The sequence below is a fragment of the Eleutherodactylus coqui genome, chromosome 4, assembly GCF_035609145.1.
Source record: "Eleutherodactylus coqui strain aEleCoq1 chromosome 4, aEleCoq1.hap1, whole genome shotgun sequence".
Classification (NCBI taxonomy): Eukaryota; Metazoa; Chordata; class Amphibia; order Anura; family Eleutherodactylidae; genus Eleutherodactylus; species Eleutherodactylus coqui.
This window is the reverse complement of record NC_089840.1, coordinates 234617187-234761365: the sequence shown is the minus strand read 5'-3', so window position 1 is coordinate 234761365 and position 144179 is coordinate 234617187. Positions and strand designations below refer to the sequence as shown.

At 43.1% G+C, this 144179-nt stretch overlaps 1 protein-coding gene across 1 annotated transcript; it reads left to right on the top strand.

Moving 5' to 3' along the window:
• Positions 1-49003: 49003 nt before the first annotated feature.
• NEURL1 (neuralized E3 ubiquitin protein ligase 1) lies at positions 49004-139413 on the top strand. The gene is made up of 6 exons (XM_066600887.1): positions 49004-49102; positions 87392-87633; positions 93633-93954; positions 122607-123287; positions 129545-129691; positions 131128-139413. The coding sequence occupies exons 1-6, from the start codon at positions 49069-49071 to the stop codon at positions 131367-131369; spliced, it is 1668 nt and encodes a 555-aa protein (XP_066456984.1). The 5' UTR covers positions 49004-49068; the 3' UTR covers positions 131370-139413.
• The last annotated feature ends 4766 nt before the right edge of the window (positions 139414-144179 follow it).

Here is a 144179-nt window from a genome sequence, read left to right as displayed (position 1 = left end):
TCAACTAGTTGCTCCGCCATCCTGCCACCAATCAGATCTCTTCCATCAGATTTATGTCACCTCTGACACCCCCACCGCGCCAACTCCTTGCTACAGCTCTCATTTGTCATGTGACTCCTTTCCACTTATGGCGTACCACAAGATATGGAACTATATTACAGTGCTTTTATACAAAGGCGTACAGTTAGAGAGAGCTGTGACACAATCTGTATTTAAGAGGCATTCTCTCCTAGAAGCATTGCATCTTGAAAGAATATTGTGCCTAATAGAGTGCTTATTAGTGATGAGCGAGTATACTCGCTAAGGCACATTACTCGAGCGAGTAGTGCCATAGCCGAGTATCTCCCCGCTCGTCTCTAAAGATTCGGGGGCCGGTGCGGATGACAAGTGAGTTGCGGCGGGGAGCGGGGGGGGGGGGAGAGAGGGAGAGAGAGATCTCCCCTCCGTTCCTCCCCGCTCTCCCCTGCCGCTCCCGCCCGCCCCCGAATCTTTAGAGACGAGCGGGGAGATACTCGGCTAAGGCACTACTCGCTCGAGTAATGTGCCTTAGTGAGTATACTCGCTCATCTCTAGTGCTTATAGGCAGAGGTGAAGCTCCAATGTAAAATCTGTACTAGAACCCCCACCAATGGCAGAAATGGTGTAGTAAAAAAAAAAAAGTTGTGTGTATATATGGCCAGGCTCACACAGCAGTATGCTAATTGCATATTACCCGCGCAGTTTTTGCGCTCATAATGCACAGTAGCAAAATCCTATATACTTTAATGATACTGCTCACACAAATAGTGCAAAATAAATGCACAAAAAATAGCTGCATGTTTTATCCTGGATTGCATTATGTGCGTTTACACGCCAAGATGGTGCATGTGGATTGGCAGTACGCAGCAAGATCGCGCCATTGCATCACGCATGCTCGCAGATAGTTACAGCCATGTGAGCCCGGCCTAAAGCTTAAAGGAGATGTCCCGCGCCGAAACGGGTTTTTTTTTTTTTTAAACCCCCCCCCCGTTCGGCGCGAGACAACCCCGATGCAGGGGTTAAAAAAACCACCCGCACAGCGCTTACCTGAATCCCGGCGGTCCGGCGTCTTCATACTCACCTGCTGAAGATGGCCGCCGGGATCCTCTGTCTTCATGGACCGCAGGGCTTCTGTGCGGTCCATTGCCGATTCCAGCCTCCTGATTGGCTGGAATCGGCACGTGACGGGGCGGAGCTACACGGAGCTACACGGAGCCCCATAGAGAAGAGGAGAAGACCCGGACTGCGCAAGCGCGGCTAATTTGGCCATCGGAGGGCGAAAATTAGTCGGCACCATGGAGACGAGGACGCCAGCAACGGAGCAGGTAAGTATAAAACTTTTTATAACTTCTGTATGGCTCATAATTAATGCACAATGTACATTACAAAGTGCATTATTATGGCCATACAGAAGTGTATAGACCCACTTGCTGCCTCGGGACATCTCCTTTAAGGGAAAAATATCTTATGGCAACAAAGTAAATATATAAACACACATAACTGCAAGTCATAAGAAGAGTAGCATGTTTTCTCAGATGTCATTTCCCTTTTTAGAAAGGGCAGAACTTTCTACCCAGGATCTGGTACAATCTCTTCTTTTGATGTCTGCCCTTTAGCAATATAAAACCCAGACCCCTCTTTTGCTCATGCAAGATCATTAGCAAGAGGACAGCTGGCAAATGCATAAAAGATGAGGCTGAATGAAAACATTAGCGTAAGGTGTAGTAGTGTCTGAAAACAGCCCATGTACTGTACAAACACTGCAGAGAAAGGTTAAGTGACCAATAAATCCTGTCAACATGAACTGTGAACTTTAGATATTGAAGAAAGCCATAACTCCCCTTATCCAATCTAATCAGGGTCTCACGTGACAAACATATCTTCCAACAGATCAGAAATCCAGGTCATCAATTAGAATATTTATCCAACATAAATGTCTACCAGACTTGTTTCATGTTCTTTTTTTTTTTTCCTTTTCTAAATTCAATGGTTAAAGGGGTTGGCCCACAAACATCCACAGGAATAAAAATAAAGCTTGTTATTTGTACAGTGCCAACGTATTCCGTAGCACTTTCAGGTAATTTTATTTCTTACCCCCCCCCCCCCCCTTCCTTCCTTTCTAGAAGTCTAGTGCAGGTTTTGTGTGTGTTTTTCTGTCTTCTGGCTCTGGTGGGAGAGGTATTAGTTGAGACATGATTGGCCTAACCTGTGGGTAATTTGTCAGGACTATTTAGCCTGGCCTGGGGCTTGGCTTGGGTGCAGTTTATTTTCAGTCTTCCACTGGCTGTGAAGGAAGTCAGAGCTTGGAGCTGGTTTCCCTGTTTAATTGAATCTACGTAAAGCTACGTACAGTGGTTATTATCTGTTACATCTTGTTTGCTGTGGTATTCTCCTATTCCACATAGAGTCAGCTAGTGGCCTGGGTATGAGGGCAGGTAAAATAATAAATAATAAATCTTGTTATTTGTATAGCACCAACTTATTACGCAGCGCTTTTCAGGTAATTTTTATTTATTACCCCCCACCAATCTGGGTACTCATTTTACCAACCTCGGAAGGATGGAAGGCTGAGTCGACCTTGAGCCGGCTACCTGAACCATTCGGGGTTTGGACTTGCAACCTTCAGGTCGTGAACGAGGGCTTACACTCTGAGCCACACGAGGCTCTGCTAAGGTTACCTGCATATAAGCAGTTCCCTTTCCTGGGTGGGTTCTTTAGGGACAGAATTTCCCTTGTTGCAGTTATCTTTATTGTTTACCACTGTTGGGTGTGCATTTGCAGTAGTATTTCAGGTTACGGATGCAGCACGTCCTGCTTAGATGAGACAGAAACCTTGTGGAAACCTTTTCCAGAAGAATGGAGGTGGTTATAGTTCTAAACGGGTCCCAACTCCACATTAACATCTATGGTTATGACAAACGATGTCCAACAAGACTATATATCCCATATAGATACTTTATAAGAGATACCCATCTGGTAGCACATAAGACCTCCTTTGACCTTTAGAAATACAGCATTTCGTCATGGCATCATCTACAAGTATCAGAGGATCCAGGATGTACCAAAAAAACATTATACCACCTTCACGAGCCTGAACTGGTGACACCTGACAGGATTGGCTCATTGATTCATACTGCTGGTTCCAAATTCTGATCCTCTCATAAGCATAGTGCAATGGAAATCTGGATTCATCTGATTTTTTCCATTCCTTAATGATCCAATTATCAACAATGGCATTGGAATGGGTCATCTGCTTTTATAGCTCATCCCTAATAAAGAATGACATAGTTGCACGAGAAAAGCTCAAAAGGTAGGCAGTTATTGACATACTAGCCTTGATTACTATGCCCCATTGAAAGTAGCTCAGATAGCTAATTTATTCTTGTCTAATGCGGATTCACACTGAAACTGACTCATGGAAAATTTGCTCACTTGATTTTATGCTGCACATTGGGGTCACATATATAATTTCCATACAGGGAAACTCCAATTATGAAAGAGCCAGTATCTCTAGTGAAGTGTCCATTTCTTATAGGCACGATGGTCACTTTTCCATGTGCTTTTGGCCATGTAGAGTACATACAGAATAAATGTATTTAAGATTCTACTATGTGAGTTCCAGGAATAAATTATGCAATCTGTTATTAACGACTTTTCAATGATATTACATCAGTTTCATATAATAAAGAGTTAATCTTCCATACAGAACCGTAACCTCACACAGAAGAGGATTAGGTATTTGTATTCTGTATTTTCTATTTAAGCCACACATGGTGGGGCTGGCGCAACCATCTGTCACACATGGGTTGTGATCATGAATATAGACATTTGCAAGGCTCTTTCCGTGTATAGTATCCATGTTTACATAAGCAGCACATGTCTCGGCTACATGGATCGGGGCATGTAATGACCTGCACCAATTGTTGGGGAACAATCATCAAGATCAATGTAATTGAAATGTCAACAGGAGTTTTATCTTTCCACAAAAGGCAAAAATGGCAACATAATGTGATAAAATAGAACTGTAAATTGGATTGGCCTCAGCTACACCTTGTATTCTGGAAAACAACAGTAATTGTGGAAAAAAAATTACTTTCAAATTGCAGAATTTATTTCCACCGTAATGTATTTCTGTAAGAGTCGAGTAACATTGATTACAGCATGGTGCTAATTTTAGAAAAGGTAGACAATGGGTTAATGTGTCACTTAAAGAGGAGTTCCATTCAAAATGTGTAATTGCACATAAATGACTAAATCAGAAGTTAGGCTGCCAGTCAAAGTTTACTAATTAGGTTTTTTTAAACTTTTATTTGTTGTTTAGTAGGGGCGGCCATTTCTGATCACATGACAACAGGAAATGCAGCCATATTGATTGTCACCTTTGAATTAACATCTCCAAAAATAATAGTAACACTTCAAACTTTCACTTTGCTATGGATTGCACAAAACACAAAGAAGGTAACCATATACAGTGTTCAATATGGACTTTGATTTTAGTTTATTCGCCATGTGTCCAAATGAGGTATTGGCATAATCCAAAGTCTTTCTCAAGCCACCTCTGGATTGAGCCATAATGTTTGGGCATGTGGTGAATAAAGTGTAATACTTCCTTTCTCCTGCAGCGATATTATAATGGGAGGTGTCCCCTTCCCCTGGCAATGCCATACAGTGGGGGGTTATCTGGAAAGGGAATTAGTTGATCCAGTCTGGGTCCAGCGGTGCTGGCTGGCACCTCCACTACAGGCTTGCTCCTACACCGGTTGATGCCATGTGGTGTCTTCCTCCCTCCTCTTGTAGTCTGTGATGTCATAACAGGGACTGTATTTTTCGCTCATTTCAATAACTAAGCCAGCCCCTTCTGTATGATGGCCACTGTACAGAAGGAGAATGGCTTAGTTATTGAAATGAGCTGAAGAGCCATACTCTTGCAATGACATGACTGATTACTACCGTAGAAGGTGGAGGAAGTCTCCATAGCACATGATCCAGTGTCAGAACCAGATTGCAAGTGGTGGTGCCAGCACCACTAGACCCACATTGCATAGGGTATTTCTCTTCCTGAATATAACCCTTTCAAATGGGTTATTCCTTACCAAGCTATGAAAAAAGGAACTTTCAGCTCAACCGTCTCAGATTTTCATGAAATTTGGTAGAATGGTAGAGGGCATAAAGTAACCTACAGATGTATAAATTTAGTCCTCAGTGATACATGGTATTCATACAGCAGGGTTGCAAAAATGAGAAAAAAATGTAAGATTTATTTCAGGTCAACAAAAATAATTGATAGGCATAAATTCGTACAAAGTGATCAAGACCGGTGTGCCGGTGGAAACGCGTCATCTGTAAAGCCTGATGTCTGCTGTTTTAAAGAATAAAGCATTTTTTTCGCACATAGAGCCAACACTTTGTAAGAATTTATGCCTTGTAGTGCCGTTTGGACTGTCATCGTGTCTGGAGCTCCGTGGGCTTATGCAATAGGGAATCTGGTTTCCCGTTGGAGAGAAGGTGAGCGTCTATTTTTTTGTCTGTGTATTCCTAAAAATAATTCATAACTTTGCTTATCATTATGATAGAACTCATTTTGAAGCTAATGGAGCACACATTTCATTTAAATGTGTTTATTATAATAAAATATGGCATTTTGAGTTTGAAGGTCACATGATGTAAATTTTGACCTTGAATGCCTAAAAAAGTGTACATTCAATTTTATGGTAAATAAAGTATGCAGTACAGATAAATGCAATATCTGCTTGGTGCAAGTTTAATATTTTTCTATACTGCTGTTCCCAAAGCCATCCAAAAGTGAAAGGGCTGTCCTACCACTTATAATTGCTTTACAACCACTCTGTCCTTCCTGGTTGCTGCTTAGTAGGCCATTTGACTGCTGCAGCCAATCACTGGAGCTGGTCAGTAGCAACCAAGGAAGTCAGAGGGGCTCTGAGGCAAAATAGTGGGACAACCATGGGAGTTAAGCGCTGTCTTTACAGTAAGCAGGCATCTGGCAACTTCAGACTTGTCTGATAATCTCTGTCCATATACTTTCCAGTCTGCCTGAAGCATTCATATCATGTGATCTTTAAATGAAAAATGCTATATTTTATTATAAAACTTTTTAAAATTAATAGTGTGCTTCACTAGCTTCAAAACGAACCCAAGAGGAACATTCTTCTATAATTAGAAGCAAAATTATGCTTTTTTTGTTGACCTGGTAAGCATAAATTTCACATTTTTTCTCATGTTTGCAACCCTGCTGTTTGAATACTGTGTATCAATGAGAGCTAAAATTTTAATCTGAAAGTTACTTTATAGCCTCTACCGTCCTACCAAATTTCATGAACATCTGAGATGGTCAGATGGAGAGCTGTGATGATTTAGTATGGAATGGCCCAAAATTAAAAAAATGGACAATCAGAAGAAAACTCTTACAATCTTAACTGTCTGGTTGTTTTCTTCTCTTACAGCTATTACATATATTGCTAGTTCATGGATACACTTAAGGGAAATGTCCTAGTCAAAGTTAATGGTTAAAAAATGCCATACAAACTATAAGGATGCGGTTTAAAAATGAAAGCATGCATTAATAAATACAACAGCAACCGAAAAGCACAATAGGACATCAAGTATGAGTTTGGCCCAAGTACTGTAAAGTTATTAGTAGGCTGAGATACTATTTGTGAAAGTCTTAATATATGTAAATGTCCAGAAGGAGTTTTACTTGTGATAACTGTAACCTTACACTGTTACGGTATTCTTTGGTTGTATAGCATTGCTGGCATTATCCACATTTTTGTAGCTGAGCCTAACAACACCTGGAATTAAAATCTGTGTAAATCGCCAGCCTCATAAGGATGGACTTTAAACCTTGATTGACATATATTATGAGCCCACACATCTACCAGGTGGTCTACAGCTGACCCCAAACCGCCTGCTTTGGAATAGCATCATTTACCATCCCACAGCTTCTAGCACCATGCATACCCTATGTCCAGGTGTAGTGGAAAAGTACAAGAAATCTGAGGAGTTTAAGAGATTAAAGATCTCACTAAACTATCTTACATTCTTAGCAGGGAGACAATGAAATTTTGTTTCTAATCTCTACCACATACTAAAACTATCAGTACTAAGGTTCTACTTATATAACAGTCTCTTCTTTCCTCTTTATACTGTCGGAGTTGCTTCACTCTTTGCTAATCAAGTTTTCGTCATTTAATTAAGGCTAAACTTTTCTCCATGTCTATGTACTAATATAAAGAAACTGGTTTACTAGTACTGTCAAACTATTTCTTTGCTCTATCTTGAAATTACACATTAACCCTTTCCAATCCACTGTCTGACCTCTGAAGACATTATGATTTAAGGCTGTACAGCTCCGATGTTGGAAGACGTCCGTCAGGGTTCTCTTACTGTATATTGCCAGCCTCTCTACTGTCAGAGCCTATCCAAGGTGTCACCTCATGCAGTACTGGCTTTAGCCAGCATATAGTGCTGTTGTATAATGGCAGAAAAATAGTAAGCGCCCTAGGAAAACCAGGATACAAATTGGATTGGAAAGGGTTAATGCTATAGATTTGAAGATGGAAGCAGAATTGAAAATGTTAATCCACAGAGGCCCCCTATTTCTCCAATCTAGAAATAAACTTTATATCAGTTTATTTGCAACCTACAGTATTATTTGAACACCTTCAGAAGGAATTTTTTTTATTACAACATTAGGGTCAGCGAACAACATGAAGAACTCATTTTGGGAACGGTTGGGTAGTAAGAGACACAAATTTCACAGCCACTCCTATCAAATGCAGGGAGTCTGTAATGTATGGGTATGGTAAAAAGTACAAACCTGGTGCTTGCAGATTCAAAGGGTGAAATGGAACTTCAGCAAAGTCTACGCTTACACAAATTCAGGTGTTTTTTTACAGAACATACTATAACATGGAACCCAGTTGATGCAACTGAATGATGTTGCTATTAAAATTATAGAAGTTAAAGGCCAAAAGAAAACCAGGAACAATTTTCAATGGGTGTACTCGGTGCATACATCTCTTATTACCCCATTTAGGGTCATGTGCTGCTAATAAGAGATTTTTATGGTTGTCTTTGTTTCTTCCACATCATGTAAGAAACATCATCTATGGATGCTGCTGTTAGACACGAATGACACATGCTGAAGCTGCTTGATGTCACAATGTGCTGAAGTCAGGGGCGTAACTATAGAGGATGCAGGGGATGCCGTTGTACCCGGGCCCAGGAGCCTTGGGGGGCCCATAAGGTCACTCTTCTCCATATGGGTAGCCCAGTACTATGAATAAAGCATTATAGTTGGGGGCCCCGTTCCAGGTTTTGCATTGGGGCCCAGGAGCTTCAAGTTATGCCTCTGGCTGAAGTCGTCACTCGGTAAACACTATAAAGATGGAGGACCTATACATGCTGGAGGAAGACGGAAGCAAGAGCTATCAAAGGAAAATGAAGATAGCTTAGCAGAATATCTGCAAAGGTGTTGGAGCTGTGGCAAAAGACTAGCAGAGTGTAAATTACTCACTCTGGTGACAGAATTCACGAAGAAGACATATACCACTGGCCACGAAAAAAAACCTTATACAAAAAAACCCTTACAATTATACACACGTGTTTCAAAAAGATCATGTCCAAAGTACAGATGGCCCCCTACTTGCGAACAGGTTCCGTTCCAGGAACCTGTTCGCAAGTCTGAGCAAATGTTTGTATGGAGCGGGATCGCAGGTGGATCTCGCTCCATACAATGTTGGGTGCAGGCTGTTCTTACAGCGGACACCCGGCGGCAGCAGTTCCGACGAGCCACGCCGCTCATCAGAACTGTTAACACTTTAAATACTGCTGTCAGAGCGGTATTTAAAGTGTTAACAGTTCTAACGAGCGGCGCAGCTCGTCGGAACTGCTGCCACCGGGTGCCCACTGTAAGAAACAGCCGTCACCCGACATTCAGGGGGGCCCCTATAGTGTCCCACGATGGACGCTGTGTGGTTGCTAGGCATGGCTTGATAGGCACTCTGCATAGGCAGCCCTAGGGCCTTTCAGAAGGCCCCTGGCTGCCTAGCAACCACACAGCGTCCCGCGATCTGACCGGACAGGCTTAATAGAAGCCTGTCCGGTGCCTGCACAGATGATGTAATGCCATAGCATTACATCATACTGTGCAGGACAGATTGTTCGCAACTTGCGAAGTTCGTAAATTGGGGACTATCTGTAATTGAAAAAAACTCCACTTACATACTTCAAAGGATAGTGTTTTCCATATTAATCCTTCCACGGCCCAGGGCCATCTTGGAAAAGATGGCACATATGTAATGACCTTGGACATTATCAAGCAGCACATGTCAATGCCCTAAGGCCTCATGTCCACGGGCAAAAGAAGAATTAAAATCCGCAGCGGATTTTAACTCTTCTCCTGCCCGCGGATCCGCACCCCATAGGGATGCATTGACCACCCGCGGGGTAGATAAATACCTGCGGATGGTCAATAAAAGTGATTTTTTTAAAAATGGAGCATGAAAAAATCTGGACCATGCTCCACTTTCGTGCGGGTCTCCCGCGGGGACGGTTCCCGCGGGCTTCTATTGAAGCCTATGGAAGCCGTCCGGATCCGCGGGAGACAAAAATCAGATTTTACTCACCCGCTCCGTTTCTTCTCTTCGCCGCGGCGCCATCTTCTCTCAGTCGCGGCCGGATCATTTTGCTTCGGGCCGGCGCATGCGCGGGGCACGTCACCGACGTCATCCTGCGCATCCGCCGGGCTGAAGAAAGAAGATCCGGCCGCGACTGAGAGAAGATGACGCCGCAGCGAAGGAAGGATCCAGAGCGTGCGGGAGGTGAGTTAATTCTGATTTATTCTTATTTTCAGTGCTCATGTCCGCGGGGCAGGAGGGACCCGCTGCAGATTCTCCATGGAGAATCCGTAGCGGGCCTGATTTTCCCCGTGGACATGAGGCCTAAATGTAACTCTTGGGCAAATACGTCACCAGGTAGCTATCTATATATATATATGGACTCATATGGTCTCCATGCAGTGCTTTACAGGCTCTGTGCCTGTGTGCATGAGCTTCCCCAGAGTTCAGCAGTGACTAAATACCTAATATTCTGTGTGGCACAGAGTGTTAATGCAGCAGTCCTAAGCTCTTGCTCACAACCTGAAGGTTGCAATTTCAATCCCAGTTCAAGGTTGACTCAGCCTTCCATCCTTCTGAGGTCAGTAAAATGAGTACCCAGCTTGGTGGGGGTAATAAATAAATTACCTGTAAGCGCTGCGGAAAAAGTTGGTGCTATACAAATACCAAGATTTCTGTACAAATAGCAACTATTCGAGTAGCACACATGTGTTTGAGCTAATATACACTACTCCGTGGTAGTTTTGTATAATAATCATATTCAACACCATATGCCAATTTGTTTAAGCATTGCCAATTCTTTTTGGAGACTTATTTTATGTTTGAGTGAGTTTTTTTTGTAAAAAAGCCTGTACTCCAGGGACCGCTATGCAAGATAGCCACAGGGAACTTGTTGTGTAACCAAATACATGTGTGTAAAGGGAACAGTTGTAGTAATAACGCTATTTTAGGATCTGTTCATGCGACTAAGAATTTTCGCTTACCTGGTTTGTTCAGAATTAGGAAACATGGCTGCTTTCTTCCAAGAACAGCGCCACTCCTGTCCATAGGTTATGTCTGGTATTGCAGCTCATCTTTATTAACGTGAATGATCCCAAATCTGTGGATCTCCAGTTGTTGCAAAACCACAACTTGCAGTCTGTAACTTTCAGGGCATGCTGGGAGTTGTAGTTTCATATCAGCTGGTAACTCACAAGCTAAGTACTGCTAGAGCATGCTGATTGTTGTATATTAACAGCTGTAAAGTCACTAATTGTACAAAGAGTTCAGTGAAAGTTCAGCAATTTATTTCATAAACATTTAATGAATAGTTTGAAATGCTTGCGGAAAAAATGACTTGATTTGACAGCCCTGGAAATTAAGAAAACTTTCCATGTTATTGACTATAAATTACACAAATGATTGTTTTTTGGCGCTGGACTACTTACGGTTAATGCAATGTATTTTTCTACAAACTCTGCTTAGCATTTATGTGACTGTTTTACAGCATTTTTAATATCCCGCATGTGGCTATGAGGAGCAAAGCCAGTTTCTTTTTTTTTAACATGGATATGGCATTAGCTTCAAATCATTAAATTGTTGATGTCAACTGTATGTCGGATTAAAGGAGTTGGACGCAGTTTTGTAAACAAATCTATGTGATTCGAGATCCTGTCTGTGATTAAATACTTTTCAACATGCTGCTGTGAATTTTCCATTCAGAGCCTCCATTCTGATGCCCTCCACAGCTGACTTCCTGTAATAACGCCCGTGGCCACGTCTAGAATAGACACAATACCAGCGGTCACCAGTCGTTATTCTGTACTGGTCAGGAACATTACTCATTATACAGAAAGGAAGTAGCTAGATGGTGTCTAAATCTGGGAAAGCGAAGATCAGAGATAAAGAAAAGAAGGTGTATCGAAATAAAATAAGTTACTGTATGTGAAATAGAAAACAATTTGTGTCTCTTTAGGTTACAGCTGGAATGTGCAGTGATTCTCGAAGTCTATGTTCACATCTGTGGCAGAGGCTATGTTTGGGGCCTCCCTTGTATATCCAGCTAAAAGCCCATTTACAAGCAAAGATAATCTTTCAAAAGCGATTGTTTTGCATAAACTGCAAATAGACTCATTTGCATGTAAATGAGCTCCAGGAGCTGTATACGGGGAACAGCAAGTGGTCTGTTCTCTGCATTCAGCTCATTTACTCTGCCATGGGACTGCAAACTGAATACAATGTAGTCAGCAGCTCCCGTGGAGAATACAGCACCATGGACAGCAAACACAGCATGCGGTCTACGTCATCTTCTCTCTGCTGAAAAATAGATTTTATGCTCACCTAAAAATCATCATACAGCCAAAGAGTGAAAGATGGGAGCATTTACTCACAATGATTATCGCTAAAACGATGGCTTTTGAGCAAATTTTGAGCAATAATCGTTGTGTGTAAATGGCCCTTAACACTCCTGGATGAGATAGTACAGAGGGCATAATGGAAGGTGGATAATCCCTATCATAATTAGTAATTGGGTTTGGTTCCATTGTAGGAGAAATGTGTTCATCAGGATAGGTCATCAATAGTTGATCTGGACTCTGACCGATCAGCTGAGCGGGTGCATGCTATCAGCGGCGCAAATACACAGAGGTCGGAGCGGAAGCAGTGGACCTTTCTGTAGTGGCCGCCACTTGTAACTGCAGCCACAGCTCTCATTGAAATCAATCGGAGCCGTACCTGCACTTACTAGCGCCGGCCACTATACAGAGGTCAGCGTGGAGGCTTCCACTGCTTCCGCTCCGACCTCTGTGTATTTGGAGAGGAACTGTAGGCACAGCTCGCATTGATTTCAATGAGAGCCGTGCCTGCAGTTACAAGCGCCGGCCACTACATGGAAGGTCGGCGTGGAGGCTTCCGCTTCAACCTCTGTAGATTTGCATCACTGACAGCATGCGTCCGCTCAGCGGATCGGTCGGGTCCCAAGCGACGGACCTTGGCCGATCAACTATTGATGACGTATCCTGATGATAGGTCATCAATAGTATTTCCCTGGAAAACCCCTTTTCATTTTAGAACTGAAGTCAACGGTCAGATACAATGACCCAAGAAACATCCCTGATCTCTGGTTTATGGGATGTATTTTCATATGCAAAATGTAATTTCCCTAGTTCTTTGTTATTGCTCACTGTGCCCTGAGCAGAATTGATAATGAACCTATTAACCTAGGCTTGATTCCCTTTCAGTCCATGCGAATATATCACGATCAATCAATAGCTGTATATGTAGATGATTACACAACAAAGCCTTCCAGACATTGAGTGCCTTACGCGGTGGTCTTCACCCATTTGCATGAATGAGTTTGCTAATGGCTTATTCGCTGTTAAATTGAATATTTCAAGATTACATGTCCCCAGAGAAATCTTTCCTAGGAGATAATCTGCACAGGGAAATCAGCCGACACTAACACAAAGGAGCCCTGTGTTGTAGATATGAACTAGAGTAGGATAAAAATACCCACAACCTCCTGGTATATAGCTGCTGAACTGTATCCAATCACAAAGGTATAGAAACAGATAACAATAATTGACTCCTTTTGTAGATCACCTCCGCCGTTCTTTGTTGTTCCAGCTCGTTATCAGATAGTAATTAGCATTTAGCACTTGCGTCAGTAATACATTATTATATATCATGGGGTCTTTAACAGAGATGAGCGAGTATACTCGCTAAGGCACATTACTCGAGCGAGTAGTGCCTTAGCCGAGTATCTCCGCGCTCGTCTCTAAAGATTCGGCGGCTGGTGGGGTGGCGGGGAGCGGCAGGGATGAGCGGGGAGGAACGGAGGGGAGATCTCTCTCTCCCTCTCTCCCCCCTGCTCCCCGCCGCAACTCACCTGTCACCTGCGCCGGCCCCCGAATCTTTAGAGACGAGCGGGGAGATACTCGGCTAAGGCACTACTCGCTCATCTCTAGTCATTAATGCTTCAGTAGTAATGCTTGGCCTAACCGCATGGTGTAGTTAGGCAAAGGAAAACAACAACCAACATAGAGCCGTCATTCAGTCCCTTCAATGCAATACTCTAATGCAGAAGTAGGTAGCCTCGGAGATAGATGTTCTGGAGCATCCGATGCAGATCTAGTACAAAATATTGCAGCATTCTGCACTATTTTGAATGGTAACATGGTGGGTGGCATGCCACAAAACTGAAGGACCCCATTATAGTCAATGAGATCCAATGGCCTTGTTCATGCTCATCGTGTATTGCTCGGCTCCTAGTGTACGTCAGAGCCGAATGCCGGAAATACACAGCGCTAGTGTGAACGAGGCCTTTGAAATTGAGTGGACTTGCTGCACCCTTTTTTTTCTTAACTCATTCTTTTTTATTAATCCCACCACAGTACCCTCATTAAAAGCGCCATTAGGGTTCACACATTAAGGCCGGTTGCACATGGCCATATTTGCATTGCAAAATCCAGAACGGGCGTCCACCTCTGGATTCCGCAGCAAATACTGCCCATAACATGCTATTGAAAGAAGCTTTTTCCTGCACACAAGCGGAAATCAATTGCAATTTTCCGCTCGCCGAGTAAAGAAAGATCGCAGCATGTTATATTTTTGCGCGATTCCGAATAGGCAGCTTCCATTAAAGGCAACAGGAGCCATCTGCCTCGCGGCCCTTCCGCAATTAAGATTGCAGAAAGATTGCGGATTCCGCATCATTGCTAGCCGATAACGCGGGAAAAGCGGGGGTTTAATGAAAAAAATCTGTACTTCGCATATCCGACGGCTCGACAGGTACATGGGGGTTACCGGCGAGGCACTGGGTCGGATTCCGCTGCAGGCTCCTGCATGCGGAATCCAACCTGGCCATGTGCAGCCAGCCTAATAGTGTTTTTGACGTGCCCCCATTTACAGTGTTATCAGGGTACATCCATTAAAGGGGTATTCCCATCGCAAACATTTATGGCAAATTGACAGGTTATGCCATAAATGCCTGGAAGATACGGGTCTCCTCTCTAGGACCCAGACTACAGGTGGACAATTAATGGAGAGGTGGCCACGTGTTTCTCTCCATTCACTTTTATGGGAAGTTATTGAAACTTGACTGTTTCCATTACTTCCATAGAACAAAATGGAGTTACTTTCTGTGCCTGGATGCAGCGTTCTTGACATAGATGTGGGTCTCATGGCTGTTCATACTGTATTACATAAATGTCTGAGATCAAAAAGCCACAGGACTCCCATACAAGTGACAGCCGCAGATACACTGACCAGTGACAACTAAATTGCCTCAGGTTAAAAAATAGAACATGAGTCTTATGGTCATTGGTCATTACTACCTTCATTACCTGCCAGGCCATTGCCTCCTTCTGCCATCGCTCATGTTCAGTGACCCTTCTCTTAACCCTTTGCAATCCAATTTTGGATTTAGGGTCTCCTAGGGGGGTTTCTCTTTCTGCCGTTATACAATGGCGCTATCTGCTGGCTAGAGCCAGTACTGTGGTATGAAAAATGCTGGAGAGGCCCCCTGACAACATAGCGGCCAGGATTCTACAGTAAGAATACCCTGACGGACATCTTCCGATAGCAGAGTTGTACAGCCTTCAATCAGAATGCCTTTAGACGTCAGACAGTGGATTGGAAAGGGTTAAAGGACCACAGCACGTTCTCTAAACCTGTCCCCCTCCAATTCTGTCATTGCACCTGTTAAATTAAGCATCAAAACTCTAGGGTGGATGCCTAAGCAATTGCTTCTATTCCCATTGTGACAAAATTCCTATTCATTTGTTCTCTGGCTTTGACTTCAGCCTGTTTCTTGACTATCCTGACTTTTTTGCTCTTGAGCCGAGACTATCTCTGTAAGTAATGGCTTGGGGTTGGGGTTGTTAGCCTTTTAGTCGTTCACGACTCTCGACGACCCTAAAGCATTATAGATTTTTCTAACGACTCTGCTCACATTACATGGCCAAAATACGTGAGTCTGAGTCTGGTCATCTTGTCCTCCAGTGATCTATCAGGTCTTATAAGATTCAGGACTTCTCTGTTTGTTACTCTCGCCGTCCAGGGCATACGCAGCAACTTTTGCCAGGGGATTCTGCAGCAAAGAGCAAATTCCACTTGAAGCAGTCAAGAGTGAAAACCTGACAATAATTAGTATGGTCTCTAAAAGTCAAAAATATCAATATATCGCATTAGGTATCCTGCACGATAAATGGCATTAAAAAAGTAGTACACAATGTCAAAACGGAATTTTTTGAGTACCCTGCTACCCCTCAAAAATTAATAAAAAGTGATGAAAAAGCTGCATGCACCCAAAAATATTGGCAATGAAAACTACAGCTAACTCTGCAAAAAAAAAGCAAGCCCTCACACAGCTCCGCACAGTAGCGGCTGATAAGTGCAGAACCCCCAGCCAACAGCATCTTAAAGGCGCGTCTGAAGTTCTGTGCGTCTGGGATTGTCCGGATGTTTCGGGGTAGAGTGTTCCAGAGGATGGGTGCTGCTCTAGAGAAGTCCTGGAGGCAAGCATGTGAGGTGTGTATTAGAGGGGTGTTTAGTCTGAGTGTTAGTGGATCAGAGTGTGCAGGCTGGGTGATGTATGGACAGGAGGGAAGCAATGTACGGTGGCGCGGCGCCATGGAGAACTTTGTGGTTGAGGGTGAGGAATTTGAATTGAGTTCTGTAGCGTATGGGGAGCCAATGCAGCGATTGGCATAGTGATGAGGCATCCGAGAAGCGGCTGGATAGGAAGATGAGTCTGGCTGCCACATTTAGTATGAATAGGAGAGTCTGGTGCTGGGAAGGCCAATGAGAGAAAGCTGTCAATCACTACATAGGGCCACCCACTGGACTCCTAAACCTACAGTGAGCAGGGGTTTACGCTGGATTCAGACAGGCGTATCTGCACATTTGTGCCGCGTATTTCTGCATCAAGCTTGCGTTTTTGCGCGCACCTTTGCATTTTTTTACTGTACTTTTTGCATGTGCAAGAAAACATGCAACCACGGAACAGCCATTAAAATGGCCATTTAGTGTAATTAGTTGCATATTTTCTATTTCAATGCGCAAATGTGCAGAAAAATAGAACATGCTACTTATTTTTTTTACACAATGTAATTGTGCACACAAAATACGTGCTTGTGAACTAACCCATTGAAATCAATGGGTTCTCTTCACTGCGAATTGCTCACGCACAGTTTGTGTGAATCCGGCTTTGAATGTGTCAACTACTATATAAAATGAATGGTATACTGAATCTTTTCCCACAATGCTCTGCTCCTTCTCTGTAACCTTCTTCCTGCAGATTCTCTAGGACACCAGGAACAATATGACAGGTTCCCTTTAAGAAGGACAAGGGAGAAATTACATGTAAATTGCATTTCTGTCAATCTAATAGTATGTGATTTTGGACCATATTAAATGAAGGTGTCAATAAACCAGTTTAAAAAGGGACAAATTGAGCTACTTCATGTTAGTCTAATGTACAAGGGAATTACTGCAATACATCATTTCTTTTGGAAATATGCCAAGGTGTCAGAAAAAGGTCAATGAAAACAAGCTGCTGAAATTTACATAACCTGGATTCTACAACCCTGGCAACTTGAAGAGATTCACAGTCAGCAGAGGTTGGAAAGAAGAATGAAGAGTCAGTATGTTCCTCATCATTTATTCTCTTTTATACGTACCAAACTTGGATGGGATCCATAGATTCCATCCTCTGGCCAAGAGATCTTTTTAAATGACACCCAATGAGTAATGAGCAAAATCAAAATAGTTTACAAAAGTCAGCTTTACATACCGCTAGTAATTCCTACCAGTATGATCTTGGTTGCTGTTTAGCAATTTTCTTGGGGCGCTTTTACACGTTGCGATTTATTGTTCACCCGAGTGAACGATGTCAGACTTCGCTCATATAGCTTGTTTATATAGCAAGATAATTCACTCACTAAAGCCGGCTAAGCACGGCCGTGATGGGCTCCGCCGCGGAATATTCCGCGGCGAAGCCCGTCACGGCACCCCCCAGAGACCCCATACTTACCAGCAGATCCGGCGTTCTCGCTCCCGCATGACGCTTCCCCGCCCACCGCCGCCGTGTCATGTGACACGCCGGTCGCGTCACATGACATGCCCACCGTGTCGTATGACGCGGCGGTAGGCGGGGAAGCGTTTTCACGCTATCTTCCGCTGTGCTACAGTGGAAGATAGCGTGAACGGACGGCTTCCATTGACTGCAATGGGAGCCAGCCGCACGTAAACCCGCAGCAAATAGAGCATGCCGCGGGTGAGGACCGGAGATTTCACAATGCGGAATTCCGCGGTGGAATTCCGCACCGTGAGCACTGAGCTATTAGGTTCAATAGCAGCGGGCAACGCAGCGGATTTTCGCCGTGAATTACGCAGCGGAAATCCATTCTTGGGAAGGAGGCCTAAGTTGTTCAGTCGTTCACATTCACTGTATAAGTGAATGAGAATGACTGAACGATTGCTACTAAACTGAACAATTAGTGAACGAGCCAATGATTATTTTTATGCGTGCATAATATGAATGATAAGCGAACGAATTATCATTCCATCATTGGCTGCATTTACACTGAACGATTATTTTTCAAATTCGAATGACTTAGCGTGTTTTTTTTGTTAACCATAATCATTCCACCTAAATGCACCTTTACAAGTAGATCTACAGACTTATGTGTTTTTACGTACACTAAAACGGAAAAAAAAAGGTTTGGTACCATGTTAGCCAGTAGAGCAAAATGTGATTGCTCTCCATAAGAGAAACCAAGTCATCTTGTAGATCTGATACCTTTTAATGGCTAACAAAAATACATGATGTTACAGCAAGATTTCAGATCCTCTCTGGATCCTTCTTCAAGCATAATGGAACAAGTTTAAAGATGTATTTACTATAACACATGATCACATGGGTGGGCAGGAACATGGTGAACTTAATTTGCACTAGATAAATACGAGAGACAGAGGGTAAGTGGGCACAGACATGTTGGGATTAATAGCATTTAGATGAATACTAGGGAGGGATGACCATAACAGTAAAAAAATTGGATTTCTTTCACATTCCTTGTCACTGGACTAATTATTTACTGTTATGGTCATCCCTCCCTGGTATCTATCTAAATATTATTAATCCCAACATGTCTGTGCCCTCTCACCCTCTCTCTCTGGTACTTATCTAATGCAAATTAAGTTAACCATGTTCATGCCCTCCCATGTGATCATGTGTTTTAGTAAATACATCTCTAAATTTGTTCCATTATGTCTTACAAAAGACCCTGAGAGGTCCGAAAGCTTGCTATAACATAATGTATTTTTGTTGGCCATTAAAATGTATCATGTCTTCAAGATTACTTGGTTTCTCTTACTGAGACCAATCCCATTTTACATACAGTATAGCAGAATAACGGTAGACCTTAGGTCATTGTGTTTGTACCATATTTAACATTAGCCCTCCAATGCAGATTACTAACTGGGAAATCCAAAAAATGTTTTATGTGCATTTATGGATTTTTATCAGTGTGTCATTTTTACTCGGCTCAGATATTTGCCTTCTGCTAAACAAAAGTACAAAGCAAGTGTGACATTTCGGAAGAAAGATGCACAGTTCACAACACTCTAATCCCTCTTTCAAGCTTCCTTATACAATTTATCTAACAGAAGCTGAGAACTCCTATTTGTATAAACACTGTACAGGAAGGAATTCTGTGCATTGTCACCATATTGGAAACACCGCAGTAGCAGTCGTGGGCCTTCTTGCAGGATAAAGAAATGCAGAGCTGTGAACTATAAGATATACTAGTTGTCTAATGATGTAAGCCTCTGAACATAGAAACATCATGGGTTCTGGTTTTCTACATGATTCAGGATGGCTATGACTGATCCCAATTTATAATGGGTCTGTCAGGTTTACATGTATTTTTTTACATTTGACTCATCAGCAGCTAGACAAGCTCCATCATTGCCCAAGGCAGGAGTTCTAGAATGTACCGCTCTCACACCCCCTCAAATTCCCAGAAGTTGGATGAGCAATCATATGATCAATCAACATTCATCAAATCTAAAGACTTTCAGTATTTTCAGCTACAAAAACAAAGTGTGCAATTGGTTGTATATAGACATGTAAAAAAGTTTTTATCTTATCTATAAGTGCTACCCCTTGCATTTATCAATGGCCCCTTCTCCTCATCCAGGCCCTTATCAAGGTCAGTGGAAACCTAATGCAATTGATACATAATCCTAGTCTAAAGCCCCATTTACATACAAAGATGATCGCTCAAAATTCGTTCAAAAAATATGACAGTTTTGAGTGATCATTTTGCATAAAGTACTAATGGGCACTGATGCCCATTAGTACTTTATCAGCTTCACTTGCATGCAAATGAGCCTCCATGAGCTGTTGCAGAGCTCAGCAGGAGGTCTGAGTTCTGTAATTAACTCTAATGTTCAGTAATCTCTAGCTCTCCTGTAGATATCAGCCTGCCGGCTGTTTTCAGCCACAGGCTGCACAGAGAATACAATGTTATCTCCTGCTCTCAGCGTGCGGTTGGAATGATGGTTTTTATGCTAAACTAAAAATCATTGTTCAAACGAAAAGTGCACAATGGTAGCATTTGCACACAACGATTATCACCCAAAAGCCATTGTTTTAACAAATTTTGAGCAATTATCATTGCGTGTAAAAGGGTGCCTAATGGGGACTAAAATGTTAAGGCTCATCTACACACAAAGGCAATCTTTTAAACGATTAAAAGATTCACAGTTTCAACAATCATTTTGCATAAAGTGCTAATGGGCACTAATGCCCAATACCACTTTATCAGCCTCATTTGCATGTAAATGAGCCTCCTGAGCTGCTTGCAGAACAGAGCAGGTGGTCTGATTTCTGCACACAGCTCCTTTGTTTTCGCATAGGGCTGCCAGCTGAATACAATGTAATCAGCTGCTCCCGTGGAAAACGCCATCTGTATTATTTTCTCTTTGGCTGAACGATGGATTTTAAGCTCACCTAAAAATCATCATTCAGCTGAAGAGTAAACGATGGTAGCACACAACGATTATCGCTCATATGCCATCTTTTGAACGAATTTTGAGCTATAGTAGTTGCATTTAAATGGGGCTTTCTATCGAGTATGTCATAGGTAAATCTATCTACAGACAAAATATTTCAAACTTTTGTTTTAGCTCTTCTCCCCAAGATAATGTATTGTGAAAGATCAACCAGCTTCTTTTACTTATGGCGCTGCCTATTTTCTAGGAACAGTTAAGTAGAAAGTGAATTAAAAGGCCAAATACAAAAGATAAGATACACGTTTGTATGGACACAATACAGATGTTAGAGCATAGATGTCAAATTAAAAGGAAACGTGTTAGCATGAATATGTCTTCTGCTAGGGATTTGAAGTTGGAGATGGGAGTGGGAACTTCGGATTAAGAAAGATCTTAGCATAAGGTCAATAGAAGAAAGGAGATCACAGGTAGGGTGATGCACAGAGAAGGACACCTATTAGGTAGGTGCAACACTGTGGAGAGCTTTATAGGTGAGAGTAAGCCATTTGAATTGCATTCTATAGTGGATGGACAACCAGGGCAGTGACTGGTAGAGTAGAGGCACAAAAAGATGAGCCTGGGTGCTGCATTCAGTTTAGATTGGAGAGAGAAGAGTTTAGTGAGGGGAAGACTGATAAGTAGCGAGTTGCAGTAATGGAGTCCAGAATAAATCGGGGTAGCAGTGAGGATTTTTTATGTATCTGTAACAGGTGTGAGATATGAAGCCGTTTATGGAAAGGCTTTACATAGGCTCATAACAAAAAAAAATACTTTACTGAAAATTGGATAATGAAGCAATATCAAGAATAAGTTGTACATTCACAATAACAATGTGTACAGTTTTCTATAGTGGATAGCATCATATCAAACAGTCCCTTTAAGATCAATTCTCTTAAAAGTCTCTTAAGAACAGCCCTTTAAAAACAGCTACCTGCAATAATAGGTGCACACCCTCAAGTCATAACAGTCAATATTCTGCCCACCCTGGCCAGGAGTTATAACATACACTGAATATAAATTCACATTGACTGGTAGCTCCTTTAGTATAGTGGCGGTATACGCTAAAGTCTCTCATAACACTTTAAGTAGTTCCCGATAGATACTTTCTGTACATTATCTTCCTATCTCCTAACAGGTATATATGATCACCTTAGGGATAGTCCTCATCCGCACACTAACATGCAGGCACAATAGCTCAAACGGTACACTGTCCTTTATGGGTTGCTCTTTATCTATGAGGCTGAGGTATTGCAGCACAGTTTTACTCATGGCCAAGCACCACTAAAACTAGGTATCTGGATGATCCTATGGTTAGTCTCTTCGTCAGTCAGTCACTTTGGTCTTTTTGTGGGATCTGGTCCAGGATTCTACTCTCGAGGTCTCTCTCCGTTGTGCGCTTTGCCTGCAAAAGCAGCTTGTGTGCATGCACAGCACAGCAGGACAGCGCACCTGTAGTCTGCACAGCCATACACAGCGCACCTGTAGTCTGCACAGCCATACACAGCGCGCCTGTAGTCTGCACAGCCATACACAGTGCGCCTGTAGTCTGCACAGCCATACACAGCGCGCCTGTAGTCTGCACAGCCATACACAGCGCGCCTGTAGTCTGCACAGCCATACACAGCGCGCCTGTAGTCTGCACAGCCATACACAGCGCGCCTGTAGTCTGCACAGCCATACACAGCGCGCCTGTAGTCTGCACAGCCATACACAGCGCGCCTGTAGTCTGCACAGCCATACACAGCGCGCCTGAAGTCTGCACAGCCATACACAACGCGCCTGTAGTCTGCACAGCCATACACAGCGCGCCTGTAGTCTGCACAGCCATACACAGCGCGCCTGTAGTCTGCACAGCCATACACAGCGCGCCTGTAGTCTGCACAGCCATACACAGCGCGCCTGTAGTCTGCACAGCCATACACAGCGCGCCTGTAGTCTGCACAGCCATACACAGCGCGCCTGTAGTCTGCACAGCCATACACAGCGCGCCTGTAGTCTGCACAGCCATACACAGCGCGCCTGTAGTCTGCACAGCCATACACAGCGCGCCTGTAGTCTGCACAGCCATACACAGCGCGCCTGTAGTCTGCACAGCCATACACAGCGCGCCTGTAGTCTGCACAGCCATACACAGCGCGCCTGTAGTCTGCACAGGCATACACAGCGCACCTGTAGTCTGCACAGGCATACACAGCGCACCTGTAGTCTGCACAGGCATACACAGCGCGCCTGTAGTCTGCACAGCCATACACAGCGCGCCTGTAGTCTGCACAGCCATACACAGCGCGCCTGTAGTCTGCACAGCCATACACAGCGCGCCTGTAGTCTGCAGTGCCATACACAGCGCAGCTGTAGTCTGCCGTGCCATACACAGCGCAGCTGTAGTCTGCCGTGCCATACACAGCGCAGCTGTAGTCTGCCGTGCCATACACAGCGCAGCTGTAGTCTGCCGTGCCATACACAGCGCAGCTGTAGTCTGCCGTGCCATACACAGCGCAGCTGTAGTCTGCCGTGCCATACACAGCGCACCTGTAGTCTGCCGTGCCATACACAGCGCAGCTGTAGTCTGCCGTGCCATACAGAGCACACCTGTAGGTGCTCAGGTCATGTCAGTCCATAGCAAACAAAGTCATGTGACCTCTCTCTGAAGGTCCTGGCAGGAGCATAAAACAAGGTAGAACCGTAATACACACACACACACACACACACACACACACACACACACACACACACACACACACACACACACACACACACACACACACACACACACACACACACACACACACACACACACACACACCTTACATATTAACAGCACAAAAAAGTTTTGATTCTAGAGATGTTTTTGAGGTGCAGGTAACATAAGCATGTAAGTGATTGAATGTAGTGAGTGATGGCAAGGTTGGAGTCAAATATTAACCCAATACAGTCGTCTTGCTGCTAAGGAGTTAGGATAGTACCACAAACTAAGATGAGATATCAGATTTAGGTTGGTTAGTAGATGGCAGAAGCACAAGAAGGAAGTTTACCTTTAGAAAAGTGCAGAATAAAGTTGGGGTCTCTTTAATTAATGTAACCATATATATTGTTTGTTGTAACACACATAGTACATATATCTAAATACAAAATGGAAACATATTTAAGCCATGAAAGCTTCCCCCCAAACCTGAGAAATGGTTTTTGAATAGAGACGATTAGCGTAATATGAATTTTACCTCTGGCAAAACACAAGTAAACATTTTATTATGTTGTTACCAGGAACGCTGTGTGCTTCAAGCCATGCATCTAAAGATAGGTCATGTACCACTTAGAATACAGTTTACAAAACGCAAGTAATTTCAATATTGCCGAAAGGTCTGCTATCTTTCCCCACCTTGGTTTGTGTTTACATGATAACTGCTCGCCTCAGTCTTCATCATAACGCGGTACCTGCTATTATGCCGAAAGGGATTCGTTCTATCCCAGAGCCGTGCCTATCTAGAGGTCTCTTCTCCATACTGTGCATGATTACAGACGTAAGAAGATAAATTAGAAATGCTTTTCTACAGGATTTATGCAACGGGAGCAGCTGATGAAAAACCAGTGTAGCGCTACACTCTCGGAAGGTTTTCATGAATTCCAAGTTGGGTTCTGCTAAGGATATATCCATTAGGAATTCAAATGAAATCCAGATAAACAAGTGGAATGCTCTTGGCAAAAATGACATGTATTGTATGCAGTATTGGAATCTGAAAGAACACATGCACACGTTTTTACCAAGAATATATTTGCATCTTTAAAATAATTAGTAACATTTCATGTGTAGACTGATCAAATATCAGTCGTTCTCCGTAGCAAACATCAAAGGACGGCTTACAAGTAAAGTCTGATCAGGCGTTTGAGCAACAGAGATATTAATATTCCAATTCATTCCATCAGAAGCCAAGGCAATGACCGGTCTTAACCTGTGGAAAACATTACTGCGGCCTCATCATGAAAATAGAATTCTCTTCTGCGCACCATTTCATAAAAAAAAGGATGTCCTGGACTTGAAGACAAAGAAGAGAAGGGCAATATTACTCATAGAGGGCATGGAAAACCATGCTGATGAGGAATGATTAAGATGGTGAGAAGAGGTGCTTAAAGGGGCTGTTCAATTTATTTAAAAAAATCAGATACTGAGTTTCCCCAAAAATAAGGCCCTGACTTATATTAGTTTTAGCCCCAAAGGAGGCACTAGGTTTTATTTTCATGGGAGGACTTAATTATACTTACCTAGCGGCCTCGGTTCTGGTCCCTCCCGTTGGCCTTCACAGCTCTGAAATGCTGCCCGCAGTCCTCGGCTGATCATACAACGTCACTTCCTGGTTACAGGGTTTATAAATGCCGCGTCTAGGAAGTGATGGCTGTGATTGGCTGAGCAGCGGCCGAAGAACCAATCAGTGCAGCGCTGGATAAACCAATGCGATAACTGTGATTGGTTTGTCCAGCACTGCATTGATTGGCTGAGCAGCGGTGGATTAACCAATCAACAGCCATCATGTTGTAGAGGCGGGATTTATAAATTGGCTGAGCTGCGGCCAATCACAGCCATCACATTGGTTCATGTAGCACTGCATTGATTGGCTGAGCAGCGGTCGAAGAACCAATCACAGCCATTACTTCCTGGAGGTGGGATTTATGAATCCTGTAACCAAGAAGTGATGTTGAACAAGCAGCTGGGGATTACGGAAACCACACCAAAACTCTAGAGAGCAGCGGGAGGGACCTGGACCAAGCCTACTGGGTAGTGTATTCTTTTTTTTTTTTTTATGTAGTGTAACTAGGGTTTATTTTCAGAATAAACTTAGACTAGGGCTTATTTTTGGGGAAACAGGATATTAGGAAGTCAATAGAGTGGGTTCTGGTTCTCAAGATCCGCATCTATTAGCCAGAGTGGAAAATTGCTATAAAGAGTATTTCTTACTCTGGAGGACTCCATATATCCATGCAATACATGGACAGCCTATTGATTTCAATAGGAAATGTATAATATTTGATTTCCCCTGTAGTGATGCAGCAGGGAAATCGAACATTTGGTTTTGTGTTTACCTACAGTTTACAGCTGAAATGAACAATAAGACATACTGAGATCAGCTTACTATCGGGGGATCCTTCTAATTGAAGGATTGAACACTGTGTAAAACCCTTTTAAAGAGGACTCATGATGTCACTATCTAGCTTTGCAGCCATGACTCTGCTGGATCTATTGCTGCCTGTCTTTTGCTCATACTCCCTTTGTTCACCTGTATGGACAGTGGCAGATTTATTACTACAACAGCCATAGTAGTTGCTATGGAGCTCGGAGTCTCAAGGGGGCGGCCTGGCATAAATAGTGCCTGGAAGAGAAAGGGGCATGGGACACAACACAAACCTGCCTTTATCTGGTGCCAGACTGGCATGAGGATCCTCTGGAGGGCCTAGTCCTTCTGCTCTCATTACTGTTCCTTAAAACCCTCGCAAGGGCATAACTATAGGGATGCAGAGGATACAGTTGCACCAGGGCCTGGGAGCCTTAGGGGGCCCATAAGGCCTCTCTTCTCCATGTAGTGAGCCCAGTACTATGAATAAAGCATTATAGTTGGGGATCCTATTACAGGTTTTGCATTGGGGCCTAGAAGCTTCTTCACGACACGCCTCTGAAGCGGCGGAAGCTTCATCCCCCCTCACCGAGCCAACTGGCTACTCTACAACACCGCCAAGGCTCTGTATGAGTGTGATGAAGCACTGGAGGTGCAGACTATACCCCTTATCTTTCGGAAGTATTAAAACTGCAAAGCTTTGTAGTCAGGAGGGGAGGGGGAGACCAGCAAACTGACAAAACATCTACTTTATAGAGGTGGACACACTTGCTAAGGATCAATTAATCAAGAACATTTGATTAGCAACTGGCTGCTATTACCCTCTACGGAAGCAGTAAGAGTCTACTAAATTTTTCTCAGGATGGTATGTGTGCGATATGTTACAGAATCTTTCTACGTGGAAATTGACCCACAAATCATCACCATGTCAATTCCTCTTCCACCTTTTTCAGTGTAGCAAGGGTGAAAAACATAGTGAATCATCAGAAAAATCGGCAGGTTAAACTCGCTGATCATGTTGTGGATTTCTGCAGCTTTCATGGCTAATTGGTGTAGGAAAAATCAACTGTTTGTGGACCTACCCTGCATATTTATTCCAGGTGGTGCAGGATTAGTTGGGGGTCCATTCAAACATCTGCTATGGGGTGCAGCCTCTTTTAGTTACACCCCTACATATAGACACTTCTTAGATCCAGCTCCCAGCGCCATGAACTTGTCAAGTTGACGGTCTCCTCTGCTCACTTTCAATGGGTGATCTCAGGTTACCTCCAACCACTGACGTCCAACCACTGACAATGAGCAGAGGAGACCACCCAACAGACAAAATCACAGTGCCGTGAATCAGCTCTAAGAAGGGCCATAGAGGTGAATGGAGGTATAAGTCAGTCAATGGGTCACGCCTGCAAAGCTATGCAGCCGGCCCTACTGACATGATATATTTCCAGGGCAGGGCATTGAACTGCCGTTAAGACTGTTTGTTGCTCATATTTTTGCATCAATTGTTTATTCATTTTTAATGTATTCAATGGGAGTGAAAAAATGTAAGAAAATGACCTATATAGTCCTGTGGAAGAGAATTCTTTGTCAAAAATTTCCATTTGCTCATGTGCGATTAGTAATGTCTGTACTTGCCGGGCACTGAAGTCATACTGTACACATATGCCACTCTCACAGACTACATACACATGTGGGATCAAATCCATATTGTTCCAATCTCCATTGTATATCCCATATATTTATACTTACATTATGGTATTACTCTGTAATTTTTCGCACATGGGTCGGAGGAAGCTAGTCCAATTACTTCATGAATAGATGCTTGTCTTCTTGCAGAAAGTTTTACAACAAAGTAGTTTGCAAACGGCGCTCACATAATAGTCTATTAGCATAAACTGTAATAAGAAGGATGAGATAGGGATCTGGTTGAGGTACAGCCTAACCTGATAAATATTGTAAAATAACATTGTAAATTGTCTGACCCTCAACAATCGTACATCTGGGCAATTTATCCTGCTTTTTATTTCCAATGGACATGTATTGCTCACATGGTGTAATGCTGAAGAGCTTCCAAAGGAGGCCTGAATAGGATTATGTGGATTCATCCCTCATTCTAAAGAAAACAGTTATCTTGACTTTGCTCATCCCCCCCAGTAAAATAAATTTCCTGTTGGAAAATACATGTGCCCATAAACAAGTTTACATGTTAAATATGCTATAGTGAGGCTAGATGGTACTGATAGTCTTCGACGGTCATGACCTATTTACTGGGAACTTTTTGACAAGAACACCAGTAAAATACCATAAAAATGTAATTGTGCTTAACTAGTGGGAAAGTAAAAAGTATATAGATCTGAATCAATTGTGAGCTCTCTGCTTCATGGGGAACCTGTTACTGGATTCATGCTGCCCAAACCATCCCATGGAGAACATGAACTTAGGACAGGTATGCCCAATGCTCCTGTGCAGGGGCGTAACTTGAAGCTTCTGAGCCCCAATGCTAAATCTGTAACTGGGCTACCAACTGTAAGGCTTTATTCATAGTACTGGGCTCCCTATATGGAGAGGAGAGACCATGTGGTCCCCTTAAGGCTTCTGGGCCCAGGTGCCACCACATCCCCTACTGCTATGCCAGTGCTCCTGTGTATAGGTTATTCTGAAACATACTTGGAGCTCCGATTCAAAGAGGTGGGCCCACCGGCCTCTCCCTGCCTGCACCATGTAGAATGGTACAATGAAAGGTAACACTTACTATATATATATATATATATATATATATATATATATATATATATATATATATAAAAACACAGGATCCACCATTCACAATAGGTCATGGTCACAGCTCACTGCCTCCCCCTCCCTGCACAGTGACCTCTGTAAAGGTCATCTAACATGCCCAACAGACAAAGTCAAGGAGCTCCCTCCATATATTGTGTTTATGGTCCATAAGGCTGCTGTACAGAACCAAAGTCTCAGACAGGAATTATTTTTTAAATTTACGTAGTGACACGAAAATAGAAAAAAAAAATCACCAAACATGAATTAAAAAAATAAACACTAAACAATAGGTAAATTTTGTGATGAAACATTACAATTTTTTCTCTTTCCCTCCAATGGCCCTAATCCTACCACTTGTTTCAAAACTGCCCAATGCATAAAATTCTAGAATGCGCCCACTCCCATGTTATATAGCAGCTGGCACATTCCATGGTCATCTAATATATTTTAATATACTTAAAGGGGTTGTCCCGCGCCGAAACAGGGTTTTTTTTTTCAATAGCCCCCCCTTTCGGCGCGAGACAAACGCGATGCAGGGGTTTAAAAAAAAAAAACGGATAGTACTTACCCGAATCCCCGCGCTCCGGTGACTTCTTACTTACCTTGCGAAGATGGCCGCCGGGATCTTCACCCACGGTGGACCGCAGGTCTTCTCCCATGGTGCACCGTGGGCTCTGTGCGTTCCATTGCCGATTCCAGCCTCCTGATTGGCTGGAATCGGCACACGTGACGGGGCGGAGCTACGAGGAGCAGCTCTCCGGCACGAGCGGCCCCATTCAGAAGGGAGAAGACTGGACTGCGCAAGCACGTCTAATCGGGAGATTAGACGCTGAAATTAGACGGCACCATGGAAACGAGGACGCCAGCAACGGAACAGGTAAGTGAATAACTTCTGTATGGCTCATATTTAATGCACGATGTATATTACAAAGTGCATTAATATGGCCATACAGAAGTGTATACCCCCACTTGCTTTCGCGGGACAACCCCTTTAACTATTAGTCCACTGTTTGTTGTCATCCCAGATGTTTCCTGGCCTGATATACCATCTCTTCTTTGAGGAAATCAGACCTTTTAGATTATTTCTGTTATATTGGCTGTATAGAAGTAGACTTTCCTCAAAACAATAGGTTGTCTGATCTAGGCACTAATCTAGCCATGATCTGGATTGGTAATATACCAATACTCCATAGGATTGATACTATTTAATGACCTCCGCCTTTAAAGAGTAATAAGCAAAAAATGGCCTCATAGTATGGTTTTGGCTCAAAGTTATGTGTGAGATGTTGCTGACCTCTTGCGGCTGCTTATTCCCTTTCCTAAGTAGTTATAAATGCCCTACTAATCCAGGCATGATCTGGATTGGTGTATTACTTAACAGGCTTGATACTGTTTAATGACTTCAGTCCTGAAAGAGTAATAAGCAAAAGAATGGCCTCATATTATGGTTTGTTTGAAATATTGTTGACTCTCAAGGCTGCTAAGTAATTGTAAATGCCCTTTGTTGCCACTTAGCACATGATATCCAGTAGCAGCAAGGAAGTACCCGGAGATGGGGAAGCCTTATGGTAAAATATGATACCCTTTCTATTACTGGTCTCTATAGGAACCTTGAGAAGTGCCAATAACTGTGGTGCTTATACAGTACTACACAACCCTTGCTGCCCTACTGGGACAAGGGCAATACAAGCTTCTCCTCCCAAAGGTGGCAATACATATTACATAGAAGTAGGTTGATGGTTAAATAAGCCATTGTTTGGCAGATAGTTATTTTTCTGACGCAGTCATACACATTTTAGTCCATATTGACCATTACATTAGTTCAAACTTGTCATATTGTTCAATGGCACTAAGTAAAGGACGAATGGTCTTTATGGGAGCCATCTGGGGATGTTCTTTTGCAGAAAGATCTTCCATGGACTAGTATTTTAGTAACCATCACACAAAAAATTTAAACAGGGCCAATTTCTTTCCAGAAGATGACAGTCCATAGTCACTTGGTTAAAATAATCATTCATTGTTAAATTTCACATAACAAATTACAGTTTTGGTTCAAATCATCCGTTTTGAGCAATCTTAGACTAAAGTATATGGCCACTATAACTTCTTCACAGCGTTGTCTCTGATACTGTAGTGACTAGAACCCAACAATATATTTGTGATGTATACGAAACAAATGACTTGTATTTAATATTCCCACTCGTTGAGGCAGGGGCATACAAGGGGCAGAGCATTTTTTCGGGATACTGGGTGCCAAGGGGACTGCTAACAAGCTATTCTGCCTAGGGTATTGAGTTACGGGGCTTGAGTAGCAAACTAAATCTTTCCCTGAGTGAAAAAAAGACCAGGTACGACTCTGTTTTGAGGTCTTTTACTAATGGTGACCACTGATGTAACTATAGGGGATATGGTTGCTCTCATGCCCAGGAGCCTTAGGGGTCCATAAAGCCTCTCTTCTCCATATAGGGAGCCCAGTACTATGAATAAGGCATTATAATTGAGGGCCCTGCTACAGGTTTTGCATTGGGACCCAGGAGCTTTAAAGTTACGCCTCTGCGTTAAGGGGTTAAGAGAAGTTGGGGACCCCAAGATAAACTTTTGCACCCGGGCCCATGAGCCATTAGTTATGCCACTGATGATGACCTCTATGTCCCATAATATTTTCTTGTTTTTACACAGAGATTTTTCAACTTTTTGAAATTACATGTAATCAACCACAATATATGAGGGTTTTTGCAGAAGACCTCATGTCAGTGCGGCTGGCTGCATAACTTAGCTGCTGCACCCCCGCTACTTCCAATAATGTCTTTCTTTTCTTTATACTCAACCCTGTTCTCCTGTACCGACTCTTTTTTGGGTCCTTTTAGATGAGATGATTGTTGGGCGCTTTAGCACCTGACAGTTGCCTTAGAGATTATTGCTACTTTGCTTTCACACAGGAGTGATAATTGTTCAGTGAATGAAGGTGGGGACGGGTGCACATCGCTTCCGGCCACCCACCTCCATTCACAATAAACAGGCAGTCGTTCATAGTTTATTGTGTGATTTTTTTTTTAAGCCTGCCTAAACTCAATGACAAATGATAAGCTAATTATTTTTTGTCGTTCAGTTGCTGGCAGCGTTTACACCGCACAAGTATCATTCAGTTTCGCTCAATCCAGCAAAAAACTGTTCCATGTAAAAGGACCTTTTATTTGTTCAGTGTAAAAGGACCTTTTGACTGTTCCGTGTAAAAGGACCTTTTGACTGTTCTGTGTAAAAGGACCTTTTGACTGTTCTGTGTAAGAGGTCCTTTTATTTGTTCAGTGTAAAAGGACCTTTTAATTGTTCAGTGTAAAAGGACCTTTTAATTGTTCCGTGTAAGAGGTCCTTTTATTTGTTCAGTGTAAAAGGACCTTTTAATTGTTCAGTGTAAAAGGACCTTTTAATTGTTCCGTGTAAAAGGACCTTTTAATTGTTCCGTGTAAGAGGTCCTTTTATTTGTTCAGTGTAAAAGGACCTTTTAATTGTTCAGTGTAAAAGGACCTTTTAATTGTTCAGTGTAAAAGGACCTTTTAATTGTTCCATGTAAGAGGACCTTTTGATTGTTCTGTGTAAAAGGACCTTTTAATTGTTCAGTGTAAAAGGACCTTTTAATTGTTCAGTGTAAAAGGACCTTTTAATTGTTCCATGTAAGAGGACCTTTTGATTGTTCTGTGTAAAAGGACCTTTTAATTGTTCGGTGTAAAGGACCTTTTAATTGTTCCATGTAAGAGGACCTTTTGTTTGTTCTGTGTAAAAGGACCTTTTAATTTTTCGGTGTAAAAGGACCTTTTAATTGTTTCATGTAAAAGGACCTTTTAATTGTTCCGTATAAAAGGACCTTTCGGCTCACGACACTTGGAATGTGCCCAGTGGTTGGACCCCACCACTCACTGTTAATAGATAATGTTAAACTTGATTGACAGTGAGCAGCGCGGACTGCCTACATGATACATCTCAATCGTCGGGGGCCAAATCTATGGAGGAACAAGAGTGAGTATGAACAAGAAAAAAGCAGTGATCGAGTCAGCGGGGTTGTGGTTACAAAGATGTGCAGCCTACCCCTCTGACATGAGAAGATAACAGGTCCTTTTAAAGCGCTTCAAAATACAATGTATCATACAAGGGATAAACAATAGATATCGGTTCAGGGAGTTCCTAAGCCATGAGGCATTGTCTGCTATTACAGCTCAATGTACTTGGACTGTTAGAAGGAGGCAGGCAGGGAAAAATGTTGTGCAAATATTTAGGATTTCTGCCGTACAGATCCCCTTCAATCACATACCAGGGGAGGATTGTTGAGAGGTCACAGCTTAAAGCAGCTGTCATCTAGCATGGCCAGCCATCATTTTATGTAAACCCCTGTGATGCTAGGAACAGTTATTACGGAGCCAGATCTTTAATAAATTGTAGCGCAGCCAAATGATTGTGTTAAGCAATCCTGGCCCATTGTGCATTCATGAAACGAGAACACAACAAGATGTTTAAAGCTCGGGTTGTGCAATTTGAACGTCGCATTGTATGTAATACTTGGAGCCACTTGACCGGGGGAACATTGTATTTTATGTGCTGCTGTTTGCAGCAATTAGCTCGCTCCTGCACTCCAGCCATCCGCAATGACATTTTAATAATTGTTAATGCTTTCAGTTTAATATCCGTTATTGTTGCTGAAGGATAAAGTCATACATTTCCATAGAAATTAAAGTGTCTGACTACCCTCATTAATGCAGGAGAACGCAACATTTTTCCAAAGAAACTGCTGGGATTTTACAGATATGAATATTCTCAAGTTTATTGCCATTTAATGACTTGCATTTAACATGTCTTACTTTTCTAGTGTTGAGTTACAGTTTTATCTTTTTTTCGGCAATAACAATTTTGCAGTTATGTACATAGGAATTCATTGTGGTGCCAGTTAAAGAGCATCTGTCGTATTTTTGGAAAAGTCAATTTTTTTTACCATTTTTGCTTATTTTGTCACAGTTTGCGTTTTAAGCACCCAGCCTTTTTTTTCAAAATCTTATAGAGTTTAAATGGAGCACTAGTGCACATGCTCAAACACTGCTTCCCTCTGGCGTAACTATTAGGGGATGGGGATGCAGTTACACCCTGGCCCAGGAGCCTTAGGGGGCTTATAAGGCCTCTTTTCTCCATATAGGCTGCCCAGCAGGGGCGTAACTATAGAGGGTGCAGGGGACGTGGTTGCACCTAGGCCCAGAAGCCTTAGGGGGCCCATAAGGCCTCTCTTCTCCATATAGACTGCCCAGTACTATAAATAAACATTATAGTTGGGGGCCCTGTTACAGGTTTTCCATTGGGGCCCAGGAGCTTCAAGTTACGACTCTGCGTTAAGGGGTTAAGAGAAGTTGGAAGGCCCCAAGATAAACTTTTGCACCCGGGTCTATGAGCCTTTAGCTACGCCCCTGCTGCTTCCCTTATTCCCCCCTGACACGGTCATGTCGATAGGCTCTGTTAAATAGGTGATAAATGTTTGCAGCTGGAATACCTCTTAATGAGATTTAAAGGGGTTTTCCAGCACTAAACTATTGATGATCCACCCTTGGGTTGCTTTGGATCCCCGCCGATCAGCTGATTGAAGAGGCTGTGGTGCTCAGGTGAGCACTGCAGCATCTTCTCAGACCTGTGATGTCACGTTTTTTGGTCACATGGCTGTTCAAGTGAATGGGACCAAGCTGCGATACCCGGCAGAGCCTCTATACAATGAACGGTGCCATGCCTGTTAAAGGCTGAAGTTACAACGACGCTCACCCAAGCACCATTGTCACTTCACAGCTGCTTTGTGAGAATCCTGAGCTGCGGACGCCCTCCAATCAACTATTGATGACCTATCCTAAGGATAGGTCATCAGTAGTTTAGTACTAGAAACCCCCTTTAAGTAGGTGAGGTTGCCTACTGCATCACCTTGATAAGTGCCATACAATGCCATAACATGCCTATTTTACATAGTAATAGACCCAGTATATCCTAACTGCATAACCACAGTGATTTATCTGCAAGGCCTTGTATTAAAACTATCTGGCGCCAAACTAACTCCATACACTATCAGGGAGATGCACTCCCAATCCATACCCCACCCTGGTCAGGGATTCTACACAGTCCTGTGGAATAAGTGCACTCACACATGCACTGCATAAAGTCCATGGCACCATTATCTGTTTCAGCTCCCAGGTCATCAGGGCTCATTGGTCTGGTGGCGTCATCTTTTTCTGCCCCTGGGTCATCAGGGCTCACTGTCTGCTGTACTGCCCTGAAGCTGTTCTCTGGCACTTTAAGGCCTACATCTGCTGGTTCTATCTGTGTGCTGCTGCTCTGCTCAGGAGCTATGCTGTGGCCTTGTGCAAATTAAAAGTACAATTTTTAGTTTTCCCCCATCATTCTGCCCTCAATACCCCATAATGACAAAGTGAAAACAGAATGTTGGAAATCTTGGTACATTTTTTTTAAAAATGAAAAACATTTTGCATTCGCGCTCTGTGGTATGACACTTAGCTCCAGGGGCCTCCCATTTCTCTTGCTCATCTTTAAGATGTTTCTATACCCTTATTGGAGTCACCTGTAGTAAATGTAGCTGATTGGACATGATTTTAAAACACAAACCCCTGTATATATAAGGTCTCACAGCTCACAATGCATATCAGAGTCAAAACCAAGCCATGAGCAGGTAAGATCTGGGGAGAAATAGGTAAGTATAAATTTTTTTTTTAATGACATACACCTGAGACTGGGCAGAAGGTCCACCTTTCAACAAGACAATGACTCTAAGAACACAGCCAAGACAACACAAGTGGCTTAGGGAAAACTTGTGAATGTCCTTAAGTGGCCCACCCAGTGCCCTGACTTGAAGCCAACTAAACATCTCTGGAGAGACCTGAAAATGTCTGTCCACAGGCATCCCCCATCCAACCTGACAAGCTTGAGAGGAGCTGCAGAGGAGAATGGCGAAAATCCCCAAATCTGGATGTGCAAAGCTTGTGGCATCACACCCAAGAAGAATGGAGGTTGTACTTGCTGCCAAAGGTGCTTGAACTAAGTCCTGAGCACAGGGTGCGAATACTTATGTCAATGCAAAATATTGGCTTTTCATTAAAAAAAATTACAAATATTTCTAACATTCTGTTTTCACTTTGTCATTATGGGGTACTGAGTTCAGAATAAAGGGGGAAAAATGATTTTTTTCTTTAATTTGCATAAGGCCACAACATAACAAAATGTAGAAAAAGTGAAAGGGTCCGAAGACTTTCCGGACCCACTCTACCCATTCATCCCCAGAAGTGTAAGACATATAGTTAAAAACCTTGGCTCTAGTTCTTGTATCTAGTAATAATACTGTGGCGAGTGTCTTTCCCTGGTAACTTCAGAACGTCCTGTTTGGTCTGTCTAAATTACTAAGACCCTGTTTGCTGTAAATATAATAAATGAGGTAATGTTTATATGTGCACCTCGGTCATCCGGTTTACTGGTTACCAGTCACTGTGTATACACATCCCTGTTTATGATCTAACAGATATGAAGTTTCCTCATATAAAACAATGTTCAAGTTGTAAATCTACTTACCAGGTAATACCATCTTCACTCCATGGTGTCTTCATTTTCAGCGTTTTTCTGATGTATCTTCTTTTGTCTGCCTTAAAGGGGTTTTGTGGTACTTTAATACAGATGACCTTTCCATAGGACAAGTCTTCAATATGAGATTGGGGAAGGTCTTCTTTGCACCTCCGCTATTCAGCAGTTTGAAGGGATTACTGTGCTTGCCTGTAAGTGACGTCACATTTATCGGTCACAAGGCCTTCTTGCAGCTTAGTCCTAATATAAGGAATTATTCTGACTGCCATTATGGAGTTGGGAAGGAATTTCTTTCCCCAAATGGGCTAAATTGGCTTCTGCCTCATTGGGATGTTTTTGCCTTCCTCTGGATCAACAAGGGGGAATAGGGTGGAAACAGACTAAACTAGATGGACATTGTCTCCCTTCAGCCTAACATACTACGGTATGTTACTAAGTGAATGGAATTGAGCTGCAATACCAGACACTACCTGCTAAACAATGGAGACGCCTCAGCACTCACTACAGCACTCCCTTGAAGCAGCTAATCAGAGGTGATTGGAAGTGAAGAGTATGTTTTTCTACATGCAGCCACCACGAAAAAGAGTTTCCTGCATGCTGTCTTATTATTGGGCTCAATGCAGGAGCGTAGCTAAAGGCACATGGGTCCGGGTGCAAAAGTTTATCTTGGAGCCCCCCAACTTCTCTTTACCCCTTAATGCAGAGGCGTAACTTGAAGCTTCTGGGCCCCAATGCAAAACCTGTAATAGGGCCCCCAACTATAATGCTTTATTCATAGTACTGGGCTCCCTATATGGAGAAGAGAGGCCTTATGGGCCCCCTAAGGCTCCTGGGCCAGGGTGCAACCGCATCCCCTTTAGTTACGCCAGTGGATCAATGTATAAGAGTTCGCAGTGATACCAAAATCTACATTATTCCTGCATACTTCATAGTATACATATAAAAATATATGTTGTAACCAGTGTATGCCTTCCATAGCAGTCCAAAGCGAAAATGTCCAATAAGCTAGTTGCCGACAGGTTCCACCATTTTAGTAGAGCACAAATGCCAAGCCTGCTCAATTATTCTACTATCGTAAATAGAATTTGTCATCCTGAACTCTGCCCAAGTGGATTCTAAGGATGTAATTGTTATCTCTGAACTTACTTTTATTCCCCTGCAGTAATCCTGCAAATGGTCCATGCTATTATAGATTAGCTGGACTCCAAAAATCAGATAAATAGTACAGCAGGACTCCTAGATGCCTCATGGATATACAGAACATAGACCATTTGTAGGCTTGCTGCAGGAGATTTGAATGTGAGTTCAGAAATAATTACATCCTTGGAATCTATGTATTTTCCCAGAGCCCCCGAGTCTGTTACCTCACCATTTTAGTGAACGTATCCCCTAGTGTCTCCCGCCACACTAACCGACTCGGGAGACCAATTACTGTTTTTAAAATGCTTTGTGAGTCACAGAGTGCTAAGGCAGCAGAAATGCAGCCGTAAACTCTCACTCACGACCTGAAGGTTGTGAGTTCAATCCCTGCATGGTTCAGGTAGCGCGGCTCAAGGTTAACTCATCCTTCCGAGGTCGGTAAAATTTGTGCCCAGGTTGGTGGGGGGTAATAAATAAATTACTTGAAAGCGCTGCTGAATAAGTTGGCGCTATACAAATAACAAGATTTTTTTTTAAATTTCTTTTCAGCTACTCCTGCATTATCTTAGTTTAGGGCCATTTTTAATGGTGACAGATTCCCTTTGAAGGGTTATTCCTATCTTGTAATGTGTTGTCATGTATTGTCTTTGGTACTGCACCAATCCTACAAATGAAGAGGCCGCATCACTTGTTTAGAGCTGCACCCCTTAAAATTTTTTCCACCCCAGCAGGCCTCCTGGCCAGTCCGCTGTGCAGAACATTGCAACCCCTGCCATTCACTTGAATAGGGCTGTGCTGCAGTACCCTGCACAGCCAGTGGCCGGTGAGCTGCTGTGAAGGGCACAGTGAGAGGGCACTAAACTAGTCCAACCTCTGGCACCCCCACCAACCATAAAGCGGTAGCATAGCCTAATGATGCGCCATCACTTTCTAAGCTAGGAATACCCCTCCTAAGGATAGGCCATCAATATTACAGGCTCGTAAACCATTTTAATGCTCGTTCTTAGTATTTCCTTTCTCATATTATAAATCACGCAGCCATTCAATCAGGAACATTTGTATGGTTACATTACAAACAATTAGAAAGAAGAATAGATCCCACCCAGGGGAACAGCTATCCGCTATTGAATAATAAGCTGCTGTAAGTGATGGATTTACAGTTTGTTACTATAGTCCTTATTACCAACTAATCATCGTCCCCATAATATCTCATTTGTATAAGGAAATAGTTAATTGTATGTATATTGTTGCATATGCCTCCATATGTGAAACAGGCACAAAGAGTTAACCCAGTGGAATTATCGGGAACTGATTTCTTCTCCCATTTGAATCCGTATTACAGAAAGTCTCATTTTTATTGAAATCTTTTGTTCCTCGGTAGATGAGTCACCATTTCTTCCAAGTTTGAATTTCATTGTTCATTTTTCCCCATTGTGTCAGATGTTACCTTTGGTGAACCTACTTATATAGAGCAAGTCTATAATATACTTCTATTAGCAGAAAACTTCCCTTAACAACGGGGAGCAATTCTGATAAGATGTGCTGTATCTCATGACAGCCCTCAGGAAATTCCAGTACATGTAAGTTCCTGATTTAGAAGCCAACAGTTTCAATTTCTGCAAGACTGTCTCGTGAAAAGGACCACAATTGGGATATGGTGGAACTTCCAAACATTTGCCAACCTAAATCACAGGATATTTTAAATGGTTTTTCTGGCCTTTACTATTGATCCGAAGGGGTCTGCTGCTCAGGATCCCCGTTGATCATCTGAGGCTCCAGCCTGGTGTCCAAGCCAGACAGCCGTATTGGGGTCAAAACTGGAAATGTTATAGAAGGCTTGGCTCCGATTAAAATTAGTGGGAGTGATGCCTTTTGTTATACTTCCGCCTCCTCACTTACTGTGTGGAAACCTTGTTAAAGGGGTTGTTTGAGATAAAATAAATATATTTTTGAACAAATGGGTCCACCAATGTGCAAACATAATAAAGAGATCGTACTCACCTCTCCCCAGAGGCGTAACTTGAAGCTCCTGGGCCCCAACTATAATGCTTTAGTCATAGTACTGGGCCCCCTATTTGGAGAAAAGAGGCCTTATGGGCCCACTAAGGCTCCTGGGCCCTGGTGCAACCGCATCCCCTGCATCCTCTATAGTTACGCCAGTGCCTCTCCCAACTTCTCCCCCATCGGTGGCTCCAGGTCTCCTCACTGACATCATGTTTGCAGACTACAGTTAGGCTGTTTTGTAGTGGCAGGATCTGATATAGCAGCTCAAGCCCATATGTTTGAATGAAGCTGAGGCACGTGATGAATGAACGTGACATCCCTCATACTAAAAGAAGTTGTAACAATTGCCGAAGCACCGCGGTCTCTTCAAACAGTTGATTGGCGGGGATCCCGAGCGATAGACCCTTATGGATCAGATGACCTATCCCAATATTGAAGTCTTGGAAAAGCTCTTTAATTGTATTGCAGATTGTAGTATAGATAGAGGCCTACCTAGGTGAGAGAGTAATACACCTGTGTGCTTGTATATGGACAACCGGTTCTCCAGAAAGAGATCAAAGAATCATATTTAGATCTGTCATAAAGATAACACTAAGGTGCTCATATATGACTTCGTGAGACCCTCTGACCTAGATTTGCACTGTGTGTGAAATATATCGATCAGATTTTCCAAGCCCACCACTTGAATTTGAAAAAATTAACAATAAATTAGAAAGTCTCCTTGATTAAGTTAGAATTTGAATCCTTCACATGAATCCATGGATAGGCAGCTAAGTCAACCCCCTGATCAGTGCACGATCACTGAATCATCCCAGACAGATGTCTGTCCAGCCTTTGTTTGAACACTTCCATTGAAGGAAAACTTACCACCTCCCGTGGCAACATGTTCCGCTCATTGATCACCCTCACTGTCTAATATCTAATTTGTGTCTCCTCCCTTTCAGTTTCATCCCATTACTTCTAGTCTTTCCTTGTGCAAGTTAAAATAGGGCTGACCCCTAATGAATTACCAGGTTAAGCCACATATATATTAGCTGATATCCCAAGGCCTTCCACTTGTCAGATTTGTTTCTTCTGAAAATAAGAAGCAGATAAAAAGTAGGGCCATCCGTCCAGCTCTGCGTATAATATCCTACATTACAAGCCCTCTCCTCCTTTTACACAGTATTGTGGAAACATTGTAAAAGCCTGACCATAAACACATAGCATCTGGCAGGGAGTATGAGGAACAGCAGCTATCTACAGTATGTACACAGGAGTCATGACATGTTCCTCAAATGGACTTCCTCTTTTACCAAAAGACACAGCACAATAATCAATGTCAGCTAGATAGAGACGATGTGGCATATGTCAGACGGTAATGCTTCACAACACAATGCCCTGCTACAAGGTGCCTACATCCAGTTGGCACATACAGTGAATATCCAGTTGGACAAAGATATATTTTCAAAGAATATAGAGATATATTTTTAAAAATGAAAGCTTTGATTACGAAAATATAGAATATTTATTATTATTCCTTATTTTACATCTGGCTTTATTCACAGAAGCGTATATCAGCTGCCTTTTCATGGCCGGCCAATATACGCGACCATCTGCGGCATTGGTTTCCAATGCATTCGTTCACAGTGGCGAATTTACAGCGCGTAAAACTCACACCGTAAAAAATGGAACATGTGCGACCAAAATCTACGCTAGCTATTATATGCTGGGTAAAAAGACAGCTCTGGTTCTATCTTTCGACCGATATACTCCGGCGACTCCCATAGACTTCTATAGGAGCTGGGAAAAAAGGGAGGGGGAGGCAGTTTAGCAGCATCCAACGCTGCGAAAAGCTTACAGGTGCCTCTATTTAAGCTTTTGAAGTCATTCCGAGGATTTAATCCTAGCGAGGGATTTCCAGGCAGCAAAATATACTAAAGATTCGGGTGCCGGCGGGGGCGGGGAGTGGCGGGGGAGAGCGGGGAGGATTGGGGGGAGATCTTTTTCTCACTCTCTCCCCCCCGCTCCTCCCTGCTCACTCCTGCAACTCACCGCTCTCCCCCACCGGCCCCCGAATCTTTAGAGACGAGCGGGCAGGTACTCGCATAAGGCATTACTCGCTCGAGTAGTTTGCCTTAGCGAGTACGCTCGCTCATCTCTACTAAAATCCTGTTCCATTGTTGTTAAACAAGTTCTGCGGTTATTGAAATGACTTTGTGTCCTGATATGTGCGTTCCCCCCAGACCTTCCACTATACCTGAGCAGCCAGAATCATTTTCTGATAAGACCGCTATCTGAGCCGATGTGGCCAGAGCCCAGACCAGATCTATATGTAGCCCCCCTGCCAGTAGAAGAAGGAAAGACTCTGATTTCTGCAGGTAAGAAGGGGATAAAGACGTATTGGCCCTCAGATATTGTGTCACCAGCCTCTCCCATCATCGGCACATCTACTAGTGGCCAAAAATGGTTTGGCTGGGAATATGGCTGTTCAGACTAAAAGCATGGGGATTTAGCAGGCTTCCCCTAGGAGATATGAGTCTGAGGTAGAAGATGAGGAGTCTGAACCAAGATAGCAATGTGTTTGGGGATACTGGAGGGAGAAAACAGATGGAATACCAGCTCCACTGGTTGATACAAGTATTTATGGGGGCACTATTTATTGCATTGGATAGCAGTATTGTTTTTATGGTAGTTTGGGAAGACTATGGTTGTGATTGTGCTACTTTTTGTAATGTTTTAGTATATTCTATTATTTTCACTATAACCTGTTGTTTTGAGCCAATCGACTTTTCCTCCAAAAACAGGAAAGGGCCCCACATTAAATTTTACCCAGACCTGGATCCGACCCTGGATATAGTGTGTAGATCTGGCATCATTTAACACAGTTGTAAAAAATGTATTAAACACAGCTGTTTAGCTATGGAAGAAACTACAAGGTAAAGGCTGGAGCCACGTTCTCTGAGCATGTGTGACCGCACATGGAGTCCATGCAGATCCAAATGACAGAACCATAGCGGAAAATATGCAAGACTACAGCATGTGATTGAGATGGACATATGGAAGGGATTTCCTCTATCAGTCAGAGCAAAACGCTCTGCAAAGAGTGACTCTCGTTCTGGCAGACTTGGCTTGACCATGTATGGTTGCTCATTTATTTGAATGTTTTTTGAAGGACACTTGTGCCCCCCCCCCTCTTAATTCAAGTTCCAGTTTATAGACCCCCATTGTTCTTGCAACATCTATTGTTACAATTGGGAAGGAGCTGACAACACAAATCCATATTGGTATTCCCTTAGCTGTTGAGTTTTCTATACCTCCCCTCCCTACGTGTCCTAGTGCTATAGCTACATTAACACCCTGTTGCATGTCGTAGAAAGTTGATCTGTTTTGTTTGCTCTTCAAGAAAGGTCTCACCTGCGATAATCTAATGAGATGGATTAAACAGGATGTTGGGTATAAGTAGCTCATGACTTCCACGTTCTAATGTTATCAGCCAGTCATTTCAGTTTACTGCATGTACTATTGGTAAAACCCAACACTGAACAAACAGCACTTATAAGCTGCACCTAGTATTCTTGTAATGCTGCACTACAATATAGTTTTAAAGGGAATTAGTCACCAGATATTTGTACTTAGGGAATCTATAACATGTCCCTTTAAATAACAGCTAGTACTGTCACCCCTACCCACTAAACAGCCCCCCCTTACCCCACCCCCGCGTCTGAAGATTGAATGCACTCCAGTTTGATTACATACGCTTGGGGGTTTACTTCCAAAAACAGCACCACACCTTTACACAGGTTGTGTGTGGTACTGCAGCTCAGCTCTACTCACTTCACTACAATACTGGTGTAGTGGCCCGAAGTACATATATGTGGCCCCTCCATAACTGTCATACATGTCATGTCTTCAGTGTGGATGCACTGTGCAAATTGTCTTGTCTTTAGTTATGTGTATTGTACAGCTGCAGCATGTAAGAGGTTATTGTCTGTGAATGTCTGGGATATGTTTGGAAAGTGTAACGAGTTATGTTGTCACGTAAGTATGCAAGGTATATATGTGAGTGAAAGATAAGAAAGAGGGGCCATTGCTTCAATGGTTGAGGGAGAGTGGCTGCAACACGGGGGTACCTTCAACCCTCATGTGGTGAAGAATAGAAGAGAAGGAGAGATACCCTGATGACCTAATCCCAGGACCCCTACCCTAGGAGAGAGAGGAAGAGTTCGCCATGCAGTATCCAGAAAGCCGTCTAAAAGTGAGTGTCAGTGGAGTGTTTTGTCCTTCTCTGGTGTGTGTGTCCAGGAGCGGAGTCATACAGATGACTTGGACCCTAGGCCTAGTTTCATCCTGTGTCCTGGAGTGTGTGTGTCTAGGAGCGGAGTCATACCGATAACTTGGACTGTGGGCCCGGTATCATCCTGTGTTTTCCTCCCTGACCTCCGTGATTTGTTTTCCTGCACTCGTGTGTGAGCTTATCAAATCTGAAAATAAAGTTCCAGTCACTGACCATTCCCAGCTACTGAAGTTATCATGTTTACTGTGTGTGGACTCTCTTACTTTTCCCGTCGGACATCCTACGGAGTAAGGAACAGTGGCGTTACTCGTGACATATTTCTTCAAGTCCATTACACCACCTATTCAGGTAATCGCTGTCGCAGCAGTGCCAGGAAGAGGCCTGGCGATGCCTTGGCCAAGGTTACCCGCGTTTCTCAGGGGAGGAATTGGTAGTGCCACCGTGATGTCCCTGAAAACTACCCCCGCCATCCTCTCAGTGCTGTGCCTTGTGTCTCGGTCGTTGCACTGGACATAACCTATGGACTGATATGGTGCTGCTTCCTGGAAGTGAGCAGCCATATTTAGTTTATCTCAAAAAATCACTAATGTTATTTGTTGAGTCATTTTATTGTATCACCTCTAATATGGACATCAGCCATCTTGCCTGAGCTGCCATTCTGAGCTGTGAACAGCAGTTTAGTGCTGTGCTTCACTCTCATGAGGACTTAAAAAAAATCTCAGCCTGAGGGCTCTTTCACGGGAGCGTATATTGGCCGCACTTTCACTGCCGTCTGATATACGCTACCCATCTGATGCATTGGTTTACAATACATCAGTTCAGATGGGGGCATTCCTGCAGCGTTAAAGTGCCCGGCTGGCCAAGATAGTGCATACGGTGCATATTCCAGGTTGGGCGTTTTTACATTGGCCTGGAAAGATAGCTCAGGAACTATCTTCTGGCCGGAATATGGCGGCGGCTACCATAGACTCCTATGGGAGCCTACGGGATCTGCTGGAGAAGGGAGAGTGTCTGCTAAACTCCCACCCCCTTCCCTCTTCCTCTCCGCCCTTACCGACTATTTGCAATGGGAGTGGGCGAGACGGGGCAGGAGCTAGTTGCTAAGCTCCCGCCCCATCCCTTCTCATTGTTGGCAGCTGACAAGGGGGGGAGAAGGGGTGGGAGCTTAGCACACCAGAGCCGGCAAGGGGGCAGAAAGCTGGAGGCAGTTTAGCAGAGCTAAACTGTCTTCCCCGCGACCATCGGTATGCCGGGCTCAACGTATACTCGCCATACCCAGGCTGTCTAAACGGGTGCACAAATGGGAGATTTGTGCGCCCGTTCACACAATTTTCAGTCGTGCTGTGGCCGTGACATGGCAGACCAAAAATTACCTACACCCATGTGAAAGAGCCCTGAAAGTGACTTACTGCCATTTATGGGAAACTGTTGTAGTTATGAATTGTGACTTGTGCAGGTAGGAGGAGGAGGAGAGCTGTGACCATCACCTATTGTCAGTAGGGGACATGACTACAGATAATGGGAAGATTCAAAAATAAAACTAAACACAGACACAATTTGTACATTTTTTTTTAAACAATACATCATTATCTTACTATAGTGATTGACAACCCCTGCCTATATGCCCCAATAGAGCCTATGGACATCAAAAGAGGAGGAATCCAACCATTGGGACCACCCTGTATGAGAAAGAACAGAAAGGCGTTTGCTTTGGTAGCTCCATTTTGAAAGGGGCTGTCTTCAGTTTAATTTGTTCTAACAGTCAAATATAATTAGTTAAAATAGAGGGATATTATTGGACAGTTTTATTATTATTGTTATGAGGTGGGTGGATGGAGAAGGAAATGGAAATCAAATGACTCCAATTAGAGATGGGATTGCCTGTGATCACTGGATATAACTACTGTAATCATTTATACGGTCTGCAGAGTGCATGTATAGAATTGGTATCCACCACTATATGGCCACTGTATGGGGGTAATGCTGATCTGTAGTGTTTTTTAGTAGTACTATAGTGGTAGCTACAGTAGTTATATGGTGGCAGGTGGTATTATATCATTCACTGTCTGGGGGTATTATTTGTATAGAGGTAGTATGAATGGTGATATTTACAAATTGTACATGGTCGGTGATATAATTTAGGCGTCTGGTCTGGGGAATATATCAGTCCTGAGCTGTTTCTTACACTACCCGAAAGCCTGTAAGGGTAGGGGCAAACTTAGCTTAGGTGTTATTCTTTGTGTCTGTTTTTTTTAGTGCATGTTGGCAGGAAAGTGTGTTTTTGCTTTAAAAACTTGTACATGGGGCTGGTAAATGTACATACTTGAGGTGTGTGTGGGAAGGCTTATTCAAAGTTTTGCTGTGGGGCTCAGCCTTTTCTCATAACTATTTATCTATCTATCTCATAGCTATCCTCTTATCTATCTATCTATCTGTCTATCTATCTCATAGCTATCCCATATCTTATCTATCTATCTATCTATCTCCTATCTATCTCCTATCTATCTATCTATCTATCTATCTATCTCCTATCTATCTATCTCCTATCTATCTATCTCCTATCTATCTATCTCATATCTATCTATCTAATGTTGGCTTATCCTTTTCATGAGCTCAGACATTGGAGTTTCCCTGTATGTAAATGAGACCAGTGACCCCAGAGTGCAGCATAAAATCAAGTAAGTGAGTTTTCTTTGGATCAGTTTCAGTGTGATTCCACATCGGAATGGGGAAATTGATCATACTGAGCAACATCAAATGATGCATGCTCATCAGTGCTAGACTAGCTGGGGCCAGGACTTAGAAAACTGCCAACCTTGTGAAGTTTTCTCATACAGTGATGTCAGAGGTATATTAAGAATGGTGCGATTGAGGAAAAATATCCAGCGATAGGGGATCCTGTGGATGTTTCTTAGCACGAATGGACTATAATAGCAGACAACTGGTTCCAGCACCAATATTATCTAAGAGAAACAGAAAGACAAGACTCTTGTGGGCACTGAATCAGGTGGATCCAGATTTCTGCGGATGGGAGGAACAGAATTTGGCATAAGCAGCATGAATCGATGAACCCTGCCTGTCATCTGTTCACAGCACGTCAGCACTGTCATCTTATTTGCGGTAACTGCAAGAAGCGATCCTGTCCGCATGGGCCAATATTCCTATGTAAAGATGCCCCAGACAGGAATATTCTCCTACAGATCTGCCCACGACTTCCCTTGGAGGAAGCTTTGAGAGGAACTCATCAGACTAATTAGCCATTTCAATTGGTTTACATTTTTGTTGTATTTATATACAATAAAATAGGCCAAGACACGCGCAAAAAAGCATTGTTCATTTTGCAAAAATGCTACACCTTTTGCGCTCGCAAATACGCATGCACTCGTGTGAATCTGACCTTTCTCCTCCCACTATTGTCAGTGTATTCCGCTGCCTGCGTATCAACCCTTATATACCCACTGGACCAACTTTATTCATATGCACTAGAGCAGATTTCTTTCTTGCGTTTCTGTAACTTTTTACCTCCACCGGGAGGCACAATGCTTAAATAAAACGTTGCAAATTAGTGCAAATTGTTAAACCCACTGGAACCCTATTACACCTGTAGAACGATTTCCACACCTAGTGGAACCGATAACATGTATCGGCACATGCAAAACATATAGTACAGTAGACTAGAGCAGCAATATGCTGCAGATAATGTACAATACAGCCCAGCAGGCACCATTTCATATAGTACGCCATAACAGTACATCAGATACATATAGTACAGTACAGTAGCATCATAGCAGTACAGATAAAAGTGAAAAAAACGCCCTCCTAAGTGAGCGGTATATTTAAAAGTAAAGTGCACTTACTTTGGAGGAAGGGTCTCATGGACATTAAGGCCCCCCCAGAAAGGAAACCAAGGCAGAGGTGGATGGTCCAAGGTAATTTAATGCAGTGTGCATTAAAAATGTACAGAAAGTGCAATGGGGCAATGTGTTTTGGGGTGTATTACCCCTTTTCTCAAGCATGATGTAGGAAGTGTTCATTTTACGGCATACATGTACTACAGGTCTAGCAACCAGCCTTTTCCCTAGGCCACTCTCACATATTCGATCACAAAACGCTGCATCCGAAACTGTCGTTTTACAGCAATTTTGTGCACCATTTCCACCATGTTACGGTATTTGACAGTGTTTTTTAATGCACCCCATGACTGTGATAGGTGATGAGGTGCATTAAAAAACACGAAAATGTGCAAAAATAGAGCAAATGGTGCTTCAGAAATCGCGGCATTAGAAACGCCTTGTTCGAGCGCTGGTGTGCGAAGCCCCACTGAAATCAATGGGAGCGTTGTAGCGCGCTTAGTGTGGCATTTCAAAGGCCGCGCTAATCACGATAAAACGTGGGCTGTGTGAGAGCAGCTTCACACAACTGAGAAAATCGCAAGGTTTGTGCATTGCGAAACTCACAAATATGAACCCCATTCTTTTGAATGGAGTCATACACCTAAGCAATGTTTTCCCACATGGCACCGCGATGCTATGCAGGAAACAAATCCTGTTCTATCTGGCTGCATGATCTCGCACGCAACCCCATTGTCTTATAATGTGGTGGGCAGCAGTGTCGGCCCCATTGAAAGCAATGGGAGACTTCGGCAATCCTCTGCCGCGGCTGTGACAGCCGTGCCGGAGGATCCCTGAAGTGATGCTTATCCCTGGGGATTTGACATGGTGGGGAGCGTGATATGGGGGCGGGATTCATGGCCCGAAATTGCGCTTACCCGTGAGAACTAGCCTTAGGCTTGGCTTCTTACACCAGGTGAGTCCTTTCTGCCTTTTTACTGTCTACACTTTGATATTATCCCATAGCGCTTTTCATTTAGCAGTACAGATAAAGTTCACTACAGTGCAGAACAATAGCATTGCAAAGATATGCAATATTGCAACTCATGTGACACCTATAGTACAGTGCAATACACCACAGCACTGCAATGTACAGTAAAACATTATACTGTAGCAATTTGAATACCTATAGCAGCACAGCAGATATATACAGTATTTTACAGCACACTATAGCAGACATATACAGTATTTTACAGTACAGTCCAGCAGGTATGTAAAGTATTGCAGTACACTATAGCAGCAGAGGACTGCAGAGAATGTATATAGTCCAGCATGGCAGCATTTCAGATGCCTATAGCAGAAGAGCTATATGTGCAGTCTAGCTGCAGTGCAGGGTGGGAGATCCCTAGTATTACTACTAAGCCTGTGCTATCTGCTATTTCAGGCAGGCAGCAGCAATCCCCTCCCTCTTATGTAAATATACATGACATTGCTGCCTGGAGAGGGAGGGCTGGCAGTGGGTGTCAGCTCCTTGGAGCATCGCTGAGTATTATTAGTAATCACTCAGCTGGGTGTATGTCCATGTGCAACATGATCCAGGCTGCTGTGTGTGTGATGTGACAGCAGCCACTCATCCATCTACTATGGGAGGACAGGTCACCAGAAGCACATTGTATGGTAAGGGCTGAGCCATGAGGCTTCATGGAGCCATTGGTGGCATCATCACTGCTTGCCAATGCATGATGTGTGTATGGGAAAGGTGAGGGCAGCATCTCTGCTTAGAGCCAGTGCTATGAATGACTGCAGGATACAATGTTGCCTCCTCGTGTTTTGCCTTTTTGTATCATGTTATCATATTATGATACACAAGCTATTGATTCCATAAACAGTACCGTGTCCTCTGGTCCCTGTTCTACCTCTATGGCTGCAGTTCTTCATTGAAGTGCTTTAAATAATTGATCATTCCCAGGAGTCAAACATGTGTCAGAGGATATAGAAGCCTTTTCTATAGCAACCGCTGCACATTGCTGAATGAGCTTTTTTGTTATATGATTTTCCTTTAATCCTTGCCTTTCAGTTATATAAAACAGCTAAGCACACAGTGGAGTATATAGTAAAATACATCCGGTGTGCTTCATTGTCAATTATCTTTACTACTCATCTGATTTCCAAATGCAATTAAAATTGCTACAATTTTTTGCACAATGAGCTTTTGGCGCAATACATGATAATTATTGTCATTTTCTGTAAAAATGATAGGTAGATTTAGTCACTTGTAAAGGTGATCTAATATTGCGCTCTATGTCCATAGCAGCTATCGTACCTGTAATCTAAGGACAGTGAGGTACGCTGAGGTCAGGCATTGACCATATGTAGGTGTCTTGCAGTGGATTCGATGTTCTATGATACTTCATTAGAAAGTTTTATGCTTTTTAGCACTGTAAAAGTCAATAAACGTTGAACAGTAACATATTGGGCAGGTAAAGGGTTAAAATAGCTGGCAAATCTTAGACTCCATCCACATGTTCTGCTTTCTGGTCAGCGCACAATACATAGTCAGCAAAGTGGATGTACAGTTGTCAAATATATTTCAGTGTAGTGTTCTAATGTTATAGATGTAGATGAGATGGATGTGTTAGTTTGACCTGGGTTGACGTCTTTGTGCACGGTGCTAGCAATCAGATGTGGTGACGCTGTAATAGGTGTTACCTGTCGGCCGATATAGAACCACAGATAAAGATAATAGGGCGATCTCATAATACTGGCAAGGGATGCTCCAGTCTATTGTATCAGTGTGGTGTCTGCAGGGTGCATGCCTTGTTGGGTATTGGGTACCTGAACTATTGCTCTGAAGTCACTTTTTCCAACACTGATGCATATGTTGCAAAAGGTAGCACAGAGGCTTCATAAATATGGCATTAAGGGGGAATGTCATATAGTATTTGTACCCTTGCGCCATTTTTAAAATTCACTTACTCTTGCAAATACATTGCTCAGTCCCCGCAGTCAGTTGTGCCACATGACCAACCCCATTCTCCATCAGTTTATAGCTATAAGGTATGTGTATAAGCAGTGCACTATAATTTTGGCTTGCGTGCCTGTGCATCCTGAAATCCTACTTAGAAAATGAGTTATGTGGATTTAATAGAAATTTATAGAAACTGAGCACTAATCTCATTTCTGGGAGTCAGTTGGGGTCAATTTCATGTCTGTTTTACATGAGCAGTAATAACATAATATTAAGTAATAATCTGGTTGAGCAGAGTCCATTTTCACTTTCAATCTGAGATTATTTTTTCGTGTTTCTATAAATGCCTGTCTAGTTTATATCTGTCCAGAATGTATTAACACTTCTTATAAATGAACATTACTGCTTAATTACCCTTTGTTATTCTCAAGGTCGTTATTGGTAACGCTATGGCATTCAGAATGGCTTTATTCTGGTGCTGTTATTTGGTCTCAGATGTGAGTTCAATTATACATCATAGGGTGCACCATAAACACTACACACAGAAGCTGATCTTATGATTTAGCAAGTACCCAGAGGACAATATAAAAATATTGCGTAAGTGACAGTTCCCTAATATATGCAATAGGGAACATTTCAGTAAACAAAATCTTGAATGCAAGTTAAATTCTCCAGTATTGACCCGTAGTCCTAAAAATAAGGTTGGCTTTATCAAAGTATATTCCTTCCGACTTCCCCATAAGCTTGCAAGCTTACAATTCATCCAGCATTTATCTATTATACACCCTTTGTCAAAAAAATCCGGCCCCTAGAAGGAGTTGTTATTTTGCTGCAAAACTTGGCATACAGTTACATTTTAGATAGATATGCAGTTGATTAGATGAACGGTCTTGCCACCTGAGACCCTAAAAGAGTTTCCACTCTTGGCCTATAAGAGGCTCTCAGAGGCTTCTTGTGTGTGGTGACCTCTTCTTCTGCTTGTGTAGAGCTTGTTGACCACTAGACGCCTCTATGACGCAATCCAAGAGATTTTGCCCAGTTAGCAGAGTTTTAGAGGGGTGCATTATTGGAATGCGAGAAGCTGTATGGTCGTATCGACAAATTACCCACCACTCGGGCTGTTCTGACCAGACTGTTAGGAGGTGTTGGGACCAGTGCATGCATGAGGGCACACACACAGGGAAACTTGGCTCAGGACACCCTTAACAGACCACCAGTAGGGAGGATCATCTGATTGTCTCTGAAGCACGAGCAGCTCCAGCTGTTGTCCGCCACCCATAGACATATGGCACCTTGTTACAGGCCGCTGTGTCTGTCTGAACCATTTCCAGGTGTTTGGCTGAAAGACACTTGGTCTCATAGCGTCCATTATGTATACTGCCTATGACATCCACCCACCTTTACCTCCATTTGCAGTAGTGTCGTGAATGAGGAAACTGGACTACTATGGAGTGGAACCGAGTTGCCTTCAATGACGAATCCAGGTTTAGTTTGGGCACTGACGATGGCCATGTTTGTGTTTGGAGACCTATGCGTGAGCGTCTTAATCCAGCATTTGCTGTGAAGTGGCACATTGCCCCCCACTGCTGGTGTGATGGTCTGGGGGGTTATCAAATATGACAGTTGGTCACCCTAAGTAGTGGTCTGAGGGACAATGACAGCTCAGCAATATGTTCAGGACATCCTGCAGCCACATGTGTTCCTCTCATGGCGGCTTCCAAGAGGCATTTTCCAGCAGGATAATGCTCAACTGCATAGCAAGGGGGTCACAGGAGCCTCCACAACATTGTCACACATCTGTGGCTGACCGGTCACCAGATTTATCACCGATAGAACATGTATGAGACCATCTGAGATGCCAGCTTCAACAGCCTATGAGCTTGCACGATATAGAGGTTCAGGGTACCATACGGAATCTGTATGTCTCCATGTCCGCCTGTATCACATCTTGTATCCAAGCTAGAGACAGTACAACAGGGTACTAGAGCCTCCATGCCCACCTGTATCACATCTTGTATCCAAGCTAGAGACAGTACAACAGGGTACTAGAGCCTCCATGCCCGCCTGTATCACATCTTGTATCCAAGCTAGAGGTGGTACAACAGGGTACTAGACCCTCCATGCCTACCTGTATCACATCTTGTATCTAAGCTAGAGGCGGTACAACAGGGTACTAGAGCCTGCCTTCAAGGGGTCGGTTTTCCACAATAAATTCTCCTTTTGCTCTGATATCGTAATCACTTAATTATATCAACATTACAATCACACAAGAAAATTTCATTCCATTGTGATAACCTCTTCTTGGGGAGGGATGTTATTTGACAATGAGTGTATATGCAGGTAAAAAAAACTTGTTCCAAGGTTAAAACGTATCCCATATCCACAGGTTTGGGGATAAGTGTCTGATTGACGGGGTTCCCGTGTGCCCTGTATGAATGACGTGGCAAGCTGCTGCTTCATTCATTTATTTATATTGGACTGCCAAGGGAAGCCAAGCATTGTTCTCTGCTTCTCTTCGGCAGTTACATGGAGATAAGTGGAGTAGGAGCGCTCCTACTCAGCGACCATTCCATTTACCCAGGGGGACACAGAACCCCCATTCTCATGATCAATGGAGATCCCAGTGCTCAGACCTACACCAATCTAATATTTAGCCCCTAATCTACAGATAGGAAATACATTTAAATCTAGAGTGAACTACTTTAAGGCCGCCATCTCACACAGCATATTCGCTGCGGGCGTTCCGCAGCAGAAAACCTGAAGCAAATATTGCAAGAAATCCACAGATTTTGCTACCGATCTGCAGCATAAGTAGGCATGCCACGGATTTAGGGTCCTCCACATGGCTTGTGCAATAAATACTAAGGAATTTCCACAGCAAAATCCACTGCTGATATTCTGCAACATTTCCGCTATGTGTGAAGCCACCCAAAGACCAGCCATTCATGGCAGCCCGTGCCTGCTGACTGGGAAGCTATAATGGATTTAAAGTCATTCCAATATATTTGGTTTGCCAAAAGTGAGCCTACAGGGGTGCAGAGCTATGAGTTGCACCTTGGTCCTAGGACCTGGGGGACCAAATGCCCTTCTGTCACATAGGAAGATGCCATTATTATAAATTACGCAGGGGACCTTGCGACCAATTTTTCTCTAGGGCCCAGGAGCTTCACGTTATACTTGTGTTTGCAGCGTTTGCTACAGTTTAGCTGTTGGGTTGAAATATGTTAAAAAATCCAAGCTGACCAGATCATAAATAAGTATTATTTCCTTGTACCGTCGGTGAACGGGCTTCTTTTTGATCATTGACATCCTAGTGCATGAATTATATATACTATGACCTAGGCTCAAGTTCCACCTACTGCATCTATGACCATATGACTGTAAAGATGAATTGTTCAAGCCACTGGCACAACTATAGGCGATGCGGTTGCTCCCAGGACCAGGAGCCTTAGGGGGTCCATAAGGCCTCTTCTCCATATAGGGAGCCTAGTACTATGAATAAAGCATTATAGTTGGGGCCCTGTTACAGCTTTCGCATTGGGGTCCAGGAACTTCAAGTTATGCTCTGCGTTAAGGGATTAAGAGAAGTTGGGATAAACTTTTGCACCTGGGCCACGAACCTTTAGCTACTCCCCAACTTCAAGCGTAACCATTTTTTTATAATATAGAACATAACACATCCTCATTATGCAGCTTATATTATAATGACGTTATTATGTATCATACATTAACCAATCCATCCGTCCTCAGCTCTATATTGTATAGCGCCACATAGACATGCATGGATATACAACAGTCAGATCTGCGAGACGTTTCCTTAGGCCGAGAGTGCAGCCATCACATGCACATCTCATGTGGGAAGAGAGAGAGGACCCTGTGTAAGGACGTGCGGAGATTAATGATTAAAATGTGCAAATCTCCTCCGGGGGCTTTGTGCTAGCTGGAATATAGAGACAGCATTAATTTAGATTGGTAGCAGGACAGCAAAGCAGCGTTCAGTATAACCAGATTGCTTTAACCCTGTCACTGGTGATGTCTAAGTTCAGCCTTGAGATGGTTAATCAGACAGACGAAGAAGCAGCGTTCATAATAAGGTACTGTTATGTAATAGCATTGAAATGAGTTGTAAAGCTGCATCCCGTTTTGTATTGCAGACATCCATAAAGAGTCTTTTGTGCGTAGGTGATGAAATCTAATAGTTCCCACTATCTGGAATAAAATTGTCTTTGTCCTTCGACTCCGATTAATTTCTGGTTGAGTGAAGACTTATTTAATAGGTAGTAGAACAACAACCAGAAGCGGACATGTAGAAAAGTGGTTGTTCTAGACAATGAAAAAGTTTGAACTTTTGTCTGAGTCTTTACAATACTGAGTCGTTGATATGTATGCTGATGACTTGAGTTCATTGCCAGTATGGTATATGTGTCTCACTAGAAGAATAGGGGTTACTGGGTTCTCTTAGGAGCTTTTCACGGTGGCTCAGGCAGCCTTTCAAGATTTGACAGTTTTTCTACCAGTAGTTGACGCTTACGTAATATTGACTTCATTAATTGGTTTTGCTTTTATCACCTCGTGTGGCGCAGAGTGTTAAGGCAGCAGAAATGTAGTCCTTAGCTCTTGCTCACGACCTGAAGGTTGCAAGATGAATCCCTGTTTGGTTCAGGTAGCTGGCTCAAGGTTGGCTCAGCCTTCCATCCTTCTAATCAGTTATTATATTAGGTCAGATCTGCCCCTTCCTATAGTGCCCTGGTGGTTAAGGATGTAGATATCTCATGAGCTTCCTTGGCTTTCCAGGAGAACATTATGTGTGTTCTGTATGTGAATTGGCCATGTAGTCTGTAGAAAGAAATACAGTGAAACCTCTTATAGATCGCCATCCAAAATTTCAGTGAAGACCGATCTTCCAGAATTCTTTTCGAAGTAGAGGGCCAATATACATAGGGTATAGTAGCATTGAAAATCCATCAACGTAACATCTCGTCTCGATCAAAGGTGTTTTTTTGGAGAGGTTTCATAGTACCATCTGAATCCAAAAGTGGAAATGTTTTATTGGTACAGTGGATACGGCAAAAGCGTCTGAGATGGTTATGTCTACATTTATTGCTGCACTGTTTCTGAGATGTGGAAATAGCGTAGCTCTATGTGCTATGTTGCTTTTTTTTGCAACTCCTGATCATTTCTATGAGAGATACAGAAATCGCATATAACAGCCAGCTGGAGTGTTTCCATAAACCTGACAAGCTCTGGAAATGGCATACAGATTGGTATTCTTATCTGATCCATGACTGATTAACCCTTTCCAATCCAATTTGTATCCTGGTTTTCCTAGGGGGTTTACTTCTTTTCTGCCATTATTCAACGGCGCCATATGCTGGCTAAAGCCAGTACTGCATGAGGTGACACGTTGGATAGGCTCGACAGCAGAAAGGCTGGTAATCTACAGTAAGAGAACCCCAACGGACGTCTTCCAACATCGGAGCTGTAAAGCCTTAAATCTTAAGATGTCAGACAGTGGATTGGAAAGGGTTAAGATAAGAATACCCCTTTAAACTGGAATTACACTTACAGATTGTGGCCATCAGACCAATATACCTATTTTGATGATTGACCTGATTTGTCCATTTAGGGTCTTTTTACATAGGACAATTGTCCCATAGAATTACTAGTCCTGTACTCTCATTTAGGAGCAATAATCACGCATTGAATGGAGGTGGTGCGCGCAGGAGATGAACGACTGCCAGTTTACACGGCCCGATTATTGTTTGGTGTTTACACGTGCATGAAATGAATGATGAACGATAAGCAACTGAATTACTGATCCTCTTTCGATCATTGGCCATGTTTACACTGAATGTTTAACGTTGAGTTTCACACAATGCAACTGAATGCTAATCGTTCCGTGTAAAAGGGCTCCTTACACCAGGGGCTCATTCACACAGACATATGCTTATTTCAGTCACATAAATGCGCAGCGTATTTACATGACCTGAAATTCTGTGTGGAAAAAAAACAAAAAAACCTGCAAGAGTGCCCCCATTGATTTCAATGGGCAACTGACTATAATATGGGCCATGTTGGTGTGTAATACACACTAAAATAGGACATGCTGCTTTTTTTTCATTGCGTTAATACGCAAATGTGTATAAATCCGTAGAAACTAATGAGTTATATTAATTTCGTATTGAGCTCATAAATACATAGTGTCCAGGTTACGGTGGTTTCACACGGTGAGAATATAATGCGAGTCAGTAAAAAAGCAAATTATGAAACCAATGATTTTCAATGGTTTCCTTCCCATCTGCGATGTTTTTACTGATGCGATGTTGAGGGAACAAAAAATCGTGGCATGTCCTATCTTTCTGCGATGTGCCGTTTTGTTTTATTATTTATTTATTTAATTTTTTTTAATCTCCAATGTTTCCCTATGGAGCCTACTTTTGATTGGCAGTTTGTTGCGTTACGATGCAATTTTAACGTTAGAAAGTCCTATTGACTTCCACTAAAATACGGCGCGATAAAAACCACGAGCGGCAACAATGTTTTTGCAAGAAAAAGAAGCGCTGATCCTCAAAAATCGTGGGCAAAAATATGCATTTTTGCTGCAATTTTCTTGTGACAAAATCATGATCGCCTGTATGAAACTAGCCTTACTCAATTGTGAATGAGCCCTAAGGCCTCATGTCCACAGGGAAAATCAGGCCCGCCGCGGATTCTTCATGGAGAATCCGTAGCGGGTCCCTCCTGCCCCGCGGACATGAGGCTAAAAATAAGAATAAACTCACCTGTCCGGACGCTGCAGATCTTTTCTCTGTCGCGGCTGGATCTTCTTTCTTCGGCCCGGCGGATGTGCTCGGCACACCAGCAGCATGCTGCGCGAATATGCTGGGCACATCCGCCGGGGCGAAGAAAGAAGATCTGGCCGCAACGGAGGGAAGATCCGCAGCGTCCGGACAGGTGAGTTTTAATTCTGGTACGGGTGTTCTGCGGATCTGGACGGCTTCCATAGGCTTCAATAGAAGTCTGCGGGAGCCGTCCCCGTGGGAGACCCGCACTAAAATGGAGCATGTCGCGGTTTTTTTCCCGCACGTGGATCCGCGCCTGACGGGAAAAATGACATCCGCAGGTATTTAACTACCTGCGGGTGTCCAATGCATCCCTATGGGGCGCGGATCTGTGTGCAGGAAAAACGCTGCGGATTTTAAATAGTCTTTCCCCCATGGACATGAGGCCTAAGTGTGCTTTTAGATGCGCAGTTCATTTACCTGTGCTTACAAGCGCCAACCAATGACGATCATGTTGGCTAGCGCTCATTCATTTTGTCTACAAATGATCAGATCAACAGCAGTTTGTCCCAGCGCAGCGGATTATTTACCCGTGTCTGACGGCGCTTGCTACTTTTATCTACACAGGCAGAACGATCGATTATATGAGGATGAATTGTTGTTGATACGACCATTCGTTCCTATACAGCTGCATATTCAGCTGTTTACACGGAAAGACGTGCAAACAACCAGCAAACATTTCTATCCGATCATAAGCCGATCAGCGGACAAATAAGCATTCGCTCGTTGGTCAGCAAATCGCTGTCCCTTTTACATGGCCTCATGGTTAGGCAAAATGTTCAAGCGGACCCTCTTGCCATTATCGGGCAATGTAAGAGATCCTTAATACATATTAAAAAGGTAGAAATGGTTCTGATGCTTACAAATAAACCTTCCTACTGCAAACAAACATTGTATAACATTTCAGGCCAAAGACTCTAACTGAATGTTGTTACATTGTTGCAGTTTGTGCCTTCACTGATTGCAGACATTAATGTTTAGCTCCTTGCATAAATCTAGACCTAAGCAGCTGTGCCTACGGAGGGTCACAGTTGGTACGCGGTCACTATGTCTGTTGTCAAACAGGTGCAAAGCCTCCTTTTCCATTGACTCCGTTGAGGCAGATCACACTGGTGCCTGACTGGTAGACATGCAGTTAGAACCGGCTGCACATTTACAGTCACAATGGAAATAATTGTCTTGTGTTTGTCCCTTCTATTACTAGAACGAAAGGAATATTTTGTACGACAGCGATTGGCTCGTTCGCTATGTATAGGGTTCTGTTTATTAGAAGCAAGAAGCAGAAAAGTAAAGTAATTTTAGTGTTTGGAGAACAAAACAAAAAGTTGCAATAGCCTCAAGCAGTGATGTGAGGGGGCATTCACACCTCCGCCAGGCCTCTCTGGTAAGAATTTCATCTCTCTCTTCTGTTTTTGGTGCTGGAACACAGAATTAAATATTCACATTTTTTTTTACCATTGTTCTCAATGGGTTTTAAACAAATAAAGGAATGCTTCAAGATTGTTTTCATTCCGTTGTGTTGACGGAAAAAATAGCGCTATTTGTTCCAGATAAAGAATGGAAACCGAACAGAATGGAAGCAAAGTGAAAGCGTTCTGCTATTTTCACAACCTATTGGAAGCAATGGGGATAAACCTGAAATGTTTAATTCTAGTTTTCTGCTCCAAAGATGGAAAAGAGAGATAGAATTATGCCGGAAAGCCCTAAGGCTGGCTGCACATGAATGGGTCATGTTCTGCATGTGGTAGCCTGCAGTGGAATCCGACCCTGTGGCCGGCCAGCATCCGCACGTACCTATCTTTTCTGTATTGCGGATTGTTGCAGCAAGCCACCGTCAGGCATGCGCATTGCAGATTTATTTTTTAAATGTTTCTTTTCCCACGCCGTCGCTAGGCGATGACACGGGTACCCGTGACCTATCCATATGTCAATTGCGGATGGACCACTAGTCGGACAGCTTCCATTGACTTCAATGCAAACCGTCCCTGCGGACATGCTGTGATTTTTTTTTTCCTCCACTCATGGAATTCGCAATTTGTTTCCGCGAGTGTGCAGTAAGAATCGATTTTTTTTTTCCATAGCATGCTATGTATTTGCTGCGAACCGCGGTGCGGATGCTGACCGCAGGTTCCACTAAACAAATTTGTTTGTGTGCAGGAGTCCTTATTGTGTGAATGCGCCCCACCGCCAGTTAGGTGATTGGTTCCAATACTGTACTGACTATTCTACCAATTATGGTTCCATTCACAACTTCGTTCGGGTTTCCTGTTGTAATCGATTCAACTACAATCCCATAAACGGGTTAAAAAAGGGACGCCAAATGGAAACTAAGGTTTCTGTTAGGGAGGTTTCACATTTGCATTGGAACCTCCGACCGGGGGTTCAGTCGCAAATCCGGCTGAAAATACCGGAATAAAAAGCGCTGCATGCAAAAAGGCTATGAGGATGCACATATAACATGAACCCGTGCATTGGATGAAGTTAGCTGACCTCACTCAGCTGCTGTTTTACTGTGAGAATATCTCCACAGAGTTGCAATATACTGGTGTGACCCTTTCTACTTTCTTCATTAAATGCATACATTTACTTGGGACAGCTATTGCTGATAACAGAGAGCACCACCAGACTTTACCACTCACTTTGCATACTGTGCATTCATTAGTGCCAGCCCCTTGTACTCCTATTTGGAATATATTTACATGCTTTATATTATTAGAGTATACTGTAAATCATATCATTTCTTCAGAGCATAAAAAAACAAAAAATCTACCGTTTTGTGTCCGCAGCTCCTATGAAGAGCTGTGTGCCTCCTTGGCTACAGACTACAAACAAACCCTGTGTAGTCTGACTATGCATTCATAACATAACCAGCATTGGAGAGGGGAAACATAAGGTGAAGGAAAGCCCAAGGCGGCCTTCACACAGGTGTGAGATTTTTGCGTTGCGAGACTCACAGCTTTTGCCCAAATATGAACCCCATTCTTTTGAATGAGTTCATTCACATTAGCGATTGTTTTCCTGCAATGTGATGCGATGCACGAAACAAATCACGAGTCATGAGTCTCTAATATTAATAACACATCGCACAAACATGGCAAGTTTGTGCATTGCGATGCGATAAAACGGAGGCTCCATGGGAAACATGGGTGAGAAAAAATAGCAAAACGCTGAAAAATAGGGAAGGCAGCGATTTACAAACCTCACAACATCACATGATTGAAAACGGCGCGGATGGGAATGAAGTCATTGAAAAGCATGGGTTTCATAATTCTGCGTTTTCTCGCATCGCTCAAAAACTGCGTGATTTTCTCGCTTGTGTGAAGGCAGTCTGAGTCCAGTTTTCAGTCCCACTATGGGACTTCCGCGCAGCACTGGTATTAAAGTTGCATTGTTACTGTGTTGCTGAAGGAAACTTCAAGGTCTGAGTCGGTCAATCACCCAATGATCACCTAGCGCCGGTCTAATAAAGTAATAAGATCTCCTGCCAGTGAAGGCAGCCGTTTGGCATCGGCGCGAGGCTGGGGATCATCTTTCTGCAAGCTGCTTTTAATCTGATTGAATGTCAGTTTTTATTCTGTAAAGTTCTGCTGCTCATATGTTGTACAAACTGTTGTGTGACGGCGGGACGCCTCATTCATTAGGGATCCCCAGGAGAGGGGACACAAGGGAATGTTACATTGACACTGAACATTGTGGAAGTGGGACATTTATATTATTTATATCACACAGGAAGGCGAACACAACGCACTACTTTTTATGTTAGTTCAGCGGTTTTCTGGTGCTGAAGAAGAAAATTGTATGAAATTAAAAACAAAATTAAAATCAAGCCCTGCTCATCAATTCAATGGCCCCCGAGTCCAGCACAACATTGCATCACACAGCATGCATAAACCATGCAATGTCTTTTAAGGTCCCATTGAAAGTTGGAAAGACCCCATCGCATCACACTCGCATGCACCTCACACGCTATGCAATGTTTTTTTAAGCCCCATTGAAGACAATGTCCCGAGGGAACACCCAAAGAGAGGACCTGACTAGAGATGAGTGAACGTACTCGTTAAGGGCGATTTCGCAATTGAGCGTCGCTATTTTCGACTACCTGACTACTCGGGTGAAAAGATTCGGAGAGCGCTGGGGGTTAGCGGGGGGTTGCAGAGGGAAGTGGAGGGGGGGGGTGGAGAGAGAGAGCTCCCCCCTGTTCCCCACTGCTACCCCCCGCTCCACCCCGCCGCCTCCCGGCGCTCCCCGAATCTTTTCACCCGAGTAGCCAGGTAGTCGAAAATAGCGATGCTCAATTGCGAAATCGCCCTTAACGAGTACGTTCGCTCATCTCTAGACCTGACACAATTTTTTTCCCACACCGCGATGCTCATGTATCAAAAGAACGGGGTCCATATTTTTGCGCTCACAAAACGCTGTGCTCAAAGTCAAGGCATTTTACCGCGATTTCAAGCGGCATTTTTTTAACGTATGTAACACCCTTAGACTGTGTTTTATAATGCACCCCATCCCTTTAAAAAGCACTAAACCATGCAAAAATAGAACAGACAGCCCTTGAAAATTGCAGCGTTTCGAACACAGGTCTGCGAAGCCTCATTAAAATCAATGGGAGCGTTGTACTACAATTAGCGCTGCGTTTCAAACGCCATGCAAATCATGGTAAGACGTGGGCTGTGTGAGAGCAGCGACACGGTAATCGCAGTATAATGCTCCAATTATTTTCAATGGAGCTTCTCAGACAGGCATTCGATCTTCAAGGGGAGTCTGTTCTATTTTTTGGGGTTTAGAGCACCTCGTTAACCCTTTGCAATCCAATTTCGGAATCCGGTTTCTAGGTGGCTTTCTCTTTCTGCCATTATACAATGGTGCCATCTGCTGGCTAGAGCCAGTACTGCGGTATGGGACATGATAGAGAGGCACCCCGACAACATAGCGGCCAGTAACATACATTAAGAATACCCTGCCAGACGTCTTCCAACATTGGAGCTGTACAGCCTTCATTCAGAATGTCTGAAGACGTCAGACAGTGGATTGGAAAGGGTTAATGATCGGGAGTGCTAAGAGCCGGTGCCGGTCACAGCGATGTGATGTGATCGAAATCACAGCACTTTGCCGAGCACCTATGTGAGTGAGGCCTTAAGCCTCATTTACATGGGAGGATTACTCCAAATTCACTCAAACGATTTCTTTTGAGCGATAATCGTTGCGTGTAAATGCTGCCAGTGTTGGCTTTTTGGCTGAACGATGATTCAGGGACCGCATGCTGTGATTCTCCACGGGAGCACTGATAACCTTGTTTTCAGCTGCAGTCCCAAGGCAGAACAAAGGGACTGTATGCAAATAACAGACCACCTGCTGTTCTCTGCATACCGCAAAGGGAGGCTCATTTACATGCAAATGAAGGCAATAAGCTGCTAATGGGCAGCATTAGCAGCTTATGCAAAATGATTGCTCAAACTGTCATTCTATATTTTGAACCAACTGTGAGCGATCATCTTCGCATGTAAATGGCGTGTTAGACTTACAACCAAAAATGAAACTGGGACTCCTGAATCTGTATGTATGGTGGGAAACTTGTGCAGCCTTTCTTCTGCAAGTGCAGCTTTTGGTGCTTCTCTTATCTTCCGTTTCTCAGAAAGGAAGTCTGTAATTGACACTTTCATTTTCAATCATATTAGCCCTCACGAAGCTGCTTTTTCTGTCACCCACATCCGGTCTTTCACAGATCTCTCTCAGTTCTGCCTCACAGCATGAAAACCCTAAAAATCCCCACGAAATCCTAACTATATATGGATTCTAGTCAAATCACATACAACCTATTACACCGCAGTAGGGACCCACTTGTCACCCATCACTAGAGTGTTGGTTTATGTCATAATTTGTGACATTTGCGCTGACCCAGTTTTTTTCTACTGTGGAAGTCAATAAGTTGGTGTACTTTCGGTTGCTTTTCTTGACTTCTCATAAAAGTTTCTGTCATGCGTATTCTTCAAATGTACTCTAGTGTTCAACAACCATTGTGCAAGGGCTCCTTCCACATACTACACAAGAGCAGCTGCTTTTATAGTGTAGGTTTACATGCACTTTATGCATTATTTTAGGTGCTCCTGAATTCTCAGATTTTGAGTGGATATGCCATCAATGTCTGATCATGAGGGGTCCAACATCTGTGACTACTACCAATCTCAAGAATGAAGTTGGAGTTTCTAAGGAAGTACCATGAAACATTGTCTCCTGTTGGTTCTATGCGGCTTTCTTTTGGAGACTGCATGGTTGGCCCATTATAGTCAATGGCTGACCTTGTGGCCATCTGGTTACTGCTTTCTACTAATAGGTAGGGTCACAGTGGTTTGACCCCACCATTGGACATTGATGGGACATCTCAGTGGTACGCTACCAATTCTCCTCTTTATGGCTGCCTGGACACGAAAGGGTCGGATTCCGCATGTGGGACCGCGCAGCGGAATCTGTCCCTGTGCCCGGCCGGTGACCCCCGCGTCACTGTCTTCTTTATCTGTGCTGCATATGGACGGGCCGGCTGAACGGAAATCTCTGACAGCATCCACGGTGCAGTTAGTCCCGCAAGAGAATTCTTTATTCTTCCATAGCCAAATACACACAGTGCAACGTTTCGATTCCTCACACAAGAATCTTTGTTAAGCTACCAAACACTACACAAAACAGACACTTTATACATACCTAACATTAATTAGTCCAGTTCATCAGCCAATAGAAACAATACTATCAATAGGGTTAGCATCAAATCACCTGTGGGTTGTCATGTTGTCTCAACTGGCATCCATCCACCGCCATGGTGTCCATGGTGAAGTCGGCGTGTCTATGACCGCTCTGCGCATTTCAGGAAATCTCCCTGTCATAATGACGTTTCAAAGTCTGCGCAAGTCATAGGATAAGAATTAATATTGTGTAGGACCTTCTCTAGCCTGGTGAAGTGCAGCAACTCAACATGGCACCAATTCCACAAGTTGTTGGAAGACGTCTGGAGGGATGTCGAGCCATACTGTCTGGATATCCACCCACAGGTCTGTGGTGTTTGTAGCTGGATCCTGGGTGTGAATGGACCTCTCCATAACATCCCATAAATGATCGATTGGTGTCATTTCAGGTAAACAGGTAGGTCACACCATTCATAGCAACTTTCCAAAATGCTCCTCAAACCAATTTTGGACAGCTTTGGTCCAATGGCACTGTGCATTATCCTGCCAGAAGATCCCATTATTGTTCGGATACAGGAAGTCCATAAAGAGAAGTAAATGCTCACCAAGCAGTGAAACGTAGCAGTCACCGGTCAAGGACATGTTAAAGCGGACCAGCTGACCCAACCCATGCTATGGGAACACACCCCACACCAGCATGGAACCACCACCAGCCTAAGCAGTGCCTTGTTGACAACTGGGGTCCATGTCTTCATGGGGTCTGCGCTTCACATGAACCCTACTATCAGCCTGAAACAATTTCTACTGTGACTCATCGGCTCAAGCTTCATGTTGCCGATCCTCTAAGGTCCAGTTGGCAACCTCAGGAGCCCAGGTGAGGCATTGTGTCCTGTGTCATGGTGTTAGCAGAGGCACTCTGGTGGCTCTTTTGCCTCTATAGCCCATGGATTCTGCACTGACCTGTGAGATAGGTGGGGCCTCCTGCATTGAATGTGGATGTGTTTTCTGCCTGAGTCACACAGACAATTCTAGCCACACATTGCCAGTCACAATCATTGACCATCCGGTAGGTGACCACTGCGCTGTCCACTCCAGGTGGTAATGCCCTCTTTGATGTATTCCCTGTATATACATGACACTATGATCGAGGAATGTTAAATGCCCACAAACTTTGGAAATGGAATGACCCATCTCCACCATCATGCCTCGTTCAGACTTCAATAATTCATACCACCTTGCCATAACCCCTTTGGCCAATGTTTAGCCTCACTTATAAGATGACACCTCACAACCTATACAGGTGTGGATGTTCCCGTCCTGTCGTCTCACGTAGCGCCACCTGATAATCCATTTACATACTTCTATCCCATGACTTTTGGCATATCCGTGTATACACTTGTAAACCTTGTATTTTACGAAAGGCTCTGCAACAGACTGGTGAAAAAATGTAATAAAAGAAAAACCTAAAATAATAAATTCTAACTAATAATTTGTAGTTCTCCTGTCTAACAAAATACCAAGGGAGACAATTAAGGAAAGATGATGCGAATTAGACAATTACAAGCATCTAAATAATCTCTACATTAAAGAAAATCGTTATCAAAACTTGTGTCACATCCCAACTTTCCCAGGAGGCGAGCAGTCATTGCCGCTGGCAGATTGCGTACCTACTTGTAGACATGGCATATCAAGGGAATGTGCCCTGACGTCTAACGCAGCCGCTCACGGACAAATCACAACACACCACGACAGCTGTCTTTCTATTAATGATTTTGGTAGAACCACGAGTCCCGGATAGGAAACGGTCATGTGTGCTTAGAAGTAGACTTGGGCCTGATGAAGTGACTATAATTCATACTATATTGTAAAATACCCATCTTATCCCATTAATATCCTATTAATTAACCCCTTAAAGATGTCGGGTCCTCACAGTGTCAATACAACACACTTCATTCATTGGAGTACAATTGTTAAGAATGAAGGAATTGATGTGGATTCACACACTGCAAGCATTGAGCTCTAGAAGCTTGGATATTGTATTTGACATTAGCTGTATATGAGGTCTACTATTATTTAGCTCTTCTGTTTAATGATAGCTGGTTACATATGTGTATATAAGTACAAGAGACGGGGATGAGCTCCTGCGCTGATTGGCTGATACAACGCATGCTTTTGCGTTTGATTGGTTGATACCACGCATACATGTTATATACCGAAGACTGAGATGCTATGGATGCTGAAGTAGCTTGCAGATGTGAACGTAGATGAACTCTTGCATTGATTGGTGGATGTTGCTCATGCATTTGTGCTTCATTGGAGGATTTCACACGTGTGCATTTAACTAAAGGCTGAATTGCTATGGACGCTGACGTGATTCGTAGTTGCTTATGTAGATGACGCACTTAATGATGGACTTTGCTATGATGAATCTTTGGATACATTTTGATGACGTGGATCTGAAGACCTTTCCATAAGATTGGACAATATGGCTCTGCATTGGTGGATAGAAATGTCTGCTAAATGTGACGTATCTGTGATGGGTCTTGTCTGCTGATTTTAATTAATCATGATTAATCACATGGGGGATTGGCTCATTGGGAGTAGGTATGCCTGAAACGATGAACTTTTTACGCTGTTTTGGGCAATAAATAGAACATTCGGTTTGCTAGCATCTATCTGCTTTTGGAGTACATTGCAGAAGGTTGTCTGAAGTGACAAGTCCTGTTTCCTGCTTAACCGTGTTTCGGGACGGATCTGCATTTGACGTGAATAGCATGAAGCCCATGGGTGTACTGTTGGGGTTCAAAAGGATGGTTTTGGTGGTGTCATGGTCTGAGGGGTCCTTTCCTGGCATTGCCTATTGGTCATCATACCACAGTCCTTGAATGGTGAACACTACAGGGACCTGTTAGCTGACCATCTGCACCCATATCTTTAGGAAGTCTTCCCCAACCACAGTGACATCTTTCAACAGGAAAATGCGTGTGTCATTGAGCTTGGATTACTAGGGAGTAGTTGTAGGAACATGACAATGAATTCTCCACACTGCCTTGGCCCCCAAACTCACCGGACTCAAACCTCATTGAATATATTTGGGATATGCTGGAAAGAGCAGTGAGATCTGCTCCCACTTATCCACAAAATGTGCACCAACTAGTGGAGCTGCTGCAGCTGACATGGGTTGGGTTGAGTTGAGTAAGGAGGATGTTTATTGCCTTGTAGAATCTGTTCACTGATGTCATAAAGCCATGATCGCCCAAAAAAGGTGGACCGATCCATTATTGAGTAGGTGTTCCTAATACAATGATCACTCAGTGTACATAACATAAACATGGTAAGGCCCTCACTGAATATTCTACTTAACATTTGGTACAATGGGAGAGGAGGAAATATCTAAAGAACCGTGAAACTTCACTAACTTTGGATCAGTTGAATTGCAGGAAACCAGAATTTACAGCCATAATGCAGAAGTGAAAATGTACCCCCATATAAAATGATATCTCTGGGATTACTTTCGTAGTCGCATTCATAGAGATCAATGTACATAGTTCACCCCATAAGTAGCACAACCAAATCATCATTAAAATAATAGGTTATACGATGGGAAACATTCAGGTCAGATAGGACCCTGATGGTGGCCATACACATTAGATAGTTGCAGTTGACAACTATCTTGGCCAACACCCCCATACACATGTATGTGCTCTGAATGTAGAGGGAGGAGAAAGTCACTGTCAGACATCTCCGGAAACTGCTTATAAAAAAAGATCGGATATTGAAATCCAACTTGGATCCTTCGGATTCCTATCTCCTCCAACAATTGGGGGAGAATTGGGAGGACCTACTACACATTAGATGATACAAGAATTGTATTTTCAGTCATTGAATGGAATTCTTTATTGTCTTCATCTAGAAGATGATGATGTGATCTGTGGTTAGTGCTATTGCCTTGCAGTGCTGGGGTCCTTGGTTCAAATCCAACCAAGGGTAACATCTGCATGGAGTTTGTATCTTCCCCCTGTGTTTGTGTAGGTTTCCTCCCACAATCCAAAACACACTAATGGATGAATATAGATTGTGATCCGCCATGGGACAGGGCCCAGTGCGACAATCTGTGTACAGCCCCGCAGATTACATATGTGCTATATAAAGAAGTTCAATGTCTACTGCAAAGATCTTTAATATGGTGAAGATTCACAAAGTATAAGCTTTATATTGATGAACCTGTTTTACCCCTTTAAGTTGAGTAACACAAGTCCTTTTCTTAAGACAGACTGTCCTTTGTTCGTTTTAGTCTTTTATATTAATATTCTCCTGGACTGAAGATAAATCCGGGTTGAACTGGAACTACCTGCAATGCAGAGGCTTTAGCGGATCTTATGTAATCTGCAAAGCACAAGCATCAGTCACTATAGCTGGAGTTTATAGTAGGGATAATGTTGGAGCCGGAGATTATAGTCCTAGTATTGCCATGAATTCATCCTCACTGCTGATTATATTACTATACGTAGCCAAAAAGACAAGGCAGGCAGCAAACTCAGCAGCGGAACATTAAGTGTCGTCATTTAAAAGCATCTTTTGTGAGAAATACTCTTAAAAGGGGTTTTCTTATGAACACAACTCCTAGCAAATGGACCGACTATTTCCCAGCAATGACCTGGGATAGGGCCACTATACATTTTGTATTCCACGGACATTCAACTGAATGGGCAACTAAACCGAATGGCCACTCTTTTCGAGACACCTGCCCTTTCATGATCTCAAAATTAGACATGTGACCCCCAAGTGCAACATAAAATCAGTTCCAATGTGAATCCACAGTAGAGTGAGAAAATCTGGGTGACTTTAGGGTTCTTTGCAGGGGGCGATTATCACCCGAATTCAGCTAATTTGGGCGATGAATGTCCCGTGTACATATGGCTGTCACCAGGGCATTGAGCAAGAAATCACTCACTTGTCGGAGTCACTTTGTTTTTAGCGGAAGCAACTATTGACCCGTGTAAACTGGAGTCGCTCAATGGTTGAGCGACTCCTGTTTACTGCAATGGAGATGGGCTGCAACTATTCCGACTCGCTCTACCTCCATTCACTTGAAAGACTATCGCTCCTGTGTAAGCACAGCAGTGATAGTCGGGCGGCAGTCTGTGGGACAGCTGTTGGGTTCTTGACAGTCGTCTCGTGTGAAGGGACTTTTTGAACAAGGTTTGGGCATCGGTGCTAGACTAACCGGAGCCAATTCATCAACAATTACCATTCTTGTGTAACAGTGTCAAGAGTAGATGGAGAATGGTGAGATTGAGGAAAAACATCCAGCAAAAGGGGGTCCTGTGGACATAGACAACCCATCGACAAGAGGTCGGAGGAAGAATCGTTCTGACACACTGGCAGCGCACAGTTAAGCAAATTGCAGAATACAATGCTGATGCTTAAACAAAGTGTCCAAGCCTAGAACTTATCGTTTTTTAGCACAAATGAGCTGTAGCAGCGCACAACCAGCTTGAGCGCCATTTGCTGTCTAAGGCCTCTATCACTGAAGCGTCATTTGGGTGCGTCAAAAAATCGCATCAAAGAGAACCTATACGGTTTCCTATGGGTTCTTTCAGATGAACACTTTTTTTAACACACCTAAAAAATTAAAGGGGTTGTCCCGCGCCGAAACGGGTTTTTTTTTTTTTTAAACCCCCCCCCCCCCCCCGTTCGGCGCGAGACAACCCCGATGCAGGGGTTAAAAAAACCACCCGCACAGCGCTTACCTGAATCCCGGCGGTCCGGCGTCTTCATACTCACCTGCTGAAGATGGCCGCCGGGATCCTCTGTCTTCATGGACCGCAGGGCTTCTGTGCGGTCCATTGCCGATTCCAGCCTCCTGATTGGCTGGAATCGGCACGTGACGGGGCGGAGCTACACGGAGCCCCATAGAGAAGAGGAGAAGACCCGGACTGCGCAAGCGCGGCTAATTTGGCCATCGGAGGGCGAAAATTAGTCGGCACCATGGAGACGAGGACGCTAGCAACGGAGCAGGTAAGTATAAAACTTTTTATAACTTCTGTATGGCTCATAATTAATGCACAATGTACATTACAAAGTGCATTATTATGGCCATGCAGAAGTGTACAGACCCACTTGCTGCCTCGGGACAACCCCTTTAAGTGTCAAAAGGCTTCTCTCTGTCTAAGGGCTCATACCCACTTGCGATTTTTTTCTTCCCCTGCGATGCGATAGCGATGATTATGAAACCAATGATTTTCAATGGCTTCATACTCATTTGTGATGTTTCAGCAGAGCTTTGCATCGCAGAGAAGAAATCTACAATATCGCTCAGTGTCTTCAATGGGGCCAGCGGCAGCAACGCTAGCCCCATTGAAAGCATAGGGAGAATACTGCGGACTTCTGCACAGCTGTGACAGCTGTGGCAGGAGTTTCCGTCATCTCCGCTGGGCCCGGTGACTGATGAATAGCTAAGCGCTGCCTGTAATTGGTTGAGCGCTCAGCCAATCAGCACAGCCCTTTCGGGAGGTGTGGATTTTTAAATTCCTGGCTGCTGAAAGTGCTGGACAGCAGTACAGGGGAGCCAGCGGGGGGTGCGTCTAAGCGGCGGAGAGGTGAGTAAAGATTTTTTTAACCAGCTAAGGATGATTTTCAGGGAAGGTATTATATTTCAAGCCCTTCCCCGAAAATCAGGCTGCGGGGGTTGCCACAAAACCACTGCTTTCAATGGGGCCGGCAGCAGCACCGACCCCATTGAAAGCAATAGGAGAATACTGTGGACTTTTGCGACAGCTGGGACAACTGTGGCAGAGGATTTCTTCATCCCCGTGGTCCCCGCGGGGATGAAGGAAACTCCTGCCATAGCTGTCACAGCTGTGGCAGAAGTCCGCGGTATTCTCCCTATGTTTTCAATGGGGTTAGCGCTGCTGCCGCTGGTCCCATTGAAAACACTGGCGATCTCACAGCATTTTTCTTGCACTGTGAGGCGAGTGTTTTCACTTGCTTTCGCAGCACAAGAAATAAAAACACCAGTGGGTGTGAGCCCTAAAGATAGGACTTGTCCTATCTTTTAACGGGACAACATCGGTGATTCCATAGACTCCCATGGGAGACTATGCGAGCCGGATGGCAAAAGGATGGGGAGGGAGTTTAACACTGCGGAGATGAAGGGAGTCCCTGCAGAGATAAAGGTAGTCCCTGTGGGGACGAAGGGAGTCCCCGCGGCAATTCCCTTAATTGTCCTGGTAGCCAAGGGATTTTGGGATTGCGGCATCGGTGCACTGCAGAGCATTGCAGTCAGCTGGGTAAAATCACGAAAACCAAGTTGCAGCTATTCTTCGTTCACACGATTTAATGCTCTGATAGCTGCAACAAGACTCCAATGGTCAAAAAAAGCAAAAAGAATTGTATCACTGAGAGTGGAAAAGCAACCCCTGGTCAGATGAATCTAGATTTCTGTTCCACCATGTTGATGGAAGGGTCAGAATTTGGAGCAAGCAGCATGAATTGATGACCCCTTCCTGTCAGCTGGTCAGAGCTATCTTGCAGAATGATTTCAAGGCCTAGTGGAATCTATGCTGCAGTTCCGAAGATCATAGGAGGTGTAAGGTGCTATTAGATGGGAGTCTCTAATAAGGTGGCTGCTCAGTGTATGTAATGCATGAATCCTTTTGCAGTTTCACTCTCCTCCGTCTGAAACGTTGAGGGAACTCGTGTATTAAAAAGAAACTATATTGTGTAATAGCTGTAACATTTACTGATTGAGTAAGAATGGAAACTGCTGATTTTTGTAAAGCTTCTACAAACTCTCTGAAGTAGTTCGCACTGTATATAATGTGACCAAACTAATCATTACATTCAATCAATCACAGGAGATGGCTTTACATGTGAAAGAGCGGATTAGAGAAACGCCCTAAAGGTAGATGATTAGATAGTGATGTGGCTCTAACAATAGTTAGTTTGTCTCAACAGGTCATGGTTTCGGGACCTCCTCAGTATTTGGTCTCTTTCACATGGGCGGTGTTTTTTTCGGCCGGCCACATCGTGGCCAAAAAACACATGAATGAGAAAAAACCGCAACCAAGTCACGACTAAATCTTGCGTTTTCTCACCTGTTTATATATATACGCCGCAGCACAGAATTCTATTGGCCATAGAGACATAGTTAAGCAGCGCTAGCCTTGCTAAAGTCCCTCCTCCTCCCTTTGCCAACAGCTCCCGGCAATAGAAGCTCCCATAGAAGCCTATAGGAGCTGCCAAGAAAGGGAGGGGGAGAAAGTTTAGTGGTGCTAGCCGCCGCTAAACTCCCACCCCCTCCCTTTGATGGCAGTTCTTCTTCGCGGCCAAAAGATAGAGCCAGACCTATCTTTTCCGGCCTGCGTCTAAAATTGGCTGCCGGATTCGGCAGCGTATATGCTATCTTTTCCAGCCGGCTGATTTTACATGCCTAAACATCTCCCATCTGAATGAATGCATTGAAATCCGAAGCTTCAGATGGCTGCGATCTTTGCCCAAAATAGCTGCGATAAAATGCTCATGTGAATAAGGCCTTAGCCTGGCTCCCACGAATGCGTAGTCACAGCATACTACGTGTACAGGTTTTGCCCGGGTAACATGCTGTACCAATCTCCCATAGACTGCCATGTTGTCGCTTGCAATGAGAGGAGGTGGGACGGAGGCGGGGCTAAGTTCTGGGAAATAGCTCCTCCCCTGCCCTGCCTCTCCTCATTGAAAATAGTGCAGGGGGGTAGAGAGGAGGCAGAGAGGGGGCAGGAGCTCAGAGCACTGCTCCCGGCTCTTCCAGCCTCCTCCTCCTGCAAAGAGGGATGCCGTATATCGGCCGGCATGAATACGCGACCGATATAAGGTCGTCTGAATGCGCCCTAAGTCAGAGACTTGATCGGCGTCCAATAGGCTTCTATTACACAGCAGCATTTCTTCCCTACAAAACGCAGGTGGAGAATGCAGATTGCATCCAGCACCGAGAAGTTCAGGTGCCGGCTGCAATCAGTGTAGCTCCACCTGCATTTTGTAGGGAAGAAATGCTGCTGTGTAACATTTGTTCAATGAGATGATAGATTCTTCTATGAGCATAAAAAAACACATCATAGTGAAAAGAAGGCGAATCTGAGTGCGGTGTGAACAACTGGTGACCTAGAAAGGTATTTTTTTACAGAACTTTTAAATGAAGAATATTTTTCAATATTTTCACTGCCAGAAGTCATAATTTATGTATTTCTACCCACCAACTATTGTTTGCCATTGACCACATGGTCATGAACAGTAGATTCAGTTAGTAGGTTCACGGAAGCACCTGACAGTCGTCCCAGTGATTATCGCTTGTGTACTTTCACACAGGAGCGATGATCACTCACTGAATGGAGGTGGAGTGCACTGGAGATCTCTTCTGGTCGCCCACCTCCATTCACCATAAACAGGTAGTTGTTCATAGGTGAATGATTGGGCAATTTTTTGATCTGCCTGCACTGAATGATGAACGATAAGTAAACAAATCATTGCTTGTCATTCAGTTGCTGGCAGCATTTAGGCTGGGTTCCCACGAGACGGAAATCCCGCGGCTTTGTCGCACTGAAAAGCCGTGAGATTTCTGCGGGAGAGCCGCAGCTTCAAAACCCGTGGCAAAACGCGGGTTTCGGAGCGGTTCAGCCGTTGGCATTATGTTGTGGCTTTCTCTCCCCACAGAGAGGAGTGAAGCCACAACGGAAATAAAAAAAGAATTAACATGCTGCGTCTTTCAATTTTGCGACAAACCGCTGGTTCCACCCGACTTCACCACGACGGATTGTCCACCCCGTGTGGACAAGATTTCTGCAAAATTTTGTTGACATGGCGGCAAATTCATTCCATGTGAACCCAGCCTTACATTGAACAATTATCGTTCAGTTTTGCACCATCCAGTGATGAACTGAATGATAATCGTTCCTTGTAAAAGACCGATTAATTCTAGAAAATTAGTTGTAACTGTAATAGTGTTAACATCAAAGTCTTGATTTCTTTCCATTGCCTTTTTAGGGATCTTTCACACAGGACAGAATATTCCATAACAGTGCTGCAGAATATTCAGCACCATGATGTACGGATTCCGGTGTGGAATTGAAAATAGCAGAATTCTGCATCAAAACCTGCAGTTACTAGTGCTGATTCAGGGATGACATATTCCGCAACATTGTTGCAGTGTTCCGCCCCCTGTGAAAGGTCCCCAGAATGTTTACATTATACTCCCTACTGTAATCTTGGTTTGTTTCCTAAACACTGCCCTCCTTGCCTGGCTTATTTACCCTGTTCCCGCAGCGGCTGGTCACGTGACCCGGGCAAAGGACACTGATCTTAATTATGATGTTAATTGTGATGTTTTGGAAAGGCCAAGAAGCTGCAGTATGTACATGTGTTCAATAGACACATATTTTTGTTTTTTCAGTTTCTAATCCGGACATCACAATGTTGTGTTTCGGGTAAAAACAGACAGAAAAAAGTCCTGTACTTGGACTGGAGAAAAGCATCTGAAATATGCAAGCAAAAGCTCGATTATGTGCGGCATTCTATTATTCCATATGTAGAGCTTTACAGGAGCACAGAGGAGCCGCTGGAGTGTATTTCATTACAGTATGATGTTTACATTAGAGGTCATTTTTTCCACATGTTGGATAATTTATTTGTTTCAATGTTCTTTTTTTAATTAAGCTTTTTAAGAGCTGGTACAGAGACTTATCAGCACCGACAGCGAATCTTCACTATCATGTGAGCTGGGAAAACGGAGACAGTTTCAGAATTATCAATAAGAAAACATTAAAGGGATTGCTTTGTACCAGCTTTTAAAGTTATAATGTAGCCACAGGATAAGGCTTCATTCACACATGCGTATATTGGCCACCCTATATCACACCCGGCTGATATTCGCTGCCCATCTGAATGCATTGGTTTATGATGCATCAGTTCAAATGGGTGTATTCCCATGGTGTAAAAGTGGCTGGCCAAGATAGCGCATAGGCATTTCGGCCGGGCACTTTTACGTCGGCCAGAAAAGATAGTTCAGGAACTATCTTCCTGGCCGGAATATGGCGGCGGCTTTCATAGACTCCTATGTGAGCCTATGGAAGCTGCCGGAGAAGGGAGGTGAGAGGGAGTTTTGCAGCATATCTGCTAAACTCCCGCCCCCTTCCCTCTGCTCTTTGCCATTTGTTTGCAATGGGAGGGGGCAGGAGCCAGTTGCTAAACTGCTGCCCCAACCCGCCACCTCCCATTGCTGGCTGCCAACAAGGGGGGGAGAGGGGGTGGGAGCTTAGCACACCAGCAACCGCCAATTTCACTTTCCGAGAGCCGGCTAGGGAGCAAAAAAAGGAAGGCAGTTTAGCAGAGCTAAACTGTATCCCCCCCCACCCTTCCCCCCCCCCCCCCCACACCCAACGGCAATCTGGCCTCGGCATATATATAACGGACCCTGGCCTTATGAACGGTCGCACAAAAGGCAGATTTCACATGATTTTCGGTCATGTGGCGGCCGTGAAACAGCCGTCCGAAAATAGCTAAGCTCGTGTGAAAGAGACCTAAGAAATAACTTTGTGATCAGCGCAGGTCCCAGCAATCAAACCTCCACCAATCACAAAGTTATCCCTTATTCTATAGTGAGCGGATATCTTTGAAAGTTGGCACAAACCTTTAGGCTGCCTGTCCACGGAGATCTGCCGCGGGAGATCTCTGACAGATCTATCTGACAGATAGACTCACTGTGGAGAATTGCGGCATGCCTCGATTTAGATCCCGCAAGCGGAGAATCGCTATGATTCTCCACTTGTGGACGCCGGCCCTACGCTTTCCATAGCAACGCTATGGAAAGCTTCACACTGCGCGATTCGTCGGCGATTTACCGCCGGCGAATCATCACCCGTGGACAGGAGGCCTTAAGCACATTTAAGGGTTGCTCTCTATGAGCTAAAGTGGAAAATGTGCGAACAAGCAATGGTTCCTGCTCTGGAAACCTGTCCATATATAATTGTGTACTACTAACAGCCTGTACTTTCCAGACTCTGTTGATAGCTGCAGTCCCACCCGGTTTACGGGATGCGACGGGCTGCAGCCAATAACAGAGCTCAGCGAGGCTTTTACCAATATGCTGTAACTCGGACAACACCTTTAATGTACAATATGACATACTGAAAACCGGTTTGACATTTTTAAGTGGGTTGAAATGTACAAAACAACATTTGGGTTTTGCTTTTATGGTGCAGCAGAAATGACATGTTAACTGTATTCTGTGTGTCCGTGTACATGGGGCGATACCACAAGTATACCGTTTCTAATGTATTACTACTTTATAAAAACTATATATAAATATAAAATAATTAGTTATTTTTATTCTTTTTAGTCCTTGAACTTGTGGTTACTTAATCACTTGTTACAGTACACTGCAATTCTTCTGTACAGCAGTATGTTGTGAATTTAAATGTCTACTAAACCCCGCTTCTAGGCTCGAGGCTGCCATGTGAACCCATCAGCAACCTGCTAGGTGCCTGGTGGAGTGGTCAACATTGACCACAGCATCTGAGTAGTTAAATGGCCGTGATAGGATCTAACAGGTAGTAGCTGTGTGGAACAGCTGGTACTCATCGGGTTCAGCTCCTGTGCCTACTACTCCATATACCACCTGAAACCACCCTCCGTACATTTACAGCAAGTGTTTGTTAAGGGCTTAAAGAAAAATCACCAAAAAGATGTTTTGCATAAAAATGTAATTTAAACAGATTGTTTTCTAATGACACATTCCCCTAAAGTTTTTTTTAAACTTTTTCTTCCTGTCTCTGAAATGAAAACATCTTTAAATTGCCAGTATGGACATTAAATAAAAACCAATCTTGGTCCTGTACAAATGCAGTAAGTAGTCTAAATCCTACAAGGAGAATCACGACTTATACTATTGATAGAGTTCCCCTTTAATACCTGATTGGCTCTTTCATTTGAATGGATCCAAACTTTTCACATTTCACCTACTCAGTTTTCTACACATACTTTCTATGTAGTAGGGTTTTGATCCTATTTTGATTATGATTCCCACAAGTATATGCTAGTTAGTTCCATATGTGGCAGTAATACATCTATCTGCCTCTATATTATGCATGCACACTGCTATGGACCAATACATTTATCGGGGCAGACAAGAGAAGGAGAAAGATCTCCAGAGACATGGATTGCTATCAGCTTTGGGCACCATAGTTTAGTAACAGCGATGAGTCAGGGACCAGCCTATTAGATGAACAGATGTTACATGTTAAGAGCACAAGGTAATAATATATACACGTACTGCCCATGCCGTAATAATACCTACATAATCAATGTGATAGAAAGGTCAGGCGTGGTGTTAAGGAACATAGAGTGTGCAGAAAAGACACATGTTTATGAGCTGGATGGTTATATTATCAGCATTTCACACATGATATTAATTATCAATGTGTAGAATAAGTACAAAACCATCTTTCTTCTATTAATTGTAGCTGTGGCTTATTTAGCTGCCCTTACTTTATATAATGGTGCAATGCTGTGTCAGGGCACCTTCACACTGGTGAGAAAATCGTGCGAGATTTGTGCACTGCGAGACGCACAAATATGAGCCCCATTCTTTTGAATGAGGTCATAGACATTAGATATGTTTTCCCGCAGAGCACCACAACGCGAAACTATGCAGGAAGCACATCGCAGCATGTTCTACCTTTCTGCGTGATCTCACATCGCAGCACCCATTGCTTTCAATGGGGCCGGCGGCAGTAGTACCAGCCCAATTGAAAGCCATGGGAGAACTCTGCGGTCCTCTGCCGTGGCTGTAACAGCCGTGGTGGGGGATTCTCTTCATCCCTGAGGGGATGCAAGACTGTTTTTACATGAAAACGCCTCGCCTCTATGGGGCTCTCACATGGTGGCAAGTGCGATATGGGGCTGTGAATCATGGCCCGATATCGCACTCACCAGTGTGAAGGCAGCCTTAGGGCATATGAATGTCACAACACAGGGCCCCCCCGCTAGGGATTCCTCTCTATGAAACAGAACATAAAGTGAATCTGAATGGCCGCCATGTAATGTGGCCATTCTAGAGAAAATGTTCCACCGCGATGAGCAGATCACCCAACTGGCTTCTATACAAAAAGAGGTTGTCTTCATAGGACAACTCCATTAGTCCGGCTTCACATGGGCAATAAAAGTTTGTGCTATGTGGGAAACATCACGGCATGTTCTATCTTGTGCGTGCTCTCGCTTTGCATCCCCCACCAGTGGCAGCATCGCACCACACGCTAGGTACATGTGATGCGAGGTTTCCCATTAAAAACAATGGGAGGAACTCCACTATCCTGGGAGGGTTCCCTGCATCCCCAAAGTTATGCAAGGCTGTTTTCACCTGAAAACACCTTGCATCTTCAGGGAATCTCGCATGGTGGGAAGTGCGATATGGGGGCAGGATTTAAGGCCTCATACCGCGCTCACCCGTGTGAAGTTAGCCTTAGGGTGCTTTCACATGGACAGAATTACCCCGCCAGATGCACCACAAGCCTCAGTAAATTCTGCCTCCACAATCACATCTAGTGGTCTGTCCCACTAGCAAGACACTTCCTGATTACAGGATTCATAAATCCCACCTCCAGGAAGCAATGGCTCTGATTGGTTCATGGCCAATCAATACAGCACTCGATGAACCAATGTGATTGCTGTGATTGGTTTATCACGCACTGCATTGATAGGCTGAGTAGTGTTTGAGAACCAATCAGAGCCATCACTTAGTGGAGGTGGGATTTATGAATCCCGTAATCGAGAAGTGATCTTCTGTGGGCGGCCAAGACTGCAAGAAGCGCGTTGGAACTCAGGAGAGCAGCGGGAGGGTCCTGGACTGAGCCTGCAAGGTAATGTATTCCTTTTTTTAATGAAATGCAGCTACGGCTTATTTTCAAGGTAGGCCTTATATTTCAAACCTCCCTTCTCCCCCGAAAATCCTGAAAAATCAGGATAGGGCTTATTTTTAGGGTAATCCCACCCAAGATCATTTTCCCCAGGTTTGAACTTGTCCTCCCCAATAGTTTCCAACCCAAGGACTTTGTTACCATAGCTGCTGTGGACTCCCAGGGGAATCTTGCAAATCCTATTTCAATGTGTTCAAAATTGCAAAACCATGCATTTATCCATAAGATATCTATTTCCAAAATGCTCCGTTCTCCAGATATTGCAGATATTGATTCCTTTGCCCTCTGGTTGTTTACTGCTCATTGCCAGGAAAACAGACCATCTCTTCTATGGAAAGAAAAAGCAGAGCACTCGTGAGATCCAGGCCATCAGATGCAAGACTAGTAAACTATATACAGGGGCGTAACTATAGAGGATGCAGGGGATGCGGTTGCACCTGGGCCCAGGAGCCTTAGGGGGCCCATAAGGCCTCTCTTCTCCATATAGGGAGCCTAGTACTATGAATAAAGCATTATAGTTGGGGGCCCTGGTACAGGTTTTGCATTGGGGCCCAGGAGCTTCCAGTTACGCCTCTGACTATATGCCTACATGGTATACTGAGTTCTCACTTATACTCTGGCCATAATGATGGGGGATATACCCGCTGCTTAGAATTCAAGCCTGTGTGGAGTATCTCACTTTGGCCTTCCTTAGTAGATCCATTGATTTGCCCCTGGCACTTTTCCTCTCCTCAGTACATCAGTGAAATGTATTATCTGCCAGAAAGAAAGCAGAGCAGAGTGTTCAGCGCCGAACATCATCGCTGCAAGCCGACCGTCTAGCACATTGATTTTACGCTCATAAAAGTAACACTGAGTCATGAGGTTCAACAGCGACTCTTCTGTGCCCATTGTAGGGATCTTTTCATTTCTCCAACTCTGTCATACAACGGCGGGGTTTCTGCACCGCAGTGACCGTAAGACCGGGATCTGCTAAAACACACAAGTGATATCACTGGAAATATCTTCTTCAAATGACTTCCCTTATTTGTTTTTGGGAAGTGACATGATCCCTTATGGAGTTATTGGGAACATGTGAGGTTTACATGAAGCTTGCATCTACAAACAAGTCAAGGATGTCAACAGAAGGAACAAAAAGAATGAAGGAAACGGCGACGTTTGGCTGCAGACAGAAAACACAAATAAGTCTTTTGTTGCTTCCATCAGTGTTTATAAAACAAACACACTGACTAATGTTGTACAACATGCTGTGTATTAGCTCATGTTGTACCGCCTCGTCTGATACTGTCTATAAGACTTATCATGGGAGTGCCGCCCTGTAGGTTACATACGAGACTTCCGTTTTTAGTTTTTTACGTATTTTTTAACCTTATTATTTTACTTTTAATATTGTTAATTTACTCACAACATGTTTTGGTAAGGGTGAAGTCACACGAACATACATCGGCTCGGTTTTCACGCCGAGCCGATATACGTTGTCCTCGTGTGCAGGGGGGGGGGGAGGATGGAAGAGCCAGGAGCAGGAACTGAGCTCCCGCCCCCCTCTCCACCTCCTCTCCACTATTTGTAATGGGAAGAGGCGGGGCGGGGATGGGGCTAAGTTCCGAGAATTAGCCCCGCCCCCATCCCACCTCTCCCCATTGCAAATAGTGCAGAGGGGCGGAGAGGAGGCAGAGAGGGGGGCGGGAGCTCAGTTCCTGCACTTGGCTCTTCCATCCTCCCCCCCCCCCCCCTGCACACGAGGACAACGTATATCGGCTCGGCGTGAAAACCGATATACGTTCGTGTGACTTCACCCTAAAACTGTTTTCATATGTTTTCCAGTTTATAGAAGACTTGTCACTAGAGATGAGCAAGTATACTCGCTAAGGCACATTACTCGAGCGAGTATCTCCCCGCTCGTCTCTAAAGATTTGGGGGGCGGGGGAGAGCAGGGAGGAACGGAGGGGAGATCTCTCTCTCCCTCTCTCCCGCCCGCTCCCCCCTGCTCCCCGCCGCAACTCACCTGTCACCTGTGCCGGCCCCCGAATCTTTAGAGATGAGCGGGGAGATACTCGGCTAAGGCACTACTTGCTCGAGTCATGTGCCTTAACGAGTATACTCGCTCATCTCTACTTGTCACCTCTCCTGACATGTCTATTTTAGCAAATACTTGCATTTCCCATAAAATAACAATTGTGGAGCATCTTTGGTTTCAGGACATTTCATCCAATTTCCTTTATCCAATCCACACTTTGTCCAATTAGATTCCTCATCTAGTAAGACGTTTGACATTTCGCCATTGATACTTTATGCCTTACTTAGGAAAAGAGATGTGTGTTCTGCTCTCGAACATGTAGTCTATATGAAATCACTGTCTGAAGGATGACTTCGGATGTCACCACCTCTTGACCTAATACTGTAGTAAAAAAGTTGTAATTTCAGTGACATCATTACAGGTCCTGTAGTGCAAGCGCTGAAGGACCTGTGATGACATCAATTATACGCAGATCAACAGACATTTTAAATTAATAAATGAGCAAAAACAAAGAGGCCCATTAACGACAAAGTTCACTAAGTAACTGATATACTGTACATCTGTAATATTCGATTCTCATAAACACCTGTACTGTCCCACAACGAGAGTTCCTGCCACAACCCAGTGGAAAGTTGTCATGTGGTTGCATATTTTTCATATGCATAATAATACATATTCTTTGTACTTTGCATCGCACTACCTTATACTTGCAATACCAAACAGGCCTGGTCACTAAGGGGTTAAAATAAGTGGCTCAGAATCACTTTTGCGTTTCCAATGCTAAGTGCATAAAATTCAGGTTGGACATAGTGATATATAGGACAAATTGAGATTGGTCGAATTGCTCGCCCGGATGAGTTTTTCCTTGGACCCATGTATGAAAGGGCAAGAAATCTTGGACCAACTGCCCTCAAATCACATCTTTTCTTAGAACTCTACATTATGACTGCCTCTGTTATTCTTCATGGAAATGGATTAAAGAGGAACTGTCACATCTTCGGGTTATTTGGGATAGTTAAATAACTTTACAGCCAGGGTTCAGCTGACCCCAAATATTTACTTTTTTTTTCTACTCCCTTCTGTAGAAAATTGTGCAAACCCTGCACAATTGTCATTAGATATGGTTCCTGGCGCTAGTATTCAATCAAGTGCGCGGTCTCCTCCGCTTACTGTCAATAGATGACATCAGGTTTGATTGACAGTGATCAGTAGGGGCCACCCACTTGACTGAAGACTAGTGACAGCAGCCATATGAAAGGACTGTCGGCACAGGGGAACACAGTTGAGAAGAGAAGAAAGAAGTACATTGCTGAAGTCAATAAGAACTTGTAAATGTGAAGCTATGCAGCCGTCCCCGGCTGACCTGCGCACGTGACCGATCCTTTTTTAATACATTTAGCATTCTTTATTATTATTCCCATTGTCTATGAGACATTTGCCTATACTGGGTGACCATGTCAACACTGATTGGACAGTGTCAGAATACAAAGGCAAATATGATATTAGTAAATAGGAGTTTATAGAGCTGAAAAAAGACATATGTCCATCTAGTTCAGCCTATTACCTCCTGTCTCCAAACAGTCATGTCTATTAGCCCTGAACCATATGTTAATATTTTTTAGGACCCGATGATGGGACCTGAGTTGCAGCTTGGTGACTTCTTTTATATAGAACTACTTCCAGTACATCATTAAGTCCTATCAGTTGTGTTTTGAAGTAACGGTTTCCTGCCATATCTGCAGTCATTCGCTAAATTTGTTGCGGTCTGTTCAATCCGACATAATTGGCGTCTATTTTATAAATGAAAATTGGATGACATAAATTTTTCTTTGTCACCAAGGTCAGAACATTTTCTCCCTTTGCACATTGCTATCTTGTTATGTAAATAAGGTGTCATGATTATTGCTTCATTTACCAAAGCAATCAAATTCCCCGGATTGGTTGCTGTGGGACTCCTCAATCAGCCAGGGGTGGTAACGCTCTAATTAGTCATTGGCCTGTGATATTAATTTGTTACTTTATTGGTTTTACACCCGGGTCTCTTTACCCTCTCATTTGCTGCTGTTTGCACCCACTTTCATGTCTGTATGTTCTGACTTTCAGGTGGTCTTCTCGGCCCTGTGGGACCGGCCTTTCTCTTACTTTTCATGCTGCATTGCATTCAGCAGGGATGCAGTTTATTCCTGCACACTAATGCAGGATCTGTAGTACTGTGCAAATTCACTTGAATGGAGATGCGCTGACATTACTTGCACAGTGGGTAACCGGGAACACTTTATGGTAGAAATGGTCTGAAGAAACCTCTATCCCATTGTTTGCAGGATTAATGGGGTCCCAGAGGTTGGAGACTCACTAATTAAAATGTCCTAATAATTATGTTATGCGAGATATAAGATGGGAATTCACTTTTAAAGGGGTTCTGTCATTAAAAAAAAATCAATATTCACCTATTCCTCCCCAGGCAGACTCCTTAGCGCATCTCCTCGCTGATCTTCTCCAGTCCCCCGGGTCACCTCACTGCAAGCTGGCCGGATCCTCTTCTTCTTGTTTTGGAGTGTCCATTCTCTGCATTCTTCTTCTGGAAGGTCAGTGTAGATTATCTCACTTGGGACGTAACGTTCACTGCCTACGAAGGAATGCCGATCTATTGCTGAGTCTGCGTATGCGCGCTGTCTCGTCACGAGAGTTCATATACTATTGCAGAGAGACAGCACGCATGCACAGTCTCTGAAATAGCTCGGCACTCCCTGCTAGGCAGTGAACACTACGTCATTAGTGACTGATCTGCTAGAAGAAGAATGCCGGAGATGTATGCTTCATCACCAGAAGAAGAAGAATCGGCCGGCTGGAGGTGAGGTGACCCAGGGGGGCTGCAGCAGAGAAGAGAAGATCGTCAGGAAGAAGATGCAGTAAGTTGACTGCCTGGGGAGGAATAGGTAAGTATAGATTTTTTTTTCTAATGACAGAAACCCTTTAATGTGTGCAGTAAGCTTTATATGCAGCTATTAGAATACCAATGATATATTTTTATTGCCTAAGTGGTTAAATGGAGCTAAATATCAAAGACCAATCCTCGTCACATGTCCATTGTTATAAATGGCTATGGAAGACAGACGAGGAGATGAGAAATGTGTGTAGGAAATATTTACATAGTGAGGAGCGTGCGGATGGGGAAACCTGGACAGAACATATTTCAAGGAAGAGAAGGCATCTTCCTGTCATTCTTTCAGAAAGTACAGCACAGGAGATTAATTTTCCATTTTTTCTATACTCTGTGTGACTTGCATTTTTAGCGGTGATTAAGGCCTGGAGAGATCTGTTTTGTTGGTCTTTCTGCGCTTTGACGTCTGAAGGGTGACCCAGGCTTCTACATATGAAGGATATCATTCCAGCAAGCCTTGTACCACTGCTCATCTCACTATATACAAACACATCCTGAATTCTGCAGTGTCTGCTGCTATGATGTAGGTCAATTATCATGCCAGAGGGAAACAATGTTAGTCATAGCCAGTCTATTTCTCTCATCTCTCCATTGTGCCTCTAGGGAACCTCTATAGGTGTAGAGCGAAAAATAGTGTGGTACAGTGTTAGCCAAAAATAATCTATGTGATATTAAATACTCTTGTATAAAAAAGATAAAAGTTGTCACGGCTTGCCGGCCGTGTCGGAGGACTGGGCTGACGTCGCGGAGTCGGTCCTGGTCCTTGTGATCCTATTGCCGGCACATGCTGAGTGTCATTTCAGTGCTGGCAGCTGATGGGGACACCTTTTTGCTAGTATGTTGATAAGTTGGTCATCTGGTAGTTGTGTATCCCAGCCGGCCAATCGGCTTTCATTTCTAATACATTTATTCTGGCTCCTCCTCTCAGAGGACGCCGGTTATACTCTTGGTTTGAAGGTGTTCCTGGTCAAGTTGGTGATTTATGGTCTAGTCTCACGTCTCAGTTAGGATAAGTCTGTCTGGTGATTTTCTTTATCTGGGTGTTGTTATATCTGATCTCCTATACATTGTGGTTCATATGCTTGTGTAAGATCTAAGTTTTACCACATTCCCTGACACTATCTAAGGAGAGTTAAGGTTGCCACAGATTCCCTCTTCCCCTCATTGTTTTGTTTCCTAATTCAGTTTTTTATTACAGAGGTTATACAGGGCCTTGTGTGGTTCAGGGTGCTAAGGCAGCAGAATGCAGTCCTAAGCTCTCGCTCACGACCTGAAGGTTGCTGATCTCCTATACATTGTGGTTCATATGCTTGTGTAAGATCTAATTTTTACCACATTCCCTGAAAATTGTGAGTTCAATCTCCGCGTGGTTTAGGTAGCCGACTCAAAGTCGACTCTACCTTCCATCCTTCTGAAGTCGGTAAAATGAGCACCCAGCTTGGTGGGGGGTAATTAATAAATTACTTGAATGGGCTATGGAATAAATTGGAGCTATACAAATAACAAGACTGATTTATTTATTTACTAGAGATGAGCGAGCGTACTCGGTTCGGGTTCCCCAATGCTACCCCCGCTCCACCACGCCGCCCCCGCCCCCCCGAATCTTTTCGTCCGAGTAGTCAGTTACTCGGAAAAAGTGGTGCTCGTGTGCAAAAACACCCGAACCGAGTACGCTCGCTCATCTCTATTATTTACCTTTATTGGCTAAAAAACAAAAATGATATAGGCAAGCTTTTGAGGCTACTTAATACCTCTTCATCAGGCTTAACCTGTGATAACATGCTGATGCTGTACCAGGTTCCTTTAATCTACAAGAGGTCCTATTTTTCTCCTCTCTGGATACATATGGCTCAATAACTCTTCCATCTGGAGGAAATATGTGAACACAATGTGCTGCCTGACAACTTATTCTACTCACAGTGGGAGCGTTATTGCTGGGTGCAGAGTCAATTTAGAGTGATTTAGAGCCGTAACTCCATGCCCACTTTATGCCTGGAATATTATCAGCCGAAGTATTTCAGGTCGTTTAGCTTTAATGTTACACATATAACGGGCCGTTCTTTTGTAGAAACATGCAAATCAGCTCTAGGTGGAATAGGGAAGCTTTAACTACTTTTGGGAGTAGCTAGAAACACATCCCGAGAATGCGTGAAACAATGTATTTCACTTTGCTGATTACTATTGCTATTTTTATTATTTTATCATAAAGTTCTATAGATAAGTGAAAAATTTAGGCCGGTTTCACACAACCGAATTTGAATTGCAGATTCCTGGAAATATGCATAGATGCATAGACTTATGCAGTTCTGCTCACATCAGTGTGTAGGAATTGTGCAATCCGCGAGCGGAAAACAAAGAGCAACATGTTCTATTTTACTGTGTATATACGTGACATAGAGCCCATTGTTCTCCATGGTCACATATATAATTAAATTGCATATGGGCTCCGGATATCCATGTCAACATAAACAACAAAAAAGCCAAAACATAACCGCCTGTGTGAGTGTGTGGTCATGCGCAGTGCAATTTCGCAACAGTCCGCAGGCTTACGGCCGGGCTCACAGCTGTAATCAGCTGCAGGAGTCTCACTGCGGATTCCGCTTATAGCTGTGTGAGCACATCACTAAGTAGTCTTTCTTCTACAAGCATGGGAATATATATATTGTGATGTTCAAAATTGAAGAGGTATACTGGTATTCCCATGATTTAATTTTACGACATTTTGCTAGAATGTGGCAGTGATGGACATAGACAACTGAGGGCCCCCGTGAAAAATCATTATGTGGGCCCCCTTTCTCCAGCCTACCTGCCACTTACATCTTCTCCCATTTAAAATAATGATTGTAAAAAGTAAGTTTTGCAGTTTTTTTCTCTGGAAACCATGCAGTCTTATATTTCCATGCAATGAAAGGTAGTGTCCCTGGTGGTTTAGGGTAGTGAAGGGGTAATCCTAATATCTCTGGTGGTCTAGGATAGTTATGGGGTCAATGGTAATATCCCTGGTGGTCTTGAGTAGGGAAGGTATAATGTTAACATTCCCTGTGATTTAGGAGACTGAAAAATTTATTGTCAGATCCCTGGTGATCTAGGATAGTGAAGGGGGTTATGGTAACATCCCTGGTGGTCTAGGGCCATGAAGAGATTAATGATAGCATTCCTGGTAGTCTATGGCAATTAAGGGATTAATAATAAAATCTGCAATTGTCTAGAGCACTGACAGGGATAATGATAGCATTCTTGATGGTCTAGGACATTGAAGGGGTTACCTCCTTATGCTGCAGGCTCCAGGACTTCTTCCTCTTGCTATTTTAAACATGGGAGCCTTTGGGTGACCTATGACATTGTATGGCAATACAGTAGCATACAATACAGGTAAAGAATGGTTTCAAGAGCCATGGAACAACCGGCAAACCAAAACAAGGCTTGCAAAACCCAACAGCATAATAATGGGCACATTTTGGTCTTTGCTATAACCCTCCCTTCCATGTACGCCACTAATCGTAGACATTCCTTGAACTGAATGTATGGGAGATTTTGGATATTGTTCATCATCTCATACAGTTTTTTTCTTTTCAGATTCTATAGGTGGGACATTTCCAGCCTCCTCTCATCGATGTCATCACAAGCAGAAGCACTGCATGCCCATGCCACAATGTGGGGGATTAGTAATCAGTCCTCTCCTTTTCCATCCTCATGCCAAGGGATCCCAGATCATGATGGACACCACACAGAAAGCAGTAAAGAGGCAGGCTAGCTTCTGTAACGCCATCACCTTCAGCAACAGACCAGTAGTCATACATGAACAAGTGCGGCTTAAGGTACGTTCCTTTTCTTGCTAGCATTAGCTACACAACGCAAATACCCAACTGGTGGCTAGAGTGTAGTGCGCCCAATCTCATCCCATGGCACCTAGTCTTGGGAGTTTAATTATCGTAAACCTATCAGTAATCATTTATTATATAGCTGTTAGATAACAGGATTGGGCACAATATCTATAATTCTGGAACCCTAGTAGGACGCATCAATCAGGCTTGAACAGAGGTTTCACAATTTAAAAGTGCAGACTCAGCAACCTGCTCTGCTGAGAAAGAGCGTTCAACTGTAATCAGAATGACCGAAAACGAAACAATAAAGTGAAATTCCCGGTGTTCGAATTCTAACGTGACATTGTACCAGCGCAGATGGAACGTCGATGACCCTTTCTATCAGCTGCAGCACTTGAATGAAGTGATTTGTCAGAATTACCAAACTGAAAATGGGCATAGCATCTCTATAATAGTTAACCCTAAAATGCCACTCATTCCTCTGTCCTCTCATGTTTTCTACTGAGCATTGATCCCCAGCTAGTGGCTTCTGTACACAAATGTGTCATTTTATTAAATATTATAAATATGTTGCCACTTTTTCCTATGATCAGAAGCTTCTCTCTTCCCTTCCTATCATTATTATAGATAGAGAACGAAGGACACATTTTAGCAGACCGCTGAGTGACAGCATGCTGCTCATATGACAAGGTTTTCTTATGTAACTGTGTCCTATTCTGTTTGCACATATGAGAAGAGATGGAACATCATCAAAGGGTCTTCTGTATACAGCTGCTGTGTTTACGGAGCGTTCAGCTGGTATACAGGTGAGCGGTCCATGCAGAACACAGCTGGAGCGCTGTCTTCTGCATACGGTTGCAGTCACACACCCGGGCACAGGAGCCTAAGGGGGCGCAAAAGGTCTTCTTGCTCCATATATGCAGACCACTCCGTGTCATCTCCGAATGAACCCAGGCACAGGGAAAATATTGAAATATTGTCTATTCACCTCAATCTTGAATTGAAAGATGACTTGTTATGCCTGTTGTAGTGACAGCCTCACTGACACTATTGACAATCTTTTTTGCTCCCCCCCCCCCCCCCCCCCCATTTGGGCAATCCTTAGATTTGGTTCCTGAATGTGTAAAAGTGGTCAGTGCCCACCCCTCGCAAATTGGATATCATCAATGGGACCACCAACTTTATACAGTACCAGGAGACAAATCTAAGGATACCTAGATGGGCAACAAAAGTGAGTTGGGAGAAAAGAGCAAAAGTAGTGTCGAGTCGGACTGGAGTTGAAAAGCTGTGCAACTGGCCTCACTGACATGGAGTGAAACAGTCTGGACATACTGTAGCACTATATTCTGCATTTAGTACATATTGTGCCATCAAAAAAAATACTCCTATAGAATATTTCAGATTATTCGCAAAGTCCATGACCTGACTGACTTCTGATGCTTTGGTAACAGCTGTGAGGGCTGCAGGATCTTGTGGCTGCAAACCAGAATCCTGATAAAATACAAATGCAAACAGAAGACAAAGTCAGATTCTTACATATTTCAGGCTGCTTGAACCCTTAACCCTTACCAATCCACTGTCTGACCTCTGAAGACATTATGATTTAAGGCTGTACAGCTCTGATGTTGGAAGACGTCCGTCCGGGTTCTCTTACTGTATATTGCCAGCCTCTCTGCTGTCGGAGCCTATCCAACGTGTCACCTCATGCAGTACTGGCTTTAGCCAGCAGATAGCGCCGCTGTATAACGGCAGAAAAAGAGCAAGCCCCCTAGGAAAACCAGGATACAAACTGGATTGCAAAGGGTTAATGACTAAGATGGTGATCTCCCATAGTGGTACAATACAGTAGCACACCAATTGCCAGATGGGGGTTCCTAAGTTCCCCATTCCTCCTTATCACCCAACCCCTGTGAGGGAGAGTTTGAATGGTGGCTCCAGTATGCGCACTCAGCCTCCGGCAGCCCTATAGATTCTGAATGCAAAGGAACAGGAAACTCGGGACTCCGTTTCAGTGATCATGTATTTATCACCAATTCTATGGATAGATGATAAATGACCTTAGTATGAAACCCGTTTAATAACGGAATTCCTCTTTTAAGCCTTTCTTATTTGAGACCTATCGATAATTTATATCACATTTTAATGTGTCCTGTAGTTCAGTTCTTGATTTTCAAGAAGTCTGCTTGATATTCAGAGGGTGAAAACATTTCTCCCGGTCTTATCCAAATGATATATTTTCAGCTTCACAATATAAACAATGTTTTTCTTCACTGACAGCAAGCAGATAACTTGAAAACATTTGTTTAAAAAGTTGTATAACTTTTCGTTATAAAAGTTTTATTAACATGAATCTGGAAAACCCCTGTAGGGTTTTAAATGGGGAACTTTCCACATAGCCTTAAAGGGGATGTCTGAGTTATTTAAACTGTAGTTAAATGGGACCCCCATGGTCAAAAATAAAAAATGTAATACTAATACTCCCCTCTCTCGGCTCCCTGCTGTGTCCAGCACTGCTTTCTCTGGTCTCCCTTCTGATGTAAAGTTTACAGGCTGCAGCAGCCTTTGTGTGGGTCATCACAGGCTGCTGTAGAAGTTCAGTTGATTGCTGCACTCTGTGATTGGCTACAGCAGCCAGTGATGTCTCGTACACAGGCTGCTGCAGCCTGTAGACGTTAGCCAGAGAGGAGACATGCAGCGGCGGTGCTGGACACAGCAGTAAGGCAGGAAAGGTGAGTGTTAGCTGGTTTGTAATTTTTCAGCATGGGGGGACCTGTTTAGCTACAGTTTAAATAACTCGGACAACCCCTTTTAAGTGTCAGTAAGTTTATTCATACTTTAATAATAAAACATGTGACTAAGAACTGTTTCCCCTAAATCTGACTGTACTGCACCTTTCCACCTCATCTAGCAATGACATGGGGTCATGCCACTATAGAGCCTCCAAGTAAATTACCATTCACGGCGAAAATATTCTGGCAGCTTTCGCTTGTCATTCTGGTTCGGGATATGTTAATTTTCTTTGCTAAATTGGCATGAAGAAAGAAAACACATCTGGCCTTTACTGGTTGTAAAAATCTGCAAGTGAGGGTAAAATAGTGTACACAATTTATTTTGTGAGAGAAACCACACTCATAGACAGCTCGCAGTCCTGAAACTTCACGCCTGGCTTCCTTCATTTAAATTGAAGGAAAGGATACGTATCGAACAAGCATATTTGGACCAGCCGCGATGATTGCGGCTAAAGCCTGTCAAGTCCCATTACGTGCAAACTCTTTGTCTTGGCTGGCTATCCTACAAAAATAAACGGATTTCAAAAGTCGACGGTGTCACCATATTGTTATACGTGATTTCTTATGGTATCTGACAATCAAAGTATACAATCAGCCGACTTTTTATATGTACACGTGGTCTTTTTTTATAACCTATACATTCACATTTTACAGGTGGAGCTTATATTTAGGTAATATCTGGTTATATGAGGAATTCAACACCCACAGGCACGGGCTGTTGTCACATAAAGGAATTACTGTGCAATAGGTTTTTTTCTGATTCATTACTTATCATTTAAAGGGAAACTGTCATCAACTTTTACAATAGTAAACTAATTTTTCCATGGTTCTTTATATAGGCATACCGAAGGAATCGTTGTTTCAAAAATGTCCTCGACATATGTAAATCATGCAGACCAGTTTAGTGGGCCAGCTGGACCTGCTGTTTTCTTCATAGGCTTTTCCCCTATTTCTGCCCCTCTCCTATGATCCAAAATAATAGGTCAGCACGCAAAGCTTCCATAAAACGGCTTTTCTATATTTTTTTCATTGCAATTAAAAAGATGTTACAATATAACAGAGATGAGTCTCCAATGTGCAGCAGACAGGCGGAAGGAAGGTATACGACATATCAAGTTCATAGAATAATATATAAGTTCAAAAATACATGTATGCAAAGCCATATATCAACAATCATATATGGTTTGTTGATATATGGTTTTGCATACATGTATTTTTGAACTTATATATTTTTCTATGCAATTGATATGTTGTATACCTTCCTTCCGCTTGTCTGCTGCACATTGGAGACTCAACTCTGTTATATTGTAACATCTTTTTAATTGTAATGAATAAAATATAGAAAAGTTGTTTTATCGAAGCTTTGCATGCTGACCTATTATTTTGGATTGCGTGTGTGGCAGAGCATGTGGTGCTGGTTGTGGGATGCAACTGTGATTCATTAGACTACCCTAGGGCCCGTTGACCGGCGCATGCATAGATGAACGTGGTTCTTCTGCCCACAATAGAGGAGCTCATATGCGCCTGTCAGTGGTGCCACAAGACTTTGAAGTGCAGCGTGGGTGACGTACCAGGAGAAGAGAGAGGAGGATATATGGAAAGAGCCTGCAAACAAGAGAGTCGGTCTGGCCAACTGGACTGTTCTGCATGATTTACATATGGCAAGGGAATTTTTGAAATAATGTTGCCTCAGGTATGCCTATATAAAGAACCATGAGAAAATTAGTTTTCAAAACAGATGTAGGTAATAATTCTAGCACTGGGCTTAGTTTACTATAGTAAAAATTGATGATAAGTTCCCTTTAAAGCGAATGTCAACTTTTTAACAGAATTTGTTCTTAAGTCCAACATTATGTGCTGATTAAGTTCACCGCCATCTTATCGCCAAATCTAACTTCACTGGCTGGCAGGGGATGAAAAATCACTTCTAATATCCTCTCTCTTCCTAGTGAGCCTATATACCTTCACAATGGGATTCCAAAGTTATCCAGCAGAGAAGAGTCATCTGGCTGAGAGGAGTCATTCTAATTCATGAGCTAACCATGCCCCTTTTTTCTCTTGATAGAGAGCTCATCTCATTCGCCATTACACAGGAAGGCCTGTCTATTAGGAAAAAGTGGTGTAGCTGATTGGGCAATGACATGAAGCGTAGATGACAGACAGGACACAGAGTCCTGCCACAGGCAGTGTGATGACATTATTGCCTTGCGCCACCTGTGGGGGACCGAAAGACTCTGCAATGATTAAGAGTTAGTAGGGTAGGGAGATTAGTAGGATAGGGAGTCTATGCCTTCCTGCTCAACTGTAGCTTTCAACTTTATCTGTGTCCTGCAGACCTGATACATTTGAGTGTGGCCCAAAAATCTGCAGGACCAGGTGGGCTGCAACATGAATGTGCCCAGGGTAGCTGCCCTCTTGCCCACCCGTTTTGTCTGTTCTTCACTGGAATATTACGCAGGGTAGCAGTAGGCAGCAGAGGCTTAGAAGCTTCTGATTTTCATAGCAAGCATGACAAATGATATCTTCTTTCAATGGCAATGAAAGATCCATTTGGTAAACAGCTGAGTGATAATGATTTTAGTGATTAGTCATACCAGAGCCAACCATGAAAGATGTATAGTAACAGCTTTGTGCAGTCTTCTCTGATAACACATTGCCCTTTACTTTGTATCATTTGTACATCACCAGGAAGTCAAGTTTTTCAGTGGATGCAATTGTCGAAAAGCAAACACCAAATGATCACGAAAGATTCATTCCAGTAACCCGTTACTTGATAGAACTAGTATAATCAAGGTGTAATATCAAGTAGCTTATACAAAGGGGTAATATGGCACCAATAGATTTTTGTGGGATTCTATTGAACCTCTGGTTGGCCTCATATTTCATATAAAGTGTTTTTCTGTTGGAATCTATGGGAAGCTGACAAAGAAACTCTGTATTAAGTTCCATCAGAGTACTAATTCTTCTATAGACACCATATAGTGGCACATAGAGTGTGCAAGAGACCTTGCAGTGGGTGGGCCACCTTGGTCCTTTTGCCTACTTGACTTCACATCTGCATCTTATTATACAAGGATGGATTTAAACAGTGTCTTCAGAAAACTATACTACAGTTAACAGATGATGATAATGCCAAGCAACATGGAATCATCTACAAAATACAAAGGTTTATTGTGTTGATTTGTGGTCTTGTGTCTTTTGTAGATCACAAAGAAGCAATGTTGCTGGAGTGGAGCTCTCAGACTTGGGTTTACATCTAAAGATCCTTCAAGGATTAACCCTGACACATTACCCAAATATGCTTGTCCTGACCTCGTGTCTCAGAGTGGATTCTGGGCCAAAGCGCTGCCAGAAGAATTTGCAAATGAAGGAAACATCATAGCTTTCTGGGTGGATAAAAAGGGACGAGTATTTTACAGAGTCAATGATTCTGGTGCAATGCTATTCTTCAGTGGAGTAAGGACCACAGAACCACTCTGGGCTTTGATTGACGTTTATGGGCTGACACGAGGTGTAGAGCTACTAGGTAAGTACAATTTATTTAATCTCAAAGTGAACCGAATTGCAATTTTGTATATTGTTACTACATCTGCATTCCAAAAAGTAGTGTGTATGTATTATGCCCTGTGCAATAATTTTCTGGTTTACGAAAGTGCCTTAAAAGGGGGTTTCCAGGCAATTTTTTCATTGAGAGTAGGTCACCAATAGTTAATTGGCCAGGGGCCCGAGCAGCAGAGCCCACCCAATCATCTGTTCAAGTGCTTGCTGTCAGTGCCACAATACAGTGTACGAGTGGAAACCGATATCTCCGACCCCTGTGTAGTGGCCGATGCTGGTAGTTGCAGAAACAGCTGTCAGTGATTTTAATGGGAGTTGCACCTGCAGTTACCAAACCAGCCACTACACTGCTCTGTACACTGCGTTGCAGTGCTACTGTATCAGCGGGTGCCTTAACAGCTGATCAGTCGGGTCCTAAGCAGTGCACCCTAGCTGACCAACTATTGATGACCTACCCTGAGGATAGGACATCAATAGAAATTGCTTGGAAAACCCCTTTTAAGAGACATTTGTAAGTCTGAGCCCAGTGCATGGTTTACTTAAAGCCATGCATGAAACAGCATTCTAAGTTAATGTGTCCCAATGTATGTAACATTGGATACATAATATATACCACAAACCCTAGGAAATGCCACTGCGCTTCATATAGGCACCATATTTACTGTACTTCATAGACCACTGGGCATATGAATGGCCTGAGAACTCTTCACAACACGGCAATATTCTTTCAATTCCTGTAATCTCCTGGAAGAGTCAGATATAATAAAAGGAAGCAGATGATACATGGAGGGGTAGTTGGAGGAAAGATCAGGACTAGAGATGAGCGAGTATACTCGCTAAAGGCAATTGCTCGAGCGAGCATTGCCTTTAGCGAGTATCTCTCCGCTCGAGACTGAAGGTTCGGGTGCCGGCAGTGGGCAGGGAGCTGCGGGGGAGAGCGGGACGGAACGGAGGGGAGATCTCTCTCTCCCTCTCTCCCCCCCGCTCCCTCCTGATGACAGCCGCTACTCACCGCTCCCCCCCGCTCCCGCCGCTACTCACCGCTCCCCCACGCCGGCACCCGAACCTTCAGTCTCGAGCGGGCAGGCACTCGCTAAAGGCAATGCTCGCTCGAGCAATTGCCTTTAGCGAGTATACTCGCTCATCTCTAATCAGGAGCTCTAGCAGCATTGTAATCTACAGTATCTGTTTAAAGAAAAAGATCTGATCCAGAAAACAAGCAATATAGATCCATCTTATTGACCCAGTCACTTAAAGATAATCTTCTTAAAGTATAGAGGGTTTAAAATGTATTAGCTGCCAATAAACTCTATATTCAATTGGATCTGGGGCAAATTCCAGTTTATTTGAAGAGTCTAGATCAGCAGTATAATAGACATTGAAGGATAAGAATAGTAAATATAGTTAATAGATTGTCACATTGTATACTTGAGTCTTACTAAAGGTAAAGGGGAAGTCCACATAAAGATACTCATGGGAAGATCTGATCTCAGCTCAGTAGCAATTCAAGAATATAAGAGCTCTGCAGAGGTCAACTGATGTAAAAGATCAAGGATTTACCATTTATTTTAACAAGACGTACCTGTATGTTATGGCGGTGCTCAGCCAATCAGAGGCAGTGCTTCCTGGAGGCGGGGATTTTCAAATCCCTGACCAGGAAGAGATGCCTGAAGACAAGGGATCGGTGAGAAGATGCGGTGAAGCTGACAGCGCTTTTTAGGCGATGTATGTGTTTTTTGCATCACATCGCGTTTCATGCGATGCGATGCAACAGAAAGGAAGGCTCCATAGGGAAACATGGGCTACAAAAAAAAAATCGCAATTCGCGGCTGTATAGAGCATACTGTGATTTTGTATTCTAGCAATGTCGCAGGCTACAAAACATCGCTCGTGTGAAAGAACCCATTGGAAACCATGGACTTCTCATACATGCGTTTTGTAGCGCTATCGCACTACTACAAAATCACACAATTTTGTAGCCCAGGTAGAAGTAGCCTTAGTGTGAAATAACACGGCTAATACATTGCAGTACAGAGGTACTGCAGTGTCCTACAGGGACAAAAAAAAGGTGAAGAAAGTCAAACTAGTAAGAAAAATTAAAAAAAAACTTTTTTGCGCACTGTTGCCTTTTTGTTTAAAAAAAAATGAATAAGAAATCCATATGTTTAGTATCCCTGCATCTGTAGTGACCCATGCAATTCATTGAACACACTATAAAAAAAAAGCAAAAGAAAGAGCCAAAATGCTTTTTTGTTCATTTTGCTTCCCAAAACACACAATAAAAGTGATCAAAAAAAGTCATATGTACCCCGAAACACTAGCAATAAAAACTTCACAAAAAAGCCCTTCCATAGCTCCCCCCGTGGAAAAATAAAAAAGTTATGGGTCTCTGAGTGCAGCAATGCAAAGGGGAAAAAAAATTCAAAAAGGGTTTTTATTATAAAAAAAAGTAGAAAAATGAAATACATAATTTTGGTATTATTGTACCAACATACAGAAAAAAAGTTATCATGTCATTTACACCACTTAAAGAACTTAAAAAAAAAAGAAAAACAAGGACGCAGAATTGAAGTTTTCTTTCCACTTTGCCCAACCTTGAAAAATGTATTAAAAGGTATAAATTACATCATGTGCACCACAAAATGGTACCAATAAAAACTACAGCTCTCCATGCAATGAACAAGCCCTCATCCGGCTATGTTGAAGGAAATGTGGAATCAAAAATCTCAAAAAACCCTTGCGTCCTTATATTCAAAATAGGCCATGTCCTTAAGGGGTTAAGCAAGTTAGCATTTGTATCACTTATTTGTTACAATTAACCCTTTCCAATCCACTATCTGACGTCTGAAGACATTCTGATTGAAGGCTGTACAGCTCCGATGTCGGATGACGTCCGGCAGGGTATTCTTACTGAGGATTACTGGCCGCTTTGTTGTCGGGAGCCTCTCCAGCATGTCCTATACCACAATACTGGCTCTAGCCAGCAGAGGGCGCCATTTTATAATGGCAGAAAGAGAAAGCCCCCTAGGGAACCCTGAATCCAGAATTGGATTGCAAAGGGTTAAACCTCACACTTGCACATTCTTATCAAAGAACCTGTTCATTGCAACTTTCAACATGTAAAGTCACAGCACAGGGTACAAGAACTGGATTGAGACAGAGAAGGTCCACGATACAAATAATGGCTTAAGACAAGAGTCATGTTTACAAGTATTCCTCAAGCCTAATAGTTTCACAGTGGCAGGGAAAGTTAAAGTTTGTGAAACCCAACTGCATCAGTTGTTCGTGGTCGTTAGGCCCTTGTATTTGCCTCCTGTGCTATTGAAAGACTTTGTTCACATGTATTCATAATGGAAGCCATGATGCTGTGCTGGATCCATAGTCCCGCGGATCCACAGAACGCCCAACGGACCCCAGTAATGTATAATATGATCTACTGGGATTCCATTGTAGCTTCATTGGTCTTGATTTCCCAAATAGTGCTGCATGCTGCACTTTGTGGAAAGGGGATCAGAGAGCACATACAGAGTGAAATGAATGTACGTAGGTGCACATTACTTTTTAGGTGACTGAAATTCAAACTGGACACATAAATGATGTAGCAGCTTACTTCAGGCACTCTTAGTGTGCTGTTGCACCATTTATAAGTTTGCTGCACTATTCTTGCCATACATTCCATGGATTTGCTGAGGGAGCCCTTGACGTAGATGTGATCAGAGCCTAAATTGTACGAAAATGGTCTCTTCTCGTTGATAGTACTTATTTTATAAAATTGAGTCTCACAACTGTTTATTCCTATCAGACAGGAACTATTTTTACATATTTCATAAGGGAAAGTCAAGATGTTCCCATACAAGTCAAAGCATGGGGTACAGGCATATGTTCAGGACAGAAAAACAGGGTTAAGGCCCATTTAGACAACGATTATCGCTCAAAATTGTGACACAAACTTGCAAAGATGATCGCTCTTGTTTGAGCGATTTTTGAGCAATTATCTTTCAGTGTAAATGGGCCCTTTGGGATAAGGCTAAAGGCCCATTTACACTGAAAGATAATCGCTCAAAAATTGTTCAAACAACAGTTTGAGTGACAGCTTTTGAGTGATCAAGTTTGCATGACTCTAGCTAATTAGCTACTTAAGAATTAATGCAGGCGGAATGGGATACTGCCTTGATAGCTCAGAGAACAATGCAGCTGTTTTTTTATATATGCAAACAGCTGCATTGTTCTGGGAGCTTTCAGCTGGTGTCCCGCTGAGTACTGCCAGTGGGATACCAGCTGAAAGAATACTATCAGCTCCGCCTGTTGAGAAAATCAGCAGTCTTCGGTGCTTTGTAGCTTGCTAGAAATCACCGATTAACAACCAGTGCACAAACAGTGCCGCGCATTTAGACGCCCCGGTTATTGTTTAAAAGATGGCTTTTGAGCGAATTTTGAGCGATAATCGTTGTGTCTAAATCGGCCTTTAAGGTTGAAAGACAAGAAGCATGTCCATAGTATTGCACAAGCTGAATGGTTGGCAATGGAAATGAACAGTACTTGCATAAAACTGATGCACTAACTTAAGAAGGAGATTGTCATCAATGAATAGGGGAAGATGGGGGAACCTGAGCCTATGGAGTATTGCGATTCTGCCTTTGGGTCCAGCTATCCTCTTTCCCATAAACTGTGTTTCTTTGAAAATGTCTTTCAGTTGCACCGCTAGAAGCCTCCTTATCTATATATTTTCTTGGAAACCACATTAAGGCTGGTGGCACATGAGCGTATGTATAATTGCACACGCCTCAGCGCAACTTTTTTGCATACTGAACACTGTTTTTTTCTGTGCTTATGCGCATATTTTAGTGTACTTTTTTTTCTCCCGCAGAGCATAGTCATTTATTTGCAAGATGCACCGATTGAAATGTCTAATTCATCTAATGAGTTCCAGATGTGTTCCTATTCCAGCCCAATTACACGGCATATCACACATCTCCTTGCGTATTGCGTGTGCATTTGTGCACACCCCTTTGACTTCAATGGGACCTATGGGTGCAGGAATACGCATAAATGTAAAACATGCTGCATTTTTTTGCGCAACCGAAAGACATGCGCAAAATATGGAAGTATGAACACACTCGCTGTACTCATCGCACGCACAAATACGCCTGTGTGACGCCAGCCTAACTCAGCCGAAAAGTGTAGCCCAAGTCTAGGAAAATGGAACCAGTCCAATGAATAAGGGGTTAAAGTTAGAAATCACTTTGAGAAATGATTTATGTACCTCCCCTCTCACCCCTCTGTCACATCTTGAGTTTTTGTTACCAAGATAGATACAGTTCTTTGTTGCTTGGGTCTCATTGGTGAGAACACTATTCACTGAGAACACCTGCTTTGGTCCCAAAGCAGCCAAAACCAGATCTACAGAGGGCACCGCCGCCAGCAACTCACAAAAGCCAATTACAACCTTTGCAGGCTAAGGCAATTCTGCCAAGACTATATTATGGTGCTGGTTGCCAGACGTAAACCAAACACAATAGGCCCCGTTACCAGCTTAGGAGAACATGCAAAGTGTCTTCTGACTACAAAGAATAGGAATAGAAAAGGAATCTTTTCATCGACGACCAGATATGTGACAAGTCACTTATGAAAAATAAATACTTCCTTATACCATTTGAAAATAAACCTAGAATATCCATTCATTTGGCAGCTGCCATGAGATCAGCCATCAGAGGAGCCCGCTGGTCCAAAGGCATCCATGCCAAGAGCGGTGTGTGTTTGTTTCTCTGAGTATACATGCAGTTGGCCATACGTTTCCCCTGCAGCAGCGACCGACCTTGCAGTACATAGAAAGCCTAGGTCCGCCATAGCTGCTCTGTTGGGGGCTTTCAGCTTTGGCGGTCCAGAGCTGGGACTCCTCTCTATCATGTCCGTAGACGGCTTATGAAAGAGGTCTATGTTTCAGAGGCCACCACATTTACTCTATATCTAAGCTCTGAATCCAATGATATATTAATAAATTAATCAGCACCGAAAGTTGGATATGTTGTTTAGTCCCCTTTAAATCTACCCTCCAGTTTCCCACTGACTTAAGGTAACTTTACAAGGAACGACTGTCGGGCCCATAAGCGCCCAACAGCCGTACCAGTGGCTATCACCCATATGCTTTTACACAGGAATGACAGTCTATAAGAATAGAGGTGGAGCGCATCGGAGATTGCACCGCCTCCGATTAATGCAAACAGGCAGTCGCCACAAATATTGAACGACTCCTGTTTACACTGAGCGAGAAGTCACTTAGTAGTGAGCTGAAACAGAATGACTAGCAACTACTAAACGAATTCTTGCTCAGTGCCCTGTTGGGGGAGGTGTACACAGGCAGAGAGTCACCAATAATCACTATCGGCCCATGTAAAAGATACCTTAAGTCTCATTTTCTTAAGTATATGTGTAGCGATTACCTGATCATCTTTTTCTCACTGGTGGTTTTGTAATCTGAACTTTATCATTAGAGATGAGCGAACGTACTCGTTACGAGTACTTGCGCACCCGAGCACCGCCATTTTCGAGTACAGCGGTACTCGCGCGTAAAGATTCGGGGGGCGCCGTGGCGGCACGGGGGGTAGCAGTGGGGAGTGGGGGGGAGAGGGAGAGAGAGAGGGCTCCCCCCTGTTCCCCGCTGCTACCCCCCGCACCGCCGCGCCTCTCCCCGCCCCCCGGCGCCCCCCGAATCTTTACACCCGAGTACTGAAGTACTCGAAAATGGCGGTACTCGGGTGCGTAAGTACTCATTACGAGTACGTTCGCTCATCTCTATTTATCATCTTTTTGCCCATGCTGTAATGGATAACAGCTCTGCATGCACTGACTTCCTAGTCAGTTTGTGTGTTTTATACATTAGCCAATCAGAGGTGAAAGAGCAGTAGCAGGAAAAGAGCAACAACCTGAACCAATGATGAGACAGGAGGTGGGCCTCCCTGAACCAATGATGAGACAGGAGGTGGGCCTCCCTGAACCAATGATGAGACAGGAGGTGTGCCTCCCTGAACCAATGATGAAACAGGAGGTGTGTCTCAGACTACTGCTCACTCCCTATACACATTGTAGATGAACTATTGTTACAGATCACAGCTTTGTCCTAATGGAATTGAGCTACAAAGTACCCAAGCAGCCAGATCTGGGGGAAATAAATAGCCAGTAATCATCCTCTGTAAGGACTGACTTGCATGATTTTGAGCTCCTAACTGGAAAGTCACTTTAATTTCTTTTGATTAAAATTTTATTGTATGGATTTATAAAAAGTGAGACCGTTACGCTGGATGAAAAAAGCTAATTTTCATGAAGCCAATTTTTATATCCTTCATGTCTGATGTACGTCAGTGGCACAGTAACTGTATCATCCATATGTTCATTGTTGATGTACATTCCTGTGCTAAAGAATTGGCTATATTCCATAAATCATCCGCTCAACATCATGATTGTCAGTGAAGATGAGTATTTTTTTTCCTCTGGAGCTGTGACTTCATCTTTAAGCAAACAGTGCATGAAAATACAGGCTTCCATTTGATTGAACTGCTGTTTTACTGCCAAGTCAGACGTGAGCTGGCTTCTTAAACTTCTTGTTGTCAGGAGTGATGGCAGCGAGTCACAAATTGGAGTCTTACTGCCAAATTAGACATGAATTGGCGTTTAAATAAAAGTCTACAGCTGGCAGTGAGACGCTTGCCTGATAGGTCAGAATGCATATATTTTATGTTGGAACAAGCTTTCCTTTTCAAAGGCCGGACATTTGTAAACTGGAATGTCAAAAGGAACAAATGGAGAAATATTTGTTATCTGCAAAGTCTCCAGAAAAATGTGCACAGTTGGTTCTAGTGTAAAAGATATAATATTATCAGAAGTATTCTATAGATAAGGAATTACAGTTATATTAAGATAGAGACATATTGTAACCACTGCTGTAGATATACACTCAACTAAAAAAATCCAGCCCCTAGAAGGAGTTATTTTACTGCCAAACTCGGCATGCAGTTACATCTCAGGCGGATATACAAATGATTAGAGATGTGTAATTAGATGAACGGCTTTGCTACCTGAGGTCCTAAAAGTGGTTCCTCTCTTGGCCTATAGAAAGGCTCTCAGAGGTTCCTTGTGTGTAGGGACCTCTTCTTCTGCTTGTGTAGAGCATGTTTGAGAGGTGGTGCATTATTGGAATGCATGGATGTGGATGGTCGTATCGACTAATTGCCCATCACATGGGCCGTTCTGACCAGACTCTTAGGAGGTGTTGGGACCTGTGAGGCACACTCCAACTGTTTCGTTGTCCACCATCCAGAGACAGGTGGTGCCATTGTTACAGGCCCCTGTGTCTGTCAGAACTATTTCCAGGTGCTTGACTGAAGGACATTTCGTCTCATGGCGCCCATTACATATACTGCTTTTAACACCCACCCACCATCGCCTCCATTTGAAGTGGTGTTGTTAACAACAAAACTGGATTGCTACAGGCGGAACCGGGTTGTCTTGAGCAACATATCCAGGTTTAGTTTGGTCACTGACAATGGCTGCGTTCAAGTCTGGAGATCCAGGAGTGAGCACCTCAGATCTGCCTTTGCTGTGGAAGGAGGGACAATGACAGCTCAGCGATATGTTCAGGACATCCTGCAGCCACATGTGTTCCTCTCATGGCGGCTTCCAAGAGGCATCTTCTAGCAGGATAATGCTCGGCCGCACACAAGGGGGTCACAGGAATGCCTCCACAACATTGCCACATTTCAATTTCCCGCCCGTTGCGAGATTTCGCAGGCGGAATCCGACCCAACCGTGTGCATAAGGCCTTAGGCTTCTTGTAATATTTAATTAAATTTGTGTAGGTCTGGAAAAAATCCTTTAAGAGTCACTGTATTTACAGAATAATTTCATGAAGATCTGCAAAAGAAGAGCTTTTCCAAACTTAGATGCCTTCTTGCAAGGTAGGATTGTTAGATGAGGCTTCATATGAAGCCTCATCTAAGCCTCATCAATTATTATTGATCTTATATTTATTTAATTAACCTAAGGCCCTCATACGCATTAGGAAAATTGTCAAAACTGAATTTTGGTGAGGCTTTCAACAATTCCATGTGCATTGAGGGTCCTCTCCCTTCACAGATTATGTCGGGTGAAAGACAGATCAGGCATGCCGAATGGGTGTTTAGCCAACAGCTTTTAAAGTGTATGGGCAACCGGAGACAGATTTTCTTCCTTGATTGTATCTAATAAAATCTCTCAGCCATATAATAAAACTATATCAGTTATGAGTAGAGATGAGCGAGCATACTCGTCCGAGCTTGATGCTCGTTCGAGTATTAGGGTGCTCGAGATGCTCGCTACTCGAGACGAGCACCACGCGGTACTGGTCTCGATTAAACAAGCACTGACCATTGAATTCAATGGAGCCAGCAATACAGCCGGCTCGATTGAAAGCAATGGGCTGCCGGCGATTGCGGGATGAATTGTCGGGAAGGGCTTAAATATATAAGCCCTTCCCTGCAATTCATCCAGAAATGTGTAAAAATAAAAAAAATATATACTCACCTTGTCCCGGCAGAACAATGTTAGCCCATTGAATTTAATGGAGCCAGCAATACAGCCGGCTCGATTGAAAGCAATGGGCTGCCGGCGCTCGCGGGATGAATTGTCAGGAAGGGCTTAAATATATAAGCCCTTCCCTGCAATTCATCCAGAAATGTGTAAAAATAAAAAATATATATATACTCACCTTGTCCCGGCAGAGGGAGTTCAGCGCAGCTGGCCTGCAGTGGGTGTGAAGGGGGTGTGAGTCAGACATGCCCCTGATTGGCTCAGCGCTGAGCCAATCAGAGGCAAATCTCACTCACACCCATTCATGAATTCATGAATGGGTGAGTGAGTGTTGCCTCTGATTGCCTCAGCGCAGCTCTCAGCTGAATGACAGCAGTTCAGCACCACAGTGCAGGGGACAGCAGGAGAACATGCGGCTGTGCCCCTGCAGCTGAAGGGAGGGGAGTATCTATTTTTTTTGTTTTTACATCACTTTTCATTCATTTCCAGGGATTGGCTTATATGTAAAGTCCTTCCCTGAAAAAGAATTCAGGTGTGCCAGCGGACCATTGTCTTCAATGGAGTCGCCGGCAGCAGCAGCAGCTCCATTGAAGAGAATGCCTGCATTTTTATTCTTTTTTACACTAAAATCTTTCTTTTTCAGGTAAGGGCTTATATTTTTAAGCCCTTCCCGAAAATTCATCCCCCACTCACCGGCAGCCCATTGCTTTCAATGGAGCCGGCTGTATTGCCAGCTCCATTGAATTCAATGGGCTAACATCGTTCTTCTCTGCCACAGCTGTTACAGCTGTGGCAGAGGAGAACGATCGTTATGCTGACAGTGTGGGGGTGGGGGGGTCTCACTTTTGCCACTATTGTGGCTTAATAGTGAGACCTCGGAGCCCGAAATGCAGCCCTGCATGTTGCTCCTCGCCTGCCCTATCCATTTCTGTTTTTTTTACATGACTTTGGTGATTTGCTAAGATTTTCACAAATGAAAACCTTAGCGGAGCACCAGTCATATACAAAAATGCTCGAGTCGCCCATTGACTTCAATTGACTTTACTCGAAACGAACTCTCGGGCATCACTGAAAGTTCGACTCGAGTAACGAGCACCCGAGCATTTTGGTGCTCGCTCATCTCTAGTTATGAGTTAACTATTCGTGAACCTATCTCGTTGCCTTTATGTTTACAGTAAATCAAACAATGGATGTACCGAAGCTTATAACACATATAATCAGCAAATAAGCAGAGTAAAGCAAATAGTAAAAGCCATCCTCCCACTGCCTTATCCCTTCTGTTAGTTTGTTTTCATCTTATCCAATCTCAAATGTTTGTTTGCTATAAACATTCACCTAAAATGTTGTCCCCAACCAGTACACGATATGAGTCCGATGGTCCACATGTTCTAGGTACAATCAACTATTTTCTGTGTTGACTAAACATATCGGTTACTGTAGGGCGTTCTATATTTTATCTAAAACAAAAATATTATCCCGAGCTCCATAACATGTCGTATATTACATTGTGCCTACACAGCAGTGGCACGTGGCATAACACACCCTCATACCACATAGCATACATATTGAGGGAGATTTACTAAGCTACATGTGGCCTACCCTATGCCACAAAAACTGGAATTGTTTCAGATTTATTATGTATTTTATACTAGGCCATTTTGAAAAGTATCTAGAAAAGGGGGCACAGCTTAGAAGAAATTACACTATGCCGAAGTTTTGGAACAAAATATTGGTCTAAAGTAAGCCAACCAAGTGGTATCATAAAGAAGAGATAAAGGTACAACACATCTAGTAAGATGCACCAAATACACTCTTCAGTGTTGAAATTGCAACACCAAGAAGGACAAGTCTTAAGATTCCATTGACCTCATGCTACTGTTCTTAAAGGCTATCATGGTGTAGAGCAAGATGGCAATGGAAGCGGAAATGGAGGTCTAGCCTTTTCAGCGACGAGTCTCGCTTTTGTCTTGATAGCCAGATATTAGTCTGGAAAGCACATGGGCAACGCCATGAAGAGGCCTTCAGGAGGAACATTATATTGGTCCTACTCCCTGGATTTTGGTGTGGAGTTGCATAATGTACAGTAGCCGGACCACACTAGTATTCATTCCAGTTACACTAATGGCTTAGTGTTACATTGATTTGGTCATGGAACCAGTAGGACGGCCATTTCTCCGAAGTGTCCCAAGAACCATTTTTCAACACAGCATCGGGCTGCATGCAACTATGAGAAGCCTCCATGATCTAAACGTGCTACCATGGTCGGCAGCATCTCTGGATTGTCTACCATAAAGCATCTGAGATGTCATTGGGCGTAATTGAAATGGGAGCCGTCTGCAGTGCATCTTGATTTCGTGCCCATGTGCATTCAGCGTGGCAAAACATTCCTCAGAGAACCATTAATAACCTCACTAATAGCATACTAAGGCTTGTAAGTATGTGTATTTCTACATGTAGCACTCATACTCGATAATGAGTAAATCAAGGTGTTTTGAATATTTTGTTTCTATTTTTTTATCATTTGCATATCATTAGCATGTCTATCGATCCCATGATTTCCATAATTCCACAACCTTTCCTTCTTGGTGTTACAATTTCAGTGTTGAGAAGTGTATAGTTCACAGTGTGAGCCAGTGTAATAAACTTGGTGCAGCTTCTCCCTCTCTGGTCTAGTTTTGAGTTGACTACTAGAGATGAGCGAACGTACTCGGTTCGGGTGTTTTTGCACTCGAGCACCGCTTTTTCCGAGTAACTGACTACTCGGATGAAAAGATTCGGGGGGCGCTGGGGGGCGGGGGGTTGCAGAGGGGAGTGGGGGGGGGGAGAGAGCTCCCCCCTGTTCCCCACTGCTACCCCCCACTCCACCACGCCGCCCCTCGGCGCCCCCCGAATCTTTTCGTCCGAGTAGTCAGTTACTCGGAAAAAGCGGTGCTCGAGTGCAAAAACACCCGAACCGAGTACGCTCGCTCATCTCTATTGACTACATTTAACACAGCAATACTAAATCTCTTCCATTGGAGAGTGTTGCCTATGTAAGTAGCATGCATCTTACTGTCGCGATAGGGGCAGGCGACACAGGGGGTCAGGGTACGATGCGGACACCGGGCTTACAAAAATATGTATGTATTTTTTTAACAAATAAAATTCGCAGTAGAAGCCTCTGTTAATAGAAAAGCAATATGTGGTTATTCAGACACGTAAGACAAACCTAAGTAACTCTAAGAGTTTGCCTAACTCTAACGTGAGTCGGGCTACAGCAACAAGCTTTTATAAATCCCAAAGATCAACAACACATTTTAACTGTAGAGTACGTGGTAGCACTGCCATATGTTTCAACACAGTAATGACGGTCGCCTACACACAGTCTGGAAATAACACAGATGTGGCCTAATAACTTGTCCATAACTGGATCAATATCTGTTTTACTGGTGTTAGCTTGAGCTCGCATATTATAACGGACAGGACTTCTTTTAAGTCACTACCCGTGTGCACACGTTGGACTTTTTCCTGAGGGTCCACCTCACTTACGTATCTCCAGAGTGTTCAGTAACATAATGTAGGTGACTTCTTTTTGGACGTCTGTTGGGGGTACCCCAATTAACAGAGCTGCATAACAATGTGAATCCTTTGTAGCAGTCTCTCTAGCTGTAGTCCCTGCAATTTGTTCTCTCAGCGTTGTTGGTTCTGGCGCATTATGGAACTGCACTTGTCAAGAACTGACTGCCTCCTTTCTTGTTCAACTGTCCCTCTCTAACAAGCACAGATTCTCTAGGACACGTCTCACATGGATCCACTAACTGACTGCTCACTCCTTTGGAAGCTCTCTCACCCAGCAATGCAGTTTCTTTTGAGATTCAGTACCACTGGAAATACTCTATAGCTTGCAGCTCTCAATGACCTCAAGTCCTCCAGATCTCCCACTTGACCTCTGCAGCCAATGGGAAGTCACATACAACACTCCATAGAGAAATACACAAACTGCCAGTAGAGGTCGCCTTATACCATCCTGATTACATAACTATAAGAACCGTAACAGAGTTCATTACAGCACCAACTTAAACTTGGGCTCCCTTCTTACACTTCTCTACAACTTCAAGAAGAGGGGTGAGTTCTGGTCAATTTATTGCTATACTTTTATCCCCTTGTAGCTGTGGAAAGTTGCCCTCATGCAAACGACCATTTGGATCTTTTCTGTCATTTCCCAGAGCTGCATACAAAATCAGAGCTACATAACCTAATTTTCTTCCCGTCTTTAAGTAAAAGGTATTTCCAGGTCGAGTTATAGGAAGGTAAAAAGGGGAAATTGCATTGGGGACTGATTCCACAACCCTTGTCAGAATGAGTAACAGCTGGGTCTAACTACCAGTCTTGGATGTTTGGCTTGAAAATCTACAACTAGGCAGTATTGTTACTTCGGCCCTGTATGATGGTATTATTAGTGCCCATATCAGAATTTTAATTGGACATAATATAGCGGTGTTATTTTGGCACTGTGGTGGCATTTGGCAGTACTTTTGTGGCACTGTTATTCATGTTACGATTATACTACTGCATGCAGCTTAACATGTAAGTACGATAGTAGTTTAATATAATGTAACTGCATCATTTTTATCTCTCACCTGCGGCCTGGTTTTCCTGAGTCAGCCTTAATTTGTTTATAGAGAGGGGACACCACACAGTGGAACAGATTTATTAATATCGTCTTAATTTTAGACAGCTTACAGTCAGACTAGATGCGCCAACTTTCTCATGCTGCATTATAAACTTTTTGTATCTTCAAACACATTTGTTTAACTTCATCCCTACTCGTGGTTGGTTTACTTTAGACCCATCTTTTGCACCACAATTTTGGCAAATTTTAAGCCATGCCCCATTTCTACTAAGCCACACCCCTAGTACAGTAAGGCAAAAAAACTTTTTGTATAACACACATAAATCTGACAATGCATATTTGCCAGTTTCTTGAAAATACTGGACCATATAGCTTAGTAAGGGTGGTTTTAGATGGAACTACTGTTGGACGCCTAAGTGCTCAACAGCTGTCACAACAACTACACAGAAGCAATATAGTGTTCAGTGAATCGAGGCAGAACACACCAGAGATCTCTTCCAGCCGCCCACTGGAGATCTCTTCCAGCCGCCCGCCTGACTCTATTCACTGCAAACAGGCAGTCATTCAAAGATGAACGACTGCCTGTTTATACCATGCAAGAAGTTGCTCACTAGTTGTCCTGTTTTATGGAAATGGAATGACTAGCAACTAATGAGCGGCTTCTCGCTCGGTACCCTGTTGGGTGCCATGTTTACAGAGACTGCCAGTCTTATTCGTATGACTAATGGACTGTATGAAAGTACTCAAAATCTCCTTCAATCCCTTGTCCGATGACCTTCGCGGACCTTAATCTGGATTTTGGTATCTCTGCATCTCTTATAGAGGTGATTTTAGGCCCCCATCATAATAATACTCATTTTTCCCAGAACAGTCCTGATATTGTGTTCCTGGGAGGAGTCCCTGGCAATAGTTGGGCCGCAGTAATCTGCTCTCCCTAGAACTATCCTTGGAATCACTGCTATAATGATTACACATTCTGCTCTGGCAAATGCACAGGACTCTGCCTCGTAAAAATGGCATAAAGTGCTCAACAGAATCATTTATTGGAAACCAGATTACATTTACAATCTGTTTAATGTGAACAGCATTATATTTCGGGCCTTTCTTTTTTGTATTTAATTTTATTAAAAGTGTTATGTTGTTCCATTTGATTAGGTCGCTGATAGTAGAAAGATTTTCGGACATTTCAGGGATCTAATTTCTATCTCACAACAGGACAATAAAAGTTAATTGTATTTTTTCTTAGAATTAATGGGAAATTGTGAACCTTGATAGTTAGATGGTTTTAATGGGTACCTGGAACCGTACGATTTCTGGATACTTACACATGTGACCTAACTTAAAGGGGTTCTCCTACTTCTAGCTGTTTTGTTGCAGGAAGCGGACAGCTCTGTATATTGCGTTGTGGCCTGGGTTGGTACTGCAGGCTATTGAAGTGAATGGAGATTCCTGCCAATCTCAAGAACAGGACTCCTGTGCCCCGTTCTCCTGTCCCACAAGGGGCTGCTTCTTCTCCAGCAGTGACATCACTGTGAACGGAGTGCTGGCCGAGCATGCGCGGTTAGCGCTGTATTCACTTTCAATGAGACAGCTGATATTCCAGAAGAAGCAGCCCCTGGAGGAACAGAAGAATGGGGCACGGGAGTCCTGTTCTTAAGATTGGCGGGGGCCTCAGCGGTGAGACCCTTACTGATCAGCAAGTTAAAGGATAGCAGATAACTTGTTATTCTGGTAATATCCGTCTATGGAAAAATTTGGTAGTCTGTTATAGTTTGTGATAGCAACAAAAGATAATCCAAACCGAACCCTGATTATAATAAGACTTTCTGTAAAACCCAAAAGGACAATCTCCACAAGTAAATTAATTAATTATGAAACCACAAATTCTGGGATATTGGAGCAACTGCTAATCACTTAAAGCGACCCTCCAGTTGCAGAATAAAATTCTGTTCGGGAACATGAAAGGTAAGAGGGTATATTACCTGCAATTGTTCTTCTCTGTTGCCCCCCTGATCCACTGGTTCCGGGCCTTTTTTTCAGCCATCCCAGATGGCTGCACACTCTCTGATTGGTCATGGCTGATCACATGAGCAGCTCTGGACAAATCAGAGAATAGATATAATGCAATCATAGTCTAACAGATCAATATATTGGAGAGGTGGCAGAGAACAATAACTGCAGATAATATACCCCCTCCAGTCATAGGACCGAGGGTTGGTTTTAAGGTTCTTAGAAGTATAGCTAGAATTAATGAGTGAAAATATACCTTCAATGCAAAAACATTGTAAGGATTCTTAGGGGATGTGTAGTGCTAGGGGTGTACTGTGGTGGCATGGCACTAAGCAGTCGGAAGCATGCTGCTCGTTTCCCCGCGTACATCATTTAAGGGGTGGGGCTTCTCCTTTCATATTACTAGGGCGTGGAGTTTATGTTCTGGCTCTCTGTGTGCTTGTTAGAATGGCTGGAGTCACTTGTTTCTTTTGAGAAAGCAGCAGAGAGCTTCACTGTTACAGGTGTAATAATAGAGAATACAGAGCAAGTAGTTGTCCCTTGTGCCTGAGATGGCACTTGTTACTCCATTGCTGGAATGTAGGTGTAGCCGTGCTGGTCACTGGAGAGTAGTCAAGATAGCCAGGAGTCATTATTAGGAAGTCACAGTATGCAGTACAATGGGATGAGATGGAAGCGTAGTCAAATGGAAGCCAGAGGTCAGCAGCAGGAGGTATCGGTGCAATCGCAGAAGAGCAGGAGGAAGAGGAGCTTGATCAAGGTGGTGGAGCACAATAATCATGTGCTGGCGCAGTTGCAGGGTCAGGCTTTTATAGGAAGTCTTAATTAGTAGAAGGTTGGAGCCAGGACAGGGAGCCAGGAAGTGTACTTTGCAGGAGCAAAGAAGCATAGAACAAGGCTGGGTTTCAGCAAGGAACTGTCCAAATTCTGAATAGCCCAGGGGGGAGAGCTGCTGACTGGACTGCAAGAGGTCCTGAGTTTGAGTCCTGACAGCAGGACAGTAGTCTGGAATTAATCAATTGCGGTGCAAGACTAGGTTCCCACCCTGTGTAGTTTGCCAGAATAGGGACAATGGGTGAGGCACTGGCGGTACAATGCCACTGTACTATTTCCCCTCCTTGGTGGCTGAATATAGTGTCACTCTTCTAAACAACTCCACATTGGATAAAAGGTGGGATGATTTTATGGGGCACTGGATTGGTTGTTGCTCCCTGGATGTAAATAGCTACACATGTGGTAGTGTGTAACCCAAAATAAAGTCCAAATCAAAGAAGAGAGATTAAGTCATGTTTACTTGTCCAATAAGCGTAATGCTACAACATCCAAAGATGAAGGCACAGAACTTGAACAATTTACACAGGCTTTTTGACTGGTAGCAGCTACACCCCTCTCCAAGCTGATTTTTGACTATGTGCACTATGAGGTGTCCTCATGGACTGGAGTCTTCAGCCTCTTAGGAATCCCTCGCACCAAAGCCACTATTTCCTGTATTTATCTGTAGCTCTAACATAGGTCTATCAGGTAGCAAGAGTCATCTTAGCCTGAGTCTTGGGTTCCTCTACTCAAAAGTAGGTCTCATCATCTGTCCCTATTAATACAGGCTGACCATTAATTTAAACAGGCCAGTCAAGAGAGAGCTGTTGGCTAAGTGAGCATATGGCTGATAGCCATTGTATGTGTATGGCCCACTTTAGCATTATGATATATCCCTTCTAAAGCTGGTTGCAAATTTGAGTGAAAGGTTTCCCAAAATGGACGATTTGGGCGATTTTAGGCAACAATTGGCTGCAGTACTAATATTGACCATTTATTCACAACAGTGAAACTGAAAGAGAGCGGGGTGCTCCCAGGACAAGCCCAGGATCTCTGCTTAATTATAACTACATTTCCTGTGGCCAGTACAAGGATTGCCGTTTATATTCTGCAATTAGTACCAGGCATGTGAGCTAAACAGCTTCTCCTTTATTCCCGCTGTATGTGAATAATGATGTGATTACTTTACTTGATGCTCACAAAAATAATAGGAATCTCCTTGGGACAACTGTTTATGTAGAAGATTCTTATACTCCGTGTGCTGGCCGTAAACCATATCTAAGCAGTCTGGATTGCTCTGAGCAGCTTCACAGCATATAATTTTATTTTAAAGGCAGTTTTCAGTTTTACTAAACAGAAAGGTAATAAGTAACCCTGCAGCCCCATTTCAAAGGTTGGAGTGACCACCTTTAGCAGTAAGTGACTTCAGATATGAAAAGCTTATGATGTCTTCATCATTACCTTCTTAGATCACGTTATTAGGTATATGACCTTGATAGGCAACCATAAACCCTAAATGGAACCTTTTTCAAGGAAGTGTAAAGTGCAGGAGAACAGCACTCCATTGAGTACCAAGGTCGTGATGAGGAATGCAAAGCAAATTATCATAATGGTACCTGAGGGGGTTGTGCTAGCAGCACAACATACCAGAAAGCCTGTCAAAGGAAGCAGCAGCCACCTCAAATGCAGTAAAGAAGGTCCATGTGTAGGAATTCACTGGGAGCTTGAAAATAACAAGGGAGAGTTGGCGCTCTTGATAGAAGACCAAAAAATCTGAAAACAGATTTTATTGGAGCAATACATTTTGGCACCACATCGGTGTTTTTATCTGGCTTATTGTGCAGACCATATAATTATCCAGATGAAGGTGCCATTGTGGTGCCAAAACCAGTTGCTCCAATAAAAGTCTTTTTTCGAGATTCTTTGGTCTCCTATTAAGCGCGCCAATTTTCCCCTCTTATTTTCAAGCTCCCAGTGTTTTACAGTGAAGTACATGCTTTGGATGATATGGTCTGTACCAAGCACATTGTTAGGTTGTGCTGCTGGGATCGGTTGATCTGTATGGTTTCCAGTAGCACAGCTTCACAGGTGTGGGATATTTGAGCTGGCTGGGTGTGGAGTTTTTCCAGCCCGCCAATTACCCTGGTCTGCTTCTCATATATACCAGCTTCTTTGATTAGAGGACTGGTCATTTTACTCATTCTGTGTTATTCCCACTCTTTCTCTCTCACCTTCCCTGAGGGCGGTCTGGACAACTGTTGTCCTCATCTGCATCTTATGCAGACCCCCACTTACTTCCCTTTTTACAGGTGTGGCCTCCAGATGTCTGGTGTCATATATAGTCAGATGGGTGATTCCTGACACTATTCCCTTTATGTCAGCATGGTGGCTGACTCTCTTTCCCCTTGGTGTGAGGACACTTGGACTAGCTATTGTTTACTAGATGCGTGCATGTGAGTTCTGAGTGGGGTTACTGTTCTGTGTGGTATGCATTGCTTGGTGCGTTGGTGTGGACAGTGTGTTCTTTGGGTCTGTGCAGGTGGTCAGACGTGGTGAATGAACCTTCCTGTTCTGTGTATAGGTGTGAACAGTTATGTGTCATGTATTTGGTGCATTTCTACAGGTTCCTAACTAGCCAGGTCCGAGATGATGAGGTTGGGGCCGTCCCTATTGGGGCGCCTACCCTGCTTTAGGCAGGGGTACCCCCACTTCCCCAGATTAGTAGGGACAGGTTTCCTTGCAAATACTATGTGAGTGTGCTTGCGGGTTTATTTCAACACAATCTTGCGTCCATGCTGAGGGGCAGTGCTTTAGTGCGCTCCACATACATAACACACATGTCCTCCCCAGCCCATGATTTATATAATATTATAGTATTATTTGGTATATGTTCCATGTTGTACAGTATATCTTGTTAGCTACTAAATACAGAAATAAATCCCATGTAAAGCTCTGATACTCTAGCGAATTTCTTTGCCTCTAGCAAGGTCGTGTTATATAGACATGTGACTGCTGCAGCTAATCACTGGCTGAAGCATTCACTTAGGACAAAACATTATTTTGTGGGTCAGGAGGGACAGGTGGGGAGGCAGGAGAGAATTTGCAAGTTGAGAAGATGGAGTGTGGGCTCTCTCCGTTTTGTTTCAGCTTGTTGTACAACTCCCTGCAAGTTTCTTGTGGAAAATGTGGGTGGATTTTCTGTATCAATTCCACCTCTAGTGAACTTACTCTTATTGTTTCCACTGTATATTAAAAAATGTAGATGTGAATATAAACCTGTTGACCTACCTGGTGGAATTTAACGCTAGGTGACTTACTGACTTGGGACTCTAATGCTTATAATCTTAACTGTTAAATGAACTAGTACACCCCTGTATTGGTGAGGTTCACCACCAAATATCCATATACTAACGAATAGTGAAAAAAGTGCAATATAAACTAGTCCTATTTTACTAGGCGAAATGGCCATAGGTTTCTCCAATCATAATTTGCTTCAGTTTTGGTACTTCTATGCTCCCCATTACATCTAATATACAATTTAATTTCCATTATGGCGATAGGTTAAATTAACCAAGTCTGCTTGGTTTTTAAAACTTCCGAAATAAACTTTGAATGGCTTTCTTGCAATGGCTATTGAAAACTATAATTGGGGCCACCGCACAAACGAAATCTGGTAACATGCTCTATCAGATATCATATATTACCTATTTATTCTCACCTAGGCTATCTCCTTAATACAGCAGTATATTGAAGCACCAGGAGGTCCTACAGCTCTGCTGTAAGGAAACTTTGGGACTTTGTGCGCCTTCATCCAGGTTTGCTTCACTTAACTCAGCCAGAGATAATGGATAATCGGTTTTAATTATAAGGGTTTTTCACCATTTTAAAATTTAGCAGGGAACTGGTAAGGGTATAGAATAAAGAAAAAAAATAAACATTCTCACTTTTTAAATGCCCTGCTGCTTCGGTTTAAGAAGCTCTTGCAGCGGTCATATGCCGGTCATCATTCACATGACTGCTGCCAGCAATTATTGCCTTCAGTGGTCATGTGTGCATAAACGGTATGTGACCTCTACATGAGCGTGGTGCTAGACCTGTAGGACATTTAAAAGGCAAGTATGTTTTTGTTTCTTTTTCCATTTATATGCATATCTGTTTCTTGCCAAATTTTAAAATGTCTTGGAAAACCCCTTTAAATTTAAATCAAACAATATAAATTCAAGCAAGTATGTTTCTTACATAGTGCCAATATATGCTACAGCTCTGTACAGATTTTTGCTATTCAGATCAGCCACTGTCCCAAAAGGGCTCACAATCCAGTTTCCCCATCTCAGACACACTAACCTATCTGTATGTTCTTAGTTTGTGGGAAAAAAGCAATGAATGTAGAAGAAACCCCCACAAACTTCATATAGATGTTGTCCTTGATTGAATTCAAACCTAGGACCCAAGTGTTGCAAGGCAACCACTGGGCCTCCATACTGTCTAGATGCAAATAGTCCCATGAAAATTTTTGATACACTTAGGGGATCTTAATTTTTACTTCAAAGAAGCATGATCTAGGAACAGGTAAAGACAGTATTCATTGCCTTGTCCCCGTGCCCAAGAGTCTTTGGGTTTGCTAGCGCTACTGTAAAATGGATAGGCCTTGTTATTGCTTTCTGAATTACCCCCTGACCTGGGAACCAAACCTATAGAAGAATGTCACCACTTTTAAGACAGTATGAAGGTCTCCAGTTGTGTCTGACAGTATTCACCTGGCTTGGTGCCCCAAACCTTTGTGCTGCCTGAGGTGAAGTGTAAAATATCACATCCCCCTTTCCGCAAAAAAGACCCCACTAATTTACAGGCATTGAAAACGTCAATGTAGAAGGTACCCAACACATATTTGAACCATTGAGACTGGTCTGAAGTCACAGAGTAATGGTGGCCCCAATAGTAAGTGCCCTCCTTAGTGACCCCAATAGTAATAGTAACCCCCCCCCCCTTATTGGCCCCAGTAGTAATAGTGACCCTGCTAATGGCCCCTGGAGTAATAGTGACCCATAGTGTAACTCCAGCAGCCAGCAACCCAACACAAGCATTTAACTCACTCTATCTGTAGCTACGGTCCAAAACTGTGACCCTGGAGTTCTCTGCCTGGCATCTACACTGCATGCAGGAATGCAAATGCTGGAAGGAGAGGTGAGGGGTCACAGACTGATCTCAGCAGCTGCCTCCAAACTGGAGGCAATTATTTTTTACCAGTCATTAATATGGCCAGTAAAAAATAAATACCAGCTTTGATTACTGGCTGGGTGGCAACCTGACTTCGCCCCTCTGAGGTACTGCAGCCGATATAGCAGCCTCAGGTTACCTCATGGTAGGGGTGCCCCTGTCACCTACCCATTTTTTTGCCACATTAATATGATGAGCGTTAGCCACTGCATGCTCTTATATAAGTAAAGCAAATGTTGTGCCAAAAACATTAAAAAATCCGAAGGGATTAGTAAGTAAACAGTATGTAAAATTGAGTTTGCACCTGTGAGCCCAGGGCAGCAGATGCTGCAGGCATGAATATTGAAGGCCCCTTTCACATAGACCAAGCACATGGCTCTGGAGAACGACTGTGGAAAATTTAGAGCGCTGGATGGAAGGGATGAAAATCTCAATCTCATCGTGTACGTGCATAGCCATGGAAACCGCCGTCCAAGTGTGCGTTTCACAGTGACAAAGGTGGTGGGAGCCTGTCTCTTAGAAACCACTTAAATGCCAACAAAAGGTACATGTTTATCTTCCCCGGCCGACCCTCAGCTGCCGAGCCTTTGTCTTCTCATTTAAAGCATTGCATTCTCGCTGTTTGTGAGTGTAGACACTGGTGAGAACAGATGTTTCCAATGACCAGAAAATAATTTATATTGCAGGGATTATCTGCAAAAACACACATTTTACTTTAGAATTGGGTCTTTTTGACATTTATTAATGATTGTATTAAAAGGACTGAAGAATGTGAATGGGCAATGCTCCGCCGCTTACATCATAGTACATACACACAAAGCAGCAAACATTTCATGCATTCAGTTACATTGTTTTTGATATAGAATACCAACAATTCAAGTTCTAGGTAAAACCTAAATTGTACTTTACCAACCCATTTTATGTAACGCTGTCATCTATTCATAAAGTGGAATTCCTTGTGATTTATCACTTTCACAAAAACATTTCCCATGTAATTCAACTTTATGAATAGATCCCAGCATTACATAAACTGGAATTCCTTTATTTCGTCTTGTTACAAGAAACATTTCCTTAAAGGAATACAAAACGTAGACATGGATGATAGATGTAAACAGGAAATAAGGTCACCCACGAAGGAAATAAGGTCGCCCACGAAGGAAATAAGGTCGCCCATGCCATTTGTTTCAGTTACATGCTTAAAAAAAAATCCTGCAGACTGACAAACAGTCTTGTAGAAATTCTGCAGAGAAGACAGGGGTTCATTGTTTGCTGATCTCTTTCATTTTCATCTGCTGAATAGCTGAGTGGGTAGCACTTAGTCAAGGGGCAAGGCGTAGCAATCCTTGTGTCCTGCTGCAGACAAGGCAGAGGGGGGAGGCTCCTGCTGCAGAAAGTTGGTTGCATCCAGATACAAGAAAAGGAGGTTGGCTGATCTCCTGGGACACAGATAATATTTCTTTCAATACAGTATTTCTCGGTTTTAATTGGATTGTGCGCCAAAATAGGAGTAAATTAAAAAAGGAGAATAAGGGAGGGATACATTTTTAATTTTTTTTTTCATCTTTTGTAAATTTTCTATATTTAGCGTTTCTTTAACAATTAAAAGCAGAACAATAATTAAAGCCTAAGTCCGGTGACAAAAGAATATTTGACCTACTGTAAATGACAAGTCTAATAGGCCATGTAACAATGATTGCAGCCATTTTGCTGTGCGATCCCTTCTGCTCCAAATGATGTCCTGCTGAATGTATCCATTAATCAAATGTCATCGCATCCTGATTTAATGACCACAAGGGAGTCTCATCTTCTAAACGACTCAACTATAATGCTTACAGTTTGTGCCTCAGATGGGGAACAGAGAGAGAACACGTCATGGAGGCTTCACCCATGAAGCCAAAAGCAGTTATAGAATCATAGAATGGTAGAGTTGGAAGGGACCTCCAGGGTCATCTGGTCCATCCCCCTGCTCAGTGCAGGATTCACTAAATCATCCCAGACAGATATTTGTCCAGCCTTTGTTTGAACACTACCATTGAAGGAGAACTCGCCACCTCCCGTGGTAACCTGTTCCACTCATTGATCTCCCTCACTGTCAAAGTTTTTTTCTAATATCTAATTTGTGTCTCCTCCCTTTCAGTTTCATCCCATTGCTGCTAGTATTTCCAAATGACTGTGACAGCCCTTCAGATATTTGTAGACCGCTATTAAGTCTCCTCTCAGCCTTCTTTTTTACAAGCTAAACATTCCCAGATCCTTTAACCGTCCCTCATAGGACATGATTTGCAGACCGCTCACCATCCTGGTAGCTCTTCTCTGAACTTGTTCCAGTTTGTCTATGTCTTTTTTAAAGTGGGGTGCCAAGAACTGGACACAGTATTTCAGATGAGGTCTAACTAAGGAAGAGTAGAGGGGGATAATGACCTCATGTGATCTAGACTCTATGCTTCCCTTAATACATACCAGAATTGTGTTTGCCTCTTTGGCTGCTGCATCACATTCTTGACTCGTGTTCAGTCTATGATCTATTAGTATACCCAAGTCTTTTTTACATGTGCTGCTGCTTAGCCCAATTCCTCCCATCCTGTAAATGTATTTTTCATTTTTCTTGCCCAGATGTAGGACTTCGCATTTCTCCTTGTTATATACCATTCTGTTAGTCACCACCCAATGTTCAAGCTTTTCTAGATCTTTTTGAATCCTCTCTCTTCCCTAGTGTTAGCTATTCCTTCCAGCTTGTGTCGTCGGCAAATTTGATCAGTTTCCCATTAATTCCCTCCTCCACATCATTTATAAAAATGTTGAGCAACGCTGCGCCTAGGACAGAGCCTTGTGGTACCCCACTTGCTACAATCTTCCACTTGAATTTGCAGCCATTTTTGACCAGTCTTTGAGTATGATCACTCAGCCAGTTGTGAATCCACCTAACAGTTGTCTTGTCAATCCCATATTTGGTCATTTTTTTCAATAAGTATGGTATGAGATTCTTTGTCAAATGCTTTACCAAAGTCAAGATATACTATATCCACCACATTTCCCTGACTAACCCAGTCGGTGATTCAGTCATAGAAGGAAATTAGATTCGTCTGGCATGACTTGTTTGTTACAAACCCATGCTGGCTCTGGTTAATTACTCCATTAGGGTGGTTTCACATCTGGGCTTGGGTTTCCACTTTCCTGCTCAATTTGAGGAAGAGGAAAGTGGAATCCTTGTGGCCAAACAGCTTCGACTTAGGACGGAACGAAACAGAGCTGAACGGACCCTATTGACTATAATGGGGTCTGTTCGCTTATCACTCAGCTGCTCACTCTTTCTTCCATTTTTCTGTGCCAGATCTGCAACGGAACCTCTAAACAGAGGTTCCAATACAGAAGTGAAACCACCCTTAGAAACTCATAAGACTTTCCTTACAGATGACAGCTGATCTCTGTGGTTTTCCCCCATAAGGAAACCCTGTGATCAACTTATTGTTTGGTGGGATCCTTCTAAGAAAAAAAGGACTATGCAAAGTGAACAGCCCCTTAAATAAGGGAAGCTGAGTGCCATTGTTAAGCAAATGATATATTTAGTTAGATATTGAAATTCTCATAGGTGATTGACCAAATAAATCATGTAAAATTGATGGGTTGATGGGTTGTCCAAATGGCCTTTGTCCAAGCAATGAAGTACCTTTCTCGTAGTGAGAGAATAAATGTTGAAATGCTGGACTTATTTCTGGTCCTGGTCTTTCTGTGGCGTGGTGTCTGACATTTAATGGGTAAGAATAGAAGCAGTTCAGAGTAATATAGCTCCATGGATCCGCTCCATGTAATAAATAGCTTCTTTATTCAGCTTTGAAGACAGTGCATGATTAAATGGAGTTAAATGGCCCCTGACTGAGATCTTTTTATAGACGCTATGACTTGAGTTTGCATTCATTCCAGCTAGTAAACAAATTAACAAGACATTTCAATGCCAGTCGGTATCTGTTATAGCTTGAACTTGCCAACCATTGCAGGAACAGATGTAGATCTCTGATAAATTATAGAACAGAGTCTTAATGTGTAGCCTATAGTTATACTTCGAAGACTGACTGTAGGAAACCAACCCTGTATTAGGACCAAGAAAGTACAGTCTGCTTCATATTCTGTTGCGTGAAAGGAGTCCTATAGTGTTTAGAAGACATGAAGAGCGAGGCAACAATTTGGGGACAGGCATGCAAATGTTGTATAGAGGTGAAGGCAAGGGAAATGGTGTAGGTACAGGAGGTGGCAGTGAATGTTCACAGTCTTTCCCTCACTTCTTTCCCCTGTTTTGTAGTGGGTTGTAGGAGGGAACAAAGTAGCAGGTATGTTTTGGACAGGGCTCCACCAAAGTTCTCAACTTTCAAGGGGGTGGTCCCAAGACCAACACTTATCACCTATGTACAGGATAGGTAATAACTGTCTGATAGTGGGGGATTCTACCACTGAGATTGCCAAGAAATCCCTGTTCCTGTGTCCCTTGTTTGACTGAGGCGGCATCACACATGTTCTGCCCTCACTTAATTCCAAGTCTGTAGAACTGACTATGATAGCCAAGTGGTTCAGCTGGCATTCCATTCCAATGGGGGGCAATGGACCTCCAATCTCATGATCAATGGAGGTCTTTGTGATCAGACATTTATCACCTATGTTGTGGAGAAGTGTTAATCTTAGGACAACTCCTTTAAAGGGTAGCTAAAAGTGATAAAGTTCAACCAGAGCATGATGGGAGCGTGGTGCCTACATTTTTTACGTGAGGTGAACATGTTTGAAAGGGGCATGTGACAACTGGGTGTGCAGAGAAGGACAACCTCTTTAAATCTATAGCCGATGGATGGTGTAGTTCAGCCTCTGGACACTCTCCAGTTTCACTTGTGTTTATGTTACAGTCACTTTACTGCTTAGTCATCAGTAAAAACATGAGGTCCTCAAGTTCAAAGTTTAGCAAGGAGGAGATCCCAGGGACAGAGCGAGAAGTCTGCCAGGCTCTAATAAAACAGAACATTGTGAGATTTAAGATTACATTCTAGGAACATTCTTATATCCAAGCCGCAGGGCTCACGTTCAGTTCCACATTAAACAGGCTGCATTTAATAGAGCATGTAACATACCTGGTCCTTATCTGGAGAGTGTCTTGTTATGAGAGACCAACTTCTAGTTTCTAATTTCAGTTGACTAATTTCCCAGTTTCTTCAAGGTCAATGTAATTTTGTATGTTCCCCCTTATATCAGTAATGTAAACAAAGGAAGCTTATATGTATGCAAATCTAAAAAACTTCCTGCAGTCCACTCACTCATGAACAGTATATAACATAACTGCTGTTAACTTCGGATCCTAATCATCTTTAGAAATATTTCCAACTTGGCGTTCTCTACAAGGAGAAACAGTACATTCTGCAGATCTATGTCAAAGACCGCTTACACAGCCAATCAGTATCTTGCTCTGTTCTGACGAGGGACGCAAGAACCCAAAAAAAGAACTGTCTTCGGATGGGTCTCTTTTTACCTTAATGGAGAAGACACTGGCTTGGCTTACTAAAGAGTCAGGCATTGACTTATAGGGTAGCTGCATCCAATAGGTGTCACTAGAGAGTTTTATGGATTCCAAAGGAGAATTGATTTGCATACCTTTCTTCCCAGGGAGCATTGCGTGACCTATAAGACTTCCTAGACCAAGTTGTTGATGTTCAAAAGAGAAACAGTAAACCCTCCCAATCTCCTCTACTAATCTTGAGTTAAGTCATACTCTGTTGAATTAAGTCATAGTCACTGCTAAAGCTAATTTCAGAATAGATTTTAGTTTGAAGAATATGTTCTTACTGCCTCTTCCTGCTGGTGTCTGTTCAATGACCATTTATGAGGAATTATGGGAGAGAACTTTATTAGGGTGGCTTTACATGGGCCAATTATCGGCCCAAAAAATTACTCAAACGAGTGATTTTTACCTATGGTTCCATGTAAACACAGGGCCCAACAGAATGCTGAGTGAGAAATCACTCGCTAGTCACTTTGTTTCAGCACACTGAAATGAAGCAACTACTTCTCGCTGAGGGTAAACAGGCAGTCATTCATCTTTGAGTAACTGCCTGTTCACAGTGAAGGGAGGTGGTTGTCCAGAAGATATCTCTGGGACACTCCACCTCCATTCACTGAAAGACTATCACACAGGAGCAATAGTCATTGGGATAACTGTGAAGCGCTCATGAGCCCTACAGTCATCCCGTGTAAAGATGAACTGTAGAAGTCTCATTAAAAAAGTCACAGGAACAATCCCATACTCCTTTAATCTAAACATTGTAGGTAATTTTTGTATAAAATCAATTCATATGTACTATGAGTAGTAGGATGCATTTTTTATTGATGTACTATCATGGTAAATTTGACAATTCTGATGTTTGTATCTACAGATAGTGAGATGATCCCTCCTGACTGCGTACGGCCACGATCCTTCACCGCCATCCCTCGCCCATCCCTTCGAAGAGAAACCGAAGAAACTCGCTTGTCTGTCAGTTTGTGTGACCTGAATTTACAGGAAGAAAACTTTCAGTCTATGACAGCAATGTGTCCTATTCCACAGAACTCTCTCAACTCACAGCATTCCCACTTACTTCCGTCACAGTTGGAGAGTGATCTCCGCTTTCATCAGCTCCGCGGGGCCCATATTAAGACTTTAGATGACCAAACTGTGGCCAGGCTGGAGCATGCCCGAGAAGAACGGACTTTAGTATTCACCAATAGATCACTTAGAATAAATGAAACTATCTTTGTCAAGATAAACAAATCAAATTCCTCAAGATCCGGTAGTCTGTCTTATGGCGTGACATCTTGTGATCCCAGCACATTGAGACCAAGTGACCTTCCGTATAATCCAGAGTCGTTGGTTGACAGAAAGGAATTCTGGGCTGTCTGCCGAGTGCTGGTTCCTCTTCAGAGCGGGGACATCTTAGGGTTTGTGACAAATGCAGAAGGTGAATTACATTTGAGTCATAATGGCGTCAGTACTGGAATGCAAGTCTGCGTGGACTGTTCACAGCCTTTGTGGATGTTCTTTGGTCTACATGGAGCCATCATGCAGATACGCATATTGGGTAAGAACTTTATTCAGAAACTTTTTGAATCAGAAAGTGAAATTATAATGAAATTGAATGTAAATTTTGCAATCTTCTGGTACTTACATATTATTATACCTTGTTGACTGGTAAAACATTTATTTCTCATAGCATCTTACCCTCTGCTACTATAGGTCTCTGTCAACATCCTTTTTCTCGGTTATGCTAGATCTTTGCCTCATATACATGTACAGTTATACATTTTGCAGTAGCCAAGTCAATGTCCTGACATTAACCTTATCGAAATGTGGTGGTAGGACCCAATGAGGACTATTTATGTAAGGCATCCCAGAAATATTGATGAACTATAACACGTTTACAGGGAGAAATGATCTAAAATTCGTTCTCAACATTGATTACAGGAAATGTTTGGCGAAGGTCATTGTTGGTAAAGAGGGGGAATGTACTGTTTGTTAAATTCAAGGATTCAATTCTCCCTACACTATGAATCTTTACTCAGAATCAGACATGTTATGTACAACTCTATGTTTTTAGTTAGATTGTGTTGGTCTTTTATTATTAATCAGACCACCACTGGCGTAACTATAGGGGATGCAGGGGATGCGGTTGCACCCGGGCCCAGGAGCCTCAGGGGGCCCATAAGTCCTCTCTTCTCCATATAGGAAGCCTAGTACTATGAATAAAGCATTATAGTTGGGCGCCCTGATAAAGATTTTGCCATGGGGCCCAGGAGTTTCACGTTACGCCTCTGCAGACCACAGTTTGTTGGTAATCAATGCAAAAATTCAGCTAATTCCAAAAAGGGTTCACTTAAGAATTTAGTAACTACAGTTGCAGAAAAAAAGTCTTAAGGTACCTTAACATTGGACGACTATAGCTCCTGTGCTTTTCCTCAGGCACGATAGATAGTCTGTGAGATAATGGAGGCAGAGCACACTGGAGAGCTCTTCCAGCCACCCGCCTCCATTCACAGTGAACAGGAGACGTTCAAAGATTGAGTAACTCCTGTTTCTACTGAAAGAGAAGCCGCACAGTAGTCTTTCCGTGTCAGGGAACTGAAACAAAATGACTAGTTACAGCTGAGCAACTTCTCATTCAGTGCCCCACCAGGGGCTATGTGTACAAGGGCCGAAATCGCCCGTAATTGTTCTGGGTGACTATTGGCCATGTAAATGTACCTTTACTTTTTGAAGAGCTCCACTATGCTTTACTGTATATAGCTCCTGCAAGAAATGTCAATATGCAAATTTTAACTATATTCTAGCGTAGCCATTCTCACAAGAGGAGCAAATGACCAATCATCTTCAACTCCTTGCTACCAACAGCAGCAACTCTGTTTGTGGTAGAACCAGTGTCCTATTGACTATAGAGGCAGGTGCTGCAACTGTTATGGAGTTTGCATTGGGATGGGGCACTGCAGTAACTACCTTCTCTGTTTGCCATGATTTGGGCAACCAACTGCTATCACTAGGGGGAGCCCACGTCTGACAAATTTATACAGCCCCCATTTAATTCAGTATCAGCTCTATAAATCCATATGCAGCTAATCCCCTAGCTTGACTATAAAGTTATGTTGTGAAATAGTTTTTAGGAATTTTGGACCTAAAAATGGAACGATTAGCATTAACTTTTATAAAAAGTGTAGTATATTTGATGGTACTCTTAACCCTTTCCAATCCACTGTCTGACGTCTAAAGACATTATGATTTAAGGCTGTACAGCTCTGATGTTGGAAGACATCCGTCGGGGTTCTCTTATTGTATATATTGCCAGCCTCTCTGCTGTTGGAGCCTATCCAATTTGTCACCTCATGCAGTACTGGCTTTAGCCAGCATGTAGCACCATTGTATACCGGCAGAAAAAGAATAAGCCCCCTAGGAAAATTAGAATGCAAATTGGATTAGAAAGGGTTAATGTATACGCCTGTAAGTGCCAATAGCATATGCTTATTACACTTGATGATGGTGTACACTTGGGGATAGTGGGGAAACTAAGAATGATTCTTTTTATATCATATATGTATATATATATATTAATTAGTCTTTTTATACATTACTTTTTTGTCACTGTGTAGTCTTTAGTAGTTATGAGATAAGTCCGTTAGGGGTCATTTACATTTTGTTTTTCACTAAATTCCGGGTTACTTCGAAATCCCAAAAATGAGACAAAACCACAGAATATCATTGCTCAAACAAAGACCAATAAGATCTTCGAGACGTTTTCAGTTCGTTTCGAGCATTTGTGGTATTATGCTATTCAGTTGGGTACAAATACCGGAAGCTAAAAGAAAGTTGCAGAAACTGAGACCTTGTTGGTGTTCATCTGAGCAATGAAAGTCTACAGTTCCATCCAGGGTTCCAGCTGAATCCCATTTTTTAGAGATTCAGACAGAACCCGGGACGAAAAAGACGATGTGAATGTTCTCGTATAAAATGCAAAACATGGACACTTAATAACAAGCAACAGCGAGTTGTATGCGAGATCGCTGTAGCATCACTTTAATAATGCAGTTGCTATCTTATATATTATTTACTGTGTCTGGTTAAGTCATTAGTGGATGGTAATGAAGGCTGAAAACATTATACCGGCCAAAAACCTAAAAATTAGAGCTGGGAAGTAGAAATCACAGGCAGCGGCATTTAGCATGGAGAGTTATGGAAGAGAGACATGTGCAGAACGCAAAACGACAGCAATAAAGATCTAATATCTCAGGAGGTTCCATGAGAACTGCTACAAACATTACTGCCAGAGACAAAATGATGCTACCCAGAGCAATCGGAGTTCTCCCTGCGGCTCGCAGCACCTGCATCATCTTTCGACACCTGCAGCCAGTATGAAAAATACTACAAATTTGCTGGTTTCCTCTCATATTCGAGTATCACAGTGCTTACCATGACAGCAGGGGCATCTGCCTTGTGTCGCTGCGGTGTAATATTTTAGGTCAGGACCAAGATGATTAACACCAGCAGTGAGAAACCTGACATGTATTGAAGAATGAAATGTGCCTGAACATACTTGTCAAGGTCCATTAGGGGGCACTAGTTGTTATTTTTATGTATAACCGCCCTAATCATTGATTATGGGGATATGATGGACACTGTGAAGTCATCTCTAATATAATCAGTCTGTCTTAAATGTGTTCTTATTAGACTGATTGCCACTGGGAAGTACTCTGCAGTGTCCGAGGAGCAGGCCCACAGCCAAGGAGCCAGCGGGGTAGAGAAAGGCCTTGTCATGGGGCTCTACCATCTCCTCCCCTAGGGGTAGCTCGGGACCTGACCACATTACTGCTGTGGAAGATCAGAGAGGTAGTAACCGGGGGTTACCTTAAGTCTGATTGTCATTCCGTCCTCTGCGGTGAATCTTCCTGATGAAATAAAGTAGTCCACACACCAGGCACCTTTCTGAACAAGAACGGTCAGTTTTGTCCGTTTACTGTAACCTTTTAAAGTCCAATCCCAACAAACAGTCTTGGTACAGGTACAACAAGCTAGAGTGGTGCAACAGGGAGGATTCTTGGGGTATTTGGATAATCCACAGTCCAAGTTATCTGTGTGATCCCACTCCCGGCAAATCTCTCTCTCTACTGGTCAACACTCACTCCCATTGTCCTCCTCTCGCTATGAAGCGGCTTGTCTTACTCCCCACGCTCAGTAGCAGCACTGAGGTCTCCTGGGTAGAATGGGCCCAGGCCGAGCATAAGGAAGTCACTCAGCTTCCTTCATCCTCTCCACACATGGACTGATCTGTCTGGTGTCTGTGTGGCTCCCTCACTCAGTGACTTCTCCACTCCTTCTGCATTCTGCAAACACATACATCTCACATCCTCACGTGACTATAAAATGATACACAAAATACAATACATTTTCCAGACAGGACTAGACATACCAGACATTAACCCTCTCAGTCCTGCAACCATTCAATCCGCATAAATCTGATGCACTCCAAACAAGACACTGACAAGACAATGGCATGAGACAGACATATAACATTATGGAGGGGCCCCACTAACTCTGGGCCACTACAACTCACAAAGCAGTCATGAACTGTGATCGCTCCACTACTAGAAACACCGTTTGTAGGGATTTCTGTAATCAATGCAGAGGTGCAGTACCATACCATATTCAGTGATACAATCATGAGACTGAGGCATGGAACTATATTAACCCTTCCTTGACCAAGGGTTACTTATAGGACGGTGTACAGGTTACATTCTGCAGCTCTCGTATTCCCACTTTAAAAAAAATAAAATCAGAATTTTTTTTTGTTTTTGGATTACTTTTTGCTAGTTTTTTATTCAGTTTTTTTCTTGGAGGGGGAGTGACCGAAAAAGTACAATCCTGCTGTTGTGGGTTTTTTTCCGACAAAGTTAATTATGCAGGAATAATAATGTGATGTTTTAATAAATTGCACATTTACGGATGTTACAATACCAATTTTTAGGTGGGGGTTGCCATTTTTTTCACGTGATGACTGGCAAAAGTTTTTTTTTAACTGTTATTCTTTTTTATTTTACTTTTGTTTTTTAATTATTCCCCACAGGGGATTTGAACTTGTGATGATTTGATCACTTATACGGTATAATGCAATACTATGGTATTGCATAATACTGTATGTTAATAACCTGCCTATTAAGGACCTGCCATAGGGACGTCTTTAATACGCAAACCATCATGGCAAGACTGATGGCCTTCAGAGGACCCAAGTGTGCCATGATACCCAGACATGGGGGCCATTCAGGACATTTAAATGCCGATTGGAGAACTGACAGCAGCGTTTAAAGGGTTAACAGCCGTGATCAGAGATATTTTTTTATTGATGCTGTGGTCGGAGTGTGTCAGCTGTTAGGAGCTGAACCTGCTCCATACATGGCGAGTATCAGTTGGGCCTGAGCCCGCTTCATACACAGCATGTGCTGTGGATGACTATTTATGTTCTAACTACATGGGGTATATGCAGTTAGGACGTAAATAGTCATGTGTGTCATGAAGGGGTTAATAAATATCTCATTTTTACACTGTATATGGTAGACCACAAAGAAATAGCCCACTTTTTTTTTGCTATAGAGATGAAAACAACATTTTATTTATCCAATATATAAGTATAGAAAAAATAAACTAGGATGGAGGGGGGAGAGAAGGATGGAAGCTGCTCAGACCCTATTACACCTTAGGTCTATTTCGAACAACGGCCTAAAGATGGGGTAAAATACTGTTTGAGGACTTTGTTTTTTGGATATCACTGAATATAACTTTATCTGTAGTTTGCCAATCTATATATTGCACTCTTAGATCCTAATACACCTTTATGCTTAGGGTGTAATATGGCGATTAGGGCCGCATTCCTCCCTGGGGTTACTCTTTTCAGAGCGGGTGCCCTGCTGTAGTTAGGGATAGACCTAGTGGGGCCTGAGTAGGTTCCATCTTTCTCTCCATCCTCCCCTCTCACTTTATCTTTTTTTTAATTTAATTGTATATTTTATACTGGATAAAGGTTACGTTTTAATTTCATTATCAATAAAAGTGGGCTTTTTGCCTGTGAACTACTGATTTACTTACTTTTACTACCCTGCCAGGGGTTGTATCCGTTGTCTTGTCTGTAAGGACCACCTCTATATAGTAAACATATAAAATTGTAATAGCCGTGACCCTTAAAAGTGTAGCATCCGAAGAGCGGGCCCACAGCCGAGGAGATAATAGGGTAAATTTGAGCCTTGTTATGGGGCTCTACCATCTTCTCCCCTGGGGGTAGCATGGGACCCATCCAAATTGCCGCTGGGGGAACTTTCATGGAGGTAACCCAAAATGCGTTTTTTCTCGTTGTTTTTTTTTCTCTCTCTCTCTCTCTCTCTCTCTCTCTCTCTCTTTCTCTTTCTCTTTCTCTCTCTTTCTCTCTCTTTCTCTTCCCCCTTCATATTCATGCAACAACAAAGATACTGACAACACCTAGGCACAGGACAAATCCATGCATACATTATGGAGGGGCCCCGTTAACTCTGGGCCACTACAATAGCAACGCAGCTTATCCAAAACTCATAACTGGCTCTTATGTTATAGAATAAGTATTGTAATAGACATATTATTGATTTGCCTATCTCAGCTGACGCTTGGAGCGGTTATCTATATAGAGGCTCATTTAGAAGCTACTAGTATAAGACTCACATTTATAATTTAAAAAATTACACTTAAGACTTAAAGAGATATTTATGGCAGAACCACAAGGCTTTGCTGAAAAATGAGAAAATTAAATAATAATTCTGCTAACTTTCTTTTTAGGGTCCACACTAGCAACTGATCTCAGAGAGCCATCAACTCCAAGTTCTCCAACATCAGTACCAAACAGCCCTACAGTTATGTGCAGCGGCAGCTCTGATCCTGTACTCAGCTCTAGTGGGCCCGGAACCCTGTGTAACTCTATAAATGGTGAGTGCTACAATGTTGCTAAAAATACATATGGATGATACACTGTACAGTCATTTAGAGCACAGTTATAGGGATTTTCTAAGAGTAAAAGAAAAATTGCATGGCATGGAAGGGCTCAAATTTAAAAAAATAAATAAAAAATAAGCCATACTTACCAATCAGTTGTCCACCCAAGACTTCCTTGTAGAGTCTATATCATAGTGCCATAGGCTGTAAGAGTGGTCACTCAGAGGAAAAGAGGCAAGCAGGAGTATCAATGAGTAGCCACAGTACTACTGTTTAGGACCTTAGCCAGACTGCAGGACCTGATTATAGTGGAACCTCTATAGGTATGGCTTCACACAGAAGACTTAGTGACAGTTTTTCATGCACTTTTTTAAACCAAAGCCAGAAGTGGATTCAAGAGATTGTTAAGAAAATTGTAGATCAATGTATCAGTTAATTGTTTTTCTATTAGATTGTAGACTAGAAAGATACAGCATGATGCTAGTATAAGTAGTGAAGGGATTAAGCGAAACCTTTTCTATACCAGTGCGTGGTACAGGAAAGACAGACAGAAGATAAGAGTCTCTCAGACCCCCTTGCATACCTTCTCACTGAAATCATGATGGTTTCTTTGTTATTGTTTCACCTTAAAAGGTGTAACTTATGTTAAACATTTTAGTTTCAGCCTATCATGTATTCTTATTAATCTTGGAGGTATGTACTTTTCCTGTGATGTCATTTATGGTATATAAACCACATACAACTTTGAATAAAGTAGAAATCACTTGATAGCACAACAGGCTGGTGTGATTTGTATTTCTCCTATGGGCCCAGACATCTACATGAGATCTGATTGTCTTCTCCTTGGTAAATAAATTCTCTTCACAGAGATATGGGATTTATAAAGAAAGAACGTATACTTTACTTTCCTGCTGGATCCACTTTGGCTTTAGCTTAAAAAAACAACACCAAAAACTTGTGTAAAACCTCTTAAAGAACCATTAAAAATTAAACCAGTTGTAAAACAAATTTTACATATTTTCTAGTTTTTTTAAATATCCTATGTGTATTGGTTCTTCTCTTGGAGAGAACCATCCCTCTAGGAAACAATTTTTCATTGCAATTTTGCACGGTTTCCAAAGAGGTTTCACTGTATATGTCCTTAATCTAGACTCGATACAATGCAGCCTTCTTCTTAGTTAAAGACAATAGCTAAACCTTTAATTCAAACAGTTTTTTATCTTCCTCCTATTCGGAAATTAAAATAGGCATTATAATCAAACTAGCTATTATGATATTCCATCACTGTACATACATTTTATAGTTTAGATATCACCTACTCTACCATTGAATCTTTGAATAAAGAGGGTAATTGATATATCTCTCCTTGTCTTTTAACTTCAACTAGAATGGTAACCTCCATATTGTTTCTCTACAAATTTCCCATATAGGAACAGCTCCAAATTCCCCAGTGAGCATGCCCGAGTCACCGATCTCACCGTCCGTCTCAGGATCCTGGAGCGATGAGTGTACCATCTGTTACGAGAACCTGGTGGACACGGTCATCTACTCCTGTGGACATATGTGTTTGTGCTACACATGTGGTCTGAAACTCAAGAAGATGAACAATGCCTGTTGTCCTATCTGCAGACGTATCATCAAAGACATCATTAAGACCTATCGCAGCAGTTAGGGCTCAGAAGAAGCGGTTTTCATCTAAGGCAACCTTTTACAATTTTTTAAGATAATCTTGAAGAATTCAGAGACCCTTAAAGCTGACAACGTCCATAACGTCTCAACTCTGAAGTCAACGATTCTGGAAAACAAGATATCAGGGAAGCATAGTCTTGTGATCATCCATCATTCTTTTAAAACTTTGTATTGAGGTTTGAAATGGATCACTGGAGCTTTTGGAATTTTTTTTAACACTCTGCCTTTAGATCTGGCAATCTTATCGAAAGAAGTTGGAGATCCTGTTGGAGGCCAATTCTTATCACCAAGAATATTAAGCAATAGTTGCTAAGAGCAAGCACCAGACGTTCTCACGTGTTTGTCAGAAGAGACGTTGACCTTATCATGGTGTGTAGATGTACATATCAGAAACATTTTGTGTTGCAAATTACCACTTAGAAAGATTTGAGCCATAGTGGGTTTACCAATGTTTTTTATGTCAACAAATCTTAGTAACAGGTACACATTTAGATAAAATAGGTGATAGCTTTGGTCCATTACAATGTGTATTGTGCTGCTCATGTAACTTGTATCAACACACGTTGACATTTTCAAAAACAGAGAAAGGTTCGATAAAATGATAATCAGAAAAAATAAGGTGCTTTTCCAAAAAAAAAAAAAAAAATACATTGACCAAATCATTTTAATTAGTAATTGTTTTAATTGCTGTATTATGATAGAAACTTTGTTGGAATCCTTGTTTTCTTATTTCAAATTTCCACATCAGCCTGAACACATTTTTTACAGTCTTTTTTTGTATCACGGTATAGGCATGATTGTGTGACAGAACTGCAGTATTTAATCAATAATTTATGGGCCATATATATGCTGATCCAAAGATCAGTTCTTTCGTGGTTATACTGTGTAGTTAGAACATTTTTGAGTTAACACTGCCTAGGAATTTAAGATATTTCGGGTATAACTAGCCATTTGGCATGGCTTAGTAAATCAGCCTAAGGGTTATGCAGGTATCAAGGGCAAATTTTCAAAAAGTTCCTTTCAGTGTCACAAACATAAGTCCATTACATGCCCAGATAGCGCAGTCAAATAGCTCAATTCTTCACGATTAATGACGTCCTTAAACCACAAGGATCAAACTCCTGTGAGGTCAGTCTTGTTGATGACCCTTCCTTTTAAATAGTGGAAAAGATACATCTTAAAAAGCGACTTAGTTTTGGTAGTGATGTCTGTGGGCATTTCTTTTCTGGAACCCTGATAAGTATTTTATTAAGGCTTTCTGGATTGAATGTCTTTTATGGGGATTATATGTGTGTTCTCGAGAGGGGTCAGTTTTTCCAGTTTTCAACAAAGCCTTGAGCATTACGGCAACAGAAGTGCAGTCATAAGCTCTCGCTCACGGCCTGAAGGTTGCAAGTTCAATCCTTGCGTGGTTCAGGTAGCCGGCTCAAGGTTGACTCTGCCTTTCATTGAGTTCAGTAAAATGAGTACCCAGCTTGGTGGGGGATAATAAATAAAAATTACCTGAAGGTGCTGCGGAATAAGTTGGCGCTATGCCAATAACAAGATTTATATTTTTTTCATCCAAATCCTACTCCTCAGATCCCCACCTATCCCAAGAATAGGGGAGTGTTCTGTTTGCCCCACTGCTGTATCGCTACTTTGACTGGAGTGAATTGAGTTCGGCTCTGTTCTTGGAATAGGTGGGGGTCCCAGTGGAAGGAGCCCCACCGATCTAGCAATTTTCACTGTAACACTCCATTCATTTCAGAGTGGTTGATGGATATATCTGAGTGGCACCATGCATGCGTGGCCAGCACTCTATTTACTTCAGTGATACAGCAGTTAAAGAAGATTGGCAAACAGTACCCCCTTCATTTTCAGGATACAGGATCCCCACCAACCTATTAGTTTTCACCTGAAAGAAATGTCCCTTTTCCGAAATACCCCTTTAAGGAAAAAGTATGTGGCCCATTGAGGCATATAAAGTATAGCAAGACTAGTGCACTGTCCAAATAACACTACTCTGTGAGAGTACTGTGGGATGTACTATATTCCTTAACATTGGTTTAGCACTGGTTCATAAAAGTTTTAGATAAGAAAAGGGATTAAAAACATGCTACACTTGTTGCATGGCATTCAGCTGTGAAGCCTCGCCCACTTCCTCAATATGGTTTAAAAGGGTCATAAACAGTGGCCTTATAAATATCTCCAAACACACCGGGGCTGGTTTATTAAACGATTTGCACCAGTTTTATGGTGTAAAGATCCACGAATTATGGCGCGCTGCACATTCGTGTAATAATTTGTGACTGCTGTTTTGCACTTCTCTCGCTGCTTTGAAATAGTGGCAAGAAAAGTGGGTGGGGTTTAGCAAGAGGGGTGCTTACTTCTGTGGAAAAAAAGAGATTTATTATAATTTATGCCAAAAAATGGATCAAATTACAGCAACCAAAAAACTTCAATCCATTTATGCCATAAAACTGGCATTAAAAGGGTTGTTGGAGTTATTTTCTTAGAATTTGTGCTCCCCATCCACAACCCTAATTTAAAAAAAGACTATACTCACCTCTCCTGACTCCCTGCATGTCCAGCGCTTCACCTCCATTCTCTGCAGTGGGTCTCCATTGACAGGCTGCAATCAACCTATTTATGGCACATCACAGGCCGCTGCAATCAATCATGGTCGAACACAGAGCATGGAGGTGCGGCGCTGAACGTGCAGGGAGTCAGGAGAGGTGAGCATAGCCTCTCTAATGTTTGGCCATGGGGAGCACAAATTTTACAGAAAAAAAAACTTGGACAACTCCATTAGCATATTGATAAAGCCATCCCACTCTTCCCGTTTTCGGCTTTCACTTGGTTACATTCGTGCACAAGGTTCAACTCTGGCTCCCGGTTTAAAAATTGATTGAGAAAAGAGCTAAATCTATGCCAGTTTAAAAAAGACTATTTTATACACTTTAATTCAGACATCACATTTTTTGGATCTTTTTTAATATCTAATATTGAACGTCTCTTGATCACATCTAAAACAAAGGGATAATTGCGGGTAATAGAGCTATAAGACATCAGCCCGAGACAGCTATGAGTCTGGTATGTGTAATGGTTTTACTAGACCATTCAAGAAGCCGTCATCGTTACTTTTTTTCTTGTTTTCAAAAAGTATTTTTTATTTAAATCTGTGGGTTTATTTGTTCTCTAAGGAGGACGTTTTGCCAATAGCCTTGAGCAGAGTAGTTACTATAATGCATTGTATGCCTGTTTTCATCGCAGACTGCTTTTAAGCAAAGGCTTTATTTAACCCCAGACATCACTTACCATTATTCTCAGAAATTCATTCAGAGAAGCGAAACATGAATGCGCTGTTTTAATTCAGTACACAGAGATCGAAATATTCAGACCAAACACAAGCTGAACTGCCTTCTCCCCGACCTCACAACCCCCCCCCCCCCCAACGTTCCTTATCACACTGTCTCAGTGATATAACCTCCTTCCTCTAGTCATTGGTTTCAACAGACAATTGCCTTCCTTATTTTAATCTTTTCCATCTTTACTGCTGAAGATTCTTGTGATATGAAGAAGACATTTAAAAAAAAAGCAGCGGGGCTAGTTGAAGTTAGAAAATAATTGTCTGATTGATGTCTGGAATATTATGAGCTTGGCCATAATCCAGAACTTGATGACAACTCAAACTAGGTTCATCTTCAAATATAGGACTTCCTATTAACTAGTGAGGAGTAATGGGAGGTGACAGCGTAAGGATATTTCTTCCTTTAGAGCCTACAGTCAAACATTATCTCGTAGACTTAAGGTGGCCATACACATTAGGGTTCATTTAGATGGCAGAATTTGGTTCGTATTTTTGCATCAGTATTTGGAAGGCTTAACCAGGAATGAAACCAACAGAGAAGAGGTATAGTAGAAAGAGTTGCATTTGTTTCATATTTTGGATCCACTCATGGTTTTAGCTTCCAAATACCGATACAAAATTACTGACCAAATACTGCTGATCAAATGAGCCCTTAGACATATTTGGCCTGAACCTACCAAATTATGGCAGGTCCAGCTGATCACCTAATGTGTGTGGAGGCCTCCAGTGCTCCCCGACAGCAGATGTTGTGGTTGAATTTCAGTTGAAGTTGAATTACAACATGCTCAATCCTTTTGTTCTTGGGGAGGTAAGCCACTGCCAAAAGTTTCTGGTGGATGACAGAGGAATCTCCTCTATCTACATTCTGAAAACATGCAGACCCACTGCATGTGTAGGGGGGTGTTAGGCGAGATGGTTGTCGGCCAGCAGCTATCTAATGTAGATGGTTATGCTTAGGGTCAAATAAAAAAGAATTTACAAGGACAATTTGTACTTGTGATCTGAAGATCATGAAGGAAGCCATGTTGTCTGCTCATTAAAGCATTGTTTCAATGACATCCAATAGTCTATTTCTCCTAACTTTTTGGCCAACAGTGCAATGAAGAACAGCGCCTCAACTCACAAAATGATGAGTTCTACTGTGGGCAAATGGTGGTTACAACAAGTACATATTATTTACAGGCTATGGTAACACTCTAGGAATACACACACAGGTGTTAAAGTTGTGCTACTAGCATCGGACAGCATTTGGACATCCTATCCATTAGTTTCCGAAGTGAAGAAAACCGCACATTGGCATGTGCTATTCTTGTCCAGAAATAGGCCAAGAATAGGACATCATGCGATTTTTTTAACGGGTCTATTGAACGGGCTATACAGTCTCCCACTTTGTAGCATATTTCTTGCATTAAATTGGTCTTTGAGAGCAGATCTTGTGCTCATATTCAAGATGTCTTCTAGTTCGAGCGCTCATATACACAGAGTCTACAGGACGAAGGGACAGTAGACGCAGACCTTGTAGCTCCATGGAGGTGAGGGCACTTCTTGTATCATTATATGGTGCTAGGGGAGAATAGTTCCCTATGTGTGGATTCATATGTTGAGTTCATAAGGGGGTACAGCAGAGCCTCATAGAATGCAGAATGTAATTACCCCAGTGAGCCTCTTAAATGTAGATTTACAGGTAACATTGTGTCTGCAGCAAATAAAAAATCACAAAAAGGTACAAGTGACATTTAAGGTTGGTGTCCTGGTTCAGTGATTCCGTGAGCATTACGTCGGTCTGTTTTGTATACTCTCTGACTTGTCGGTAGTTGTGATGTATTTCACTTGCTTTAATGAAACTATTGATACTGTTCTAATCCAATTCATCTCATTGTAAACATGATTACGTGCGTTCAGATGGATCCATTCTGTCTACTACATGGTTATTCATGATACTGCTGTGTATTAACGCTTTATGAGCTAGTGACTTCTCTGATGCCCGAGACACTTAATGTTTCATCGTCATGTTGGGAACCACAGGAGATGCCAAGAGATAATGCAGAATATACTCACAGGACCAGAGGCGTAGCTTGACGCTCCTGGGCCCCAATGCAAAACCTGTAACAGGGCCCCCAGGTATAATGCTTTAGTCATAGTACTGGGCTCCCTATATGGAGAAGAGAGACCTTATGGGCCCCCTAAGGCTCCTGGGCCCGGGTGCAACCACATCCCCTGCATCCCCTATAGTTACTCCAGTGCACAGGACACACAACCCCGATTCATATGATGTTTAACCTCGGTCTGTCTGATGCTGTAGAATAAAAGAATTACCTAAATAAAAACTGAAGGGTTAGACACCCATTAACGGTCAGGATTACAAACCAATTGGGTTGAAAAATGACAATTTAGCAAGAAGTATGTGCTCAGTTGTCACCTCCCTTCTCCTATTCCTGCCACAAATTGAAGAAGTTTTAGTCCCCCCAAGACTTCTGTCATTCACTCGGTGCCTATTACGCTGACGTATTTCACTGTGTTACATCTGTATCTAAAACAAACAATAATAACTTTATACATATTTGGAATAAATGCTCAAGAAGTCTATTCACCTTTAAAAACCAGTTTACATAGATATATGCTATACAGGGTGATTCAAAAAGGATGATGCAAAATTAAAGCTGATTTCTTCACGTATATGAATTGACATACAACAGCCAGAATGATGTGAAGAGATAGAAAAACTCTTCCAGTTTTTATTGCACCTTACAGATGTCCGATGTGGGCACCGTTGGTGACACCAGATGACCTAAAACAACGCATACCAGCTGCGGTGAAATCAATAACAGAATATCTGCTGGGATGCGTCTGGGCAGAACTGGACCAACAACAGTGCCCAACATCAAATATCTGCAGGGTGCAATAAAAACTTGAAGAGTTCTTCAATCTTTTCATGTCATTCTGGCTATAGAGACCTAGCTTTTGGGCATTCTTGCATTATTTTTGAGCGTTCTGGCTTTTTTTCAAAATGCATCATTGTTTATGTATGGGGTTTTCCCCATGGGATTCTCTATAGGACTTGAAAAGGTGCCAGAAATAAACCTGCTTGGTGGGTTACAAGAAAAAAAACAAAAACTCAGTTAAACATGCTGTAAAAAACACACAAAAAAGTATAGTCTACAAATAGGCAGGCATTAATTTCAGCAGTAATGAGCCATACACATCACTAACCTTCTGTGCCCCATTACTTAGCTAGAACTGTTAGAACGTTCAGCTTTCCAGCTGGAGTCTGTGTAAATCTTTTTGGTATTTTTTATTCAGTATGAGGGCTCTTTACATTATGGAACCTATTGCTTTTAATAACTTGTTGCCTAATGCCCCTCTTACATAGGACGACTGTTGGGCACTTCAGTACCTGTCCGCCGTTCCAGTGATGATCACTCCTGTGTTTTTACACAATAGTCGTCCCATGTAAATGGGGGTTTAGTGGACAATAAAGGGGGTTGTCCCATGAAAAGAACTTCTCCTCTACTTACAGGTTAGACAAAATGGTATGTTATGGTAAGGTTCCCTGCTAGGCCCCCACTGATCATGAGATTGGAGGTCTCGAGTATCCCTGAATAAATGGTGGCCACACATGCACACTTCCGCTCCATTCATTTCAAAAGGACTGCTGGAGATAGCCAACACTTGTATGAGTGCGGATGACCACTGCTAATTGGGCGACACACTAGATGGCCATTGTCGTGATCAGTGGGGGTCCAAATATTTCAATAGAAGATCATTTATTTTTGTGGGACAACCCCTTTAATATGGTATATGGTAGATATTCAGCTATACAGATACCATCACTACTTGTACCCAATAAAATAGCAAACGCCCAGAAAGACTAAAACTCTGTATCAATACATAGGAGAATCTTCTAATTGCTAGTATATGAAATTCAGTGTTTTTGCTGCTTAGCATTAACCCTATGTTGTTACCAATCACTTCCAGAGTGAGCTCGGTTTAATTATCAGTTAGCGGTATTCTCACATCTGGGTCCACTTGTACTCAAGCATTTCATTAATACAAAGCTGAGTAATCACATATTACTGTGATTAAAATGGAGTAAAAAAATATGCTCAGTCAAAACAAGGCTTTACGGCTTCTGCCAGAGGTTTATTTTCACAGGACGATCTATTGAAGTGTACATTAAACCAACATGTGACTTTGTAATGAAACTTTATAATGGGGAGGCAAGATTAATGAAATCCAGCATGTTTTGATCAATGATTTAATCCCCGGAGCAGTCATCAATCTGCAAGGGGTGGAGGAGGACATAATGAATTGTTTTATAAGACAAATCAGCAGATGCTTTAATTTTACACAACACATCCAATCATTTCATGTAAATACTTTACGATATCGTTTCTAGCCGTGGACCAATCTTTAGTCGCTATCCAATGTTCGGATCTCTTTTAATGTGTGGACTGGACATTCTTTTCTGTGATGTAATTCAAGCGTACAGATTATAGCCATAATCCCAGATGCTCTCCCCAAACCTTCTTTCTGTTCCTGTTGAATAAATGTATATGAATGTCTTTTTACTTTGTTCCATCTATTTATTACTATTTTGTGGTTTTTGTTTAAAAATTATAATTCATTGTATGGTTTTAGATGAAAATGTGATTGTGAATAAAAATGGTTTAAATAATTCAAGTTTCCGCATCTTTGATTTTTCACTATATGTTGGTTAAAGAGTACCTCGGGGAAGTAGCTATTTATAGGGTGAGCTTTTACTCAATAGGGTGTGATTAGGGTGTGAAGTGCCTTCCAGCAAGCAAAGCCTACAAATACAAGACAACCAGGAGTGTAACTATAGGGGATGCAGGGGATGCTGTTGCACCAGGGCCCAGGAGCCTTAGGGGACCATAAGACCTCTCTTTTCCATATAGGGAGCCAAGTACTATGAATAAAGCATTATAGTTGGGGTCCTGTTACAGGTTTTGCATTGGGGCCCAGGAGCTTCAAGTTACGCGTCATCAGAAATCTCCATTAACTGAAGGCAATAGTTTTTTTTTGTATATTGTTTGTCATCAAAAAGGTGCTATGGGAGAGGGTGGGTGGGTTAACACGACTACCTTTTTATAGTTCTCCGCTTTGGAAAATCCCTACTCAGTAAAAGTGTTCCTTGACAATAAGCAGATCCCAAAGTGATCCCCAATGATCAACTCTTATCTGTGAGGAGACCTGGAAGCAAGTGTTCAATTTTCCTGCAGTGCCCCCACAGGAGAAACTAAGCATTACACAGTGGTTATTCAAATCAGTTTTTCTTGTGCAAAACAGTACAGTTCCTTCAGAGTGAGAGAAACTTTAAAAGCACTCTCTTTTCTGGCCAAGAGATGAGGATCCTGAAATTTCTAAGTGCAGAAGAGCCGATCTTCATAAGCCTGAAATTCGCCCATCTCCTGGAGCAGCTGCGCTTGGAGAAGCACAGCTGCTCCAGGAGGAGAGATAAGAAGCCACACAGGGCTTCGGGATTTCCCCAGGAGAGATGGAGCGGACTTATGGGGGATTTTTGCATAGCAAGGAGAGATGGAGCGGGGCTATGGTTTAATCCCCCATAACTCCGCTCTCTCTCCCTTGCTATGGGGAAGTCCACCATAGCTCCCCTCTACGTTCAATGGAGAAATCCAGAAGGAAAACCCCATAGCGCAGAGAGAGAGAGTGCTGGAAGGCTTGAAAGAGTGGGTGGGGCCATAGGGATTCTCAAAGAGATTCCCTATAGCAAACCATAGAGGGGCGGGGCTAGGGGCAGGTCCCTCTAACCCAATCCCCTCCTCCCACACTCTCGGGAAAAGCCATTGGGGGAAGCCCTATAACTCTGCCCCCTCTCTCTCCCCGCTATAGGGAGTTCCCTTGGGGAGAGAGGGGGAAGGAGTCCCTTACCACCCCCACTGCTGGGCAATTGCCCAGCAGCAGGGCAGGTGGAATTCCGGCTGCTTACAGCAGGGCATTTAATAGATGTTGCCCAGAACCTTTTTTTAAAATGTCCCGTTGTAAAATCCTGCTAGTCCCCGCGGGGATTAATGAAACCCTCGGGAGTCCCCTCATCCCCACAGGGAGTAACAGGAGTTTACAGTGGGACATTTAAAATGTGCTTTCTGGGCAGCACGTTTTAAATGCCCTGCTGTAAGCTGTGGGAATCTATTCCCAGTGTAGGAGTTTTCATTAATTCCTGCTCCCATAGGAGTCAATGGAAACTCCTGCATAGTGCAACGCTGTCCTATCTTTGTTAGGTGCGCTCCATTTAGCGCACCTACATTCTCTCATGTGGCCGCTTCTATAGGAACCCATTGGTTCTTTTAGAAGTCCTCTACTTGAGCGCACATAAAATTTGCTCGTCTGACCGAGCCCTTACGGTTTCTTTACATGGTTAAAAAAATTAGTTTGAGCTTTGAACTATTTTCTCATTATGAAGGAGTTAAAAGAAAGTGTGTGCATTTTTGTGCACAATTTCATTATCTATTTATCGGCTTGGCATGGGCTCTAAGACCCTCAGTGAGCACAATAATCAAGGGGTTGCAATACTTACATGAGCAAAGTCCCCTCCTATTCCTGATGGACTTGAGAGAGGCAATATATAGAAAATGATTGGTGAAGACTAGAGATGAGCGAACACCAAAATGTTCGGGTGTTCGTTATTCGAAACGAACTTCCCGCGATGTTCGAGGGTTCGTTTCGAATAACGAACCCCATTGAAGTCAATGGGCGACCAGAGCATTTTTGTATTTCGCCGATGCTCGCTAAGGTTTTCATGTGTGAAAATCTGGGAAATTCAAGAAAGTGATGGGAATGACACAGAAACGGATAGGGCAGGCGAGGGGCTACATGTTGGGCTGCATCTCAAGTTCACAGGTCCCACTATTAAGCCACAATACCGGCAAGAGTGGGCCCACCCCCCCTCCCAACAACTTTTACTTCTGAAAAGCCCTCATTAGCATGGCATACCTTTGCTAAGCACCACACTAGCTACAACGAAGCACAATCACTGCCTGGATGACACTCCGCTGCCACTTCTCCTGGGTTACATGCTGACCAACCGCCCCCCCTCCCCCCCACAGCGCACACCAAAGTGTCCCTGCGCAGCCTTCAGCTGCCCTCATGCCACACCACCCTCATGTCTATTTAGAAGTGCGTCTGCCATGAGGAGGAACTGCAGGCACACACTGCAGAGGGTTGGCACGGCTAGGCAGCGACCCTCTTTAAAAGGGGCGGGGCGATAGCCCACAATGCTGTACAGAAGCAATGAGAAATATAATCCTGTGCCACCGCCATCAGGAGCTGCACACGTGGGCATAGCAATGGGGAACCTATGTGCCACACACTATTCATTCTGTCAAGGTGTCTGCATGCCCCAGTCAGACTGGTAATATGCACCTTAACAGTAACCGCGTTGGTGGTAATGTGGTGGTGACTGCGGACCTAGTAGCGCGGTTTTATTTTGTTGCTTTTCAGAATGTGGCCAGGATTAAGTGGGCCGTGGCGGGGGGATGGTGTGGGGGCTCTCTTGTTGTGTCGGTAAAAGTGAAATTCTTGGACTGCCACCAGACGAACCAATGCAAAGGCATTTGCCAAGAATGTTTTCCCTGTTGGAGGAGGAGGGGGATGTTTTTGAGGCACTACGTGTCCTCTCCACGTGTCCGTGGTTATATGCACCTTAACAGTAACCGCGTTGGTGGTAACGTGGTGGTGACTGCGGACCTAGTAGCACGGTTGTATTTTGTTGGTTTTCAGAATGCGGCCAGGATTAAGTGGGCCGTGGCGGGGGGATGGTGTGGGGGCTCTCTTGTTGTGTCGGTAAAGGTGAAATTCTTGGACTGCCACCAGACGAACCAATGCAAAGGCATTTGCCAAGAATGTTTTCCCTGTTGGAGGAGGAGGGGGATGTTTTTGAGGCACTACGTGTCCGTGGTTATATGCACCTTAACAGTAACCGCGTTGGTGGTAATGTGGTGGTGACTGCGGACCTAGTAGCACGGTTGTATTTTGTTGGTTTTCGGAATGCGGCCAGGATTAAATGGGCCGTGGCGAGGGGATGGTGTGGGGGCTCTCTTGTTGTGTCGGTAAAGGTGAAATTCTTGGACTGCCACCAGACGAACCAATGCAAAGGCATTTGCCAAGAATGTTTGTTTTCCCTGTTGGAGGAGGAGGGGGATGTTTTTGAGGCACTACGTGTCCTCTCCACGTGTCCGTGGTTATATGCACCTTAACAGTAACCGCGTTGGTGGGAAATGGCCTCGCCGCCATCATGTCTTTGGGAAGCCTCTGTTTCCACACCCCAGAGACATACCATTAGCAGCGGTATAGGCAGAGCCCAGAATTCGTAACATTTCAGCCATAGCATTAGGACAGGCCCCACTAACATATCACTAGCAGCATTATAGGAGGAGCGCAGTCTTCGTTCCATGTCAGCAATAGTAGCACTCAAGACAGGCCCCAGTAACAATTCCGAAGCAGCAGTATAGCGGGAGCGCAGTCTTCGTTCCATGTCAGCAATAGTAGCACTCAAGACAGGCCCCAGTAACAATTCCGAAGCAGCAGTATAGCGGGAGCGCAGTCTTCGTTCCATGTCAGCAATAGTAGCACTCAAGACAGGCCCCAGTAACAATTCTGAAGCAGCAGTATAGTGGGAGCGCAGTCTTAGTTCCATTTCAGTAGCTGCAGTATAGCCAAGGCCCAAGTTACATTTATGTAGCTAAAGTGTAGGCCAACCCCACACACCTTTCTGTACCATGAGTGCAGGCGAAGAACATACAAATTGCTATGATTACACTGTAGGTGAGGGCCCCAAAAAATTGGTGTACCAACAGTACTAATGTACCTCAGTAAAAATTGGCCATGCCCAACCAAGATGGCAGGTGAATCGCTTTGGTTAATGTGGCTTAAGTGGTAACTAGGCCTGGAGGCAGCCCAGTGTAACGAAAAATTGGTTCAAGTTAAAGTTCCAACGCTTTTAAGCGCATTGAAACTTATAAAAATTGTTCAGAAAAATTATTTGAGTGAGCCTTGTGGCCCTAAGAAAAATTGCCCGTTCAGCGTGATTACGTGAGGTTTCAGGAGGAGGAGCAGGAGGAGGAGGAGGAATATTAGACACAGATTGATGAAGCAGAAATGTCCCCGTTTTGGATGGTGAGAGAGAACGTAGCTTCCATCCGCGGGTGCAGCCTACGTATTGCTTACGTATCGCTGCTGTCCGCTGGTGGAGAACAGAAGTCTGGGGAAATCCAGCCTTTGTTCATCTTGATGAGTGTTAGCCTGTCGGCACTGTCGGTTGACAAGCGGCTACGCTTATCTGTGATGATTCCCCCAGCCGCACTAAACACCCTCTCCGACAAGACGCTAGCCGCAGGACAAGCAAGCACCTCCAGGGCATACAGCGCTAGTTCAGGCCACGTGTCCAGCTTCGACACCCAGTAG

What these genes read in the sequence shown, in the direction of transcription:
- NEURL1 (XM_066600887.1), top strand. Translation starts at nt 49,069, where the DNA reads ATGGGAGGACAGGTCACCAGAAGCACATTGTATG. An exon ending in ATGAACAAGTGCGGCTTAAG is followed by an intron (nt 87,634 to 93,632) that starts GTACGTTCCTTT and finishes TGTCTTTTGTAG; the next exon opens with ATCACAAAGAAGCAATGTTG. An exon ending in CCTGTGTAACTCTATAAATG is followed by an intron (nt 129,692 to 131,127) that starts GTGAGTGCTACA and finishes TTTCCCATATAG; the next exon opens with GAACAGCTCCAAATTCCCCA.